Here is a 144,179-nt window from a genome sequence, read left to right on the forward strand (position 1 = left end):
TTCTTTTCTACATCTCCTTTTCGGCCCAGTGAGAATATTTTATACTTCAATGAGATCACCTCTCATTCTTCTAAATTCTATAGAATATAGTACCTGTCTCCTCAATCTCTTCTCAGAGAGCTACCATTTCAGGAATCAGCCTGGTGAATTGCTATTGCACTCTTGGGCAATTAAATCTGTTAACTATATACACGAGGATCCCAAAACTGTACACCATACTTCAACTAGCACCTCTCCAAGATCCTACATCATCGTAGCAAAATGTCTTTACTCCTCTACACACAATATGCCTATTTCAACTCAACAAAATAGGTGATAGCAATTCGCTGGTTGGTTTCTCAGTGAAATGCCGTGACCAATCAAAGTCAACCTTCCAGCTTGAAATGCCTGGCTGTTATTTGTCAACTAGCTATAATGGGTGCACTTTCTCTGACAACATTCTAGCAAGCAGACTCCACTTGCCAACCAATAAGCACACTCCCCTCATGCCATATATAGAGTCATCGAATCATACAACATGGAAACAGACACTTCAATGCAACCAATCCTTGCTGATCGTAATACCAAACTAAGCTATGCTTAGCTGCCTACTCCTGGCCCATATTCCTTCAAACGTTTCCTATTCATGTACTTATCTATGTTAGATTTCCCCTTGAGTTTGTATTCTTGTGAAATGGCCTGATTAGTACAAGTCAAAAGCATCAACAAAGTGTATTTTTCTCAGCAATCTTCATTGTCTGACAATGAAAGCCAATGTGCCATTTGTCCTTCTGGCCAATTTGACTTACTCCGAGAAATGACTCAAGGCAATGGATACTTCAATGACTATGGATTCTGACAACATTCTGGTAATTATATTGAAGATTTGTGCTACAGAGTTATTGGTAGCAAGCTCTTCCAGTGCAACAGCAACACTGGCAATCATCTGACAACATTGCTCGATATATCTTAGCCATGAGAAACAGAGCAAATCAAATCTAGTTCCTGCCCTATCAGTCTCATCTCATGTAATGGGGAGGTGATGGCCTAGTGATATTATTGCTTATACTATTAATCCAGAAACTCAGCAAATGTTTTGGGGATCCAGGCTTGAATCCTGCCACAGCAATGGTGGAGATTGAATTCAACTGAAAAAAAAATCTGGAATTAAGGAACCATTGTCAATTATTGGAAAACCCATTTGGTTCACTAACGTCATTCACTTGACCTGGCCTACCTATGACTCCAGACCCACAGAAATGTAGTTGATTCTCAGTTGCTCTCTGAGTTGGCCTAGCAAGCCATTGGCTGCAAAATCAGTCACTGCAAAGTTTCAAAGAAATGAAACCGGACAGATCACCTGTCATTGACCCAGGCACCAGAACCAACAACAGCAGAAACAGCCCTGTCAATCCTGCAAAGTCCTCTATAGTAACATCTGGGGGATAATGCCAAAAATTGGGAGAGCTATCTCACAGACTAGTCAAATAACAGCCTGATATAGTCATGCTCATGAAATCATGCCTTACAGAAAATGTCCCATACATCACCATCACCATCCCTAGATGTGTCCTGACCCATCAGCAGAACATGCCCAGCACAGGTGGTAGCACAGTGGTGTATAGTAAGGAGGGAATTGCCCTTGGAATCCTCAACTTTGAATCTGGACCCCCTAAAATCTTATGGTTTCAGGTTAAACATGGGGAAGGAAACCTCCTGCTAATTTTCACATACCGTCCTCCTTCAGCTGATGAATCGGTAGTCTTCCATATTGAACAGCGCTTGATGTGGTGGTGCCGGTGTTGGTCTGGGTTGGACAAGATCAAAAATCAAGCATCACCAGGTTATAGTCTAACAGGTTTATTTGGAAGTATAGCTTTCGGAGCACCGCTCCTTTAGCAGGTAGTTGTGGAGCAGGATCATAAGACACAGAATTTATAGCAAAAGATTACAGTGTCGTGCAACTGAAATGAGATATTGAACAATCCTGATGAAAGGCTTTTGCCCAAAACGTCGATTTCGAAGCTCCTTGGATGCTGCCTGAACTGCTGTGCTCTTCCAGCACCACTAATCCTGAATTCCAAATAAACTTGTTGGACTATAACCTGGTGTTGTGTGATTTTTAACTTTGTTCACCCCAGTCCAACACCAGCACATCCACATTTGTTAGGTTTGGTTGATTATTCCTTCAGAGAGAAGGTGTAAATTGGAATTCGAGATTGAAAAATAGTTCCAGATAGAAATCCCCATTATGTTGACTCTGTTGTGTGTTTACTGCAGCTTCATTCCAGGATTTTGTCCAGAATTTTAGATTTTGGGGAGTTTTGCTAATCTTACATGAATACATCCAAGAACAGTGTGTGGCAACATAGGACTGGAATTGGATGCAAGGGACAAATGTCAACAGCATTGTATCACTTCTAGAATCAGACTAAAGCAGTTAGGGAGGGCAGATTTCCTTTTCTGAAGGACATGAGTGAAGCAAATGGGGTTTATGACAATTGACAATGGTTATATAGTTCAATTAATTGAACTTTCAACTCCAGATTAAATTCAGATTTTACCATCTGCCTTGGTGAGATTCCATCCCATGTTCAAGAACATTGCAACACAATACAATACAATACAGCACAGGGACTGGCCTTCTAGCCCAATAAGACTGCACAGTTTCTGATTCCTTATTTAGATCTGCTAATTATTGCCTGAACGTGACTCCTATCCTCTGTTCATCTTATGTTCACGTGTCTATAAAGGTTTCCTGTTTCCACCACCTCCACTGACAATGATTCGAGGCACCCACCACCCTCTATGTAAAATGCTTTCCCCGCACAACTCCCCTAAACATCTTCCCTCATATTTTGAACCTGTGCCATCTTGTAGTTGACCTTTTCAACTTGGAAAAAAGCATCTGACTATCCACCCTATAGATTAGATTCCCTGAAGTATGGAAGCAGGCCCTTTGACTCAACAAGTCCACACCAACCCTCTGAAGAGCAGCCCACCCAGACCCATTCCGCTACCCTATATTTACCCCCAATTAATGCACCTAACACTATGGGCAATTTAGCATGGCCAATTCACCTGATCTGCACATCTTTGGACTGTGGGAGGGAACTGGAGTACCCAGAGCAAACCTACGCATACACGGGAAGAATGTTCAAATTCCACACCAGAGAGTTGCCCAAGGTGGGAACCTGGGTCCCTGGCACTATATATGCCTCTCATAATTTTGTAAATTTCTATCAGGACAAGTGCAGCATGTTGGCTTAGTGGTTAGCACTACTGCCTCATGGTGCTAAGGACCCGGGTTCAATTCCAGCCTTGAGTGACTCTGTGAGAAGTTTACATTCTCCCATGTCTGCGTGGATTTCCTCCCGGTGATCTGATCTACTTCTACAGTCAAAAGGTATGCCACTTAGGTGGATTAGTCATGGGAAATGCAGGGATAGTGTAGGTGATTGGGTCTGGTGGGATGCTCTCGGAGGGTCAGGGTAGACTTGATGGACTGAGTGGCCTGCCTCCGCGCTGTATGGATTCTGTGATTGGATCTGGGTTCCTCCAGCCCTATGGTGTACACAAACAGAACACAAATTTGTGATGTTGGAGTTGCTTTATTGAGTCTATGACTAAACCACATTAGCTACGCATCAGGCTGTTTCTCTAGCCCAAGTCTGTTTGATGCTGACACAACATAACAAAAGTAGAAAATGAATCAATTTTTCATCACTGACCTCCATTTCCTTGAAAAATGTTTAAATTTACTATAGGGGGGTAAAACTGAGTCCATTTGTAGTTCTGTGATTATGGCCTTCAGAACTGATAGGTAAAGACTCATATTTTTCAAATCTGACAGGGTAGATTTATAAAGATATTTTTCATGTCCTTGTTCGGCTATATTACATGACAAAATATGTTGGAATCTACTTCATTTGCCCAAGTTCAACATGGGAAATTGATGGGTAACTAATTACTAAGGAAAACCCATCAAAGCAGCTGTGATTCCTAAATTTAAACAACTATTGTCAAGACCCAACAGATAATGGAAGAGAATTACTTAATTGATACAATGTCATTGCTGAGTTGTGTTATCTAAAGCCACATGAGATTTGTTTCCATAACTAGGTTACTGTTCAAAGTGGGAATGTGTTGCTGGAAAAGCGCAGCAGGTCAGGCAGCATCCAGGGAACAGGAGAATCGACGTTTCAGGCATAAGCCCTTGTTCAGGAGAGTTCAAAGTGAGAAATTAGGGATGAGTTACATTAAATTAAATCACTGATCTTTGCAGATTCTGTAATAACAAGCAAAAGAAAATTTGGTTAAATACAAATAAAGTAATAAAATAATGACATGGCCAAAGGGCAAGAGGAGTGTTGAATTAATTGGCTGGCTCTACCAATGGACTCCTTTCATGCTGTATATTTTTAAGACTCTATGATTAATGACATATAACTTACAGCACAGAACCATTTGATTCAACTGTTCAATGCTGGTATCTATGCTTCACATGAGCCTCATCCCAATCTTTTGTCATCTAACCCACGTATCCCTTTCTATACTGCGTCTTTAACTTGCTTCCCCTTAAATGCATCAGTGCTGCTTGTCTCAGTCATTCCCCGTAGTAGTGAGTTTTGTATTCTCTTAATTTACTGAGCTTAGTAGTTTTTGAGGATTTTATGCCTGCTGCAGTCTTGTGCAATAGACTATAGGAATAGATGTAGGTATTCAATTTCCTGTGTGATGCTTTTGGTAAACCGACAATCAGGGTGACTGTTGATTGGACAGTTGGGTGCACAGTCTCCAAGTCACTGCAGGCAGGCAGCAGAGGTTTATCCTTGGAGAGCAGTGATGTGATCTTAACCAAGACTGCATTTGTCCTACCGAAATAAAAGACAACCCAAGTGGAAAAAGTCCATAATTTAAGAATGCAATCCAGCAGGAAAGATCAAATTGCATTTATGTAGCACCTTTCACAGTCTAGTGTTTTGTAGCTAATTAAAGAAAGACTTGAACTTATATAGCACATGTAACACCCACTGAACATCTCAAAACAAGTAATCAAAGTACTTTTCTCAATGTAGATATTGAGATAAATAAGAAATAACACAATCAATCTTCACACATCACGCTGGCGTAAACAACAAAGCAAGACAATTTAGCAAGTAGAACAAATTGTAGTGCATAAGAGTTGAATATCGTTTCTGATTCTGACAAACTGTTCATACACAGAAAGATTCACTTCACCAAACTATTTGCTAATCCATGAGAAAGTAAATGGTTGCTTTCAGAAAAAGAAAACTAGAAACTGCACCTTAGAAAACCAGCAATTTCCAATTGTGGCTTTAATATGGAATTGACTGTTATAATTTGAAAGCTTGTATTGATATAGCAGCAAGCCCAGCAAGATATTTCAATAGAACTCTAATTGAAACATAAAATTACTTCAGTTTTAGCATTTGAAATGTTTCTAAATATATATTTTTAAATGCCCTGCAGGAACTTAGTTTTATATGTGAAGTAACTGATTCAAGTATAATGAAATCTTTGAATCCACTGACTTTGTTTTCTCCATTTTTGATATTCACCAAAATGTTCATTTTCAATTTCTGGATTTTTCTTCAGACTGATGATCCTGACTTGTAGCCAGGTTTCAGCCTTCATGTCAAGCAAAAGTCATTTAGTTTTTTTAGAATTGCCTTCATGTTCTGCGTGCAGACAGTGCTCGGCTTACACAGCTCAATGTGGATCAATGGAGCATTTACACAGAAGTTTATACAGAGGCTCCAATGGTTACCTAAGACAAATGCAGAGACGGGGGATTGTCGGAAATATAGAAATTACTCCATCATCGGTCAATGCCATAAACTTTAAGCTGACATTCTTTTGTACTTGCTATTTTAGTGCTGAGTTAATCCATTTAGTTTTATCCTTCAATCTATATCACTAAAACAGACTATTTAATGATTATAGCATTTCTCTTTGTGAGTGTTTGCTGTGTGAACATTGGCAGTAATGTTTCTAATATTATGCATTTCTGTAAAGCTCTTTGGGACATCTGTATTCATGGAAGTTCCAAAATATCATTATAATTCTTTATACAAGTAACAGATTAACATGATGTTCAGAAAGATGATACAGCACAAATATTAGCACCAGCTCTAACGAATATACATTCCAGGCCATGGAAGGAACATGGATAAAAGGGATAATCAGAAATAGAGTTAAAATAAACTGAACATATTGAAATACGAGGGGATAAAAAGAAGTGGATTAAAAACCCAGGGAAACACTAAGAAAGTTTCAAGTAAAAGATAGAAATAAAATGCTATACTTTTTGGGTTGAATCTTTCACATGATTCACACTTCACAAGTCGTTTTATGTATCTTGATGTCACTGAAACAGATCTTTCAGTGTCTAGAGCTATTAGAATGCTACCGATGCAGTTTACCTTGTTTTTCTTTCTTGATTGTTACCTTCTCTTCATCCGCCCACTTCTTTTTCTCATGATTGCCTTGCTAAGAGTGCCACTGGGCACCTTGTAGTGGCCTGACCATTTTTCATTTGTGAACCAAAGCTGAGAATAGGAGGCAAACAATTTCACTGCTGGAGCAATCCCAGCCAGGCACAGCCCCATTTATCATCAGATGGACGTACATTCATACTTTTCACTGACTGAAGACCTCCCTCTTGATCATGCCTTGTACGTTAGGAAAGACCATAGTAATGGCTGTCGGATCTGAGATCATTTAGTTACTGTGCAAATGGATGTTCTTTATGCCATTGCCCCAACCCCTTTTGCTGTTTTTCTTTGATCCATAAATGAGAAATTATCCCACACTATCCACAGGAAATGAAATTTCCATTGGGCCCTTTAAAGAGATACAGTTAGTAAAAGAAATGACACTCTGTTGTTGTGGTTCTGTTCGCCGAGCTGGGAATTTGTGTTGGAGACGTTTCGTCCCCTGTCTAGGTGACATCCAGGGAACAGCCAGGGAATTCCTAGAGGCATGCACTCATCCACAGATTCAATCAATAAGCACATCGACCTGGACCCAATATACCGGCCACTGCAACGGACAGCTGGAACTGACAACTGGAAGCGGCTGATTCAAACCACTACAAATGCTGGAGGAAAGATCACAGAAGCGCTTCACAGGAGGCTCCCAAGCACTGAGGATGTCACCTAGACAGGGGACGAAACGTCTGCAACACAAATTCCCAGTTCGGCGAACAGAACCACAACCACAGAGCACCCGAGCTACAAATCTTTTCACAAACTTTGAAACGATACTCTAATTTGAATGGAGACAAAATGACACTGGCAAGGCTAGGATTTTAATCACAGCAATGTCCAACAACCATGGAAGACCTCAAAAGCAAAGTGCATGTTTCCTTTCCCAAAGAGATAATTTCATCTATCATATCATTTCATCCCAGGCATCCCTCCTCGACTGTAAACTGTGAGGCTGAATGAATTGAACACTATTGCTTTCCCTTCACATCATGGTTATTACAATTTCTCTCCTGTCCCATCCTAGTTTTGTTTGTTCTGATCTGCACATTTTGCAGTGTGGGCTTGTCTTCTGGTCGACTGAAATACTGCAATGATTGCAACACTGAAACTGATTAGATATCTTAACTTATTGCTGACCCGAGGCTTTTCTTTGTTGGAAATAGAAGCATTCCCGCTTGCTTGGTAAATTATATTACCATCATATAACAGCTGCTTTACAGTTTGAAACATCACCCGTTCGAAACAGAATCAAGGAGAAGCTTGCTACTGGAAACACAGAAAGTGTAGAATATCAGCCTGGATAAAAGATAAAATATAGCTGCAAACATGAGGCAAGTCCAAATCAATAGTAAAGTGTCATTCATTATCTATGAGTATTGGTGATGTCTGTGTGCTTTAGCATTGAAGCAGACAGAATCCAGGAAACATCAGCAGCTTTGTGAGTCAAGCTACAAAGTGTTGTGCGAGCTTTCAACCTCCTGGCAGTGGACATTCTGTCTGTAGTCATGGAATCTGAGCTGTTCAGTATACCAAAGGAAACTCTGAAGTAACAAATTTAATTGAAAAGTTTATTGATTGCACGCGATAGAACTAATTCTAGTAAACATCCCGCCTCCTTAAAGTATTGATATTTTTAAAAAAACCTCATTGTACAAAAATTACCAATCAAGCTGAAGGAACTGGAACCATCGTTAGTGACATAAAAATGTATTGTGAATGGTGCTGAGAAATGGAAAGGTGATAATAGCATAGTTACAATCATGGGATACAAAGCCATTCATAGAATGATAACCCACATCTCCTTAAGATGGAACTCACTTTGATGCAATCTAGAATAATTTGATTACTGTTAGATTACTAGCTCCCTTATGATTTGGTACATGTTGATGCATAGTTACTTACAATCAGCTAAGTTCATTTTAAATCTGTTTATAGCAATAACAAAAGGAGAAATCCTCTGCTGTACTTTAAAGGCCCCAGACTAATAAATAGACAGTGTCTTCAGTGGGAACAATGATATGTGGAGCTTTAGTCAGAGCACTAATACGTTTTTGTCAGTCTCGCGTTCAATTTAATTCCCCACTAGTTTTAGACATGTACAGGTCAGTAATAAGGAAAGTGATAAAGATTAATTAAAAGCCCTTGAACTTCCATACCAGCGAGTTCAGTGGCACAAAGCAAAGCAATATTGTTGACAGCTATTGCTGTATCTAGCAAGCTGTTTCTGCAGGATTTCATACCAGATCTCATGCTTTTCATGATATCTGTCAATGATTTAGATTCAAAGGCATGAAACATCATTGAAAAATCTATTGATAATCTGAAATGTTATTGCACGGTTGATAGCAAGGGAGAAAGCTGTAGATTGCAGGAAGATATCTTATGAGTGGATTAGAAGAGTAACAAATTGAATTCAATCTTGCAAAGTTTGAGGAAATAGTATTTCAGGAGGAAAAACAAGATGTTTTGAGAGTACAACATAGCAGTGTATTTAACAGGTGAACTTTACTGAAGTGAAACGTAAGATTTCTGTTTCATATGGCAACAACTCCTGGTTTCATATGGCAACAACTCCTGGTTTCATATGGCAACAACTCCTGGTTTCAGAGTCTCCTGGTTGAGAGGAAGGTAGAGACAGTAGCAATGGAGCTGGAGAGTCCTGGTTGTGGGGCGATTGTGGGTTCAGCACGGGACATGGAATTGGTGATGATATCGGTGAGTTGGGCCCAGCAGCAAAGAACTGGTTGTTGTAGTTCTGTTCGCCGAGCTGGGAATTTGTGTTGCAGACGTTTCTGTCTAGGTGACATCCTCAGTGCTTGGGAGCCTCCTGTGAAGCGCTTCTGTGATCTTTCCTCCGCCATTTGTAATGGTTTGAATCTGCAGCTTCCGGTTGTCAGTTCCAGCTGTCCGTTGCAGTGGTCGGTATATTGGGTCCAGGTTGATGTGCTTATTGATTGAATCTGTGGATGAGTGCCATGCCTCTAGGAAGTCCCTGGCTGATCTCTGTTTGGCTTGTCCTATAATTGTAGTGTTGTCCCAGTCGAATTCATGTTGCTTGTCATCTACGTGTGTGGCTACTAAGAATAGCTGGTTGTGTCGTTTCGTGGCTAGTTGGTGTTCATGGATGTGGATCGTTAGGTGTCTTCCTGTTTGTCCTATGTAGTATTTTGTGCAGTCCTTGCATGGGATTTTGTACACTACATTGGTTTTGCTCATGCTGGGTATCGGGTCCTTCGTTCTGGTGAGTTGTTGTCTGAGAGTGGCTGTTGGTTTGTGTGCTGTTATGAGTCCTAGTGGTCGCAGTGGTCTGGCTGTCAGTTCGGAAATGCACTTGATGTATGGTAATGTGGCTAGTCCTTTGGGTTGTGGCATGTCCTCGTTCCGTTGTCTTTCCCTTAGGCATCTGTTGATGAAATTGCGCGGGTATACGTTTTTGGCGAATACTTTGTATAGGTGTTCTTCTTCCTCTTTTTGCAATTCTGGTGTACTGCAGTGTGTTGTGGCCCTTTTGAACAGTGTCTTGATGCAACTTCTTTGTGTGTGTTGGGGTGGTTGCTTTCATAGTTTAGGACTTGGTCTGTGTGTGTGGCTTTCCTGTATACCTTTGTGGTGAATTCTCCCTTCGGTGTTCTCTGTACCATCACGTCTAGGAATGGGAGTTGGTTGTCCTTTTCTTCCTCTCTAGTGAATCGGATTCCTGTGAGTGTGGCGTTGATGATCTGGTGTGTGCTCTCTATTTCTGTGTTTTTAATGATTACAAAGGTGTCATCTACTTATCTGACCCAGAGTTTGGGTTGAATTTGCGGTAAGATTGTTTGTTCTAATCTTTGCATTCCCGCTTCTGCTCTGAGTCCAGAGATGGGTGAGCACATGGGTGTGCCGTTGATTTGTTCATATATTTGGTTGTTGAATGTGAAGTGTGTTGTGAGACACAGGTCCAGTAGTTTGAGTATGCCGTATTTGTTGATAGGTTCTGTTCTGTATGTCTAGCAGGTTGGCTATTGTTTCTCTGGCTAGGGTTTTGTCGATAGAGGTGAGCAGTGCCGTTACATCGAATGAGACCATGGTTTCTTCCTTGTCTATGTGTATATTTCTGATGATGTCCAAGAATTCCTGTGTTGATATATAGAGTGTCTGGATCCGCTGATCAGGTGTTTCAGTTTCTGCTGTAGTTGTTTAGCCAATTTGTGTGATGGTGTCCCTGGTAGTTCCACTGATGGGTGAGTGCCGAACCAGAGGACACAGCTTAAAAATACGGGGTAGACCATTTAGGACAGAGCTCAGGAGAAACTTCTTCACCCAGAGAGTGGTGGCTGTGTGGAATGCTCTGCCACAGGGGGCAGTGGAGGCCCACTTTCTGGATTCATTTAAGAAGGAGTTGGATAGAGGTCTCAAAGATAGTGGAATCAAGGGTTATGGAGATAAGGCAGGAACAGGATACTGATTAGGAATGATCAGCCATGATTATATTGAATGGCGGTGCAGGCTCGAAGGGCTGAATGGCCTACTCCTGCACCTATTGTCTCTTGTCTATTGTCTATTGTCTATTGTAGTGATACTATTGGTCTGACGGGGATGTCTGGTTTGTGCACTTTAGGTAGTCCATAGAATCTGGGGGTGTTGTTGCTTTCAGGTTTCATTCTTTGTAGTCAAACCTGGTTATCTGTCCGTTTTTTTTGTAGGTTCCTCAGTGTGTTGTTTATCCTATTGGTGAGCTGTGGGGTGGGGTCAAACTCCCTCTTTTGGTAGGTGTTGGTATCTGCAAGTAGTTGTTGCGCTTTTTGGATGTAGTCTGCTTTGTCCAGGATGACCATCGTTCTGCCTTTGTCTGCTGGTAGTATGATTATGTTCTTATCGTTTCTTAGTAATTTTAGTGCTTCCCTCTCCTTGGTGTTGAGGTTATGTGTTTGTCTTTTCCTTGTTATCAGAGGTACGATACTTTGTCTCACTGTTTGTTGTGTCTCTTCTGTCAGTCCATTGTTCCTGAGTGTGCATTCTAGTGCTGATAGGAAGTCTGCTGTCTTGGCGTCCCTGTGGTTGTACTTGAGTCCCTTGGCCAGTATTGTTCTTTCCGTGTCTGTGAGCTGTCTGTGGGAGAGGTTTCTAACCCAGGTGTGTGTTGTGTCCTCTCTGTTGTATGTGAGTTTGGCCATTTTTTCTTTTAGTGCCGTTTTTTTGCGGTGTGTGGTCCTGTTCTGTCCTATGGTGACGGCCTGTTCTATGATTCGAGTCCATTCCTGATTGGTGGTTACCTAGACGTGATGGTACAGAGAACACCTAACAGAGAATTCAAGCCACACACACAGACAAAGTCCGAAACTACGAAAGCAACCATCCCAACACACACAAAAGAAGTTGCATCAAGACACTGTTCAAAAGGGCCACAACACACTGCAGTACACCAGAATTGCAAAAAGAGGAAGAAGAACACCTATACAAAGTATTCGCCAAAAACGTATACCCGCGCAATTTCATCAACAGATGCCTAAGGGAAAGACAACAGAACGAGGACATGCCACAACCCAAAGGACTAGCCACACTACCATACATCAAGAGCATTTCCGAACTGACAGCCAGACTACTGCGACCTCTAGGACTCATAACAGCACACAAACCAACAGCCACTCTCGGACAACAACTCACCAGAACGAAGGACCCGATACCCAGCATGAGCAAAACCAATGTAGTGTACAAAATCCCATGCAAGGACTGCACAAAACACTACATAGGACAAACAGGAAGACACCTAACGATCTGCATCCATGAACACCAACTAGCCACGAAACGACACGACCAGCTATTCTTAGTAGCCACACACGTAGATGACAAGCAACATGAATTTGACTGGGACAACACTACTATTATTTGTCAAGCCAAACAGAGAACAGTCAGGGAATTCCTAGAGGCATGGCACTCATCCACAGATTCAATCAATAAGCACATCGACCTGGACCCAATATACCGACCACTGCAACGGACAGCTGGAACTGACAACCAGAAGCGGCAGATTCAAACCACTACAAATGGCGGAGGAAAGATCACAGAAGCGCTTCACAGGAGGCTCCCAAGCACTGAGGATGTCACCTAGATAGGGGACGAAACGTCTGCAACACAAATTCCCAGCTCGGCGAACAGAACCACAACAACGAGCACCCGAGCTACAAATCTTCTCACAAACTTTGAAGAACTGGTACTAAAAAGTGACGACTCCTACATTAGTGGGTCTGGCACAGGGCGGTAGTGAGGCAGTGGAAGAGGGGTGACAGCAGAGGTGTCATTGGTGAGCCGACTCAGGGTTCAGGACGGAATGCTGGAATGCAGATAGTTAAAAATCACACAGCACCAGGTTACAGTCCTGGTGTTGAGTGATTTTTAACTTTGAACACCCCAGTCCAACACCGGCATCTCCAAATCAGGAATACAGATAGACTCTCTTTTGGTTATATCTTTTTATTCTCTTTATTTTTAAACTATTCAAAATGGCGCCGGTTTGTGGTGACTGTTGAAGCTTTTCACTTTATTTTGTTGTATTATTCACTATAAAATGCAAGTGACAATATATCATCAATTCATGTGCCTATGGAAGTCTAGAACAGACATTTGCACATGACTATATTTCAAACCATGCATCTCCCTTTTTACATAAAAAGAAGACAACATAGCATGCATTATCATGTTCATTTCTAGTTATTCAGGTTCTATGCTTTAGCTGTTAATCATTTCAGTTTCTCTGCATGCATTGCAGACATAGTCCTTTAATCATTCTGGTCTCTTAATGATACATGCATTTTGCTGTCATTAGCTGCTCATCTGGGTTCTTATTTCTGCCTGGGAGTGTCAGTCTTGTGTCATTTGTTGTTGCTATGGTAGCCCTTGTTATGCCATTTCTGTTGTGGGTTACTGGGTCTGATGGTTGATGTGTGTTCTGTGTAAATGGTGCATTCAGCTCTTCCTAATCAGTCACCTGCAGTTAAGGAACAGCTTCTGCAGCTGGATATATGTGGCTGCAGCACCCACACCCCATGAGCAAATAAAGGAAAATACACCAAATTGGTCTTGCATTCTCATTTACTTAGAGATTATATTCTCCTCCATCTAGGATGTATTCTATTGTCAATTGTGCTGCAATATGTTTCAAATCTCTTTTGGTATGTTGAGGGTTACCAGTCCAACTTTTAGACTTGTTCCAGTCTGTGAAGGTCATGTTGCTGCATGATACCCATGTGTCTACCTAACATTTTATGTTGGTCTGATTTTCTCCTTCTGCAGTCCCATTCTAACAGCCACAAACCTATTGACCTGACTGAACCAACCTGTTGGGTAGTGTGCAGTGATTTGTCAGAATCTCCAGCTGAAAGCTCTCTAGCGGTCATCTGCACCTGCTTGTTGTGTACCTTTTCAGCCCAGACACTTGTGTGAAATTATTCAGCTTCTAGCAGCGAGAACATTGCTTTCCCCGAGCTGGCATGTCTTGTTCTGTTTTGAATGTTGCCTTTTGCAGCATTTGAGTCCTTCACATTGTTTGTGAGTGCTTGACCTTCTGTCTGTGAGCATAATGCAAAACTTTGTGTGCCTTGAAAATACTCTATCAGTTCATTCACAACTGTGATACCTCTGGCCAGAACAATTGCTCTCTTGTTTGTCTTGTCTCAATAGGCATGGTTTCAGTTTGGATCTTGTATTTGTAATAAAATCCTGTTTCTAATGTCATCTTTTAATTGCACAAATTCACAATTTGTGCAAACTGAATAAGGATGCCATGTATAGTTCAATTAACTACTTTTTGCTTTGTTCACACAATAATTTCACACAAGTGTCTGGCTGAAAAGGTACACAACAAGCAGGTGCAGATGACCGCTAGAGAGCTTTCAGCTGGAGATTCTGACAAATCACTGCACACTACCCAACAGGTTGGTTCAGTCAGGTCAATAGGTTTGTGGCTGTTAGAATGGGACTGCAGAAGGAGAAAATCAGACCAACATAAAATGTTAGGTAGACACATGGGTATCATGCAGCAACATGACCTTCACAGACTGGAACAAGTCTAAAAGTTGGACTGGTAACCCTCAACATACCAAAAGAGATTTGAAACATATTGCAGCACAATTGACAATAGAATACATCCTAGATGGAGGAGAATATCATCTCTAAGTAAATGAGAATGCAAGACCAATTTGGTGTATTTTCCTTTGCATTGAAAGCATACCGTTCTATGTAACATTCACTGGGGACTCAAAGATTGCCTTCAAAACTGATAAAACTTCTTGTGTGTACGTTTTTCCTTCAGAGGGATTCTGGGTGGAATATATTTTAAAAGAATCTCTTCCCAAATGTAATAAAAGTGTGCTGACTTATTAGTCTTTTCGTTTGTTCAATAAATTCCATAGCCATTGCATTATTCCACCACTGTGTGGAAGATTTTCCATTTTTGTCTCATATCCTTTGAACAGGAGCTGAAAAGGTGAAAAGCTGTAGCCTTTATCCCTGAAGGAGCATGTTCACTTTGATTCTCATTTATCTTTCTCTTTTCAGTAGCAGCTCTCAGCTCTACATTTGTGTTTGATTTCAGCTCTGGATGCTCACCTCAGAGACATCGCGTTTTGACTGTAGAACACAACAGTAGGTTCAAAATGAGGACTTCATTGAATTGTAGCTTAAGATGTCTGCCTACAGTGTGTGTGTGCCTCATGTTAAAGATCATATAAGTACATTAGACTAGATTACACATTTGCACATGACAGTGTTTCAATCCAAATACAGGGCAAAGAAATGCTTAATAAATCGTAGGTACTGGGAAGGATAGAGGATTGCCTTACCTCGGAACACATCTCCAAGGGTCCCTGAAGGTAGAAGGACAGGTAAAATAGGTAGAGTAAGAAAGTATCCCTTACTTTAATGGCTGTTGCATAGGATACAAAAGCAGGAAAATTATGATAGAACCATAGAAAATTGGACCACAGCTAAAGTATGTTGGTACTGTTCAGTGACCAAATTGATCTCCTTCTCTCAGGAAGGACATCCTTGCTATTGAGACAGTCCAGCGAAGGTTCACCAGACAGATTCTTGGGATGGTAGGATTGACATATGAAGAAAGACTTGATTAACTGGACTTGTCCTCAGAGGAATTTAGAAGAATGAAAGGTGATCTCATAGAAACATATAAAATCCTGATGGGACTGGACGGGCTGGATGCTGGGGAAAAGTTCCCTTTGTTGGGGAAGTCCAGAGCTCGGGGTCACAGTCTAAGAATAAGGTATAAGTCATTCAGGACTGAGATAAGGAAGAATTTATTCACTCAGAGAGCTGTGAATCTGTGCAATTCACTCCCACAGGAAGCTATTGGGACCAGTTTGTTAGATATATTCAAGAGAGAGCTGGATGTGGCCCTTGCTAAAGGGAACAAGGTGTATTAAGAGAAAATGGGAATGGGACACTGGGACTACAGGATTGGCCATGATCAGAGAGAATGGTAATGCAGGCTGGAAGGACTGAATGGCCTACTCTTGCACCTATTTCTATGTTTCTATGTTGCAAAGGGGTTCTATCAGTATTGGCAAAATTTTAACTGAGGGTAGTTTGGACAGGCTGGAGTTGTGTTCTTTGGATCAGAGATGGCAAAAGTAGAAAGGAAATTTATAAAACAATGAGGAGCCAAAATAAAGTGAATAAGAAGGATCTGCTTCCTTTAACAAAATATCACAAGCAATGAACAAACAATTGAAGTACCATATATACTCAAGTAACAGTCGATCTCATTTAAAAGCTGACCCCCTATTTTTGTCCAAATTACCTGCAATCTTCCATATATCTCATATAAAGGTCGACTCTAGTTCTTCACAGATAACAGATCAACAGAGTGCCAGCCGTCATGTCCTGCTCCAGCATTCCAGTCTTCCGTTTGCTCTGCTTCGCTCCCGGTCTTCCAGTCTGCTGGCTGTTGTGTTCCGCTCTGGGTTTTCAGAATTACCATAATTCATTTTTTTTTCATTTGTTCAGAGATTTGGGCTTCTGCTAATGATACGATATGAATTTTGACAGATATGAATTTCATCCCCTCAAAAATAGTATTCATGTAATAGTCGACCCCATAAACTTAACTTTAAAAAGTAGTTTAAAAAAATTGACTATTGCTCGATTACATACAGTAATTAGTAGAAGGGTTTGAGGAGGAAAATTGTTCTCATGCAAGTGATGATGAGGGTTTAGAATTAACTGCTTGAAAGGGTGGTCAAGGCAGAAGACTTCATAACGTTAAAAAAAAACTTATTCATCTTGGTTGCTCAGTGGTTAGCTCTCATAGCGCCAGGACCTGAGTTCAATTCCACCCTCAGGTAATGTTTGCGTGGAGTTTGCATGTTCTCCCCGTATCTGTGTGGGATTCTGCCGGGTGTTCCAGTTTCCTCCCTCAGTCCAAAGATACGCAGGTTACGTGGATTGGCCATGCTAAATCACCCATAGTGTCCAAGGATGTACAGACTAGGTGGATTAGCCTAGCCATGGGAAATGTTGGGTTACAGGAATAAGGTAGGAGGATGGATCTGGGTGGGATGCTTTTTGAAGGGTTTTTGTAGACTCCATGGACCGAATGGCTTCCACACTGTAGGGATTGTAGGATTTGGATTGCTGTAATCTTCAGGGCAGTGGACCAAGAACTGGAAAGCTGGCTTAAATTAAAATGCTCTTTCCTTGCCAATATACATAAGAAAAGCCACAATTTAAGCTGTAAAATTTCTCTGATTCAGTGATAACAAGCCAACATAATGCTGCTATACTTTGCCTCATTCATGGAAAAAGTCCAGCCAACTGCATTTATCAAAAAACAAGTCAGGTGAACACCTCTCCCTGCCCCTAAACAGATGAGTACCATACACACACCCTCAACCCAAAGAGGTGAGTCTGACTCCCCCAACCTCCAACCCTCTTTCCCAACAAATGAACAATCATGAGCTCCTGAAACAGAGAAGTATTCAGTCCTCCCAAAACAGATGAGTATTGCTTCCTTTCATCCAATAAACTGCTGAATGACATTCCCCTGAAATAAGTAAACAGCCACACTTTAATACCTAACCAGGGATTCTGTGCTGTGGTGTATGGTCATGTCACATCACTATAATGCATGAGCTGCTGCTCAGGACAAAAGATGCAGCCACTCAAATTCTTTAAGTTTAGGAAACTACACAGCCTGCTTGGTTCAATGTGTTAGAGGAAAACCATTTGCTTGTCTAAATTGTCATTAATAAGATATAGTTTATTATATGTTAGTAATTAAGCATCATATTGAAATGATAGACATTATTAAAGAGACTTTGAGCAAAATCCGGTATTAGGTCATATGATTCTAATGTCTTCTGTCCATGAGGCAATATACTCCCATCAATTTCTGTAGTGGTCTGGCGTACATAAGTCAGTTTTGACTGGAGAATCTTGTATTTCTTCCATAGAGGATGCCTTCCCTGCGGAAACAGGCATATTTGCAGAATCCTGCATCTCCCAAAGAGGCAATTTCTTCCTTGTAATATCTTAAATCATTGAATGTTAGTTGTCACTTCCAGATGGTGGTTTCCATGTAGTTGTACGTACAACATCTTCAATATTTGTGAGCAGACTTTTAACTTTATTCCAGCATAAAGTATACTGAGGTATGTATTTTTCCCTTCAAATTAAAGATTGGCTTGAATTGTCTCCTTCACCTTCAGCAACTACATCATTGGTAAAATCAATATGTTTGGTCACATAGGGAATATTGCATAGAGTTCTGGTTGCCATACTACCAGAAGGATGTGGAGGCTTTGAAGATGGTGCAGACACGGTTTACCAGCATGTTGCCTGGTTTGGCAAGTATTAGCTATGTGTAGAGATTAGACAAACTTAGTTTGTTTCCACTTGGGTTTGGAGGCTGAATGGCAACCTGTAAAAGTGTACCAAGTAATGAGGGACATTGAGAGAAAGGATGGTCATAGTCTATTTCCCCAGGCTAGAAATGTCAGTTACTAGGGGACATTGGTTTAAGATAAAATGGGGCAAGTTTAAAGGAGATATGAGAGGGAAGATTTTTATACAGAGTGCCTAGAAAGCACTGCCAGAGAAGGTGGTAGAAGCAGATACAGTACGAATGTTAAAGGGGCCTCTTGATGGATACAGGAATAGGCAAGAAATAGACGGATGTGAAACGTGAAGAGTTAAAAAGTTTTTAGTTGAGAAAGGTGTCATCTGATGACACAGGCTTGATGGGCCAAAGGGCCTGTTCCTATGCTATACTGTTGTTTGTTTAATGCTGCAAATTCAAATTTAACAAAAGTGTCATGAACGCATCAGAATTATGTAGAGAGGTTAGATCTAATTCTGCAACTTGCCAACATCACTAGAGGAATGGGTGAAGTGAGGACCATGTGACAGCAGTAAGCATCATTGAAAGGGCAGGGGGAAGTCCAAGAGCTTGAGTATAGTGTAAGAGGGGAATGGTTCGTGAGACTGAAAATAACATGAGCAGAGTCTGACTAAGAGCTGCCTTCTTTCATTAGCTTGTACTTTGGCACAAGGAAGATGCTGATTAGTGAGTATTGGTAAGATTTCCTATTATTCTGATTGTAATAAATATTTTTCAAAGTGACTGAATGACAGGTCAGCGTACAGAGAAATAGAACATAGGAGTAGGAGAAGGCCATTCAGTCCATTGAGCTTGCTTGGCCATTTGAAATGATCATGTCTGATCATTCAACTTCGTACCTTGTTCCTGCTTTTACTCCATTTGATTTGATCAATTTAGGCCTAAGAGCCATATCTAACCATTTCTTGAAAATATTCAATATTTTGGCCTCAGCCACTTTTTACAGCAGTGAATTCCACAGAGTCACCACTCTCTGGGTGAAGAATTTTCTTCTCATCTAAGTCCTAAATGGCCTACCTCATATCCTTACTTTGTGATCTCTGTTTCTGGACCCACTGGTAACTGGAACATTTATCCTATTGAATCCTATTAGAATTTTGTAAGTTTCAGTGAGAACACACTCATCCGTCTCAACTCCAGTGATTATAATCCTAATTGATTCAGTTTATCTTTGTATATCAGTTCTTCTATTTTAGAAAACAGTGTGGTAAACTTTTGTTGTGCTCCCTTCCTAGCCACCACATCCTTCCTTAGAAAAACAGACCAAAACTGCATGCGATTGTCCAAGTGTGGTCTCACCAAGACCCTGCACAACTGCAGCAGGACATCCCTGCTCCTGTGTTCAAATCCCCTCAAATCCTCTAACAATCCATTTGCTGTCTCCACCATCTGCTGCACCTACCTGCTTACTTTCAGCGACTGGTGTACAAGGTTGTCCAGGTCTCGTCGCATCTCCTCCTGTCTTAATCTATCGCCATTTAGATAATAATCTACTTTTCTGATTTCGCTCCCAAAGTGGATAACCTCACATTTATCCACATTACACTTCTTTGGTCTTGCATTTACCCAGTCACTCAATTTATACAGATCACACTGAAGCATCTCTGCACAGTTTAGCCAGCCACCCAGCTTCCCTCATCTAAATCATTAATACATCTTGTGAATTGTTGGCATCCAAGCACTGACTGCTGTGGTACCCTTGGAAAATTAGGTTTATACTCATACTCCTTGTTCTCTATGTGCCACCAGTTCTCTCTCTGTGTCAGTGCACTACACCCAATCCCATGTGCTTTAATTTTACATGATAACCTCTTATGTGGAACCTTACAGAAAGTTTCTGAAAATTTCAATAAACTACATCCAGTTGTTACCCCCTTATCAACTTTACAAATTACATTCTTGAACAATTCCAGTAGATTTGTCAAGCATGATTTCCCTTCCATAAATCCATTCTGACTTTGTTTGATTCTGTCACTATTTTCCTTTTTGTGCTCTGCTATTAAATCTGACGATTTTCCAGTAGAGAATGCAAAACAACACTTTTCACTGTGTCTTAGTACATGTGACCATAATAAATCAAATTGAATCAAATCGAATATTTTATAATGGACTAGAGCATTTTCCCTTCTTTCATAATCAGACCTTTTCTATAATTCCCTGTTCTCTCTCCACTTTCTTTTTTAAATAACGGAGTCACATTAGATGCCCTTCAATCCATAGGAACTGTTCCATAGTCTAAGAATCTTGAAAGATGACCACCACTCTATCCATTACTTCTAGGGCCATTTCTTTAAGTACTCTGGGAGGTGGACTAATGGGCCCTGGAGAGTAATCGGCCTTCACTCTCACCATTTTCCCACAAATACTAAGTTTACATCAGTTGTTTAATCTCTCACTAGAACCTGTATTCCACAACATTATTCACATTCTTCTTTGTGAAGACAGATCAAAATATGCATTTAATTGGTCTGCCATCACTTTTTTTCCTGATTATAACTTTCCCTGTTACTGATTGTGAAGGAGCTATATTTATCTTCATTAATCTTTCTTTCTTCAGCTCAGTTCAGCTGAGTACAGTGCACATCCTGTGGGACATGTGAAATCATGGGCACGTTGTGTAGCTCAGATGAACACACTTGCAGAAAGTGTCACCGGCTGCAGAAGATTGAGCTCTAAGTCTCAGACCTTCTCCAGTGGCTTGAGTCAATAATGTACTTCCATGGGGCTATATGAATAGCAAGTTTATGGAGGTAGTTACACCACTGGTTGTAAATGTACAGGCACAAGGGAATGGGCAACCACCAGACAATCTATTCCATTCTCAATACTAATGAGAGTGATGATTCCTCAGAATGGTGCAGCAAGAGGCAGTTCAGCTATGCATGCAGGGAGGAAGATGTGTGCTATAGCAACAGTGATAGGGCAACCCACAGTCAGGGGATCAGACAGCTGTTTCTATGTCTATCAACAAGACTTCAGGATCATATGTTGCCTCTGTGGTGCCTGAGTAAATAATGTTCCAGAGCAGCTAGATTTTCTTTTTGGGTAGCGTGACCAGGCAGAGGTTGTGGTGTATGTTGGTATCAATTACTTATGTAGGACCAGGGATTAGGTTCTGAAAGCACATTTTGCATGGCAAGATAGAAGATTGAAAGGCAAGACCTTCCTGGGGCGGCATGGTGGCACAGTGGTTAGCACTGCTGCCTCACAGCACTAGAGACCCGGGTTCAATTCCCGCCTCAGGCGATTGACTGTGTGGAGTTTGCACATTCTCCCCGTGTCTGCGTGGGTTTCCTCCGGGTGCTCCGGTTTCCTCCCACAGTCCAAAAATGTGCACGTTAGGTGAATTGGCCATGCTAAATTGTCCGTAGTGTTAGGTAAGGGGTAAATGTAGGGGTATGGGTGGGTTGCGCTTCGGCGGGTCGGTGTGGACTTGTTGGGCCGAAGGGCCTGTTTCCACACTGTAAGTAATCTAATCTAACCTTTAAGGTTGTAAGAGTTGAAAAATGTGATACTGGAAAAGCACAGCAGGTCAGGCAGCATCCAAGGAGCAAGAGAATCAACATTTCAGGCATAAGCCCTTCATCAGGAATGGTGGGGGCGAGGGGAAGGAGTCTGAGCGATTAATGGGAAGGGGCTGGGGCTGGAGGAAAGGTAGCTGGGAAGGCGATAGGTAGATGCAGATGGGGGGGTTGATGGTGATAGGTCAGAGTAGAGGGTGAGCGGAAATGTGGGAAGGAAGCTGGGCAGGTGGGAAAGTTCAAGAAGGCAGTGCCGAGTTGGAGGGTTGGATCTGGATGAGGTGGGTGGAAGGGAGATGAGGAAACTGGTGAAATTGACATTGATGCTGTTTGGTTGGAGGGTCCCAAGGTGGAAAATGAAATGTTCTTCCTCTGGGCGTTATGTGTCTAGGATTTGGCATTGGAGGAGGCCCAGGACTTGCATGTCCTTGGTGGAGTGGGAGGGACGTACCCTTCCCACTCAGCTCCATCTAAGGCCCCAAAGAATCCTTCCACATTTGGCAGAGATTTTCCTGCAAATCCAAAAACTTCATCTACTGTGTCTGTTGTTCTCGATGTGGTCTCCTCCACATTGGGGAGACAGATGCCAACTCGCGGAATGTTTCAGAGAACATCACTGGGACACACGCACCAAACAGCCCCTCCGCCTTGTGGCTGACCACTTCAACTCCCCCTCCCACTCCCCCAAGAACATGCAAGTCCTGGGCCTCCTCCACCACCAAATCCCGGCCACCCGATGCTTGGAGGAAAATGCCTCATCTTCCGCCTTGGGATCCTCCAACCACACAGCATCAACGTTGATTTCACCAGTTTCCTCATCGACCCTTGCCCCCACCTCATCCCATATCCAATCTCCAACTTGGCACCACCCTCTTGAAATGTCCCACCTGTCCATTTCCATCCGACCTATCCCCTCCATCCTCTAGTTCGAACTGTCACGCTCACTCCCCCACCTGCATCTACCTATCACCTTCCCAACTACCTTCCCCCCAGCCCCACCCCCCCTCCTATTCATGTCAGCCATCTTCTTCCCACCCCACATTCCTGTTGAAGGGCTTATGCATAAACTGTCGATTCTCCTACTCCTTGAATGCTGCCTGACCTGCTGTGCTTTTCCAGTGCCACACTTTTCTGATCTTCAGCATCTGCAGTCCTCACTTTTTCCTTTAAAGTAGTAACCTCAGCATTAGTCCCAGTCCCATGTATCACTAGGAGAATTGAATAGTGGAACATGTGCCTCAGAATCCAGTGTAGGAGATCGGGCATCAGATTTCTGCGTTGTTGAAAATTGGCAGTTTTGAAAGCTATGTATATTACCACAAGGGTTTGGATTTTTCAATGATCAGACAACCATCTCTGCAGCATAGGGAGTTGTACACGGACATCACAGTAGAATCCTCAGTATAGTAGATTCCAAAGGAATTGTCTGGAAGTTAGACTAAGGAGAACCAGTGGATGGTAATGAGCAAGTTTGACACATGATACCCAGTGGAATTGGACTCCTGAAGGCCTTTGGAAGATACTGCACAGGAGGCTGCTTTGTAAGAAAAGAGCCCATGGTGTTAGAGGTCAGGTATTGGCATGGATAGAGGATTTGCTGACTGAAGGTAGAGAGCAGGGATAAAGGAGTCTTTTTCATGATGGCAGCTAGTGATCAGTGGAGTTCCACGCGTGTCAGTACTGGAACCAAAACTATTCACAATACACATTAACAATCTGGGCGAAGGAACTGAGGGCATTGTTGCTAAGTTTGCAAATGACTCAAAGATAGTTGGAGGTACAGGTAGTGTTGTGGAAACTGGAAGGCTGCAGAGGGATTTTGGCATGCTAGATGATTGGGTAAAGAAATTGCAGATGGATTACAATGTGGCAAAGTGTGAAGTTATACATTTTAGTCAGAAGAATAGAGATGCAGAATATTTTCTAACAGGGAAAGGTTTTGGAAATCTGAAGTGCAAATGGTTTCGGGAGTCCTAGTTCAGGATTCTCTGAAGGTTAACAGTTGGCAGTTATGAAGGCAAAAACAATGTTGGCAAGCATTTCAACGTGGCTATAAAACAATAACAGACATTGTGTTGCAGAGGCTAGATAAGGGTCTGGTCAAACCGCATTTGGAATATTGTGAGCAGTTTTCAACCTCTTCTAAGGATGGATATGTTAACTTTGGAGGGGATCCAGAGGAGGTTTATAAAATTGATCCCTGGAATGAAAGGCTTGTCACTTGGGGAGCAGCTGAAGAGGCTGGGTCTGTAAATTGAGTTTAGAAGGATGAGGGGGGGATTTGATTGAAACTTACAGAATACTGAGAGGCCTGGTTAGAATGGACATGGAGAATATGTTTCCAATACTAGGAGGCACTAAAATGTGTAGGTGTAACTTCAGAGTGAAGTGACCATGCTTTCGAACTGTGATGAGGATGAATTTCTTCAGCCAGAGTGTGATTAATCTGTCAAACTCAATGCTGCAGAGGGCTGTGGAGGCCATGTCATTGAGTGCATTTAAGACAGAGATCGATTGGTTCTTGATTAGTAAGGGAGTAAAGAATTGCGAGAAGACGGCAGGAGAATAGCGTTAAGAAACGTATCAGCCATGAACAAATGGAGCAGACTCAGTGTGATAATTGGCTTAGTTCTTCTCTCATCTCTTATATGTTTTATCAGTATATTAAGAGCAAGGGAGTGGTGAAGGAAAGGGTTTTGCCTATAAGACATTTGCATGGTAATTTACAAATGAGACAGATGATGAAGACGTTCAAGTCTTAGGGGAGGGATGTGACATTTTAGATTAAATAGGAATGAATAGAAGGGTAGTACCAAAGGGACTGACCTCTTTGAAGATGGATAAGTTGCAAGGGCTGAACAAATAGTCACTTAAAGGTTGAAAGGAAAACCAAAAGAAAATAATGGATGCCCTGAGGATCATTTTCTAATTCTCATTAGATAGCCATAAGGTTGGAGGTCAGCATTCATTGTAACATTATTCAAAAAGGGTCTGAGGGATTGTCCAGATAATTATAGGTTGATCAGACTGAGCTCGGTAGTGGTCAAAATATTGGAATCAATATTGAAAGATGGGATTAGCTGTTCGTAGGGGAACAATGGATTAATCAAAGTTAGTCAACATGGTTTTGTTCAAGAAAGGTCATGTCTAAATAATTTTTTGAGGTAGTAATAATGAGGATTGATGCAGATAGTGTAGTGGATATTGTCTACATGGATATTAGGAAAGGATTTGACAAGTCCAACATGGCAGAAAATTAAGAATGATTAAAACCTCTCAGACATGGCAACGTGATGAGTTAGATCCAAAATTGTTTCAGTGATAGAAAACAAAATGGTTTCCAACGATGTTCCACAGAGTTCAGAGTTGAGTCCCTTGTTGATTACGGTTTATATTTATGGTTTAAAGTTAAATATGGGAGGCATAATTGGGAAATTTGCAGCCGACACGAAGAAAATTGTCTGGGAAGTTGATAGTGAAGAGATCAGTTGTCAACTGCAGCAAGATGTTTGTGGTATGGTGGAGTGAGCGGAAAAGTGGCAAATGGAATTTCGTCTGAAAAGAGGTTTTACGTTTGGGGGAGGGAAGGATTACACAGTGTTAGATCTCAGAGCTTTTAATGAGAGTCTGAGCCCAGTGATAGGTTCAGCTTCAGATCTTCACAGCAGACAGGTCCAAAAAACAATTTTGAATTAGCTTATTTTATACAGCCCAAGCTCAAAGCTTTGTAATTGGAGATCTTTGGTACAGTTTTTTATAACCTGAAGGAAGTACTGCTGCGCTGATCAATTTCAATGTATAGTCCGTTTTTGTAGAACGTAGAGCATAGAAGAGTACAGGCTTTTTGGCCCACAATGTTGTGCTAAGCATTTATCCCCATCTCAGAACAGCCTAACCCACATATCTCTCAGTTTACTGCCATCCATGTGCTTGTCCAGCAGTCGCTTAAATGTCTTTAATGTCCCTGACTCTACTTCAACACCTGGCAGTGTATTCCATGCACTCACCACTTTCTGCATAAAGAACCTACTTCTGACATTTTCCCTATACATTCCTCCAATCACCGTAAAATGATGACCCCTCATGACGCCACTTCTGCCCTGGGGAAAAGTTTCTGGCTATCTACTCTATCTCTGCCTCTCATTACCTTGTATACCTGTATCAAGTCACCTCCTTCCTTCTTCTCTCCAGCGTGAAAAGCCCTAGTTCACTCATCCTCTCTCCATAAGACATGCCCTCCAATCCAGGCAGCGTCCTAGTAAATCTCTTCTGCGTCCTCTCTAAAGCTTCTACATCCTTCCTATAATGAGGTGATCAAAACTGGACACTCCAAGTCTGGCCTAATCATGGTTTTATAGAGCTGCAGCAAAACATTGCGGCTCTTAAACTCCATCCCCCTGTTAATGAAAGCCAAAACACTATCCGGCTTCTGAACAACCCTATCAACTTGGGTGGCAACTTTGAGGGATCTATATACCTGGAACCCAAGCTCCCACTGTTCTTCCACACTGCCAAGAATCCTGTCTTTAACCCTATTTTCAGCATTAAATTCAACCTTCCAAAATGAATCACTTCGCATTTATCCAGGTTGAACTCCATTTGTCACTTCACAGCCCAGCTCTGCATTCTGTCAATGTCTTGCTATAGCCTGCAACAGTCCTCGACACTATCTACAACACCACCAATCTTTGTGTCATCGGCAAACTTACTAACCTACCCTTCCACTTCTTCATCCAAGTCATTTATAAAATCTACAAAAAGCTGAGACCCAAGAACAGATCCCTGAGGGACACCACTGGTCACTGACCTCAAGGCAGAATACTTTCTATCCACTACCACTTGCTGTCTTCTTTCAGCCAGCCAATTCTGTATCCAGACAGCCAAATTTCCCAGTATCGCATACTTTCTGAATGAGCCTACCATGTGGAACCTTATCAAATGCCTTACTGAAATCCAGATACACCCACATCCACTGCTTGACCTTTGTCAACCTGTCTCATCACATCCTCAAAGAACTCAAGAAGGCTTCTAAGGCATGGCCTGCCCCTCACAAAGCTATGCTGACTATCTTTAATCAAACAATGTTTTTCTCTATGGTCATAAATCCTATCTCTCAGAATCCTTTCCAGTACCTTGCTTACCACAGTTTTTAAGTAAATTGATTCGGAGATGCCGGTGTTGGACTGTGTACAAAGTTAAAAATCACACAACACCAGGTTATAGTCCAACAGGTTTAATTGGAAGCTAATGCTTCCAGTTAAACTTGTTGGACCATAACCTGGTGTTGTGTGATTTTTAACTTCATGTAAATTCTTTTCCAAGCATTTGCCAGCTGCACCATGTTTAGTGCCAATTAATTGAATATTTGCCTATCACTTAAGGATCTTTTAAATTCCTTATTAAGCTCATTGCAGAGAATACAAAAGGATGTTGATTTTTATGAATCACTTTAATATCAGTTTAACCAAAGTTATGTTGGTTGCACTTAATGTTAGAATTCTTTAGCTGATAAGTTATGAACAAATTGATTAAATATTTCAAGAGAGATCAGTGTGAAATGTTCTTATCTCTGTCTTAAGTGTCAACAACTGCAGCTGACTTTGATTCTACACAGCTACTGTTGTTCTACTTGTGAAGTCTTAAGCAAATATCTTCCCAAGCTCTTTAACTACTGTCAGTCATGTCCCGCTGCATTAGCCATGGGCAGCCATTGGCCATTTTGTACTGCTCAGTCAAAGGCAGCCCGAACACACAGTAAATGATAGGTTATGAAGAGATAGAGGAAGTGAATTATTTTGGACAGCATGTCCACATGCTCCTGAAGATGGCAGCACCAATAGAGAAGATGGTAAAGAAGGCATGTGGGATGTTTTCCTTCATTGGATGAGGTGCCGAGTACAAAAACACCTCAATGGGTTGTAATGCTGGAACAATAAAATACACTGGTAAGATCACAGCTGGAGTTTTGTTTACAGTTCTGATCACCAGAGAACACCACTGTGAATGTGTGTTTGGGATCAATATATTTCAATTCTGCATAATTTAGTTAATTTACCCAATTTTACCACTTGTTGCAAGATTAAGCTTGCTTCTATTAAATGGGCTATTTATTAGTTAATTACTGAAGCCCAGTGGACATTCCTTTTATTCTGGATAGTAATGCAAATAAAGAAACAACCACACAGTAGGTATAGCTCATTGAGTAGTGAGGCTTCATTTCCAGGGCAATCTGCCTGTTAGAGCTATAACTGCTATCATATAGATTTGGCTGCACTATAATTGATGTCTGGATGTACCATGGCTGTAAATGATTTAAGAGATTAGATCTGTGGCCTTTAATATACAGATGAATTTAGGAAAAGCATAGTAACTTGTACAAAGCATGTGAACAATGGTGTTGTACACTTGCACATCCTTTGATTTACTGGGAGTAGTTCAATAGGATTTCCCAGCGTAATCTTCTAAAGAAAGAATTATCATGTGTTCATGATAATAGATAGAATACAATGAACATGTTCGCATTCCAGGATCTTGATGCCCTCACAGTGTTTTGAAGGAGAAGCAGAAAGTGATAATTCTCGACATGTCGTGATGCCTATTCTAACTGCACGTGTCATCGGGGCAAGCTGCTGCTCAGTGACTAGAATTTTTAGGCACTTTCTTACAAACAGTTAGAAAATAGAAACTTGGAGAACAAGTTATAGTGTTCTGGATTTCACAGCAGGTGCCAGCCATTGGAAAGAAGATACCTGTGTGTGAGATTTCTTGTGATTACTGTCAGCAGAAATATTGATCAAAATGAATCTTTCTGCATGATTTACTGGTGCACTGATCTGAATTAGGTCATTGTCATGGATTGAAGAATGATAAATGGTGAAAAAAAGAATCGACTGGTGGAATATTCTTCACTTCTAATCTTAGATGTTCTCCATTTACAGTCATAGAGCTATACAGCATGGAAACAGATCCTTCGTTCCAACTTGTCCATGCTGACCAGATATCCCAAATTAATCTAGTCCCATTTGCCAGCATTTGGCCCATATCTCTCTAACTCCCCGCCCCATTCATATACCCATCCAGATGTCTTTTAAATGCCGCAATTGTACCAGCCTCCACCACTTCCTCTGGCAGTTCATTCCATTCACACACCAATCTCTGCATAAAAATGTTGCCTGTTAGATCCCTTTTAAATCTTTATTATCTCACCTTAAAACTATGCTCTCTAGTTTTGGATTCCCCTACTCTGGGGAATAAACTTTGACTATTCACCCTATCCCTGCCCCTCATGATATTAAAAATCTCTATGAGGTCACACCTCAGCCTCCAATACTCCAGGGAATACAGCCCCAGCCTATTCAGACTCTCCCTATAGCTCAAACCCTCCAATCCTGGCAACATCCTTATAAATCTTTTCTGAACACTTTAAAGTTTAACAACATCTTTCGTATAAATTGAAACATCTGAAGAATCAATTGTGCAGAGTTTGAGTGAGATGGGAGGGTGATCAGAATTGAGAGTAGAGCTGTAAAAGGATATCACACAAAGTTCGGCGCTAAGCAAGCAAGCCTCTATGCCAGAGCTGTTTAGCCATAATATCCTGATGAAGGGCTTTTGCCCAAAATGTTGATTTTCCTATTCTTCGGATGCTGCCTGACCTGCTGTGCTTTTCCAGCACCACTCTAATCCAGCCACAATTTCCTGTGAGTCTTGTGCTTTTGGAATGCCTCATCTATCGCATTTCATTCAATTTACTCCATGAGCTATAGAGTACATGATAATTTCCAGAGACTGCTGTGTTAATGTTACACCAAAACTATGCAAAACTGCTTATAATACGTTCGCTCCTCAAGTCTAGTCAATAACTATATCAAATTCTTTGAATTTATGCCATATTTCTGGCCACAACCACTTAGACTGAAAAACAATGGTGTAGGTGAATGTATTTGAATTCAAAATGATCGATTAAAGTAAAATAAAAGCTCTACTCTTTCTTGAAATGTAGCCTAATTCTCCTTTGGTTTATTTAAACTGAGACATTTCAAATTGCTCAAATTACTCATGTCATTTTCTGAATCACTGGATAAAAAGAAAATCCATAACTTTGAATGTTCTTGAAAACTGAATATAGCTTCTGACTGTGTCCATCACTCAAACCATTTTCTGCAAGTAGTCAAGTTTGGCCTAAAATGTTCAAAATTTGGATCTACTAAGGAGTCCTTCGGTTCAGATCGAGTAAGGCTATTGACTGAACCACTTTTAAAATCCCTGAATGACCATTTTGGTCACATTGCCATGTTCAAATTCTGAGGTAAACTTTAAAGAGACATAGCAAGGCACAGAAATATATAAGTTTTGGCTTATAACACACATTGTGCCACTCCATCATGTTCTGAGGCTTTTATACTAACAAAGCAAGTACTCCATCATCTGTTCATTATTGTAAGAGATCGGTAATTGAGAAAAATTGGTCAATGAATTATTAAAGATACGTTCTGATCATTGGGAGACGATCAATACTTAGAATAATAAGGTGCTTGTTTGTGATCAACACAGACTTGATGGGCTGAAGGGCATTTTTCTGTGTTGTATAGTCCTCTATGACATTTAGCATCATACTGAATATCAGCAGCAAAAATCACTGATGAAAAAGCAGAGGTGGTGATTCAAAATCTCTGTCAAGCTGTTTCTTAATTACAATACTCATCATTGTACAAAATCAATTAACCACTATTTACTGTAAAATTTAAATCAGGAATACAAACTTAAAATGCCCATATTAACTAAACGGCATAATGAAAGTAGCAATTTGAAGAATTGAAAGAGTGTAGACTAGACCATCAGATTGCCAAATGAGATCAAAAATGATGTCCCATCTCTTTATTACCATACCAATATTGCAATAAAATTCAACTCTTTGGGAGCTCTGTGCTTCTCTCCTGACTTGATAAAAAGTAATGGCAGATGGGGGAGGGGATTTTTGCAATTTGTGTGCAATAAGGCTCCCAGTTGTCAGAAATTGGCTGCAGCTATTTTCTAGTTCTGCCAGTATGAGAACAATCTGAACATTTTAGTTTTGTGTCAGCAATGATCAAGGACACGGGAGAAAGTTCATTAATGTTATGTTTGCTTTTAAGAATGAACAAGATTCTGGGCAGCTCATTGTTCTGAGTTCAATCCGGAATTATTTTTCAATGAAGACAAGCTTCCAACCACATCCAGTGGCATGCCCCAAAAATGGAAACAAAAATGAAAATTTTTGACACAGAGCACTGTGTTTGATTCCCTTCCCAAAGCAAATTGGAAATTGAAAGCCATTATTGAGTGCTGCCAAACATCCCAATTTTAAAATCATACAAGAGACCTGTATTTATCATTAAATGGCTTGGTTTTGAGGGTAACGCCTGTGTGAGCCACCAAATAGATGAGACGACAAGTTTGAACATGCTTCAGATTTTCAGATGTATAGGGACCACAACATTCACCATTCGAAACGCATTGCTGCTTTGAAATCAAAACAATAATAAATTAAATTTACTAGCCTATAACATTAATGCTTAGAGGAAGTAAACTATTTTAATTTTTAACATCTTGAAAGAATAAGTAAAATATATGTTTGTCTTTTATTGCCCAATGTTAGCTGTGTTAAATAGTTGCACTTTAAATTTTGGTCAGCCTTCAGTAATTTTTAATAAGTAGGGCAGTGCTCCATGTATCATAGAATCCCTGCAATGTGGAAGCAGGCCATTCGAACTATCAAGTCCACCCTGCTCTCCAAAAACGCATCTCACCCAAACCCACCTCACTCCTACAATCCAGAATATCCCATGGCTAATCTATCTAGCCTGCATATCCCAAGCTACTACAGGAAATTCAGCACGGCCAATCCACTTAACCTTAACATCTATGGACTGTTGGATGAAACCTGAGCACCCAGAGAAAACCTGAACAGGAAGGATGTACAAACTCCACACAGTCACCTGTGGGTGAAATTGAACTCAGGTTCCTGGTACTGGGAGGCAGTATGGCTAACCACTGAGCCACATTACCACCATCATGCAGCACAGCCTTAGGCTTTCAACGTGAGTTCACACTCTCAGCTATCTGCAACCTCTGTATGTAAATCCTTGGTGCTGACTGAGAACAAAGTAAAGTTAAAGGGTGGGTTCCCCAGAATATCATTGGTAGTTGCTTTTACAATAATGGAGTTATGAGAGAAAGCCACATTGTCAGAATGATCGCCTTTTGGATGAGATATTGTATCAACTCTTTTCTTTGCCCGCTCAAATCAACATTAAAAAATCACATGAAATTAATGAACGAGAAAGAATAGGTATTTTCTTTGTGTCCTGGAGGGTAGTTTAACCTTCATCAGCATCAATAAAAACAGAGCATCCAGTCATTATCACATTACAGTGTGGTCATTCTTGCTGTTTACTAATTGGCTGCAATAATATTACAAGAGTAAATACACTTCCAAAGCACTTAATTGGCTGTAAAGCACTTTAGCCCTGAGGTCATGGAAGATGTAGTTATAATCAGCCTCATGTAAGTCATGATGATGAATTTGAGCATATGGTTTGACATCAATAAGAGAGAAGAAACCAAACCAGAATGAGCATGTGAAGAAAGGGGTCTGAGACATTGTACTAATGAACTGTATTTGACAAATGTTATGTACAGATGTAAATAAAGGAGTGTTTCAGTACATAAAGAGTTGAACAATCTTCTGAGCAAAAATGAGCTAACAATCTAAGATAAGATGTATATGAAGACAACCAAAGCCAGATACTCCAGGCCAATATTTCAATACGTAAAAATCACACAACAGCAGTCCAACAGGTTTAATTGGAAGCACACTAGCTTTTGGAGCGTTGCTCCTTCATCAGCTGATAGTGGAGGACTCAATCATACCACACAGAATTCATAGCAAAAATTTACAGTGTGATGTAACTGAAATTATACATTGAACAATTGATTGCCTGTTAAATCTTTCAACTGTTTGAATATGATGATAGTTTCACTTCTTTCATGTGTAAATCACAAAACCTTTTTTTAATAAGTTGCATTCTCGGGTTAGCTGTTAACAATGGTGATAGCTAGACAATATGTTGAAGGTGTTGGCCCCCTGTGTTCTCTGTCTAGGCCATGGTGTTTAGATTGATTCTAATCTAAAAAGTGAGATAACGGAGTTTTACATGAATTCATGCATTTTTTGAGTAAAGTACAATGTACCCCTGCAAGTACAAATTCACCCCACAAAATATATGTGTGCATGTGGGTCTTTGTCTGTCTGGGTTGGGGGTTGTGAGTGTGAGAAAGTATATGTGTGTGTGCAGTGAGTGTAGAGTGTCTTAAGTCTGTGAGGGGGTGCATGTGTGAGTGTGGGAGTGTGTATGTTTGGAAGGGTGTGTGTGGTGTCTGTGTGCGCGTGTGTGTACATGTGTGTCCGTGTGTATGTGCGTATAGGAGTGCCTGTGTGTGTGTGTGTAGGAGTGTCTGTGTGTGTATATAGTGCAATGGTGGTCACCTGTAATGTGACATGAACCCAAGGTCCCGGTTGAGGCCCTCCCTATGGGTACCAAACTTAGCTAACAGCCTCTGCTCGGTCATGTTTCGCTGCTGTCTGTCCCGAAGTCCACCTTGGAGGATGGTCACCCGAAGGTCCGAGGCTGAATGTCCTGGACCACTGAAGTGTTCCCCAACTGGGAGGGAACCCTCCTGTCTGTTGATTGTTGTGCGGTGCCCATTCATCCGTTGTCGTAGCCTTTGCTCGGTTTCCCCAATGTACCATGCCTCTGGGCATCCTTGTCTGCAACGTATAAGATAGACAATGTTGGCTGAGTTACATGAGTACTTGCCATGTACAAGGTGGGAGGTGTCCCCACGCGTAATGGTGGTATCTATGTCCACACCCTGACACGTCTTGCAGTGCCTACCATGACAGGGTTGTATGGAGTTGTCCTGAGAGCCGGGCAGCTTGCTAAGAATAATGATCTGTTTGAGGTTTGGCGGTTGTTTAAAGGCAAGTGGTGGAGGTGTGGGAAAGGTCTTGGTGAGGTGCTCATCCTCATTGATAATGTGTTGCAGGTCATGAAGAACATCTTGTAGTTTTTCAGCTCCTGGGAACTACTGAACAACGAAGGATACCCTGTCGGTTGCAGTACGTGTCTGTCTCCTGAGGAAGTCATTACAGTTCCTTGTTGTGGCACGTCGGAACTGGCAGTCGATGAGTTGGGCATCGTACCCTGTTCTTGTGAGGGCATCCCTGAGTACTTCCAGGTGCCCGTCACGTCCCTCCTCATCTGAGCAGATCTGGTGTATGCATAGGGCTTGTCCATAGGGAATGGCTGTTTTAATATGTTTTGGATGGAAGCTGGAGAACTGTAGCATTGTGAGGTTGTCTGTGGGTTTGCGGTAGAGTGTGGTGCTGAGGTGTCTGTCCTTGATGGAGACACATGTGTCCAAGAATGAGACAGACAGTCGAGAGTAGTCCATGGTGAGTTTGATGGTGGGATGAAACTTGTTGATGTCACTGTGTAGTTTTATCAGTGACTCCTTGCCATGGGTCCAGAGGAAGAAAATGTCGTCAATGTACCTGGTGTATAATGTTGGTTGGAGATCCTGCGTAGAGAAGAAGTCTTGTTCGAACCTGTGCATAAAAATGTTGGCATATTGGGGTGCAAATTTGGTCCCCGTGGCTGTTCTGTGTGTCTGGATGAAGAACTGGTTGTCAAAGATGAAGACGTTGTGATCAAGGATAAAGCGGATGAGTTGTAGGATGGTGTTTGGAGATTGGCAGTTGTTGAGTACTGAGGCTGTTGCCGCGATGCCATAATTGTGGGGGATGCTGGTGTTGAGTGCGGAAAAGTCCATTGTGACAAGGAATGTCCCGGTTTGACTGGTCCGTGGGTGCTGAGTTTCTGTAAGAAATCTGTAGTGTCGCGAAAGAAGCTGGAGATCCCCTATACAATAGGTTTCAAGGTGCCTTCAACATAGCCGGAGAGATTCGCACATAGGGTCCCATTGCCCGACACGATGGGACTTCCTGGTGTGTTGGTTTTGTGTACCTTTTGAAGGCAGTAAAAGTCACCTACACGAGAAGTACGTGGGATGAGGGCACTTAGGGAACTCTGAAGGACTGGATCCAAAGTTCTGATCAATGTGTTTAATTCACAGGCGTGTTCTTTGGTCGGATCAGCTGGTAGTTGCCTGTAGTGTTCCTGGTTGTTCAGTTGTCGGTACACTTCCTTGCAGTAATCTGTTCTATTCAGAATGACAATGGCTCCTCCTTTATCTGCTGGTTTGATGACAATGTTGTGATTGGTTTTGAGAGCCTGGATGGCATTGTGTTGTGAACAGGTGCTCTACCTTGTGGGGAGAAAGTGAGGTCTGCAGATGCTGGAGATCAGAGCTGGAAATGTGTTGCTGGAAAAGCGCAGCAGGTCAGGCAGCATCCAGGGAACAGGAGAATCGACGTTTCGGGCATAAGCCCTTCTTCAGGAATGAGGCCTGATTCCTGAAGAAGGGCTTATGCCCGAAACGTCGATTCTCCTCTACCTTATGGGTACAGCTGATGAATCTGGCATTTATATACTTCCTGACAGTTTGAGCATACATGTCAAGCCCAGGGCAGTGGCCCTCCGGTGGGGTCCAAGTTGACACCTTCTTTGGTTGGTCCTCTACAGATCCCTGTGGTGACTGTTCCAGTTCATCAATGGACTCATTGGGATCACTGCTGGCACCTTGAAAGAATTCCCGGAGTCTCATTCGTCTGATGAACTCCTCCGTGTCTGCTGCAAGAACCAACAGGTCCATTTTGATGGTGGGGCAAAAGTTGAGACCCCTGCTCTGGGCTTCCATCTCTTCCTTTCGAAGGGTGTGGTCTGATAAGGTGATAATAGACTTCCCCACAGTGATAATGTTGTCTACTGTGGTGCCAGAGTGGGCTTTGCTATTACTGGTGAGAATGTCCAGTTTCTCCAGTTTTTTGTTCTTGGTTTGCATGTACGTGGTGTAGTTTTGTCACTTTGTCTGTTTGACAATGTTGCGTAATTGTACTGCTGTATCCTGAGTGCAGGCTGAGAATGTGGACTCCATCTGAATTTCAAGGTTGTGGTGCCTGCTGTAGAGTTGCTGCACGAGATGATTGAGGAGTTTATGAGAGGTGCGGTGGCAGTCTCTCTGCGTAGCCTGTGTTGTAGGTTGACCTAAGTGGGTTCGTGATCCGTAATCCTTTTGGGATCTTTCCTGCTTGCCTGCATTCCTGTAGAAACTTGATGTCTGTGTCGATATGTGTGATCTTCTTGGAGATCCACTCCACTTTAAGCCAGCAGTTAGTGGTGTCGATAGTGGTCATGATTTGGAGTTGCCAGTGTTGGACTGGGATGTACAAAGTTAAAAATCACACAACACCAGGTTATAGTCTAACAGGTTTAATTGGAAGCCCAGTAGCTTTTGGAGCATCTCTCCTTCATCAGGTGACAGTGGAGGGCTCGATCCTAACACACAGAATTTATAGCAAAAATTTACAGTGTGATGTAAATGAAATTATACATTGAAAAAATTGATTGTCTGTTAAGTCTTTCATTTGTTTGAATACCATGATTCAAACAGATGAAAGACTTAACAGACAATCATGGTATTTTTCAATGTATAATTTCAGTTACATCACACTGTATATTTTTGCTATAAATTCTGTGTGTTAGGATCGAGCCCTCCACTATCAGCTGATGAAGGAGCAACGCTCCAAAAGCTAGTGTGCTTCCAATTAAACCTGTTGGACTATAACCTGGTGTTGTGTGATTTTTAACTTGGTACACCCCAGTCCAACACCGGAATCTCCAAATTAATATTTCAATATTTTTAGATCAAAGTGGTGCTGGAAAAGCACCATTCCTGATGAAGGGCTTTTGCTCGAAACGTCGATTTTCCTGCTCCTCAGATGCTGCCTGACCTGCTGTGCTTTTCTTGCACCACTCTGATCTAAACTTTGGTTTCCAGCATCTGCAGTCCTCACTTTTGCCCAATATTTCAATATGCAGGGAGCAGGATTAGCTTAAATAAATGATTGTAAATGAAGTTGTGCTTTAATGAATTAATTAAAGAAAAAACAGTTCCCACAGTCCTACCAGACCCAAGGGCTGCTCTCTCATTAGAAAGAGAGAGAGATGACTTGTGGTGGTTTAACCTTGAAGTCTTCACACCTCAGGCAAAGGTAAACATTGAGAATGCGAGTCCATCATTGAACCCAGTGAATTCCTGAAGAAGGGCTTATGCCCGAAACGTCGATTCTCCTGTTCCCTGGATGCTGCCTGACCTGCTGCGCTTTTCCAGCAACACATTTTCAGCGCTATTCATTGTTATAGCCCAGATGCCTACATTTTTGAAATGCAATATTTATAGGAATGTGTTTTTTATTAGTGGCTCATTAAAGAATTGTTTCCATCCCCTAGGACTGAAATCAACAAAATCATTGTAACCTTTACCTTTATCTCTGAAAACTTTATTCTCTTTTCTTGTCCCTCATTCATATTTGTACATAAATTAAAAAAGTTTGTTAAATTGTTTCACCATTTGTGACAAGAATGAAAGAACTTAAAACATTTTTCATGACATTAAGATATCTCAAAACACATTGAAACTGGAGTGATTGAAATGAGGACTAGGTGGGCCTCATTGACTATGCGATCTTTGATTTGGGGTTGTTTGTACGCACCAATCAAGGATCCCTGGCTGACAGGTATAACTAAGAGATTCAGAGTTTCCTCATCCTCAGGACTGGCCCCTAGCTGGCTGATCAGTGCTCATGTACTGTGCACATGGACATTTAAAGGAGGACTTGTTGCCAAGATAGAGCCTCTGTTCAGTTAATTCAAAAACTAGTGAGGTGGTTTTCCAGTTCTGAAAAAGGGCACTGTACCTGAAATTTTAACTTTAATTTCTCTCCACTGATGCTGCCAAGACTTTGCTGAATGTTTCCAGCAATGTCTGTTTTATTTCTGAGTTTGATCAGCTGCAGTTGTTCTGATTTTTTTTATCAAGATACTAATGTTGATTACATGAAAGATATTCTGAACTGAACCACTTTTAAAAATAATGAAGCTAGGAAACAATGCCATTCCACTTCACCCTTCCTAATATACGGGAGATGTGTGAAAGTGTTGATCACCAATTTGATTTACACCATTATGAGAATTTACACATTGTGTAGATGAAAACATCACCTATGATTTTTTAGTCGAGAAAGAACTCAGCAGGTGAAATAGGCAAAAGAACACCCTGCTATTGCAAGAAGGGGAGGTGATGGCCTAATGATATCATTGCTGGACTATTCATCCAGAAACTAAGTGAATATTCTGGGACATGGCAAATGGTGGAGTTCAAATTCAATAAAATATATCTGGAATTTATAATTTACTGATGACCATGAAACCATTGTCGATTGTCAGAAAAACCTATCTGGTTCACAAATGTTCGTCAGAGAAGGAAATCTGCCATCTTCACCTAGTCTGGCCTACCATCAAGTCGAGACCCACATCAATGTGGTTGACTCACAACTGCCCTCTGACATGGCCTAGCAAGCCATTCAGTTGTATGGATTGCTATAATGTCGCAAAGAAATGAAACCAGACAGATAACCTGGAATCTTGGGGGCAGTGCGAAAATTGGGAGAGCTGTCTCACAGACTAGTCAAGCAACAGCCTGACATGTCATACTCACAGACTCATACCTTTAGAGACAATGTCCCAGACACCACTATCACCATCCCTACATTGTCCTGTCCAACTAGCAGGACAGGCCCAGTAGAGGTGACAGTACAGTGGTATACAGTCAGGACAGAGTTGCTGAGCATTAACTCTGAACCCATGAAGTTTTGTGGTTTCAGATTAAACTTTGGCAAGGAAACCTCCTGCTGGTTACTCTGTACCACCGTCCCTCCGTAGAAGAATCAGTACTCTTACATTCTGAAAAACACTTGGAGGAAGATTTGAGAATGGCAAGGTTGCAAAATGTAATTTGGGTATGGGATTTCAATGTCCACCTACAAGTGTGGCTCAGCAGCCGCACATTACTGATTGAGCTGGTTGGGTCCTAATGGACAAAGCTGCTAGATTGGGTCAGCAGTAAGTGCTGAGGGAACCAATAAGATAAAAATAAACCTTACTTTACTTCATCCTTACCAATCTGCCAGCTGTAGATGCATCCATGAAAGTATTGGTAAGAGTGACCACTGCAAAATCTTTGTGGTGACAAACTCACACCTACACATTGAGAATAACCTTCATTGTGATGTGTGGCACTATCACAGTGTTAAATGGACAGACTTCAAACAGATCTCATAACTCAAGATTGGGCATCCATGTAGCACTGTGGACCATCAACAGCAGCAGAATTGTACTCCAACACAATCTGTGACCTCACAGTCTGGCGTATATCCCTCTCAACAGTTAGCATCAAGCCAGGGGATCAATCCTGGCTCAATGGAGAGTGCAGGAGGGCATGCCAGGAACAGCACCAGGCATACATAAAACTGGGGTGTCAACCTGGTGAAGTTACCAAACAGGACTATTTACAAGTCAAACAACATAAGCACCAAGTGATAGATTGAGCAAAGTGATCCCACAGCCATCAGATCAGATCTAAGATCTGCAGTCTTGCCACATCATTGGACAATTAAATAACTTACCAGAGGAGGAGTGACACAAATATTCCCATTCTCTGTGATGGAAAAGGCCAGCACATCAGTGCCAAGAATAAGCTTGAAACATTCATATTCAGCCAGAAGTGCTGAGTGGATGATTCATCTCTGTCTCCTCCAATGATCCCCAGCATTGCAAATACCAGTCATAAGCCAATTTGATTCACTTCACGTGATATCAAAAAAAAGTTGGAAACATTGGATTATGCAAAGGCTATGAGCCCTGGCAGCTTTTCAACATTAGTACTGAAGACTCCAGAATCTGTGGCTTTCAGCACCTGACCTCATTACAGCCTTGGTTCAACCATGGACAAAAAAGTTGAATTCCAGAGGTGAGGTAAGAGTGATAGCCTTGGCATCAAGGCTGCAGTCAACCAAGTGTAGCATCAAGGAGCCCTAGCAAAACTGGAATCAATCGGTATCGGGGCAAACTCTCCATTGGTTCAAATCATACCTGGCACATAGGAAGATAGTCAAGCTTGTTGGAGGTCAGTCATCTCAACTCCAAGACATTACTGTAAGAGATCCTCAGGGTAGGGTCCTAGGCGCAACCATCTTTAGCTGCTTCATTAATAGCCTTTACTCCATCATAACGTCAGAAGTAGGGATGTTTGCCGATGATTATACACTGTTCAGCACCATTTGCAACTCCTCAGGCACTGAAGCAGTTCATGCTCAATGCAACAAGCTTGAGACAATATCCAAGCTTGGACTGACAGGTGACATTTACACCACAGAAGATTAGATTAGATTACTTACAGTGTGGAAACAGGCCCTTCGGCCCAACAAATCCACACCGACCCGCCGAAGCGCAACCCACCCATACCCCTACATTTACCCCTTACCTAACACTGTGGGCAATTTAGCATGGCCAATCCACCTAACCTGCACGTCTTTGGGTTGTGGGAGGAAACCGGAGCACCCGGAGGAAACCCACGCAGACACGGGGAGAATGTGCAAACTCCACACAGTCAGTCGCCTGAGGCAGGAATTGAACCCGGGTCTCTGGCGCTGTGAGGCAGCAGTGCTAACCACTGTGCCACCGTGCCGCCCACCAACTGCCAGGTTATCACCATCACCAGTAAGAAACAATCAAAACACTACCCTTTGATATTCAAAAGTGTTACCATCATTAAATGCTCTGCTATCAACGCCTTTGAGATTACCATTGACGAGTAGCTCAATTGGACTCCCCACATAAACATTGTGGCCACAACAGTAGATCAGAGGTCAGGAATGCTGTGGTGAGCAACTCACCTTTTGACTCTCCAAAACCTGGCAACTATCTATAAGGCACAAGTCAGGACTGTGATGGAATACTCCCCACGTGCCTGAATGGGTGAGCTCTGACAATAATCAAGAAGCTTGACACCATTCAGGACAAAGCAACCAGCTTGATTGTCACTACATCCACAAGAATCCACTCCCTCCACCACTGACGCTCGGTAACAGCAGCGTGTATCATCTATAAGATGCACTGCAGAAATTCACCAAACCCATGATCAATGGCATCTAAAAGGACAAGGGCAGTAGATAAGGACAAGGGCCAGGCAATGGCTTAGTGTATTAACACTAGATGACTAATCCAGAGACTCAGCTAATGTTCTGGACACAGGTTTGAATCCCATCATGGCAAATGGTAGAATTTTAATTCAATAAAAATCTGGAACTAAACATCTAATGTTGACCATAAATCCATTGTCAATTGTCAGGAAAAAAACACCGACTGGTTCACTAATATTGTTTAGGGAAGGGAACTGCTGTCCTTACCTGGTCTGGCCTAATGTGACTCCAGATCCACAGTAATGTGATTGATGAAATGTGTTTGCCAACACTCTGCAAAAGGTACTTGGGAACACCACCAACTTCAAGTTCCTTCCAAACCACTTGTCATCCTGACTTGGAAATGTATCTCTGTTCCTTCACTGTCATTGGGTCAAAATCCTGGAGTTTTCTCCCTACTGCTATTGTGGGTCAATCCACAGCAGGTAGACTGCAGCAGTTCAAGAAGGCAGCTCACCACTACCTTCTCAAACCACAACCTGGGACGAGCAATAAATGCTGGCCATCAAACAATGTCCGTATCTCACGAATGAATAAAAAATAGTCTAGCTCTGTTACATGGAGTTGTTAAGGGTTGTTAAAGGTTAAAAATGCCAAAAAAACCACCGTGATTTGGTGATTGGGAAAAAAAAACATTCAGTTGTGTGTGGGAACACTTCTGGGTATAATAAAATAAATAAATGAAAAGAAAGAAGAAAGAACCCCTTTGTAGAAGAAAAGCAAGATTGACTTTGACTGAAAAAAAGGTAGCAGAAGTCTTTCACTGCCTGTCTCTCAAGCAGCAAATCCAGGTGACATTACTGATTTTAAAGAGAAATTGGGAAACCAAGCACTGAAAAGATTGCTGCAATTTTTGCTTCTGTTGACAGTCCAAGAAGCCAAATAACAAACCGTAGCCTCATATTAAAGCTGTATGCTTCAAGGACAGTCAAAGGTCACTTAACTAAATTCTTTTATTTTCATTTCATTTTCAACACTATCCCATTTCAAATTTATATTTGTGTGCGTGTCTCTGTTTGCATTTTTTAAGGTCCTCAGTGACTGCACAAGGGATTTGACATTGAATGTTTATTATTTTTCCAGGGTCAGCAACTAATAAAATTGTTCTTTCTTTTGCTCAGAAAAACCTTGTAATTGGCTTTTTATTGCTTACATTGAAAACAAGTAACTACATTTTGAACAAGCTTAGACCTTTTTCTGTAGAGCATAGGAGCATAGGATTGAGCGGGATCTTAAAGAAGTGTATAAGATCATGAGAGGCATGGATAGGGTGAATGCACTCAGTTTTTCTCCCAGGGCTGGGGAATGGAGGACTCAAGGGCATCAGTTTAAGGTTAGAGCAGAAAGAACGAAAGGGAACCTGAGGAGCAACTACTGTACACAGAAGCTGGTCTGCATACGGAATTAGCTGCCAGTGGAAGTTGTTGAGGTGGGTACATTAACAACATTTAAACGCAATTGGACAAGTACATAGATAGAAGGATATGGCCAAGTGCAAGAAAATGGGGTTAGCGTGGACGAACATTTTGGTTGGCATGGACCAGTTTGGGTCAAAGGGTCTCTTTCTGTGCTGTAGGACTCTATGACTCCATGCTCCGAGATACAGTGAAAAGTATTGTTCTGTGTGTTACCCAGACAAAGTATACCAAATTATCATTACACCAGGGTAACAGAATAAAATGCAGAATATCGTGTTACTGCTACAGAGAAGGTGCAGACAGCGATCAACTCTACTGTAAGAGAGGGCTGCTCGTAAGTCTGATAACAGCAGGGTAGAAACTGTTCTTAAATCTGTTGTTACATGATTTCAGTCATTTGTACTTTTTGTCCAATGGAAGAGGATAGAAGAGAGTATAACTGGGGTGGGAGGGGTCTTTGATTATTTTGGTTGCTTTGCCGAGGCAATGGAAAATAGAGATCTTGTCACATGTGAACATGGACTGCTTCAGCATTGGAGGAGACGCAAACAGTGCTGAACATTTGTCCAATCATTGGCGAACCTCCACACCTTTGACCTAATGGCAGAGGGAATGTCATCAATGAATCTGCTGTCGATGGTTGGACATGTCCTGGAGCTGAGATGACTGACTTCAAACAGCCCCAACCATCTTCCTATGTGCCAGGTATGACTCCAGCGAGTGGAGAGTTACCCATTGATTTCAGTTTTGCGTGGGGTGCTTGATGCAACACTTGATTGAATATTAAATTGTCAGTTTAAAGCAGAGGAACATGCCTCCAACAGTTCCATGCTTCAAGTGACCTGTTATAAAGAGGAGTACTGGGAGTGCTTCCACACTGTATGGACTTTATGATTCTATGATAGATCTTTATCTGCTCAGGCCACATGCGATGATACAGTGATGAAATCATTGCCATCCCTCTGAAAGGCACAAATACTGATCATGAGACATAGCATAACATTCTCCTCTTTTTGCCAAGGCCAAAAGCTTATCCCAAACAAACATTGCATTGTCCAGTGTGTGGAATGAGCTGCCATAGGAAGTGGTGGAGGCTAATACAATTACAAATTTAAAAGGCATGGATGGGTGTATGAATAGGAAGGATTTGGAGGGATATGGGCCGGGTGCTGGCAGGTGGGACTAGATTGGGTTGGGATATCTGGTCAGCATGGACGAGTTGGACCGAATGGTCTGTTTCTGTGCTGTACATCTCTATGACTCTAATAATTATGCTAACAAACAACATAGGCAATGAACGTGGTCCAGAAAGCAATACCCACATCCCAATGACTAAATTAAAAAGAGAGTTTACATTTTAAAATTCAATTCAACGCTTTGGATGTTCAAAAATTTATCTTGATCTGGTGATCATAAATCCACATGGAATGATGCATGTTGTTCTCTTTTGTACTTATCTGACAAGTGGTAGTCTTGCTGCTGTTTCAGCATTATCACATTATTATCCCCATTGAAGTGCTCTTCTTCACTCTCTTTATACATGCTTGATATTCTATGCATTGATCTGAGCTGACTTCTGTTGCTTTGCAATGTAATTCCACGATCAGTAATGAATTTGTATGAATGGTTGCACATTTTAAAAACCTTTGCTACATATTTATGTTTGTAGTTCTAACTCACACTCTGACCAGCATGCAGTTTTCACAACTTGTTATTTTCTCCGTCATAGTGGCTTTCTTTTATTCTCCTCTGTCTTTGAAGAAGAAATTCCTGTAACCTGGAATGGATAGACAATTGGCTACTGGGCAAAGTGCTCCACACTTGCATTCTGAGCATTAGTTATGACGGGAATGGTAATTTCTTCTCCATGATGATGTGAAAATGAGAGAATCAGGTGTGAACATCTTGCTTTGTTGATTGACACTTGATAAATATTGATTTCATAGTGTCGAGATTGCGGTGCGAGAAAAGCACATTAGGGCAGGCAACATCCGAGGAGCAGGAAAATCGATATTTCGGGCAAAAGCCCTTCATCAGGAGTGAGGCTGGGAGCCTCGGGGGTTGAGAGATAAATGGGAAGGGGGTGGGGCTGGGGGGAAGGTAGCTGAGAGTGCAATAGGTGGATCGAGGTGGAGGTAATGGCGATAAGTCGGAAAGGAGGGTGGAGCAGATAGGTGAGAAGGAAGATGGACAGATGGGACAGGTCATGAGGACGGTGCTGAGCTGGAAGGTTGGAACTGGGATTAGGTAGGGGGAGAGGAAATGAGGAAACTGGTGAAGTCCACATTGATGCCATGGGGTTGGAGGGTCCTGAGGCAGAAGATGAGGCATTCTTCCTCCAGGCATCGGCTGGTAAGGGAGTGGCGATGGAGGAGGCCCAGGACCCGCATTTCCTCAGCCGAGTGGGTGGGGAGTTGAAGTGTTTGGCCACGGGGCGGTGGGGTTGGTTGCTGTGGGTGTCCCGGAGGTGTTCTCTGAAGTGCTCTTCGTGTAGGCATCCTATCTCCCCAGTGTAGAGGAGACCGCATTGGGAGCAACGGATACAGCAAATGACTTGTGTGGAAGTGCAGGTGAAACTTTGATGGATATGAAAGGCTCCTTTGGGAACTTGGAGGGAGGTGAGGGGGGGAGGTGTGGATACAGGTTTCGCAATTCCTACGGTGGCAGGGGAAGGTGACAGTAGGGGAGGGTGGGTTGTTGGGGGCGTGGATCTAGTGAGGTAGTCACGAGGGAACGGTCTTTATGGAAAACAGATAGGGGTGGTGAGGGAAAAATATCTTTGGTGGTGGGATCCATTTGGCTTAAATGTCGGCAGATGATACCATGTATACGGAGGTTGGTGGGGTGGAAGGTGCGGACCAAGGGGGTTCTGTCCTTGTTACAGATGGAAGGGTGGGGTTCGAGGGCAGAGGTGCAAGAAGTGGATGAGATGTGCTGAGGGCATCATCAACCACATGGGAGGGGAAAACGTGGTCTTTAAAAAAGGAGGTCATCTGGTGTGTTCTGTGGTGAAACTGGTCCTCCTTATCTCTCCACCCTTCAGGCTCTCTGCCTGTATTCCTGATGAAGGGCTTTTGCCTGAAACATCAATTTTACTGCTCCTCGGATGCTGCATGAACTGCTGTGCTTTCCCAGCACCACTCTAATCTAGACTCTGGTTTCCAGCATCTGCAGTCATTGTTTTTACCTGGTCCTCCTTGGAGCAGATGCGGTGGAGGCAGAACAATTGGGAATAAGGGATAGTATTTTTATAGGACACAAGGTGGGAGAAGGTGTAATCCAGGTAGCCTTGGGAGTCAGTGTGCTTTTAGAAGATGTCAGTTTTGAGTCAGTTCTCGTTGATGGAGATGGAGAGGGTCAGGAAGGGGAGGGAGGTGTCTGAGATGATCCAGGTGAATTTAAGGTTGCTGAAATTGATGAACTGTTCAACCACCTCGTGGGAGCATGAGGTGGCGCCGATGCAGTCATCAATGTAGCGGAGAAAAGGGTGGGGAGTGGTGCTGGTGTAGCTGCGGAAGATGGACTGTTCCACATAGCTGACAATGAGACAGGCATAGCTGGGGCCCATGCAGGTGACCATGGCTATCCCTTTTGTTTGGACGAAGTAGGAGAAGTCGAAGGAGAAACTATTGAGGGTGAGGACCAGTTCAGCCAAACAAATAAGAGTGTCAGTGGAAGGGTAGTATTGGGGACGTCAGGAGAGGATGGAAGCCCTGGTCATGGCAGATGGAGGTGTAGAGAGACTGGATGTCTATGGTGAAGATGAAGCGTTGTGGGCCAGGGAAACAAAAGTCTTGGAGGAGGTGGAGGTTTGGGTAGTGTCTCGAATGTTTGTGGGGAGTTCCTGGGCTAAGGGGGGAATAGGACAGTATCGAGATAGGTGGAGATGAATTCGGTGGGGCAGGAGCAGGCTGACACAATGGGTCAGCTAGGGTAGTTTGGCTTGTGAATATTGGGTCGGAGGTAGAACTGGGTGGTGTGGGGTTCTCAAACTATGAGGTTGGAAACTGTGGGTGGGAGATCTCTCGAGTTGATAAGGTTGTTTACGGTCTGGGATATGATGGTTTTGTGAGGGGGGGTGAGGTCATGGTCAAGGGGGCAGTAGGAGGAGGTGTCTTTGCGTTGGCGCCTGGCTTCAGCAGTGTAGAGGTCAGTATATCAAACTACCACTGCACCCCCCTTGTCCGCTGGTTTGCTGATGAGGTTTGGGTTGGAGCAGAGTGAGTGGAGGGCTGCATGTTGTCAGGGTGAGAGGTTGGAGTGGGTAAGGGGGTGGACAGGTTGAGGTGGTCAATGTCCCAGAGGCAGTTGGAAATAAAGAGGTCGATGGAGGGTAACAGACCAGCACGGGGTGTCCAGGTGTTTGGGGTGTGTTGGAGGCAGGAGAAGAGGTCCTCGCAGGATTGGAGGGAGTCTTGGTGTCAGAAGTCAGCCTGGAGGTGGAGGCAGCGGAAGGAGGCTACAACGTTACAATGCGGTCTGAATTCATTGATCCGGGAGCGGAGGGGGAGGAAGGTAAGGCCTTTGCTGAAGACTGATCGTTTGTCCTCAGTGAGGGGGAGGTCTGGGGTGATGGTGAAAACTCGGCAGGGCTGGGAGCTAGGACCTGGTATAGGTGTGGAGCTGGGAGTGGGGGCGGAGCCTGTAACTGGAGCGAGAGTGGTAGTGGAGGGACCAGGGCTGAAGTTTACGGAAGTGACGCTCAACTTGGGGTTGTGGGAGGACGGAAGTAGTGATAGTGAAATCTGTGTGGGGGGTGTCATAGGCAATTCTGTCACCAGTGTTTAAATGGGTGGTGTCAGTGGGGGTGGAAGTGGTTGCTACGGCAGCAATTGGCAGAACGCGTGGCATAGGTGATGTCGGAGGTGGTGGAAATGGCTGCGGCGGCGGCAACAGAGGGGCAGAAGTGATGTTCCAGTTAGGCCTCGCGTTGGTCTCGGCTGCAGCAGATCTCGTAGCAGTCGCGGTGGCGATTGTCTGGCCGGTGTTTGCGGCGGTTGTAGTGTGGCCAACGGTTGCCGCAACTGTTGTCTGGCCAGTGTTTGCGGTCACGGTTGCCTGGCCAGTGGTCACGGCGGCTGGAGTGTGGCCAACAGTTGCCGCAGCTGTTGTCTGGCCAGTGGTCACAGAGGCGCCATAATCAGCTGTGGCTGCAGGCTGTCAGGCGGCGGGGATGGAAGTGACATCATTGTTTGCCGCGGTGATGATGGCTGGCACGGTCTCGTGGCTGATGGTGGCTGAGCAGTTCTGACTATTGAGGTAGGTACGTGAAAGTTTGTTGTACTTATAGTTTTTGATGTCCGATATAATGTAAAAAAAATTTATTAAGTGTGTGAATTCTTCTGAGGATGGAATACAGTAGGGGGCCTTTGCAGTTCTGAGAGAGTGCAGCCCTCAGCTGAGGCAGGACTGACTGCCGAGAGATTAGATGGCAGCGAGTGTGGAGCGGAGGATCCGAAAAGAGAAATGTTTTGAATCTGCAGCAGGTGCAGGTTGTCCCGGTCAGATCCAGATTGTGTTGGTCTGAATGTAGTCCGGAGTCCATGCGGGATCAGTCGGTTCTGTAGGTAGTCACTGAGGAAGGAGATGTGGCTGTGGTAGCGAGTCTGCTTCAGGATGTGGCTGAAGAGCTTCAGGGCAGAGGAGACGACCTGGGGGGTGTAGGGGGTGGTGGGGGGGTGGGTTGCAGTGAGAGAGAGAGAGAGAGAGAGAGACTCACTGAGATCCTTGTAGAGGGAGGAGGAGAACTTCTTCAAAGTAGGCATCTTTGGAAGAGAGCTGAAAATGTGTTGCTGGAAAAGCGCAGCAGGTCAGGCAGCACCCAAGGAACAGGAGAATCGACGTTTCGGGCATAAGCCCTTCTCCTGTTCCTTGGATGCTGCCTGACCTGCTGCGCTTTTCCAGCAACACATTTTCAGCTCTGATCTCCAGCATCTGCAGTCCTCACTTTTTCCATCTTTGGAAGAGACTTTACAGTAAGGTTAAAATCACCTAATCCATTGACTTGATAGTACACACCATGCAGGCCAGCAGAGCTTTGATCGTACAAACCATGCAGTCCAACAGAGGTTTAGTAGTACAACCATATAGTCCAGCAGATATTTGATAGTACACACCATATGGTCCAGCAGAGCTTTGATAGTACATGCCATATAGTCCAGCAGACCTTTGATAGTTCACACCATACAGTCCAGCAGAGCTTTGAAACTTAAATAGTGAGATGATGATGTCATATGAATCACACCTCATAATAGTCTCCATATCTTGAAACAGATTGGCATATATTGTGATTTGTTGTCAGACCTTTTGGAATATTGTGTGCAATTCTGGTCTCCCTGCTATAGGAAGTGTATTGTGAAACTTCAAAAGGTTCAAAAATGATTTGCAAGGATGTTGCCAGAGTTGGAGGGTTTGAGCAATAGGGGGAGGCTGAATAGGCTGGGGCTGTTTTCTCGGGAGTGTCGGAGGCTGAGATGTGACTGTATAGAGATTGATAAAATCAAAAGGGACATGGATAGGGTAAATAGACAAAGTCTTTTCCTTGGGGTGAGGGAGTCCAGAACTGGAGGGCATAGGTTTAAGGTGAGAGGGGAAAGATTTAAAAGGTACCTAAGGGTCAATTTTTTTCATGCAGAGGATGGTACGTGTATGGAATGAGCTGCCAGAGGTAGTGGTGGAGGCTGGTACAATTACAGCACTTAAAAGGCATCTGGATGGCTATATGAATAGGAAGGGTTTAGAGGGATGTGGGCCACGTGCTGGAAAATTAGACTAGATTAATTTATGATATCTGGACGAGTTGGACCGAAGGGTCTGCTTCTGTGCTGTTCATCTCTATGACTCTATTATCTCATCACAACACCAAATAATCTGAAAATAGCATGCATTGTCATGGTTGCATATGTGCAATTTCAGAGGATGTACTTCTGACCATCGTGAGCACATTTACAGAAAGCATGGGTCTCATCATGAACATCCTCAAAATAAAGGTCCTCCACCAACCAAGCCTGGTACTGTGAAGTAACGCCCCCCCCCCCCCCCCGCCCTGATCATCAAGGTCCACAGGAAGCCCTTAGAGAATGTTGACAACTTCCAATACGTAGGGGGTGTCCTGCTGGCCAAAGCATCCATTGACAAAGTGATCCAGCATTGCTTCCGTGCTAGTGAAGTTTTCAGTCACCTGAGGAAAAGCATGTTCAAGAACAACAACATCAGATCCGACACCACGATCATGGTTTACTGGGTGTTTCCTACTCTCGTATATGGCTCTGAGATATGAACAGTCTGCAGCAGACACTTCAAGGCGCTGGAGCAGAACCAGCAATGCTACCTGTGCAGGATCCTGTGAACCTGCTGGTAAGAAAGATGCACCAACTCCTGCTTCTTTGACTAGGCCAACAACCCCAGCATCAAGGCACAGACCACCCTTGATCAGCTACGATGGGCTGGGCACCTCATCTGCATGACCAGCGTGAGACTCCCCAAGCAGGTGCTCCATTCACAGCTTAGAAATGGCAGGCGAGCCCCAGGTGGACAGAAAAAGCCTCACCAGTGGAGTGCAGCATTCCCACAGACACCTGGGAATCACTGGCCAAAGACCATCCAAAGTGGAGGAGGAGCATCTGGGAAGGTGTTGAGCACCTCGAGACTTGCCGTCAGGAAGAAGCAGAAGTGAGGTGAAAACAGTAAAAGGAGCGTGCTGCCTCTCCAAAGCCCCACTTGCCCTTTCCCGCAGCTGCCTTCTGCCCCAAGTATAACAGAGCCAGTGAATGCTGCATTGACCGTCATTTGGGTTCATGTAACCCCACCATACTATTCTGTACCTGTAAAATCATCCTTACTGTCCTGTTTTAATACCATCCCTTCATAACCTGTAATGATCTCTCTACCTTAATTAGTTTGCACAGTTTTGGATTACTTGTTACTTTGGTTCGATACTCAGCATGTAACACGTATACCTAACATGTTATTCCAGCCATTTGGTTTGCCTCCAGCACAATTTTTTCACAATTATCTCTCTGCCTCAATTAATCAGATCATAGTCATCCCTTCGCTTGCTATTCAGCTGTTGACACTTAACTCACACCATCTGACACTTCTGATCATCCACACAGACTTCTTATTCAGCCTGTCAACACTCCATTCACATGATTTGTATGATCCTATGATCTGTCTGCCTATAAATTCTGTACCTATGTGCTTCCCTTCACTTCACCTGATGAAGGAGTAATGCTCCAAAAGCTTGTGATTTCTAATAAATCTGTTGGACTATAACCTAGTATCGTGTGAATTCCGATCACATATTTTAACGAGATAAAATGCAAGATTGAGGTGTCCATTCTGCCCCTCAAGCTTACTCTGCTATTAGATAGGATCATGGCTAAAATGATGGTTGACATCAACTCCACTTTCCTGTCTGTTCCCAGAACCTTGATCCCCTTGCCAATCAAAAATCTGTCTAACGCATTCATGAATATATTCATTAACCTCCACTTCTCTCTGAAGAGCAGAATTCTACCGATTAATGACCTTCAGAAACTGAGAAAGAAATCTTTCTCTCAGTCATAAATAGGAGAGCCCTAATTGTTAAGCTATATTCCCTTGTTACAGGTGCCTCAAAAAGAGGAAACTGTAACATAGCATTAGTCCTGTCAAGTCTCTGATATTCCAAAATATGTCATAGGTTGATAATTCTGGTGATTCTAGACATATAACCTAATTTGCTTTTATAATGAATATGCCACTCTTTAGTTTACTAATATTTATCCAGTTTAAATGACCTGACAACGTAGATAGAATATATTTTCTATTACAATTCTCAATCAGATCACCCTGAAGTCTGTTGTTCAAAGATAAAAAGTAAAGATTTTTGAACTTTTGCTACGAGCTCTCAGACCGTCATTCAGCAGAGCCACATTGCTCTCCACCATTGGAAGAGGCTAAAATTGTAACTAGTACTCTCAAAGCAACCATTCTAAGGTTTTGTATAAAGTAATATTGCATTCCTTGTTTTATACGATACTGTCCTAGTAATAGATTCAACGTCTTATTTGATTTATGGTCTTGCAACAATGTGCAAAGTTCTATTCATTTTAACCCAGAATCTCTCACAAAGCATATTCATTTCCTCTTCCATCTTGATCAGATCAGATTATAAACAGACCTGGAATCATCCAAACTACATATCCACTGCAATGGAAATCTGTCTCCCATTAATTAATTCCCTCAAATACATGCATCAGCTCGCATTTCATTTTCATTTGCATTTCAAAGTCCCTTGCACATTTCTGTGCAATTGACAACCTTGAGCATTATCCACTGATGGCTACTCAGGCTACTTCAAATTATTGAAATATAGGAACAGGAATAGCTATTCACCCTTTTGAGCCTATTCCATCATATATGGCTGAGATGTGGTCTAACTCCATATGAGCTCCTTTACTTAAAAAAGTATCTTTCTCAGATGTAAAATTAACAACTGATCTAACGTCAACTGCTGCTTGTTGAAGAGAATTCCAAACATTCAGCACCCATGCAGAAATATTTCCTAACTCCCCTGAATTATCTGACCTTAATTTGGTAAGTGGCTCAGTGGTTAGCACTGCTGCCTCACAGCACAAGGGACCCAGGTTCAATTCCTGCCTTGGGCAACTGTCTCTGTGGAGTTTACACATTCTCCGTGTCTGTGTGGGTTTTCTCCCACAGTCTAAAGATGTGCAGGTTGGGTGAATTGGCCATTCTAACTTGCCTGTTGTGTTAGGAGGATTAGTCAGGGATAAATATAGAGGGGTGGGTTGCTCTTCAGAGGGTCGGTGTGGACTTGTTGGGCAGAAGGGCCTGTTTCCACACTGAAGGGAATCTAATCTAATTTTAGACATTGGGTTAAAAATGGTGAACATTAGATCAGCTTTGGCAACCGCCAAATAAAATGACCCTCAAGGATGGTTGATTAGAAAAAACTTAGGACTACATTACCAAGTGAGAACATATAACATGGGATTATTTGAAATAATATCAGGAACTATGTATTCTAAACTATATTGAAATACAGGGTAAAATGACTACTCCATTTCCTCGTTAATTATAAATCATATGGAAGGTATATCTACAAGTAATTATAAATCTTAACTAACCTGACAGCTAGCAAAAAAAAAGTTATTAATGAATATAATTAGCCTAGGAATGAATTTATCATGAAGCAGGTGGAGAATATTTATTACAATGAATTAAGAACATGATTAACACAAAGATTCCACACTCTTAATGAGAACACATTTGTTTTGTTTATTCTGAAGATGTTTTGACCTTGGTGTGGTCAGATATTCAGGGGATTGGAGATTGATGCCCTTCCTTTAAAGGCCTAAATTATGATTTCTACAGAATTCACTCCAACTCAGTTGATGAAGCTCATTTGGTCTCAGTGAGGATGTAATAGATATAACTGTCAATGTAACTCAGGAGATCTATCGGACACATCTCTAAAACTTAGTTGAGCAAGCAGAAGACTCACTGATTATTCCCAACCAGACTGTGTGCTGGGAAACAAGCAGGACTTCCTTAAAGTCTATTCACCCAACAGATAACCGATCTGCTCTTTGCCTTCCACTGTAATTTCAGCCTGTGCATATCTTACATATAAGCATGGATGCCCCTCCTTATTTACTTTCTTGCAAAGTGGACAGCCCTTGATGAGAAATTCCAAATATTGTTAGAAGCAAAGAATCGACAGGATGGATCAATTAGCTTTCCTTCATCTGCACCTTTCCAGTGACATTAACTGACATGGGGGGGAGGGGGCATTGTATAAGCATTTAATGCTTATCTTTAATTGCTCTTAAGAATGGGTGGTGGGATGTTGCCTTCTTGATGTTCAGCAGTCTTTATGATGAGGGTACACCAACAGTGCTGTTAGGAAGGGAATTCCTAACCATCTGAAAAGAGCCTTTTCCTCATTGTTCTGACACAAGGGACCAACCTCGTCGATCCTCCCTTCTAAAATTCCACCTTTGAATGTTCCCTTTGTGCTTGAGTGTCCAGAAAAGAAGACAGAACTCAAAGCATGGCCTAAGTAAATTAATGTAAAAGCCTCTTATCAAAATAGCCCTAACTGTCTATTAGAGCAATAGAGGCATACAGAACAAAAACTGATCCTTCGGTGCAACCAGTCAATACTGACCATAATCCCTTACTAAAGTAGTCTGACTTGTATTTGGCCCACATCTATTCAAACCTTTTCTATTCATGTACTTATTCAAATCTCTTTTAAATGTTTTAACTGTATCCCCATCCATCACTTCCTCTGGAAGTTCATTCCACACATAAACTAATCTCTGTGTAAGAAAGTTGCCCCTCATATCTTTTTAAAATCTTTCTCCTCATACCATATAACCATGCCCCCCATTTTGAAATCTCTCATCCTAGGGAAAAGACACCTGTCATTCTCTTTATCTATACTACTTCTGATTTTATAAACTTGCATAAGGTCACCGCTCAACCTCCTATGCTCCAATGAAAAAAATCTAAGCCAATCCAACCTCTCACTCCATCCCAAATATCCCATTCCCAACAACATCCTGCTAAATCATCTCTGAACCTTCTCCAGCTTGATCATATCCCTCCTACAACAGGGTGACCAGAACTGGACACAGTACTCCAGAGGGTACATCCTGTACAACATCAACATGACTCCCCAATGCCTATACTCAAAGGTCTGAGGAATGAATGCAAGCATTCTAAATATTTTCTTAATCACCTTGTTTAATTGTGATGCAAAATTCAGAGAATTTATACACTTAAACCTCTATTTTGATTCAAGGCCTTACTTTTAATTGTATAAGTCCTGCCCTCATTTGTTTTATCACAATGCAATACCTCACATTTATCCAAATTAAACTCCATCTGCCACTCCTCAGTCCCTAGACTCAATCTTAGATAACCTTCTTCACTGTCTACTATACCACCAATTTTGGTGTCATCCACAAACTTACTAACCATGCCTTCTATATTGACATCTAAACAATTTATACAAATGATAAACAAAACTACTCCCAGCACCAATTCCTGTGGAACACTGTTGTCTTCAGTCTGAAAAACAACCTTCCATCACAACTCTCTGACTCCTGCCATTTAGCCAATTTTGTATTCTATAGGCATGCTCACTTTAAATCCCATATCATCTAATTTTACTAGTTAGACTACCATATGGAACCTTGTCAAAGGCTTTATTAAAGTCCAAATAAACAATGTCTACTACTCTGCCCTCATCAATCTTCTTGCTCATTTCCTCAAAATCTTAATCAATTTCTTGAGACACAATTTTCCTTGTCCAAAAGCATGCTGAATATCTTGAATCATTCCTTGCCTCTCCAAACATACTTAGTCCTATCTTTCAGAATCACCTCAAACAAATTACCCCCCACCAAAGTCAGACTCACAAGTCTATGGTTCGCAGGTTTCTCCTTACAGCCCTTTTTAAACATAGGCACAACATTCGCCATTCTCCAGTCATCTGGCCCTCACCTATAGCTATAGATGATACAAATATTTCTATTCTACTGATATAATACAATAATTCTGCATTTAGTCAGAGTTAGACAGATTGCACATACAATCTCATTAAGAAGGAGAGATTTCAGAACTAATATATTTTTCACATCATTAAATGCTCTCATCCCAATCCTTGATAAATATGTTCCAAATCTAATTATATTTATTAATGACCTATTTTGTACCTGTCAACATTGCTCATGTCTCTGATTACTGACTGCTATTATGTGATGACTGGGCATCAGCAATATTGATCTGTTAGAGCACAGCTATGTGGTTTGTACCAGATACATTTTGACATTATACTTTGGATAATCATGGCCAAATTATACTTCATATGTCAGCTCCACCTCTAGTCAACTCAGAATAAAATCTCAGATGTAAGACTAAGACCATGGTGCCCCAGGCTACAGTGATCATCTTGGTTCTAAATGTTTCCTAGTTTTGCAATCTACAGAAGGCATTTTATAGTGACCTTCACTCACCAGGCTTCATAACATCTTCCAAATCTAATGGCAAGCGATGCATGCAACAACAGCAACTTCTCCCAAGCCAACCTGCCCATCATAAGGGTGCAAATTACTCAAATCTGCTTTCCCTGGGCAGGGCATTTAATTCACACGCCTGATACCAAACACTTGAAGCAGATGATCTATTAAGAACACAGTCATGGCAACAGACATCCAAGAGAACATTGAAAATGCTTTTGGGATATCCTCAAAGCATCTGTAAAGAGAGCTAACATCCCTGCTTGTGACCAACAAACATGGAACAGGCTCATTTGGGTTAGCATCAAACTCATCAAGAGACTTTATTGGGAATTTTAGAAATAAAGTCAAAGTATTGGAAAGACTGCACAAACCTTATCAACTATTCGACACCTTCAAAAGTCACTTTCCCAACATGCAGCAGAATCTGCAGAACACATATGGGAATTATCAACCATGAGACTAGATTGGAGGTGAATCATTTTTGATGTGGAGTGACTGCCTAAGGAGAATAAGGTCTTTAAGTGTTATACAAAAGCTTTAGGAGAGAAAAAAGGTACCTGTTGAATTTGATTTCACAAATGGGCCCAAATTTAAATGGCAATGCTATCGGGTGGCACAATGGTTAGTACTGCTGCCTCACAGCACCAGAGACCTGGGTTCAATTCCCGCCTCAGGCAACTGTCTGTGTACAGTTTGCACATTCTCCCTGTGTCTGCGTGGGTTTCCTCCCACAATCCAAAAATGTGCAGGTTAGGTGAATTGGCCATGCTAAATTGCCCGTAGTGTTGGGGGAATGGGTCTGGTTGGGTTGCTCTTCGGACGTTTGGTGTGGAACTGTTGGGCTGAAGGGCCTGTTTCCACACCATAAGTAATCTAATCAGTTTCTACAGAATGTATTCAAATCCCTTTGAAGGGAATGTTTTATTTTGGTCCTGGATGTAGTTGAATTAACTTTTTTTTCTATACTATTCAGAAATAGTTCTTTATTGTTTGCATAACCTGGCAGTAAATGGTAAAGTTGCCATGATCCTACTGGACCATATAGCTGCTTTCTCATTAGAGAAAACTAACTGCTGGTGGTTTAATTGAAGTGGCCCCACACTTCAGACCAGGGGAACAGTAGAGTCTGTCATAGTAACCTTAGGTGATGCTCAAATCAAACCCATGCTGTTATCAAGTCGGCATCACAAACTAGACATCCAGCTAACTGAGCTAACCAAGCCAATACATGACAGGAGATATAAAGGTCTTTAAAACTGTAAAATTGTATTACTGGTTCCCAGCCTTATGTTAAGTAGTGCCATAATAACCAGACCTTTTAGTGTATGAAAGACTTAGATCGTACAGTGTCATAAAGCATGGAAACAGACCCTTCCGTCTTACCAGTCCATGCTGACCAAATGTGTTGACTGTTGTGTTTTATATTTAATGAAAATGTTTCAAATCCAAGAATATTCCTTGGTCACTCTCCTTTGAGCTTTGTCCTATGTATCAATGATCTTTTGTAATCAAAATGGCTAGAATTAACCAACCGAATCAATATATTGTTATACTAATGGTTAAAAAGGGTTTAAGTTACTTCTTTCATTTGGTAATCAATTGTTAACTTAAATTTATTGTTCAAAAGGATATTTATAATTTCAATAAGAATAAAAATATACATTGTTAATGAAGAGAATGGGATTTTAGCGACAATGGGTTGGAACAGACAGGTTATAGGCTGAACAGTTTGTTCGTGTATAGATATTGTAAAACTTGATAGAACGTCAGTGCTAATTATTATGAAATGGTCTACAGAGCTACTGTTAATAAACTAATAATAATTATGAAACAAAAAATTGCACCTGACAACTTAACAAATTAACTTATAAGTTGAGTAGGAGGATGTTTAATTCTTGACAATTCTTCTGATCGATACAGGTCAGCCACTGAATAAAAATAGACACAATTTGACATTCTAACCAATCAACAATTTACAATGCTTGCTATTTATCTTTAACTGTCTAAGTTTCTGCAAGTGTGCACGTGCAAACTATTTATTACTTAACCATTTAATATGAAGATGGAATCTCAGGTTTCTATGCACTAAAATCTTTTTCAGATATTCTGACCTTGACAAGAGCTAATGGCCCATGTAAATGTATTCCTAATACTGCCATTTGGCTTATGTTATTCTTTCTGGTGTTGCTTCATGCATTATATCACCTTTGGCAATTCAGTTCTTGGTTCCAGTGTTTGAAAATGTATGAGAGCTAGATAGAATGCTCTACAACTTAAATAATGCACCTTTTATCTTTCCACTAAAATGTTTTATCATACAAATCCTCCAACCTGGCATCAAGGCTATCAACAATTCCCTCTCTCTTTTAACTTTGCCATCATCAGCCCTCTCCTAAACTAAAATCAATAATTCATTTCACCATCCTCACAGTCTATTGCCATGTCTCCAAACTTTTCTCCCCTTCCAAGGTCCTTTAATTTGTCCTATTTTCCCTAATCCATTCCCTAGGGCTCCATTTTTGAGTCACTGTCTCAATGTTGAAACAGCCATTATCAAAGTCCCAAGTTCCATCTTTTGTGACAGTGACAAGGCAAACTTTCCCCTTCCATCCTTCTCAACTTGCCTGTGCTATCCTCCTCCAACACCTCTCCACATGGATCAGCTCAGTGCAACTGCTCTAACCCAATTTCATTGTCAGTGTATTAACTTGCAATAGCTTTTCTGCCTCTTCCTGCACTCTGGTATCCCTTAGATATCTATCGTTGGCCCACTTCCTAATTTTAATCTAAATTCTGCCCTTCAATGATATAAATAAATGTACGGCGTAAGTTTTCACATGCATAATCTCAACACCCATCTTTCTAAACCCCTCCACTGTTGCTAAATTATTAGAAAATTTATCAAAAATCCAGTACTAGAAAGGCTGAAAATTCCTCAGCTTACATATTGGAGAAATTGAAGACATTATTTTCACTCCTTCCATCAAACTTAATTTCCTAGTCATCAACTCTCATTGTTTCCCTTGCAACAATCTGAGAAAACCAGCCTGTTCACAAATTTGGTGTTATATTTGTTACACATGACTTTTTGACCCTATATTTGTACAGCTGCTAAGACCTCCTATGTGACATCACTCTACTTCACTCCTGTCTAAGTTTCTCTGTTGCTGAAGTAATTCATCATTGCTTTGTTACTTCTCGACTCAAATATTCCAATATATTTCTGGCTAGTCTACCATATTCCATTCTTTATAAATTTGAGGTCCCTGAAAATCCCACTGTCTAAGTCACATCAAATTCCATTTACATTTCATCCCTATGCTTGCTGACCTGTATTATAGAGTCACAGAGATGTACAGCACGGAAACAGACCCTTCGGTCCAACTCATCCATGCCGACCAGATATCCCAACCCAATCTAGCCCACGTGCCAGCACCCGACCCATAGCCTTCCAAACCCTTCCTATTCATATATCCATCCAGATACCTTTTAAATGTTGCAAATGTACCAACGTCCACCACTTCCTCTGACAGCGTATCCCATACACGTACCACCCTCTGCGTGAAAAAGTTGCCCCTCAGGTCTCTTTTATATCTTTCCCCGCTCACCCTAAACCCATGCCCTCTAGTTCTGGACTTCCCCACCCCAGGAAAAAGACTTTGTCTATTTATCCTATCCATGTCCCTCATGATTTTATAAACCTCTGTAAGGTCAACCCTCAGCCTCCGACATTACAGGGCAAACAGCTGAGCCTATTCAACCTCTCCCTATAGCTTAAATCCTCCAACACTTGTTTTTAAAATTGTCATTCTTGTTTCTTAATCCCTCTTGGGCCCCTCCAGCCTCCTACGCCACTGAAATATACACAGTCCTCTAATTTTCATCTCTTGAACTTTCCATTTTTTTAATTCCTCGGCCACTAATGGCTGCTTAGGATTGAAGTTCTGAAATGTATTTTTTGGCCTCTCCACTCCGCTTCCTTTCAGAGTAAAGTTAACAATGCAGCTTCTTCCAAATCTGTGACTCTTACCACCCCAGAAGGATAAGGGCAGCAGAAATATGAGAACACCATCACAGCAAATTGCCTTTCAAGTTGCTCACCATCCTGAGCAGCAATTATGTTGCCATTCTTTCACTGTGTCTGTCAATATTCTGGTTCTTACTCCATAATAGGACTGTGGGTGTTCCTACACCCAATGGACAGCAGCAGTTTGAGAGTGTAGCTCACTGCCTCCTTCTTAATGGCAATTTGGCATGGGGGATAAATAAGAGCTGAAAATGTGTTGCTGGAAAGGCGCAGCAGGTCAGACAGCATCCAAGGAACAGGAGAATCGATGTTTTGGGCATAAGCCCTTCTTCAGGAATGAGGAAAGTGTGTCCAACAGGCTAAGATAAAAGGTAGGGAGGAGGGACTTGGGGGAGGGGCGTTGGAAATGCGATAGGTGGAAGGAGGTCAAGGTGAGGGTGATAGGCCGGAGTGGGGTGGGGGCAGAGAGTTCAGGAAGAAGATTGCAGGTTAGGAAGGCGGTGCTGAGTTCGAGGGATTTGACTGAGACAAGGTGGGGGGAGGGGAAATGAGGAAACTGGAGAAATCAAGGAAATTGTGGTCCTTGAAGAAGGAGGCCATCTGGGTTGTAAGGTATTGGAACTGGTCCTCTTCGGAGCAGATGCGGCGGAGACGAAGGAATTGTGAATATGGGATGGCGTTTTTACAGGGGGCAGGGTGGGAGGAGGTGTAGTCTAGGTAGCTGTGGGAGTTGGTCGGTTTATAGTAAATGTCCGTGTTGATTCGATCGCCCGAGATAGAAATGGAAAGGTCTAGGAAGGGGAGGGAGGAGTCTGAGATGGTCCAGGTGAATTTGAGCTCGGGGTGGAAGGTGTTGGTAAAGTGGATGAACTGTGCAACCTGCTCGTGGGAGCATGAGGCAGCGCCGATACGGTCATCGATGTAGCGGAGGAAAAGGTGGTGCCAGTGTAGCTGCGGAAGATGAACTGTTCCACATATCCTACGAAGAGGCAGGCATAGCTGGGGCCCATGCGAGTGCCCATGGCTACTCCTTTGGTTTGGAGGAAGTGGGAGGATTGGAAAGAGAAGTTGTTCAGGGTGAGGACCAGTTCAGTCAGTCGAAGGAGGGTGTCAGTGGAAGGGTACTGGTTGGTACAGCGGGAAAGGAAGAAGTGGAGGGCTTTGAGTCCTTTGTGATGGGGGATGGAGGTGTACAGAGACTGGATGTCCATGGTGAAGATAAGGCGTTGAGGACCGGGGAAGCGAAAATCATGGAGGAGGTGGAGGGCGTGGGTGGTGTCCCGAACGTAGGTGGGGAGCTCTTGGACTAAGGGGGACAGGACCATGTCGAGGTATGCAGAGATGAGTTCAGTGGGGCAGGAGCAGGCTGAGACAATGGGTCGGCCAGGGCAGTCAGGTTTGTGGATTTTGGGCAGGAGGTAGAAACGGGCGGTGCGGGGTTGTGGGACTATGAGGTTGGAGGCGGTGGATGGGAGATCCCCTGAGATGATGAGGTTATGGATGGTCTGGGAGATGGTGGTTTGGTGGTGGGAGGTGGGGTCATGGTCAAGGGGGCAGTAGGAGGAGGTGTCCGCGAGTTGGTGTTTAGCCTCAGCGGTATAAAGGTTAGCGCGCCAAACTACTACCGCGCCACCCTTGTCTGCTGGTTTGATAGTGAGGTTGGGGTTGGAACGGAGGGAGTGGAGGGCTGCATGTTCTGAGGGTGAGAGATTGGAGTGGGTGAGAGGGGTGGAGAAGTTGAGGCGGTTAATGTCGCGGCGGTAGTTGGCTATGAAGAGATCGAGGGCGGGTAAGAGGCCAGCACGGGGTGTCCAGGTGGATGGGGTGTGCTGGAGGTGGGAGAAGGGGTTGTCAGAGGGTGGGCGAGAGTCCTGGTTGAAGAAGTAGGCAAGGAGGCGAAGGCGGCGGAAGAATTGTTCGATGTCACGCCGCGTGTTGAACTCGTTGATCAGAGAGCGTAGGGGAATGAAGGTGAGGCCTCTGCTGAGGACTGATCTTTCATCCTCAGAGAGGGTTGGTTCTGGAGGGATGGTGAAAACACGGCAGGGCTGGGAGCTAGGACCTGGTGTGGGGCTGGAGCGGGGTTAGGCGTGGAGGCGGGGACGGAGATCGGCGTGGGGGTGGAGTTGGGCGTGGTGGCGGAGATCGGCGTGGGGATGGAGTTGGGCGTGGTGATGGAGATCGGCGTGGGGGTGGAGTTAAGCGTGGTGACGGAGATCGGCGTGGGGGCGGAGACACATGCGGCGTTGTGGTCGTGCAGGTTAGTGATGTCACTGGGGGTGGAAGTGGCTGCGGTGACGGCAACCCAGGGGGCGGAAGTGGCTGTAGCGACAGTGTTATTCCCGATAGCCGCGGAGGCCGCGAATCTGTCAGCGATGGTCTTCCTCGCGATCATGAAGGCGGTTGTCTGGGCGGCGATTGCGGAGGCTGCGAGGTCGGTGGGGGCGGAAGTGACGTCATGGTCCGCGGCGGCGGTTGTTGTCACGGGCGCTGTAGCAGACGCGTGGTTAATAGCGCCGGACTGATTTTGGAGGCCGATGGAAGATTCTGGAACAGTTGAGGAACCCAGAGTGTGGGGGTAAGTACATGAAAGTTTTTGGTACTTACTGTCTTTAATTTCCGATATGGCTAGGAAGAACTGTTTGTTTAGTGTATGGATTCTTCTGTGGATGAAGAACAGTAGAGGACCTTTGCAGGTCTGTGAGAGTGAGTCAACAAAACTTATGTTCTGGGAATAAAAAAAAACTCCAAGGTAAATTCAGCTTATCATGGGGCCAGGCTGGCGAGTCACTATGCAGGGTATAAGTGGGGGGTTGGATGGAGTTTTAGAGGCCGGGATAGGGTAATGGATCCTTGTTAGATAAAAACAAAGACTGCAGATGCTGGAAACCAGATTCTAGCTTAGAGTGGTGCTGGAAAAGCACAGCAGTTCAGGCAGCATCCGAGGAGCAGGAAAATCGATGTTTAGGGCAAAAGCCCTTCATTAGGAATAGTGCTCTATTCCTGATGAAGGGCTTTTGCCCGAAACGTCGATTTTCCTGCTCCTCGGATGCTGCCTGAACTGCTGTGCTTTTCCAGCACCACTCTAATCTCGAGAATGGGTTCATGTTGGGGAGTGAGGAATTCGCTCCCAAGCAATATTGTAGGTGTAACAACACCATATGGACTGCGACGGCTCAAGGAGGCAACTTCTGACCACATTCTCATTATGAATTAGAGAGGGGTAATGATGCCAGTCTAGTCAATGCTGACATCATGTGACTCAATTAAAAACCTTAAAAAAAGGAGGTAACCAAATCATTGGCTAAGCCTGGCATCTAGAAAGGAACAATTTGATTATGGATAGCCAACACAGTTTTGTGAAGGGCAGGTCATGCCTCACAAACCTATTGAGTTCTTTGTAAAGGTGACCAACCAGGTAGATGAGGGTAAAGCAGTTGATGTATGCATATGGATTTCAGTCAGGCATTTGATAAGGGTCCCCACGGTAGGCTATTGCAGAAAATACAAAGGCATGGGATTGAGGGTGATTTAGCAGTTTTGATCAGAAATTGGCTAGTTAGAAGAAGGCAGAGGGTGGTGGCTGATAGGAAATGTTCATCTTGGAGTTCATTTACTAGTGGTGTACTACAAGAATCTGTTTTGAGGCCACTGTTGTTTATCATTTCTATAAATGACCTGGATGAGAGCACAGAACGATGAGTTAGTAAATTTGCGGATGACACTAAGGTTGGTGGAGTTGTTGACAATGCAGAAGTATGTTGCAAGTTACAGAAGGACATAGATAAGCTGCAGAGCTGGGCTGAGACATGGCAAATGGAGTTTAATGTGGAAAAGTGTGTGATTCACTTTGGAAGGAATAACAGGAAGACAGAAAACCGGGCTAATGATAAGATTCTTGGTAGTGTAGATGAGCAGAGAGATCTCGGTGCCCATGTGCATAGATCCCTGAAAGTTGCTACCCAGATTGATAGGGTTGTTCAGAAGACATTTGGTGTATTAGCTTCTATTGGTAGAGGGATTGATTGAGTTTCAGAGCCATAAGGTTATGTTGGAGCTGTCCGAAGCTCTGGTGCGGCTGCACTTGGAGTATTGCGTACAGTTCTGATCACCGCATTATAAGAAGGATGTGGAAGCATTGGAAAGGGTGCAGAGGAGATTTACTAGGATGTTGCCTGGTATGGAGTGAAGGTCTTATGAGGAAAGGCTGAGGGACTTGACGCTGTTTTCATTATAGAGGATAAGGTTGAGAGGTGACTTAATAAAGACATACAAGATGCTCAGAAGATTGGAAAAGAGTGGACAGTGAGAGCCTTTTTCCTCAGATGGTATGGCTATCATGAAGGGATATAGCTTTAAGTTGAAGGGTGATGGATATAAGACAGATGTCAGAGATAGGTTCTTTAATCAGAGAGTGGTAAGGGTGTGGAACTCTTTGCTTGCAACAGTAGTAGACTGGCAAACGTTAAGAGCATGGTCATCGGATAAATATATGGATGATAATGGAATAGTGTAGGTTAAGATGGGCTTCAGATTGGTTTCACAAGTTGGCACAACATTGAGGACCGAAGTGCTTGAACTGCACTGTAAGGTTCGATGTTTGTTTCACAAAGTTGATTGAAATGGCTTGGTGCATTTAATTATGTTAAAGGAGTTTTATTTAAATATAACCTGTTATTGATTATAACCAGACAGTAACACTCTACTAACATTTCGTAAATCACTGTTTTCTGGGTCTGGAAAAAACTACAGCTCGAGCTTGTCCTCCATTTAATAAGATCCTAGCTGCTCTGGTTCTGGTCTCAAATCCACATTCTTGTCTGCTCCCAATAACCTTTTACTCCCTTAGTTGTCAAGTAACTAAAGCATAACTGTTTCAAAGCCATTCATTTCTGGGAAAGAGAGGTCCAAACGCTCACAGTCCTCTGAGCAAAAAAATTCTCCAAACTCAGTGGAAGACACCCTATTGTTCAAACATTGCTGGAAAAACTCAGCAGGTCTGGCAGCATCTGTGAAGAGAACCCTTCTTCTGAACTGGACCCAAAACATTAACTCTGACTTCTCTACACAGCTGCTGCCAGACCTGCTGAGCTTTTCTAGCAACTTCTGCTTTTGTTTCTGATTTACAGCACCTGCAGTTCTTTCAGTTTTTACCCTTTTTTTTTAACTTTGTTTCCCAGTTCTCATCACACCAATAAGGAGAAACATCCATTCATTATCCATCCTGTCAAGTGCCCTTGGGATCTTATGGAATGAGTCTTACCAGGAATCGGATAAGTGTCATTTCTGGAGACTTGCATGAATGGTTTTGCACCACAAGCCCAGAGAGCTTTCTCATCTTAACATCTTCCAAGGCTCATCCTATTCCCTATTCTCCACAGCCCTTTGGCACTCCTATTCATATTCTCTCACTTGTTGTAGTGAAGTGTTGGCCACCATCAGTGTATCGGGGGTTCTTGACACTGGCACCATCCTTAAAGAAGGGCTTATGCCCGAAACGTCGATTCTCCTGTTCCCTGGATGCTGCCTGACCTGCTGCGCTTTTCCAGCAACACATTTTCAGCTCTGATCTCCAGCATCTGCAGTCCTCACTTTCTCCTCCACCATCCTTAAAGCCCAGTCGTGGACCTGGTCTATGCTGGAGCAAGCCCTGAGATGTTGTTGACTAATGGAGGTCTAGATGAGTATGCAGAGAGCTGGTGTTGCCTGGTTACTGCTCTGACTTTTATGTTGGAAATTGATGACATCTGGTTCGGGACAGTTGGAAATTGCAATATGAATGAGGTTACAGGGCATCATAATAATGAAGCCAACACACACTCAAGCATGCAAATAACCTTGCTCTGTTTACTTGCAAGAATTTTGTCTGACTAATCAACGCTTGTTTGAAAAATGGGACCCTGATCTCTTGATGTCAAGAAACTCATTGCTAGTCTTGTCATCTTCCAATTTTTTTGCCATGTTTTTCAGGTGCTGGGAAGGTTCTGTAGATTAGATTAGATTACTTACAGTGTGGAAACAGGCCCTTCGGCCCAACAAGTCCACACCGCTGAAGCGCAAACCACCCATACCTCTACCCCTACATTTACCCCTTACCTAACACTACGGGCAATTTAGCATGGCCAATTCACCTGACCTGCACATCTTTGGACTGTGGGAGGAAACCGGAGCACCCGGAGGAAACCCACGCAGACACGGGGAGAACGTGCAAACTCCACACAGTCAGTCACCTGAGGTGGGAATTGAACCCGGGTCTCTGGCGCTGTGAGGCAGCAGTGCCACCGTGCCGCCCACATGTACTACATATTTCAATGCAATCACATCTTCCAGATAACTTGAAATAGTTCTGAGTCTGGTCAGAAATTACAAGACTCATCTGACCTTCAGCAGTTCTTTCAGTGTTTAAAACAATGCTTTAATGCTGATTTTTTAAGAAAAGATAGCTCAGCTACTCACATACTGAACACAGTCCCCCATGTTTAACGTAGTGAACAGATTTTGTAAAAGGCTTGTCTGGGAAGACATTCACTTAACATAATCACTTAATTCATTTAAGTATTTAAATTGTTAAATTCAACTCTTTATCCATAGGTACTTTGTGCATTGTACTCGTGCACTATTGCATCATCTCTACCTACCTCGACACTGTCCTATCCCCCCTAGTCCAGGAACTCCCCACATACGTTCGAGACACCACCCACGCCCTCCACCTCCTCCAAGACTTCCGTTTCCCCGGCCCCCAACGCCTCATCTTCACCATGGATATCCAATCCCTCTACACCTCCATCCGCCATGACCAGGGCCTCCAAGCCCTCCGTTTTTTCCTCTCCAGACGTTCCCAACAGTACCCCTCCACCGACACTCTCATTCGTTTGGCCGAACTGGTCCTCACCCTTAACAATTTCTCCTTTGAATCCTCCCACTTCCTCCAGACCAAAGGGGTAGCCATGGGCACACGTATGGGCCCCAGCTATGCCTGTCTCTTTGTTGGCTACGTAGAGCAGTTGATCTTCCGTAATTACACTGGCACCACTCCCCACCTCTTCCTCCGCTACATTGATGACTGCATTGGCGCCACCTCGTGCTCCCGCGAGGAGGTTGAGCAATTCATCAACTTCACCAACACATTCCACCCTGACCTTATATTTACCTGGACCATCTCTGACACCTCCCTCCCCTTCCTGGACCTCTCCATCTCCATCAGTGACGACCGACTTGACACTGACATTTTCTACAAACCCACCGACTCCCACAGCTACCTGGATTACACCTCTTCCCACCCTACCTCTTGCAAAAATGCCATCCCGTATTCCCAATTCCTCCGCCTCCGCCGTATCTGCTCCCAGGAGGAGCGGTTCCACCATAGAACACACCAGATGGCCTCCTTCTTTAGAGACCGCAATTTCCCTTCCCACATGGTTAAAGATGCCCTCCAAAGCATCTCATCCACATCCCGCACCTCCGCCCTCAGACCCAACCCCTCCAACCGCAACAAGGACAGAACGCCCCTGGTGCTCACCTTCCACCCTACCAACCTTCGCATAAACCAAATCATCCGCCAACATTTCCGCCACTTCCAAACAGACCCCACCACCAGGGATATATTTCCCTCCCCACCCCTCTCCGCCTTCCGCAAAGACCGTTCCCTCCGTGACTACCTGGTCAGGTCCACGCCCCCCTACGACCCACCCTCCCATCCTGGCACTTTCCCCTGCCACCGCAGGAACTGTAAAACCTGTGCCCACACCTCCTCCCTCACCTCCATCCAAGGCCCTAAAGGAGCCTTCCACATCCATCAAAGTTTTACCTGCACATCCACTAATATCATCTATTGTATCCGTTGCTCCCGATGCGGTCTCCTCTACATTGGGGAGACTGGACGCCTCCTAGCAGAGCGCTTTAGGGAACATCTCAGAGACACCCGCATCAATCAACCAAATCGCCCAGTGGCTCAACATTTCAACTCCCCCTCCCACTCTGCCGAGGATATGGAGGTGCTGGGCCTCCTCCACCGCCGCTCCCTCACCACCAGACGCCTGGAGGAAGAACGCCTCATCTTCCGCCTCGGAACACTTCAACCCCAGGGCATCAATGTGGATTTCAACAGTTTCCTCATTTCCCCTTCCCCCACCTCATCCTAGTTTCTAACCTCCAGCAACTCGACTTGTCCGGACTTGTCCAACCTGCCCAGCTCCTTTTCCACCTATCCACTCCACCCTCTCTTCCCTGACCTATTACCTTCATCTCCTCCCCCACTGACCTATTGTACTCTATGCTACTCTCTCCCCACCCCCACCCTCCTCTAGCTTATCTCTCCATGCTTCAGGCTCTCTGCCTTTATTCCTGATGAAGGGCTTTTGCCCGAAACGTCGATTTTGCCTGTCCTCGGATGCTGCCTGAATTGCTGTGCTCTTCCAGCACCACTAATCCAGAATCTGGTTTCCAGCATCTGCAGTCATTGTTTTTACCTCAAACATGAGCTATCATAGTTATGCATTTAAACAATTTAAAGCTGAAGAATAGAATATCCTTTATTGTCATGTGTACTCCGTTGTCGAAATACAGTGAAAAGCTTTTACAATGGCTGCCTCTCCTAGATCATTTTAGGTTGCAAGTACATAGGTACAAGCTGCATGGACATTGCAGTCGGAATATATTTACAATTGGGAGAAATGAAATGGCAGAAGATTGAACACATATTTTGGTTCTGTGTTCACAAAACAGGACATGTACAGTAATTTCCCAGAAACATTCAGGAACTAAAGCTCTAGTGAAAAGGAGGGATTGAAGATAATCATTTCTGTTTTAAAAAGTGATTTAAGACAGAGGTCAAGACTGACAAATCACCAAGTCTGATAATGTACATCTCAGTGTGCTAAAGGATGTGGCTCTGGAAATATTGGATGCATTCATGATCATCTTCTCAACTTCTATAGACTGGAGTAGTTCCTACAGATTGAAGGGTGTTAAATGTGACCACACTATTTACAAAAGAAGTGAGAGGTTAAAAACAGAATTACAAATCAATTAGCCTAATATTAGTAAATGGGGAAAACATTAAAGTTTGTGACAAAATATGCAATGCATTTGGAAAGTGTTAATGGGATTAGTCAAAGCAGTATGGGTTTATAAAAGGAAAGACATGCTTAACAAATCTGCTGGAATTACCTGAGTAGCTAATTAGCTAATAGAAGAGAGAGATAAAGGACAACTAGTGGCTATTTGAATTTCAAGAAGGCTTTTGATGTGGTTCCACATAAGAGTCAAGTGGATAAAATTAAAGCATATGAGGTTGGGGGCTAATGTACTGACAAAGACAGAGAAACGGTTGTCATATGGGAAACAAAGAGTTGGAATAAATTGATTATTTTTCTGGTGACAGGCAGAATACATACAAATGATTTGGAAGAGGGAATCAAATACAGAGGAACCTCGATTATCCAGCATTTGATTAACCAAATTTCAGATTATCCAAAGGTGACCGCAAGGTCCCAATCAGTGGCTAACTATGGTATCCGGCATCGATTATCTAGCATTCCATTAACTGAATGAGAAACTCCCCGTCCATGTCCTTCGGATAATTCAGGTTCTCTATACAATATGTCCAAATTTGCCTAGGACACAAAACTAGGTGGGATTATGAGCTGTGTGCAAAATGCGAGGAGATTTCAGGGTGATATAAGCAAGGTGAACAAGCGGGCAAACACACGGCACATGTAGTTACGTACTTTAGTATGAGAAACAGGCAGAGTTTCATTTAAATAATGATGTATTGAGAAATGTGAATGTACAAAGGGATCTGGATGTCATTGTAAACCAGTCAATGAAAGCAGGCAGACAGGTGCAGCAAGCAATAAGGCAGGCAAATGATACATTGGCCTCCATTGCAAAAAAAAGATCTAGTTCAGAATCAAGGATATCTTATTGCAGTTATACTGGGCCTTGGTAAAACTTCACCTGGACCACTGTGTGAATTTTTCATCTCCTTACCTAAAAGAGAATGTGCTTGCCATAGAGGAAGTGCAGAAAATGTTCAAAATGCTGATATGAGGGATGGTAGGGCTATCTAATAAGGAGTGATTGGTTGGAGTGGGCCTGGATTCATGAGAGTTTAGAAGGGTGAGAGAGGATCTTATTGAAATATGTAAAATTCTAACAGGGCAAAACAGATTAGATGCAGGGAGCATATTTCGCATGGTTGGGGAATCTCGAACCAGAGGTCCCAATCTCAGAATATGACTGATTAGGCTAATTAGGACTGAGATGGGGAAATAATTTTACACTTAGAGGGTGGTCAAACTGAGATTTTCTACCACAGAAGGCTGTAGAGGTCAGGTTACTGAGTATATCAAAGAAGAGACTGATAATTTTTTTTTCAAATATTCGAGGCATCAGGGAGAATGAAAGCAGGAATATGGCGCCAGTGAAAGAAGATAAAAGATTGAATGACAGAGCAAGGCCCGAAGGACCTATTGGCCTAATCCTGCCCCTAGTTTCTATGTTTCCTCTCAGACTTAGTAATTATCTTGCAGAATAATTAGATTCCCAATCAGGAATTTAGTTTTGATATCAAATATGTCAGTACTGTACTCCAGAGGTATAACCATGTATTATACGGACTGGATTTTGTGATCCTTGTACATGCCCTCTTTTCTTTTTTGACATTTCTCACATTAAGCGGCAGTTTTATTTGGCACTCACAGTGGTTAATTTCTTTTAAGCAACAGCTGCACTGGCAGCAGGCCCATGCCATTCTGTGAACTCATGCTGAAGATGTAATTAAACTGTTCCTAGAAGACCTGACACTCACTGTTTCATGTTTCTGCAAAGTTCATTGTGCTCTAGTCCTATAGTCTGAGTACTTGAAAACTAATGTAGGTGGACGGGACAATCCATGATCCGGATATGTCAGAGAGCAGGCTTGAACGCTAAACATTAGACTGTTGTTTCTGAGAATCATGTGGTCATCTTAGAATCCCTACAGTGTAGAAACAGGCCATTTGGTCCAACAGGTTCACACTGATTCTCTGAAGAGCATCCCACCCAGGCTAACCCCCTACTACTCTATCCCTGTAACCCTGTGACTCCTATGGCTAATTCACTGGCATGCACATCCCTGGATGCTATGGGCAATTTATCATGGCCAATCATAGCGTCATGCAGCATGGAAACAGACCCTTCGGTCTACTTAGTCCAAGCCAGTCATGTTCCCAAAGTAAAGTCATCTCACTTGCCTGCATTTGGCCCGTATCTGTCCAAACCTTTTGTATTCATACAAATATCCAAATACATTTTCAACATTGTAAATATACTTGCATCCATCACTTCCTCTGTCAGTTCATTCCACACACTAACCATTCTGTTTAAAAAAAGGTGTCCCTCATGTCCTTTTTAAATCTTTCTTCTTTCACCTTAAAAATATATGACCCTAGTTTTGAACTCCCACACCTTAAGGAAAAGATGTTTGCTATTCACCTATCTATGCCCCTCATGATGTTATGAACCTCCGTATGGTCATCTCTCAGCCTCCTGTGATCCAATGGAAAAAGTCTCAACCTACTCAGTGGTCCTCAAAATGAAAAATGGCTTATGGTATAAAGATGCCTTTTAGATTAGATTCTCTACAGTGCGAAAACAGGCCCCTCGGCCCAACAAGTCCACACTGCCTCTCCAAAGAGAAACCCACTCCCCTACCCTATATTTACCCCTGACTAACACTATGGGTAATTTAGCATGGTCAATTCACCTGACCTGCACATCTTTGGACTGTGGGAGGAAACTGGAGCAAACCCACGCAGAATGTCTAAACTCCACACAGATAGGCAGGAATCAAACCCGGGCCCCTGGTGGTGTGAGGCAGCAGTGCTTACCACTGAGCCACCGTGCTGCCCATATCCTGGTGTGAACCCGTGTCCTGGTTGTAAACACCTTAGCAATTCTAACTTAGACACACCAAAAATTTATGGCATATCAAGGTGGCTATTTGTCTTTCATGTCTGTGCTCAGTGAGACAGCACTATTCAACATGATTGTACTTTCCAGTTTTGGTTCATAATGATGCAGACAACTGCATTTCATTGCCACATATTTACTCACAATACAACAAAAACTCCAAGACCCAATTTTCAGCTATGAAGGAAAACTTTTCTCTCTTGCCTCCATTTGACCCTGAAGCACTATGCGATACTATAGAGGACAAGATCAGATTGTGTTCACCTTTTCTTTAACTTTGGTGAATTTTATCTGTTGACATATAATTAAGAAATTCCTATACAATGCAGACCACTGTACTCCAAGATAAGTGTCAGACTCTCAAAGGATATTGTCAGAGAGTCTGCTTTCCAAACATTATTTTGGATTGGTGATAATTTAAAAATATGCACATTTATATTGCCTTCAATATCATAGAATATTTAAAGATACTTCACAGTTCATTTAAATATTCAATGATATTAAAGGCACTATCTCACAGGATCTTGGTAAATAAAATATAATACCACATTGGATAAGGAAGTAATTGGACAGTGACCAGAGTTTTGCCAAAGAGGTAGATTTTCAGGAGTGTTTCAAAAAAGACAAGTGAAGCAGAGTTTTAGAACATAGAACATAGAACAGTACGCACAGAACAGGCCCTTCAGCCCACGATGTTGTACCGACCATTGATCCTCATGTAAGGTAAACCTAATGTATGAACCCTCAAATTTCTGAGACCATATGCATGTCCAGCAGTCTCTTAAATATCCCCAATGACCTCGCTTCTAGAACTGCTGCTGGCAACGCTTTCCATGCTCTCACAACTCTCTGCGTAAAGAAGCCGCCTCTGACGACCCCTCTATATTTTCCGCCAAACAGCTTAAAACTATGACCCCTCGTGTCAACAATTTCTGCCCTGGGAAAAAGTCTCTGGCTATCAACTCTATCTATGCCTCTCATTATCTTGTACACCTCAATTAGGTCCCCTCTCTTCCTTCTTTTTTCCAATGAAAAAAGTCAGAGCTCAGTCAACCTCTCCTCATAAGATAAGCCCTCCATTCCAGGCAGCATCCTGGTAAAACACCTCTGAACCCTCTCCAAAGCATCCACATCTTTCCTATAATAGGGCGACCAGAACTGGACACAGTATTCCAAGTGCGGTCTAACCAAAGTTTTATAGAGCTGCAACAAGATCTCACGGCTCTTAAACTCAATCCCCCTGTTAATGAAAGCCAAAACACCATATGCTTTCTTAACAACCCTGTCCTTTTGGGTGGCAATTTTATAAGATCTATGTACCTGCACACTAAGATCCCGCTGTTCCTCCACACTGCCAAGAATCCTGTACTCAACTTTCAAGTTCGACCTTCCAAAATGCATCACATCACATTTATTCAGGTTGAACTCCATCTGCCACCTCTCAGCCCATCTCTGCATCCTGTCAATGTCACGCAACAGTCCTCTATACTGTCAACGGCACCTCCAACCTCCCACCTGCAAACTTGCTTACCCATCCTTCAATCTCCTCATCCAAGTCATTAATAAATATTACAAAGAGTAAAAGCCCAAGAACAGAGCCCTGTGGAATACCACTCACCACTGACTTCCAGGCAGAATACTTTCCTTCCACTACCACTCGCTGTCTTCTGTCAACCAGCCAATTCTGTATCCAGACAGCTAACTTGCCCTGTATCCCATTCCTCCTGATCTTCTGAACAAGCCTACCATGGGGAACCTTATCAAATGCCTTGCTGAAGACGGGTTATTGGAGACGGGTCAAGCAGATATCCCAGAATGTAAGGCCAAAGCAATTAAAAGCATGGCCACCAGTGGTAGACTTGTTTAAACATTGGAGTTCATAAGAGGTCAGAGTTAGATGGGTGCAGCTATCTTGGAGTGCTTGAGCTAAAGGAGGCGACAGAGTTAGTGAAGGGTGATGAGTTGTAGGAATTTGAAAACAAAGAAAAAAATTTTAAAAGCAATATTGTGCTTGAACTGTAGGTGAATAGGATTTGCAAGCCAATCTCAAGCTTACAACATCTGTTCAGAATGGTGTTGGTTATGTAGAAAACAAGAATGTGTTTTGGCCACACACGTCCAGGGTTAATTACACCAGTCTACATTACCAGTGGTATATGGGACTACAGGACTTCAGAAAAAGTATCAATATACTGTTTCTTTGATGAATGTGATGAAAGTTTAAATTGTATTATTATCGTTTGGAAATTTGAATTTCAAGATAAAGATAAAATGGATGTATAATTTCTGTTCTGTGAGGCTATTTTTAAGAGAGGTTAGAAAGTCTTTTGGACCAGTGAACTAAAGATATCATTTCCAAGAAAGGATATCATTTATGTTAGAGGTTTGAATTATTGAAGTATTTCCAAAGTTAATATTTTATGACATACAGAGAAAACAGACCCAGGGCTATTATTAGGTTTCAGTTCAGAAGAACTGTTTAAATCGAGCCGAAACTTTTTAAGAGTATAAAAGCTCCGAACTGTGAGAATTTTATAGAACTTTTCAAGTTGTCAGAACTGTGAAGAAGGAGTTTGGTATGCTTTCCTTTATTGGAAAGAGTATTGAGTACAGGAGTTGGGAGGTCATGTTACGGCTGTACAGGACATTGGTTAGGCCACTGTTGGAATATTGTGTACAATTCTGGTCTCCTTCCTATCGGAAAGATGCTGTAACACTCAAAAGGGTTCAAAAAAGATTTGATGTTGCCAGGGTTGGAGGATTTGAGCTATTGGGAGAGGTTGAATAGGTGAGGGCTGTTTTCCATGGAGTGTTGGAGGCTGAGAGGTGACCTTATAGAGCTTTATAAAATCATGAGGGGCATGGATCGGATAAATAGTCAAAGTCTTTTCCTTTGGGTGGGGGAGTCCAGAACTAGAGGGCATAGGTTTAGGGTGAGAGGGGAAAGATATAGAAGAGACCTATGGGACAACCTTTTTGTGCAGAGGGTGGTACATGTATGGAACGAGCTGCCAGAGGAAGTGATGGAGGTTAGTACAATTGCAACATTTAAGAGGCATTTGGATGGGTATATGAAGAGGAAGGGTTTGGAGGGATATGGGCCAGGTGCAGGCAGGTGGGACTAGATTGGGTTGGGATATCTGGTCGCCATGGATGAGTTGGACCAAAGGGTCTGTTTCTGTGCTGTACATCTCTATGACTCTATGGTTATTGCAAGATTTTTCTAAACTGTCAGATATATGACTTTTTTTCTTTTTTTCTTTTGCTAAAGAACATAAGCAGTATAGTGTGAGTATTTTCAGTGAATAACCAATGGTTCGCAATATGTATCAGTGATTTGGAAGATAGGGACTAAAGTAAAAATTCCTAATGTACCGATGGTACAAGTCTTAGTGGAAATGTATGCTGTGAGTAAGATGTAAAGCAGCCTCAGAAGGATTTGGACAGCCTTAGTGAATAGTAAAAAATATGGAAGATGGAATATGATGTGGAAAATTGTGAGGTAATCCAATTTGATTGAAGGAATAGATTTGCAGAGAATTCCCTAAAAATTAAAAGGCTATGATGTGTAGATATACAAAGTGACCTAGGCGACAATGTTGATAAGTCGGGGAAGGCTAGAATGCAAGTGCAGCAATGTATAAGGAAAGCTAATGAAATGCAAAGACGTATTTTAATTGCACCAGAGCTTTGTCAGACAGCACCTGGAATACAATGTGTTATTTAATCTCCTTATCTGAGGAAAAATATCATTACCAAAGAGAAAGAGCGAAACAAGTTCAGCAGACTTGTTCACAGGATTGTAGGACTGCCACATAGAGATTGGACAAACTGCTTTCCCAGGAGTTTTGAAGAACGAGAGATGATCTAATTGAAACCAATAAATACGTCAAGGTATTGACAGGTTAAATGCAGTCTTGTTGCTTATTTGGGGGAAAAATATAAAAAATAAAATTATGCCACTAAGGTCTGAGATGACGAGATTTTTTTATAATCAGAGGATTAAAAACATAGTGAGGTTCATAATGAGTACTTTACATCGGTATTCACCAAACAGAGGAGCGTGAGGGATGTTGAGGTTAGGGAAAGGTGTTTGAATACTCTTGGGCAGGTCAACATAATGAAGGGGAAAATGTTGAGTGTCTTGGAATACATTAAAGTTGACAAGTCCCCAGATGGGATCTATCCCAGGATTCTGCGGGATGCAAGGGACGAAATAGTTGGGGCCTTAAATTACATCTTTGCATCCTTTTTGTTCTCAGGAGAGGTTCCAGAGGTTGTAGAATAGCCAATGTTGTTCCTTTGTATAAGAAGGGAAACAGAGATGATCCAGGTTTTTACAGGCTGGTGAGTTTGACGTCAATGGTGGGGAGGCTATTGGAGAAGATTCTGAGAGACAAGATTTATTCACATTTGGAAGCAAATTGACTTATTAGTGATGGACAGCATGGGCTTGTGTGGGGAAGGCCATGACTTATGACTTACCAACTTGATTGAGTTTTTTGAGGAGGTGACAAGAATGATTAGTCAGGGAAGGACAGTGGATGTTAGCCACATAATCTTTAATAAGACGTTTGATACGGCACCCCATGGCAAGATGGTATAAAAGGTAGAGTCTCATGGGATCCAGGAGGAGCTGGCTGTTTGGATACAAAACTAAATTGGTCATGAAAGACAGAGAGTAGTAGTGGAAGGGTGTTTTTTGGAATGGAGACCAGTAACTAGTGATGTTCCACAGGTATCAGTGCTGGGACCTGTGTTATTTGTAACATTTATATGATCTGGAGAAACATGTAGATGGCCTGATTAGTAAGTTTACTGATGACACCAAAATTGGCAGAGTTGCAGGTAGTGAAGACGATTGTCAAAGGATATAGAAAGATTGCAGATTTGGGCACAGAAATGGCAAATATAGTTTAACTTGGACAATTCTGAGGTGATGCATTTTGGAAGATCAAATTCAAGTGTGATTTAGGCAATAAATGGCCGAACCCTTAGTAGCATTGACAAACTGAGGGATCTTGATGTACAGGTCCACAAGTCCCTAAAAGTAGTAACACAGGTGGATAGGCGGTCAAGAAGGCATACAGCACACTTACCTTCATTGGCACTGGATATAAAACTTGATAAGTTATGTTACAGCTTTATAAAACTTTATTTAGGTTAGATTTGGAATTTTGCATGCAGTTCTCGTTACCACATTACAAGAAGGGCATGGATGCTTTGGAGAGGGTGTAGAGAATGTTTACCAGGTTTCCTGGTTTGCAGGGTTTTAGTTATGAAGAGAGTTTGGATAAGCTCAGATTGTTTTCACTAAAAAGATGGAGGGTGAGGGGTGAGTTGATAGATATCTACAAAATTGCGAGAGGCATAGAAAGGGTGGGTAGTCAGAGTGAGGAAAGGTTAACTGCAAGAAGGCACAGGTTCAAGAGAGAGGGGTAAAGTGTAGGGGAGAGATGTGGGGAAATTATTTTGCCAAGAGGGTGATGAGTGCACTGGCACAGAGGTGGTGAAAGCAGAGACGTTTGCAACGTTCAAAATGCGAGGCAAACAGAGGGATAGATACTGCACATAGGCAGTAAGAAACAGGTTTAAATAAGGATTAGAAATCAACGCAGGCTTGGTGGGCCAAATAGTCTGTTGCTGTGCTGTATTGTGTTGTACAGATAGTGAACCTTTGGAATTCTTTATCACAAAATGGATTGAAAGTTTAGCCTTTGTGTATGTTTAAGGTAGAAGTTGATAGATTTCCGATTACCAATGGGGATGGAATGGAAAAAAGGCACTGAAGCTTTCGATGTGTCATGATCATATTGAATGGTACGGCAGTCAGTGTGACTTACTCCTGTTCTTATGTTCGTAACCAACTGCAAATGTGAAATTGTAATCTATGAAGCCGGATTTCACTCTGAGATCTGACTTGACCAGCTTTACCATCAGCTGGGACCACAGCAACTGCATTTACCATTCGTAGATTTCTGCACAAGAATGGACCTTGTGAAATTTTGACAGGGTAAAGAAGGATGTTCTGCTTCCACTAGGTGGTATGTCAGTAACTAGTAGTCACAATATAAGATTGTCAGCAAGCGAGCTAGGAGTGAAATGAGGAGAAATATCTTTAGTTGTTAGGATTTGGAATGTTGTGCCCGGGAGAGTAGAGCAGGTGGATTCCAGAGAGCTGGACATATAATTGAAAGTGACAAAGTCAGAGGGCAATGGAGATAGAGCTGGAGCGTGGGGCTGGCTGGATAGCTCTTTTGCAAGCCAGTACAGACACGATGAGTCGAATGGCCTCCTTCTGCACTGTAAAATTCTCTGATTCTATGATTCTCACAGTTACTGCAACATTTAAAATAAAAGTCTTCCTTGCTCTGGCCAAAAACAGTGAGATAAAGATATCATCTGTCTGATATTTGGAGGTGCTGCATGACATAGATAATCCATCTATGTAGTGAAAAATAGATATCTTAATTAAAATTACAGATATTATTGTGATTAGATACTGTGGCATGCGCTTAAGAAAAATAAGCTTAAAATCTGAAAATAATCAATTTGATCAACATTAAAGAATGAACACATCATATTGTAAAATTCTGAACAGCACTGATCCTTGGCGGACCTGTCATTTTTGATTTTTCGATTACTGGTTTGACAAGTGAAGACATAAGCATTCAAAATCATGTCAAAGCAGATTAATGAAACTGCTTTAGCGCTGAAACAGATTTGAAACATATTTAAACTTTTTGCACAAGTTTGCACAGTGCTTTTGAGTGAAGAATATTAATGTATTGGAGTGATTTCAGAAAGGCATTTTTGGGGTGGCCTGGTGGCACAGTGGTTTGCACTGCTGCCTCACAGTGCCAGAGACCTGGGTTCAATTCCTGCCTCAGGTGACTCTCTGTGTGGAGTTTGCACATTCTCCCCATATCTGTGTTGGTTTGCTCTGGTTTCCTTCCACAATCCAAAAAATGTGCAGGTTAGGTGAATTGCCCATAGTTTTAGGGGAATGGTTGGTGTGGACTTGCTGGGCTGAAGGGCCTGTTTCCACACTGTAAGTAATCTAATCTAATTTTCTTTGCGGTTATGGGGATCGCTTGCTGGGCCAGCTTTTACTGCCCATTTCTAATTGGTCTGGAGAAGGTGTGGTGCGCTGTCTTCTTGAACCACTGCTATACTTGTGGTGTAAGGACACACATTGTGCTTTTGGGAAGGGAAGTTCAGTATTTTGACCCTGTAACAGTGAAGGAATGGCAATACAGCCCCAAATCAGGTGGGCGTGTGGCATGAAGGCAAATATACAGGTGATGGTGTTCCCATGTATTGGTTGCTCTTATCCTCCTGGGCGATAGTTGCTGCAGGATTGGAAGTTACTGTTGAAGTTTCCTTGGTGAGTTGCTGCATTGCAAATGGTACACAGTGTGTAAATGGTACACACTGCGACCACTGTGCATTGGAAGTGAAGGGAATGGACATTGAAGGTGGCAGATGGGGGGCAAATGCTGCTATGATCTGGATGGTGTTGAGGTATTTGAATGTTCTAAGCAAGTGGAAAGTATCCCATCACACTCCTGACTTGTGCCTTGTAAAAGCTTGATAGGCTTTGGGGAGACAGGAATAGTGTTATACACCATAAACTCAAGGCCTCTGACTTGCACTTGGAGCCATTAGATTCCTATACCTGGTCCTGTTCATTTTCTAGTCAATAGTATGTTGATAGTGAAGCATTCAGTGATGTAATATAATTGAACTCAAGGATAGCTGGTTAGATGCTGTCTTGTTGGAGATGTTATTGCCTGCCATTTGTGCATGAATTAGCAAAGATAATTCTGGGGAGGAACACTCAGGGTATGAGGATCTGTCAACACCCCAACCACTCTATCTCTGCACTCCTCCAAGTCAGGATACCCTGAATTTCATTGTGCAACCATTACAGGCTGTACAGGTAGATAAAGTGTCAGATTGTTGATGTTGATAAGTATCATTTTGCAGCTAAGTTGATGTCAATGAAGGAGTGAATGGGTTAATGCTGTCTGGGAGTGGGGCACTGAAGGGGGTGAACACTGTTGAGGGTAAAAAGTGTTAACGTTGTTGGTGAAGGGGGTGAATGCACAGGATGAACACTATCTGAAGCTGAGAGGGGTCAATGTTGTTAGGGAAGCGGGAGACTGAAGGGTGTGAACACTGTTCAGGAGTGAGAGGGGTTAATGCTGTCGGGTGACCAGGACGATGGAGATGAAAACTATCCGGGTGGGTAAACAAACAAATATCAGCTGCTGGATAATGAATAATTGCAGATTTTATCTTTGAAAACATTTTCACTGTGAAACAGAGCTGGGAATAGCACAATTAACATAGAATTCAGGCGACTTAAACCATTAACATAACAAGACAGCTAGTGGCATAAAAAAAGAGACACGTTGTTTCTGCTGCATTATCCTGGTTCACAGCGGAACAGTTTGATCTCAGAGTACCCTCCATATTTCTGAAGCCCCTGGGATATGAAGTCCAGCCAGAAATGAACATTTGCATGAAGAAGCAGGAGTAAAACCAGCAATTCAATGACAATTGTCACTCCTCAGAAGAGTTACATTGAATTCCCTTGGCCAAGAGGAAGAGTGCAAGGAGACAATATCAGTTTGTGAGAATCATGACTGTTGTAATCTTATGAACAGATGGTTCAATTCTACCTTGTCTAGCTCATTGTAGTTTGTTTTGGCTGTTCAAATGTACGTCACGATACTTTCAAAACTATTTGAAATCAAAGTTTACTATAAACTCATGAAGTGTTAATTTTGTTTTTGTTGCATTCCACAGAAATATTTCCTTTGTTGAATGTTGTAATTGCATAAGTATATGAACTCATCAATCAACTGTTAATCAGCTGATTATAATAGTGTGACTCCAATATCCTTCTTATGTTGTACAAGAATTTGTGCTGATATATACTTTTGTCTCTCTGGAGATTTTCAATGGATTGTGTTTGTTCATAGATTTAAGCTGAGGTCATAATTTGTTAATTAGATAAGTTAAAGGTGAAGGTCCAGAAATTCTGTAGTGGTCACTCTGACGACGGCAATGATGAATTAGAATCTCAGTCTATCCACAATGATAGTAATAAGGTCCCCAATGTGATCAGCACAGGATGGCAGCAAGAGTGTCTCAGCATTGCCTGCACTGATTCACTCTTGTGAGAAGCAAAGTTAGGATCCATCTGAGGACAAGGCAGATAGAGTCATAGAGTCATAGAGATGTACAGCATGGAAACAGACCCTTTAGTCCAACCTGTCCACACCGACCGGATAGTCCCACCTGCCAGCACCAGCCCATATCCCTCCAAACCCTTTCTATTCATATACCCATCCAAATGCCTCTTAAATGTTGCAATTATACCAGCCTCCACCACATCCTCTGGCAGCTCATTCCATACACGTACCACCCTCTACGTGAAAAAGTTGCCCCTTAGGTCTCTTTTATATCTTTCCCCTCTCACCCTAAACCTATGCCCTCTACTTCTGGATTCCCCGATCCCAGGGAAAAGACTTTGTCTATTTACCCTATCCGTGCCCCTCATAATTTTGTAAACCTCTATAAGATCACCCCTCAGACATCTTTTGAATCTTCACAGGAAAATTGAGCATTTTTTTCTCGATGTCAAGGAGCAGAGCTCCTTAACTGTTCATTTTCACAGTGTTTTCCCAAATTTCTCACCATTTCAGTTTATCACTTTTGTGGTTGTTTGACTGAGTTTGACCAAGGCCTGGGGCATTTCAACACATCCCCAAGGAATGCAGATGAGTTTTCAGGTAGTACAGGGCCTGTTAGCAAATTTGATGGGCACGATCATTTTCCTAGCGATGTGGGAAATGATGAGAAATTTGGGAAAACACTGCGAAAATGAAAAAGCTCTGCTCCTTGACATCGAGAAAAAAATGCTCAATTTTCCAGTGAAGATTCAAACGATGAGTTCTGAGTCTCAGTAGTAAGCAGTAAGCACCTTATTTCCAGCCATTTGTATTTCCCAGAGAATAGAGATGGGTATTGTAAGCTATCAACATCCCGACCCACCACCGCCATTGCTGTTTGGGCCCTTCTCTGAAGCCGAGCGGACCCACTTCCAACAGGGCTTTCACCTCCCTGGATTGAATCTATAGTAGCTGAGGCCCTTATCAAGGAAATGGATCAGCTGCTTCCCAATTTGAGATTTCCAGCTCAGCATTCCTGTCTCCTCAAAGAAAATTCCACCCTCAAAACTATAGTAACTATTTTAATAACTCTAACCTATTGATTAACACCTACCTAACGGATTCCTGATGTTTAGCTTTTTGATTATACCAACAAATTTTTCACAGATAAGTAAATAGAATGTGATTTATTAAATGTGATTAGTCCCCTGTGACTTTCATACCTATTTGTCTGAATCACATACAGTGTGCTTGCAGTGTAAAGCTGCTGGCACATGCCAAGGGTGTGGCATGACATAGCACAGTGCCATACAGCAATATGTTCATCTGCTTAACTGTTCAGTGCTGGCAACCATGCCACATTGCCTGATTTTCTCTGAATGCTTAAAGGCAAGACAGGTCAGAGGCTGTGAGTATCCACATGGGCTCAAGGTGAGTCAATGCTAAGAAAGCAAGCGAAAATCTGTAAAATACATTCTGTTCCGATTAGTGTTCCTGCGTCCAAGTAAGCTGGCAGGAGCATTGCAATGTAAGGTGTAGGTGAACTCTAATGTGCAGTTGCAAAATGTGAAAGTGTGTTTTGAATTAGTTTGAGATGGGTCAAGATCATCTGGTATTCTGCTAATGCCAACATTATTGGATGAAGGGTGGAGGTGGCCACTGCCCACAGAGTATGCCATGAAATGTTGATGAACAGACTTCAATATAGGATATCTATGGAAGAAGTCAGCTAGCTGCATCAGCCAGTTAACTTTGAGGTCAGGAATTGGGATCATCTTGTTTCTCTCCAGTGCATGGCAGAATCGCAAACTGTTGACGAGGTAATACTGAGATACAAATGTTGGTAGCTTACAATACCCATCTCTATTCTCCGGGAGCTCACCTTTAAAGATGAATGCCAGGCCATTGCGTCCTTACCCCTCACACCCCTCCTGAGCCCATGAGTCATCATTATGCTCCCTTGTGCACTGCATTACTGGCAGCACAGTGGCACAGTGAGTGGGTGGCACAGTGGTTAGCACTGCTGCCTCACAGCGCCTGAGACCTGGGTTCAATTCCCGCCTCAGGTGACTCTCTGTATGGAGTTTGCACATTCTCCCCCTGTCTGCATGGGTTTCCTCTGGGTGCTCTGGTTTCCTCCCACAATCCAAAAATGTGCAGGTTAGGTCAATTGGCCATGTTAAATTGCCCGTAGTGTTAGGTGAAGGGGTAAATGTAGGCGAATGGGTCTGAGTGGGTTACACATCGGCGGGTCGGTGTGGACTTGTTGGGCCGAAGGGCCTGTTTCCACACTGTAATTAATCTAATCTAATTACTGTTCCAAGCCTCAGCATATCATCTCCATGAGCCCCAAATCCAATCCTGTAAGGACTTACAACTTGTAATTAATTAGTATTTTCTAGCATTATCTAGAAGTCTGTATAGTATAGAAACTGCTGCCACAAAGCTGAAAAGTTTCTCTGCAAAAACATGGCCATTTTGAAACAACCAGAGATAAAGTTCACAAATATTACACTCCTAGTAATGAACATGCTAAGTTGAAGTCAAGGAGTTGTCTAGTGCCCTGTAAATTTATTATTCATACAATACTTTGAACGAACTAATGAATGACCTCAAGCTGATCTAAAGAGATACAAATTATGAGCAGAAGTAGGCCATTCAGCCCATCAAGTCTGTTCCACCACTCAATAAGGTCATGGCTGAATTGACAATGCTCAACTATACTTTTCTACTTTTTCCCCAAAATCCTTGATTCCCTTACTGATTAATAATCTGTCTATCTCAATCTTGAATATGCTTAAATGATCCAGCCTCAACAGCCCTCTGTGGTAAGGAATTCCAAAGATACACTATCTTTGAGAGATGAAATTTCTCCTTATCTCTGACTTGAATGTGTGATCACTTATTCTGAGATTATGTTTTCTGGTCTTTTGCATCTAATTTTCAAGTCTCTGAAGAATCTTGCATATTTCAATAAGGTTACCTCTCATTATTGTATATTCCAAGACATATATGCCCAGTCGACTGAATCTATCCTTATAAGACTGGTTTTTTCATACCTGGTATCAACCTAGTGGATCTTCTTGGACTGCTCCAATATCAGCATATCTTTCCTTAGATATGGGACCCAAAGGTGTTCACAATATTTCAGCTGTTGTCTTACCAGCGCCTTGTGCAGTTGGGAGGTAACAATCCTGACATTCTGGTTATGTGCACAACATTCATTGGATTGAAGGATATGAACATTCAATTGACTCAAGGTAAACTTCCAGTTCCTAGAAACTAAGTGTATTAACAAGGAATCTGTTTAGGTGGTAGTGGTCATCCAAAAACTGTCACCTACAAGTGAAAATAGACCAGGAAAGATAGAGGAAGTCCCAGTGGAGAGTCATCTAACACTCCAGCTAGATAATAGCTTGTTGCCATTACCAGCTACTCTGTAGCATCTGTCCATTCATCCTCTGGTACCAGTGAACTTCCCCAATTGTCAAGTGTTGTGTCCTTTCCTTCTTGATTTAGCTATTGAATCATTTTGTTATGATCCCAAACTGAAACTAGGTTTGAGAGATCATATTTGGATTTGTTTTGGTTTTATTGTGAAAGTAAAATATGCACCGTTGCTCAAACATAAGCTGCAAAGGTGCATATTTTACTTTCACAATAGAATGGAAGTTTATAAATGAAAGAAATGAAGATAAAACAAAATCAATCAAATTGCTTACTTTTTGCACAAATTCAATTTTTAAAACACACAGCAAAAGCATAATTCCATTAATGTCAAAACATTCCTGTATAAAATGAAAAGAGAAACAACAGGTTTTGGAGCGAGCCCAAGCTCATGTCTGAGGCAATATTCAAAGACGTACTGTGCATAGCATTCAAAGCCCACATTTGTGTAAATCTCATAAGTGAATCCCTGTTTGTAACATCACAATATGTTTAAATCAGTTGTGATTTTAAAATATAGACTATAAGTGCAGATAATTTCAATCTGGAGTTATTATACATCTGAGCTTAAATATACGCAACTTGATGTTGTCTCTTCAGGGTTTTATTGCAACAATTTGAGACTGGGATTAACTCTAAGGCAATCTGGTTGATTACATCCTTCCCTTCTCAGGAGCAATGCTTGATTATTGCTTGTCATTTATATAAAGGATTTGGATGACAATTTTGGAAGCATGGTTAGTAAATTTGTGGATGACATCACAATTGTGTGGTATAGTGAACAGGGAAGATTATTTTAGTTTACAAAAGGATATTGATCAACTGGGACAATGCGCTGAGAAGTGGCAGATTAATTTTAATTTGAATACGTGCGAGTTGTTGCATTTTGGTAAGACATATGGGGCAGAACTTTTGCAATTCATGGTAGGACTGTGGGGAATATTGCTGAGTAGAAAGATCGAGCAGTTCAGGTACATAGTAATTTTAAAGTTCCATGGCAGGAAGACAGGGTGGTAAAGAAGATGTTTAACATGCTTGCCATCATTGGTCAGAGGACTTGGGACTTCATGTTGATGGTGAGGTCACTTTTGGAGTACTCTTTACAGTTCTGATCGCCCTGATGTGGGAAGGATATTATTAAGTTGGAAAGCATACAGAAAGGATTTACCAGGACATTGCCAGGAATAGAGAGTTTGAGTAACAAGGGGAGGCTGAATAGACTGGGTCCTTTTTCACTGGAGCGTAGGATGTTGAAGGGTGATCTTATAGAAGCTTATAAAATCATTAGGGGCATGGGTAAGTTGATTAGCAAAGGTTATTTCATGAAGGTGGAGCATTCAAAACTAGGTGGCATACTTTTAAGGTGAGAGGAATAAGATTTAAAAGAGCATGAGGGGCAACTTTTTTACACAAAAAGTGGTTAGTATGTTGAATGAACTGTCATTAGTACTGGTAGATGCAGGTACAGTTACCTCATTTAAAAGGCACTTGGATATGAATAGAAAGGTTTTCGAGGAATATGGGCCAAATGCAGAGACGTGAGATTAGTTCTATTTGGGAAATCTGGTCGGCATGGATGAGTTGGATTGAAGGGTCTGTTTCTGTGTTGTATGTGTTACGACATGGGGTAAACCCCTCTGCTAATTTAAGCCATCCACACAGAAAAGATTCATCTTGTGCCATAATCTGTTAAAATTTGAGAGACAAAGAACTATCCCCAGAGGCCATTATTTTAAATAAATATTAACAACTTTATTCTTTAAGTCCAACAGAGAATATCAAAATGAACAATTATTTACAAGTCCTTTCTCTTAAGCCTATCTTTTACCTCCCATTCTTCAGTACTAGTCTGATAAAAGAAAACCCAATTAAGATTTATAAAAAATTCAACTTTCAAAACCAGTCAGCTATTAAATCTTCTCTTTGTATCTTCCTCTGCAGATTTTCCTCTGTCATTTTTTCGATGTTCTGCTGTACAAACTTCTTATAGACAGGTACCTTTCAGAGAGCTATTCTGTTGGCAGTCTGTACTTGTTAGTGGCTTGGCAGTTCTCCCTCTAGCTATTGGAAATGTCCAGTTTTATACCCCAAAACACCAGATCATTTCATTCGTTTTAAAATTATCAAAATATGAAATTAAAATTTGATAGAATTCTAGTATCTTGGGGCATAATTTAAACTGATTGGCTGAATTCAAATTTGTTTTTGTATCATGGCAACTCATCTGCACTATTTGTTTTGACCAAGTGTTGTGTTGTTACCTTGTTCCGGACTCTGTGTGCTTTGTCCTTGCCGTCTTTTAAACTCTGCTAAAGGCACAGTACCTCTACACCTTCATATCATATTACCTTATGACCCTATGACAGCCATCTTCATCCAAGGACTTCACATGACAGCTCAAAATATAATGCAAAACAAAGAAAAAACTCACTCTGTAAACTAAAGTTATTTCCCTTAACAATCTTCAGAAACAGTTTCCAGAAATCTCTAACAAACCTTTACATTCTACTAGCTTTACTGTCAGTTCACAAAATAATATAAAGGAAACAACAATCCATTAGTGCCACTCAAGTCCCCATCAATTCTCAAACTTGGCCTCAAAAACATTTTTGAAGGAAATCACCATGTTTACAAACATCCTTTTGAGTTAATTAATATTTTCTGAAGCACAGAAAGCCCAAACTTAACAATACATATTTAGAAAATATATAAATTACAATATCCAAACTGTTGCATTTTAATGAACTTAAAATTTTCTTGAAATAATGGAATGTCTATCTCGGATATCTGTGACCTCCAAATCCAAAACCTTACATTCCATCATTCCTGATTTTCCCTTGCACCTCTATGGCTCTCAAGTAACTTTCACGGCCACTTACCCTGTATCCACTGTGGGCAAAACAGGACTCATGAATAAGAAAAAAAAATGGAAATACACTTCATATTTAAAATAACTTCCATTCATAAAACCTAAATCACCTCAAAGGATCAATCTGTTATAAGCTATATTTCACTTATAACATCAAGGACAGATAATCCTTTGATAACCTCATAAAATTTAATCAAAATAAGAACAGTTCTCATGCTGTGATAAACGGTTCTGGACCTTTTTTCTGAACATTATGGTGGGCTCAGCTGTAATAACAACCCTTCACCAAAACAATGCAATCTGTTGAAATTGCAAAAACAGATGACAATTTTCTTTACCCTAGCTACATCCTGTTGACGTATTATTAACCAATGCATTTTAGCTGTCATGGCCTTGATTTTAAACTAACTGTAAGGTGCAAAGACTGGTGTAGTGTCAGTGTCACTGAGCTAGCCATCTGGAACCCCAAGCTAATGTTCAGAGACTTGAGTTTGAATCCAAAAATTGCAGATGATGAAATTTTGATTCAGATTAAATATATGCATTGTCGTTTATTCTTTAAAAAATCAATCTGGTTCACTAACCTTCTGGCGGGAAAGAAATCTTTCATTTTTACTTGGTCTGGCCTACATGTGACTTAAGACTAACATCAATGTGGTTGACTCTTCACAAATCCAGGATGGGCAAGAAACACTGTCTTAGCCAGTGATGGCCATTATCACAAGAAAAAAATAAAGAAAAAGATGAAATTTTTGAAAGAACAGGGAACAGTAACTGAGGAAAGGAAACAGTTTTTAAATTCGAACTCATTTTAAAGCCATCAACAAATATATGGCCTTAAAAAAGCCCTGGGAAATCATAGCCGCCAGCAGTAATCATGAATTTATATGAATTTCAGGTGCTTAATGAGGCTTTCACACATATTCTCTGAGACCATTTGTAGCCCATTTAACATCCACATTGCAAAACTACAATGGCATTGCATAATAAAGTCAAAATCCGCTTGTTTGCCATCTTTATCCCCATACACCTGTCAACAACACCATAATCAGGACAGGACATTTACTTTTATATTTCTGTGCACCAATACACTATCATATATTTTATATGGTGTGTTCAGAGTTAGAGATAAAGCTGATAAGTGGCTGAAGTTCTGCTTTCACAGTTTATCTTCTACTCAACATTGTTGTGCTTGAGAACTCATTTCATCTGTTTGATAATCATCTGTAGGTCGCATCCTTTATGTTAAGTAATTTAGAATCCTTAGATTGACCAAAAACAAGAAATAAAGATTGTGAGATGGAACCATAAATTAAGGTTTCCTCAGGTAATCAAAGTGAGTCCGTAGTTTGGATTTGTACTTTGAATGCGTGTCACTTCCTCAGCAACATTCTGGGGATTTTCTAATAAATTATTAGTTGTGTTTTGGCAAGTGGGGTGGAATTAGATGTCATGGCAGCAGAACAATTCCTGTTGTCTACTCTTCCCCAACCATCCTGTGAGTATTTTAACTACAGCAGGAGAAGGGTTGAGTGGCCCATTCAATCAAAGCCATTTGAGGCCATAAATGGCCAACTGAGATGATTCATCTAGGCAAAGGAGACTTCAGCAAGTGCCCATGCCACCTCCGAAAAGCCAGCAACAAAGCACCTGGTCAATGGACTGCCTTTTGCTTTGACATTCTGTGCACATTGCAGTCTCCTCCATGTTCCACACTCCACATTTCCATTGCCACCTCCCACAATGAGTGGCCATTGCATCGAGTCACACTACTAGGACTCGGGAGCTGTTGGCCATTTGATCAGGTGGTATGTCTCATTGAAAGGTCTCCCTCTTAGATAGGAACAGAAGTCCCATTTCATGCTAAATAAAGCCCATATGGCCATGCAATGACTGTGGGGCAACACAGCCAAATTCAGCTGATTTGCCCCTCTCATATAACCAATATCTTCTCATACATTCCACAAAGCCAGGAATGCTCCCTTATATCTTCCATGTTAATCTATGCTCCTGTTCCCACCTCCATGTCATGCCAATCTGTACCATTGTATCCATCTCCAAGTCTTATATAACTACTTGCTACCTCCACCCTCTCCCAAAGCCTAATGGGGCCTCTAGCTTCGAAACATAGGATCAGAAGGCATTTAGGCCCTAGAGCCTGCTCCACCATTCATCACGACCATGACTGATTATCCAACTCAATAGCCTGACTCTACTTTCTCCCCATAACCTTTGATCCCATTCACCCCAAGTGCTATATCTAGCTATATCAAGTGCTAGATATAGCCTCTTAAATATAGAACATAGAACATAGAACAATACAGCACAGAACAGGCCCTTCGGCCCACGATGTTGTGCCGAACATTTGTCCTAGCTTAAGCACCCATCCATGTACCTATCCAATTGCCGCTTAAAGGTCACCAAAGATTCTGACTCTACCACTCCCACAGGCAGCGCATTCCATGCCCCCACCACTCTCTGGGTAAAGAACCCACCCCTGACATCTCCCCTATACCTTCCACCCTTCACCTTAAATTTATGTCCCCTTGTAACACTCTGTTGCACCCGGGGAAAAAAGTTTCTGACTGTCTACTCTATCTATTCCTCTGATCATCTTATAAACCTCTATCAAGTCACCCCTCATCCTTCGCCGTTCCAACGAGAAAAGGCTTAGCACTCTCAACCTATCCTCATACGACCTATTCTCCATTCCAGGCAACATCCTGGTAAATCTTCTCTGCACCCTCTCCAAAGCTTCCACATCTTTCCTAAAGTGAGGCGACCAGAACTGCACACAGTACTCCAAATGTGGCCTAACCAAAATCCTGTACAGTTGCAACATCATTTCACGACTCTTGAATTCAATCCCTCTGCTAATGAACGCTAATACACCATAGGCCTTCTTACAAGCTCTATCCACCTGAGTGGCAACTTTCAAAGATCTATGAACATAGACCCCAAGATCCCTCTGTTCCTCCACCTCACTAAGAACCCTACCATTAACCCTGTATTCCGCATTCTTATTTGTCTTTCCAAAATGGACAACCTCACACTTGGCAGGGTTGAACTCCATCCGCCACTCCTCAGCCCAGCTCCGCATCATATCTAAGTCTCTTTGCAGCCGACAACAGCCCTCCTCACTATCCACAACTCCACCAATCTTTGTATCATCTGCAAATTTACTGACCCACCCTTCGACTCCCTCATCCAAGTCATTAATAAAAATTACAAACAGCAGAGGACCCAGAACTGATCCCTGTGGAACTCCACTTGTAACTGGGCTCCAGGCTGAATATTTGCCATCTACCACCACTCTCTGACTTCGACTGGTTAGCCAGTTTTCTATCCAAGTGGCCAAATTTCCCTCTATCCCATGCCTCCTGACTTTCCGCATAAACCTACCATGGGGAACCTTATCAAATGCCTTACTAAAATCCATGTATACTACATCCACCGTTCTACCCTCATCCACATGCTTGGTCACCTCCTCAAAGAATTCAATAAGACTTGTAAGGCAAAACCTACCCTTCACAAATCCGTGCTGGCTGTCCCTAATCAAGCAGTGTCTTTCCAGATACTCATAAATCCTATCCCTCAGTGCCCTTTCCATTACTTTGCCTACCACCGAAGTAAGACTAACTGGCCTGTAATTCCCGGGGTTATCCCTATTCCCTTTTTTGAACAGGGGCACAACATTCGCCACTCTCCAGTCCCCTGGTACCACCCCTGTTGACAGTGAAGGCGAAAAGATCATTGCCAACGGTACTGCAATTTCCTCTCTTGCTTCCCACATAATCCTAGGATATATCCCGTCAGGCCTGGGGGACTTGTCTATCCTCAAGTTGTTCAAAATGTCCAACACATCTTCCTTCCTAACAAGTATCTCCTCTAGCTTATCAATGTATATATTCAATGTTTTGGCTAATTTAGTACCAGCTTGACCCCATGACCCCAATCCACTACCTTATTCCCTTTGTCTGTCATACTAATGCATCAAGCATCCAACATAGGTAGATTGATGGACTCATATTGAGATGCAATGAGATAAATTTCTTGTGTCTACACAACAGAACAGTGTTATGAAATAAAAGCCCATTTGCTACATTTTAATCCCTTTTAAAAGTACGTATTAAAATCAAATCCCCATTTCAACAAGTCTATAACCACTTGGAGATGTTTATCAAACTTTGAACTGAAGGTACCTTACTGTGATAACTGAAGGTTGTAAAATCAGTCTTTCACTACTAACCTTGTACCGATAGCCCTCAGGTGTATGCCAAAAAAGCAGACTGAATTAGCAAGCATTTCTTTTTAAACACTGAAGATAGTTTATTTCAAATGCTGAAAGGGGAGGAGGTTTAAATGCCATGATAGTTTGACAGTTCTTTGCACAACATTGTTGATAGTCCAATTAATTGCTCCCATTAAGGATCTATTGACAATTTAGCTTAACAACTCCCTTTGCTGTCTTCATTTGACAGTTCTAATATGCTTACAGTTCCAATGAGCTTATGCATTTTTATAAACACAAATGCCTTCTTTTAAGAATTTCAAAGGGCACATTACCTTTCCCAAAGGGCAACTGACTTCCCTGAAATGCATCCTGGACCCTATCCAAAAGAAGATATCTTACTTCCTCAACATGTAGCCCAACCAACCATATCAACTCAGCCAAATTTAGATTAGATTCCCTACAGTATGGAAATAGGCCATTTGGCCCAACAAGTCCAAACCAACCCTCTGAAGAGTACCGTACCCAGACCCATTTGCCTTCCCTATACTTACCCCTGACTAATGCACTTTACACTATGAGCAATTTAGTATGGCCAGTTCACCCGACCTGCACATCTTTGCATTGTGGGAGGAAACTGGAGCACACTAACACAGACACGGGGAGAATGTGCAAACTCCACACAGACAGCCACCCAAGGTCGGAATTAAACACGGGTCCCAGATGCTGTGAGGCAGCAATGCTAACCACTGAGCCACTGTGCTACCCTACCAGATTTCCTACTTAATCTAATCTGCACAAAGTAGATCAAACATGACTGTAAGCAGCTGATGATTTATATGTGCATCAATCATCCTTCTTGAAACTAGAGATGTGCTATTCCTATTACCCTCATTGCCCACAGGATAACAGAATTGTCACAACACAGATGGAGTTCATTTGGTCCATTGTGCCTGCACCAACATTATTATCAATTTTCTGCCTTTTCCCCCAGAACCCTGCTCACCATTTCCATCCAAATAATTATCCAATGTACTCTTGAATGCCTCAATTGAACCTGCTTTCACTGCATTTCCTGACAATGTGTTTCACAACCTAACTACTTGTAGCTAGGAACTCTTTTTTTCAGATGGGACCAGTCCTATTGCCCATTCTTCTGACAGTATTTGAACTGAACTCCATTTTCTCATGAGTCTACTGTTTCAAATAGTAACAGCTGGGTATTAATTCTGATGCACTTTATGAGAAGGCGTATGAGTGAAGATATCTCAATTCAGGATCTGTCCGTTTCATTTCTGCCAAAGAAAAATGGCTAAACATGTAATACATTTAATTGCCTTGTGCAAAATACTTTATAACTGTGTCTTCTGGTCCTTGATCTATTTGCAAGCTGGAACAGTTTCTCCTTATCTGTTCTGTCCAGACTCCTCACAATTTTTAAAACTCCTACCGATGACTTTATCTCTCTGAGGAAAATAGTCCCAAATTCTCCAAACTTTCTTCATAACTTAAGTGTATCATCCCGACAACCATTCTCATATACCTTTTCTGGACTTGTTCCAATGCATTCCAATCCTTCCTAAAGTGTGTCAGCCAGAACTGAACACAATGTTTTATAGGTTTATCACCTCCCTTCTCTTGTGCTTTATTTACTTTTTAAAAGAATCTTTTAGTGGGATGCAGACATCGCTGACTGGGCCAGTATTTATTGCCCGTCCCTAGTTGCCCTTGAGAAGGTGGTGGTGAGCTGCCTTTTTGAACCACTGCAATCCAGCTGCTGTCTGTAGACCTACAATGCCACTAAAGAGCAAATTCCAGGATTTTGATCCAGCGACAATGAAGGAACGGTGATCTATTTCCAAGTCAGGATGGTGACTGGTTTGGAGGGGAATGTGAAGGTGGTGGCATTCCCATATATCTGCTGCCCTTGTCCTTCTAGATGGAAGTGGTCATGGGTTTGGAAGGTGCTGTCTGAAGATCTTTGATGAATTTCTGCAATTTTTCTTGTAGATAGTACACTTAATATTGAAGCCTAGAATGCTGTACACTGTATTAACAGCAACAAAAACAGATATTGCTGGAGAAAATCAGAAAGTCTGGTAATATCTGTGGAGAGAAATCAGAATCAACGTTTTGGGTCCAGTGACCCTATTATAGTGCTTTGATGACTGTTTTCTCTACCTGTCCTGCCACCTTTAATGACTCATGTATTGACAAAACCAGCTCTATCAGCTCTTTCTCTTTAGAAGAGTTTCCTTTGGTTTATACTGTTCTTTATGCCAATATGTGTCATTTCAAACTTCTCCACAGCAAAGGTCATCTGCCACCTAGCTAAAAGCTCCATCAACTTGTCAATTTCCTCCAGATCCCGCTGCATATCAATACTCCTAAGGGTTCCACCATTGACTGTATAATTTCCACCTGCACTTGACCTTCCAAAATGCATCACCTCACATTTGTCCAGATTAAACTCCATCTGCCATTTTTCTTCCCATGCTACCAACTGATCTATATCCTGCTATATCCTTTGATAATCCTTCTCCCATCCACAACTCCACCAATCTTTGCATTGTCCACTAAAGTTCTACATAGATCAGCTATGTTTTCCTCCAAATCATTTATGTAGGGCATGAACAGCAGAGGTCTCAGCACCAATTCCTGTGGAACATCACTAGTCACAGCCCTCCATTTCGAAATGCATCCTTCCACCGCTACCCTCTGCCTCCTATAACTAAGCCAGTCCTGTACGCATCTTGCCAGCTTACCCCTGATACAATGTGACCTTTTGCCCCAGTCTGCCAGGAGGGACCTTGTCAAAGGCTTTATCGAAGTCCATGTAGACAGCATCAACTGCTTTTCCATCATCAATCATCTTCGTCACCTCTTCAAACACTTGATCAAGTTAGTGAGGCATGACGTCCCCCACACAAAACCATGCTGTCTATTGCTAATAAACCCATTTGCTTCCAAATTCATAAAGATTTTGTCCCTGAGAATCTTTTCCAATAATTTCCCTACCGCCGACATGAGGCTCACAGGCCTGTAATTTCCTGGATTATCCCTGTTCCCTTCTTAAACAATGGGACAACATTGGCTATTCTCCAGACTCACCTGTGGCCAAAGAGGATACAATAATGTCTGTCAATGCTCCAAGAAATTGTTTCCTTGCTTCTCTCAATATTCTGGGATAGATCCCACCGGGTCCCAGGGATTTACCTATCTTTATACTTTTTAAGTTGCTCTACACCACTTCCTTTTTAATGACAACTTGGTTTAGAAATTCAGCACGCCCTTTCCTAAGATCATCCTCCACCAATTCCTTCTCATTGGTGATTACTGACACAAAATATTCATTTACGACCTCACCTAACTGTTTTGACTTCACACATAGATTACCTCTATTGTCCTTGAAAATGCCATCCCTTTCCCCGGCTACCCTCTTATTTTTTATATGTGCGTAAAAAGCCCTGGGATTCCCTTTAATCCTGTTTACTGATGACCCCTTTCAGGCCTTCTAATTCTTTGTTTAGATCTTTCCTACTTTTCTTATGTACTTTAAGAGTGTTTTCAGTTCCCAACCCCCTACACATTGCATATATTTCCTTTGTCTTTTTGATTAAGGTCATAACATCCCTGGTCATTCAAGATTCTTGTAACTCGTCATACCTATCCTTCATGAGTCAAATGACTGTTATCCCCTTGTCAAACTCGAATTGGAGGTCAATTTTTATTCCTTCTACAGCAAATATTCAGCAACGGTTCAAGAAGGCGGCTCACCACTCAAGGGCAACAAGGGACAGGTGATAAATGCTGGCCAGCCAGTGATGACCGCATCACATGACTGAACAAGAAAAGACCAAAGACAATGCATCGATAATGTCTTGGATGATGTGGGAATCAAAACCTTAATGAATCTTATGACTTTTCCTTTGTTTTCATTCACACTAAGGGGAGGCAGAGACCCAGTGGTATTATTGATGTGTTATTAATCCAGAGACCCCAATAATATCCTGGGGACCTGGGTCTGAATCCTGCCATGGCACCAGGGGGTGTTTGAAATCAATGGAAAAAAAAAATCTGGCATTAAGAATCTAATGATGATCATGAATCCATTGCTGGTTGTTGGAAAAACCCATCTGGTTCACCAACTTCCTTTAGGAAACCTACATCCTTACCTCGTCTGACCCAAATGTAACTCCAAATCTACAGCAATATGGTTGATTCTTAAATCTGCTGTCTCCACAATGAGGGATGAGCAATAAAGCTGGCCTAGCCAGCAATGTCCATATCTTGCGAACAAATAAAAAAAATTAGTGATTTGCTAACATTTACAGAAGACTAGTTACTAATGTGACATAGTTAGATGAGGTCTTATGCTGCAGTATGGAATGCTGAGTTAACACATGCATTCGGGCACCCCCAGTTCTCAACATCTTTCTCTCTTCCTCACTTCCTCAGTTGAGGTTTTTGGATAAACCTCAAAGTTTCCAAATTTCAGAATTTTTGACTTCTTTATAAATCCTAAAATGCTGAATAGTGACCACTTTTCATAGACTTGGAGCCAACTTGATTTCAATTTAAGCTGAGAATCTTTTAATCATCTTTGGGTATTGGGAATTCAATTGCATTGATCATGACAAATCTTATCTTTTATTTTCAAACCCTTAGTTATCAGGGTTGTTTTCTTTAAATATTACCCTTTATTAAAACCATGATCTCTAAGACATCTGCTACTTCTTGTGTTGTATGAATATAATTGTTTGGAGTGGTGATTTCCAGTTCTAATTCTCGATTATACCTTGATGGGTAACCAATTTTTACCATTTGTCTTTAAGAGTGAATTTTGTTTTATAATAAACTGCTTAGTTTTAGTTCAATTATCAAGCCTGATGAAAATCTCTTTTATTGCACATAATAGTAAAAAAGGGAAGCAATTGGCCATTTTAGTAGTTGAATCAAAATAGTTATAGAATGGTATAAAAAGTTATCTGCTTTCTCTTTCCCGGATGCAATTGTGTTTTGATGGTGTTCTTTGATAGTCAAGTGATGGGGTTGGAGTACCAGCCCACCCCACCATTCACGATTGCATGAAGAATTAAAACAGCACCAAATTAATATGTAGGATGTGTGTACGATCAGCATTAAAGAAACTTTAAAACTGACCTTCAGGGTCAGCTTTAAGAGGTGAACCAATGTTATCCCCACGATCAGAACCAGAGAGATTTTTAAGCATTACTCTAGAAAGTCAAGGCTCAGATTGCAGTAATTAGAACAGATGATTTTTCTTAAAACCCTTTTTTTTCTTAATGGGGATCAACATCTTTGTGGGTCTACTCTTGGACCTGGCCAGACTGGCTATTAATAGGTTCATGCAGCGAGCTGTGGGGAGGATCATATCTGCCAACTGCCCCTCTTTGGCAGTAATCTTCATGCTCATGTGTCATTGGAGAGGGAGAACACGGTGATTTTAACAAGAGGTGAGATACAATGCTTTATTACTCCCTAAAACTTCATGTTTGTTTAGTCCCTCTCCTTACCCCCCTCCATTCCTACCCTCATTGTTGATGGTTCACATTGCCCATAATGGGCTTTGCATGTAATTGGCTACATGGCTAATGGGTAACGGTTAGTGGTTAAAAACAAAAGAAAAGTCATGGTAGTTTTATTTGGGAAGTCGTTTGGTTGTGCATTCGGTTAACATTTCTGGTATAATAAAAAGAAAATGAATGGAAACTTTATGATGACTTTATATTTTAAGAACACAAATATTTGTTTTCAAATAAAAAGAAAATAAACAAACTAAGGTGAATAAGTAAACCTTAAAGTATTTTCTATTTTACTATTGTTAAACAAATGCAAAGGAACTGCTGAAGACTCATTACAAATTGATTTTGGTACAATAATGTTCTGTACTCCTTTCTTTTTATATCCCTGATGAACTGAAGTAAAATGTATCTTTTTTGCATTATGCTTATGAAGACACAACATTGCACATGCAAGGCATCCTACAGAGATTTGTAAGGGGCAGCATGATCTTCTATCTGTAACTTTAAACATAGCTACAAGAGGGACCAAAATCCCTTTTGATTGCTACCAAAATCATCCTAATATGAAAAAACTAGGGCAGGAATATGTACAAGTTTCAGGAAAGGTGCAACGTCACCTTTCACCAGTTAGTTCCTGTTACAGCTCATGTTTGGAACTTTAATGTTTGATTAATTTCTTCAGTATTAGTTCAGACTTTGCGCTGAGCAGAAATTATGAGTGGGTTGCAATTCCACCACAACTTCCAACACAATGGTGCAGCCCTCTATTTCTTGCCATGTTTCTCCATCTTCAAAACACTGCAGAATCAAGGTGAAGACATAAAATACCACTTTTTGCAGCTGATATGGGTCCAGTTTAATTGTTAATAAATAGATGAAGGGGTGAATGGTAGGGTGGATAAATGAGTGAGGTAAGAATGGATAGAATAGCACGTGGGTGAGCTTATTGGTGCAAGAGAATGAAGGTGTGTTTAGGATATGTTAACATATCATATCATTTGCAGGGCAGAAAGCAATGATTACATTGAGGTGTAAGATTGCAATTATACAGGCAAGAAGTAAGGTGATAAGTATGGAATATTGAATATATAGATTGGAAATGAATTATAGATGACAATGCAAAGGCTACATTTCTGTTTTTTTAATATTTTGGAGATTGACTAAGAGGCAGAGAGAAGGAATTCCCCTTCTTTGCTATTTACCTTATCCAAATCATACCTTATCTATGCCCTTCATGATTTTCTAAACCTCTCTAAGGTTACCTCTCAACCTCCTATGCATGGTGAAAAAAGTTACAGCTTATTCAGCCTATTTTAAAATTGAAACACTCCATTCCTGGCACCATCCTGGTAAATCTTTTCTGAACCCACTCCAGTTTAATAATATTCTTCCTATAACAGAACAACCAGGATTGCAGACAGTACTACAGAACAGGCCTCACCAACGTCCTGTACAACCTCAACAAGATGCCCCAATTCCTACACTCAGAGGTCTGAGCAATGAAGGTAAGCATGCTAAACCCCTTCTTAACTACCCTGTCTATCTGTGGTGCAAATTTCAAAGAATTATGTACCTGAACCCCTAGTTATCTCTGTTTTACAACATCACCTAGGGCTCTACCATTAATTATATATATCCTGCCCTTGTTTATTTTACCAAAATGCAATACCTTGCAGTTATCCAAAATAAACTCCATCTGCCAATCCTCAGTCCATTGATCTAATTGATCAAAATTTCTTTATTATCTTATGGTCTAAATGTAACCTTTCAGCAGACAAGAAATGAAAGGAAACAGGAGGAATGCATATCCATCTGTTTTCTACACAAGACTGTACAAAAGAATGTGAAAATAGACATTTAAAGATTACCGAAAAAATAATCAGGCAATCACAATTATAAATACACAATACAAATGCATTTTGGTTTGTTAAGAAATGGTACTGCTAAATAAAATTCATGACAGCCAGGGGTCCACAAGTGACTACCGGATAATTTAAACTTTATGTAAATGAGGACCACTGAAACCATTAGCATCACCTGTATGTAAAGTATTTACATGAGGCACATTCTGCAACATTCCTCCACCTCTCACTGACATCTCTGTGCTCCGTTATTTCTGGTCTCTTGTGCACACTTCATTGTCAGCTGTGCTTTCAGCTCCTTGAGCCCCAATGTCTGAACTTGCCTCCCTTAACACTTTCCATCGACCTACCGCTCTTTCGCCGTGTAAGATGCAAACTTAAAAAAGCCTATTAGCAAGACAAAACTTTTGACCAGCTATCTGGTTATCTCATGATGTAGTTCATTGCCAAATTATTTTCTGTGAATTATTTGTAGCATTTTACAGGATGAATGAAAGAAAGAAGTTGAGTGGGATTTATGACTCATGGAATGGAAGATCCCTGATTCCATCAATTTAAACCTGAAAGGTTGATGCATGCTCCATATTGGACATTTGTGATAAATTATTGCTGAAGAAAAGGTAAGCTATTGGAAGTCATATAAATAAGTTCATAAGACCATATGATGTAGGAACCAATTGGCCCATTGAGTCTTACTAATCAAGATGCTATCTATCTCTGTCTTAAAGACACTCGATGACTTGGCTTCCAGAGACCACTACAGCAATGAGTTCTACAGGTTTATCATCTTCTGGCTGAAGAAATTTTTCCTCATCTCAGTTCTAAAGGGTCACCCTTTAACTCTGAGGAAGTGCCCTCACGTCCAATTCTCCCTTACTAGTGGAAGCATCTTCTCAACATTCTCTCTTATCCAGACCTCTGAGTATTCTGGATTGTAGTGATTGTAATGAGGTCAGCCAGGTGAGCCTCATAAGATATGAGTTCCCTGATTGGGGGAGTTAACCTGGTCCAATCAGACAGCCTGGGCTGACAGACATAAACTGGAGTATTTCCCTACCCTCCCCTTCACTGTTTTGATCACACAGCACTGCCCTTTGATGTGAAGGGCAGTGTTTGTCACTGGCCACCCGGGTGTTTTCCTATCTTCCTGGTGGTGGAATTTGAATAAAGATTGGTGCACTTTGTGTCTTTCACTGTGTCTCACACCTGCACACACACACCATGGGTGCTGGGGGAAAAAATAAGCACTACTGCACTTAGGTGGTAGTGTGGGGGTTAAAATAAAAGAAAAAAAAAAGAAAAAAAAATATATATAAATGATGGTTCCCCTTACTGTTTTGATCACACACCACTGCCCTTTAAAAAAGAAAAAAAAATAAACACAGTCGCCCTTTGATGGGAAGGGCACTGCTTGTCACAGGCCACTTGGGTGTTTGTGCAAGGACTCTCCTTGAAGGTGACTATCCCTAGACCAGCTGCCCTACAAGAAAGAAAAAAAAAAGAAAAATAAACTGGAGTATTTCCCTACCCTCCCCTTCACTGTTTTGATCACACAGCACTGTCCCTTGCTGTGAAGGGCAGTGTTTGTCACTGGCCACCCGGGTGTTTTCCTATCTTCCTGGTGGTGGAAATTGAATAAAGAGTGGTGCACTTTGTGTCTTTCACTGTGTCTCACACCTGCACACACACACCATGGGTGCTGGGGATAAAATAAGCACTAAAGAAAAAAAAATAAAAAAAAAAATAAACTGGAGTATTTCCCTACCCTCCCCTTCACTGTTTTGATCACACAGCACTGCCCTTTGATGTGAAGGGCAGTGTTTGTCACTGGCCACCCGGGTGTTTTCCTATCTTCCTGGTGGTGGAATTTGAATAAAGATTGGTGCACTTTGTGTCTTTCACTGTGTCTCACACCTGCACACACACACCATGGGTGCTGGGGGAAAAAATAAGCACTACTGCACTTAGGTGGTAGTGTGGGGGTTAAAATAAAAGAAAAAAAAAAGAAAAAAAAAATATATATAAATGATGGTTCCCCTTACTGTTTTGATCACACACCACTGCCCTTTAAAAAAGAAAAAAAAAATAAACACAGTCGCCCTTTGATGGGAAGGGCACTGCTTGTCACAGGCCACTTGGGTGTTTGTGCAAGGACTCTCCTTGAAGGTGACTATCCCTAGACCAGCTGCCCTACAAGAAAGAAAAAAAAAAAAGAAAAATAAACTGGAGTATTTCCCTACCCTCCCCTTCACTGTTTTGATCACACAGCACTGCCCTTTGATGTGAAGGGCAGTGTTTGTCACTGGCCACCCGGGTGTTTTCCTATCTTCCTGGTGGTGGAAATTGAATAAAGATTCGTGCACTAAAAAAAAAATAAACTGGAGTATTTCCCTACCCTCCCCTTCACTGTTTTGATCACACAGCACTGCCCTTTGATGTGAAGGGCAGTGTTTGTCACTGGCCACCCGGGTGTTTTCCTATCTTCCTGGTGGTGGAAATTGAATAAAGATTGGTGCACTTTGTGTCTTTCACTGTGTCTCACACCTGCACACACACACACCATGGATGCTGGGGATAAAATAAGCACTACCGCACTTAGGTGGTAGTGGTGGGGTTAAATAAATAAAAAAGAGAAAAAAATAAATAAATAAATAAACTGGAGTATTTCCCTCCCCTCCCCTTCACTGTTTTGATCACACAGCACTGCCCTTTGATGTGAAGGGCAGTGTTTGTCACTGGCCACCCGGGTGTTTTCCTATCTTCCTGGTGGTGGAATTTGAATAAAGATTGGTGCACTTTGTGTCTTTCACTGTGTCTCACACCTGCACACACACACCATGGGTGGTGGGGATAAAATAAGCACTACCGCACTTAGGTGGTAGTGTGGGGGTTAAATTTTTATTTAAAAAAAAAGGAAAAAAAATATAATAAAATGGTAAAAGAAAAAAAAAGAAAAAAAAGAGGACATGCTGCACGCAGCAGTCCCCTGCAACCGCAGGAAGAGAGAAAAAGAAAAAAAAAAAAATAAACTGGAGTATTTCCCTACCCTCCCCTTCACTGTTTTGATCACATAGCACTGCCCTTTGATGTGAAGGGCAGTGTTTGTCACTGGCCACCCGGGTGTTTTCCTATCTTCCTGGTGGTGGAAATTGAATAAAGATTCGTGCACTTTGTGTCTTTCACTGTGTCTCACACCTGCGCACACACACCATGGGTTCTGGGGATAAACTAAGCACTACCGCACTTAAAAAAAAAGAAAAAAAGAAAAAAAATAAATACAAAAACTGGAGTATTTCCCTACCCTCCCCTTCACTGTTTTGATCACACAGCACTGCCCTTTGATGTGAAGGGCAGTGTTTGTCACTGGCCACCCGGGTGTTTTCCTATCTTCCTGGTGGTGGAATTTGAATAACGATTCGTGCACTTTGTGTCTTTCACTGTGTCTCACACCTGCACACACACACCATGAGTGGTGGGGAAAAAAATAATAAGCACTACCGCACTTAGGTGGTAGTGTGGGGGTTAAAAAAAATAAAAATAAATTAAAAATAAAAAACAGGAGAAAAAAAAATAAACTGGAGTATTTCCCTACCCTCCCCTTCACTGTTTTGATCACACAGCACTGCCCTTTAATGTGAAGGGCAGTGTTTGTCACTGGCCACCCGGGTGTTTTCCTATCTTCCTGGTGGTGGAAATTGAATAAAGATTGGTGCACTTTGTGTCTTTCACTGTGTCTCACACCTGCACACACACACCATGGGTGGTGGGGATAAAATAAGCACTACCGCACTTAGGTGGTAGTGTGGGGGTTAATTTGAAGAAAAAAAAACCAAAAAAAACAGGAGATTCACATACACACCATGGGAAAAAAAAGAAAAAAAAAGAGAAAAAAAAATTGGAGTATTTCCCTACCCTCCCCTTCACTGTTTTGATCACACAGCACTGCCCTTTGATGTGAAGGGCAGTGTTTGTCACTGGCCACCCGGGTGTTTTCCTATCTTCCTGGTGGTGGAAATTGAATAAAGATTTGTGCACTTTGTGTCTTTCACTGTGTCTCACACCTGCACACACACACCATGGGTGCTGGGGATAAAATAAGCACTACCGCACTGCGGTGGTAGTGTGGGGGTAAAAAAAAACAGGAGTGTACCAACACCCTAAAAAAAAATAAATAAACTGGAGTATTTCCCTACCCTCCCCTTCACTGTTTTGATCACACAGCACTGCCCTTTGATGTGAAGGGCAGTGTTTGTCACTGGCCACCCGGGTGTTTTCCTATCTTCCTGGTGGTGGAATTTGAATAAAGATTGGTGCACTTTGTGTCTTTCACTGTGTCTCACACCTGCACACACACACACCATGGGTGGTGGGGATAAAATAAGCACTACCGCACTTAGGTGGTAGTGTGGGTGTTAAATTTAAGAAAAAAGAAAAAAAAATACCTTATTTTGAGTGTTTGTCACTGAAAAAAAAACTGGAGTATTTCCCTCCCCTCCCCTTCACTGTTTTGATCACACAGCACTGCCCTTTGATGTGAAGGGCAGTGTTTGTCACTGGCCACCTGGGTGTTTTCCTATCTTCCTGGTGGTGGAAATTGAATAAAAAATTTGTGCACTTTGTGTCCTTCACTGTGTTTCACACCTGCACACACACACCATGGGTGCTGGGGATAAAATAAGCACTACCGCATTTAGGTGGTAGTGTGGGGGTTAAATTAAAAAAAAGCAAAAAAGACAAAACAGGAGAACCCTCCCCTTCACTGTAGAAAAAAATAAATAAGCTGGAGTATTTCCCTACCCTCCCCTTCACTGTTTTGATCACATAGTACTGCCCTTTGATGTGAAGGGCAGTGTTTGTCACTGGCCACCCGGGTGTTTTCCTATCTTCCTGGTGGTGGAATTTGAATAACGATTCATGCACTTTGTGTCTTTCACTGTGTCTCACACCTGCACACACACACCATGGGTGCTGGGGAACAAATAAGCACTACCACACTTAGGCGGTAGTGTGTGAAAAAAAATAAAAGAAAAAAGAAAAAAAAAGAAAATACAGGAGTGTTTAAAGATTCGTACACCTTGTGTCTCTCACTGTGTCTCACACCTGCACACACACAACATGGGTGCTGGGGAAAAAATAAGCATTACCGCTCTTAGGTGGTAGTGTGGGGAAACAAAAACGCGCTCACCCCAGCCCGGACGGAATTTCACATTGGCTCCAAGGTCCTGTACTTCCCCGGGAGTCTGTGCCCCACAACATGAGCCGCCTCCAGAATTTTAATTTTGTTTCTTTCATAGGTGTAAAAAGGAGGGCTCTGTATAGACTGCTGCTGCACACATTCCACCTCTTCTCCCTCATCCACCGTCCGGACACGCCTTGGCGTGCCCATTTGCCACCGGGCTGTGGGGATCCCCAGTGGTGGGCTCTCTACATGGGAGTCCCCCCCCCTTTCTCTCAGGGATCTGGGGTGGAGGGTGCTGCATGCAGCAGTCCCCTGCAACCGCAGGTTGCGGTGGTTCACAGACTCCCAGCCCAACGGCTTGTTCTGTGGCGCTGTGGAGTGCGTGGACCATGTATATATTGGGTGTGGGCGTTTGTACTCCCTTTTTGATTTTCTGAAATACCTCCTCCTCTGCTTTTGGTTGCACTTCAGTCCCACGCTCCTGATCTTTGGGCACCCGGTACAGAGGAGGGAGGGCAGGTCTGAAGACCTCCTCGTGGGTCTGCTCCTGGGCCTGGCCAAACTGGCCATTAACAGGTCCAGGCAGCGGGCCATGGAGGGGGTCGTTAGGGCCTACTGCCTGCCCACTTCCGTGGTTACGTTAGAGCCCGGGTGTCCTTGGAGAAGGAGCACGCGGTGTCCACCAACACCCTGGAGTTGTTCAGGGACGGAATTTCACATTGGCCCCAAGGTCCCGTACTCCCCGCGGGAGCCTGTGCCCCACAACCTGAGCCGCCTCCGGAATTTTAATTTTGTTCCCTTCCAGGGGGTAAAAAGGAGGGCCTTATATAGACTGCTGCTGCACACCGTCCACCTCTTCTCCCTCATCCACCGTCTGGACACGCCTTGGCGTGCCCATTTGCCACCGGGCGGTGGGGATTCCCAGTGGAGGGCTCTCTACGTGGGAGTCCTCCCCCTTTCTCTTGGGGATCTGGGGTGGAGGGTGCTGCACCCAGCAGTCCCCTGCAACCGCAGATTGCGGTGGTTTACGGACTCCCAGCATTGATCACACAGCATTGCCCTTCGATGTGAAGGGCACTGCTTGTCACTGGCCACTCGGGTGTTTTCCTATGTTCCTGGTGGTGGAAATTGAATAAAGATTCGTGCACCTTGTGTCTCTCACTGTGTCTCACACCTGCACACACACACCATGGGTGCTGGGGAAAAATATGCACCACCGCAGTTAAGCGGTAGTGTGGGGGTTAATATAAAAGAAAAAAATAAACAAGGGATATTCCCTACCCTCCCCTTCACCTTTTTATTCACTGAGGCATTGCCCTTGAGGAGAAGGGCACTGCTTGTCACTGTCCACTTGGGTGTTTCATTTCTTCCTGGTGGTAGAATATGAATAAAGTTTTCTACACTCGTTCCTTACTGTGTCCTACACCTGCACACAACAAAAAAAAAATTAAAAAAGAGAAAAGAAAAAAAAAATAAACTGGCATTTTCTCAGCTGTGTTGCCAGCCCCCACTCAGTTTCAACCTTGGTATGAGACTGACAAGTACTATGTTCAAATCACTCAATGCCAGTTTATTGCTTGTCACTATCCACTCGGGTGTTTTCCCTATTGAGAGTTGGATCAGTGTGTGAGTGTGTGTGTACGTGCAAGGACTCTCCTCCTTGAAGGGGACTGTCCCTGGACCAGCTGCCCCACATCGAGAGAGAGAGGAAAGAAGGAAGAAGAGGAGGAGGCAGAAGCAGAAGCAGAAGCAGAAGGAGGTGAGAGCTTTTGAGTCTGGGGCCTACGTTTGGAGCTGCAACCTGGGCCTCACCCAGGTCAAGGGAGTGTTGCTGCTGACCTGGGACCCACTCCCACTGCTGGTCTCTGGGACCCCGCCTGGGCCTGCCTCACTGCTGCTGCCTGGGACTTGCCTTGGGGCCCCTCCCATGACCTCCACCACTGCCACTGTTATTAGAGGCCCACCTCCGCAGCTGCTGCCTGGGACTTTCCTTGGGGACCCTCCCCAACAGGTCTGCCCCCCACCGCTGCGACCAAGGGCCTGCCTAGGACTTGCCTGAGGCCTGCCTCCACCACCGCTGCCTGGGACTCGTCTTGGGCCCCTCCCCACAACCTCCACCACTGCTGCTGCCTGGGACTCAATTTTGGGGCTGCCTGGGACTTGCCTTGGGGACCCTCCCCAACAGGTCTGCCCCTACCGCTGCGACCGATGGCCTACCTGGGACTCGCCTGAGGCCTGCTTCCGCCGCTGCTGCTGCCAGAGGCTCACCTCCACCGCTGCCGCCTGGGGCCAACTAACATTTAGCAGCTGAGTATGGCGAGCCCAAAGGTCGCGGGGCCCAGCCGCACATAGGCCAGGGTAGCCGCTGCCTTAGGCTCGGCTGTCCCAACCCCGGCTGCAACCGCAACCCCCTTCAGGCACCTAACCAAACGCCTGGGGGTCAAGGCCTATCCCCACCCCAATATGTCCATCGAGGCCTGCAGCAAGGCCATGGCTAGTGTGATCGGCCCACTGGCCATCGTCGCTGCGGCCCGGATGTATGGGAAGGCCGTTTTTTTCCTGAAGACCGAGCAGGTGGTCTACCTGGCCGTGGAGAGGGGGCTCGCTGTGGGCAGGACACATTTGCCCATCGACCCTCTGGAGGTTACAGCCCAGAGGGTCGTGAACTCCAACGTCCCGCCCTTCATTGCCAGCGAGCTCCTTCTCCCCCACCTCACCACCTTGGGGGAGTTCCGGTCGGGGGTCCAACCGCTCCTGCTCGGTCTTAAGGACCCCGCCCTCCGACACATATACTCCTTCCGATGCCAGGTTCATTTGCCTGGCCTGGGAGGAGGTCACCGAGGGCTCTTTGCATCCTCTCATAGACTTAGACAACTCTACACTCATGCACACATTTATACACTCTCTCACAGACACTCACAACCCCCCCACCCCAGACACGCACACACACTCCCACACTCACACATACACCCCCTCACAAACTTAAGACATTCTACACTCACTACACACTCACATACACTCTCTCTCACACTCACAACCCCCAACCCAGACAGACAGACACACACACAGACAGACAAAGACCCACATGCACACATATCTTTGTGGGGTGAATTTGTACTTGCAGAGTTACATTGTACTTTGCTCAAAAACTGTATGAATTCATGTAAAACTCTGTTATCTCACTTTTTAGCTTAGAATAAATCTAAACATCATGGCATAGACAGAGAACACAGGGGGCCAACACCTTCAACATATTGTCTAGCTATCACCCATTGTTACAGCTAACCTGAGAATGCAACTTTTAAAATAAAGGTTTTGTGATTTGTGATGAAAGAAGTGAAACTATCATGGTATTCAAACAGATGAAAGACTCAACAGCCAATCAAGGTATTTTTCAATAAATAATTTCAGTTACATCACACTGTATATTTTTGCTATAAATTCTGTGTGTTAGGATTGAGCCCTCCACTACCACCTGATGAAGGAGCGACGCTCCGAAAGCTAGTGTACTTCCAATTAAACCTGTTGGACTATAATCTGCTGTTGTGTGATTTTTAACTTTGTACACCCCAGTCCAACACAGGCATCTCCAAATCATCAGAAAACATTGGCAGTGAAAGCAGAATTCACAGATGGAATGGGAATCTGTGAGCAAGCAATAATATGATGCAGGTCCATATATGTATGGTGTAATTGTTATCTTTGGTTTATAATAATAAAAAAAAGAGTGATATTGGATTTGATTTGATTTCATTTGATTTATTTATTGTCACCTGTAATTTGTTATAAAATACAATGAAAAGTATTGAATAATGTCACCACTCTCTGGTGCCATCTTAAAACAGAAAAGTGTTAAAACACAGCCATACTAGTCTAAAAACACCCAATCTTGTCTGATCTTGGAAGCTAAGCAGACTCAGGCCTGGTTAGTATTTGGATGGGAGACTACCTGGGAATATCAGGTACAGTAGGCTAAGGATGGCATGGTGGCTCAGTTGCTAACACTGCAGCCTCACAGCACAAGGGACATAGGTTCGAATCGCACCTTGGGCGACCGTGTGGAGTTTGCACATTCTCCCCGTGTCTGTGTGAGTTTCCTCCAGTTGCTCTGGTTTCCTCCCACAATTTAACGATGTGCTAGGTCAGGTGAATTGGCCATGCTAAATTGCCCATAGTGCTAGATGTATTAGTCAGAGAGAAATGGGTTTGGGCGGGTTACTCTTCGAAGGGTCAGTGTGCACTTGTTGGGCTAAATAGGCTATTTCAACGCTGTAGGGAATCTAAGCTAAAAAAAAGTGTTCAATTTTACAGTCCATCTTATCAAGTTCTCCACCATGGGCCATGGTGCTTATGGTGAGGCACAGGCCCCCTTCGCCACGCTTCCGCTATTGGACAAAAAGTCACCAATGTTCACCACCATCTCTCCTCCAATGATGCCCTCACTACTATGAGTCTACACTGAACCTCACCAGTGTGGATGCCACCAATGCGACCAGGTATTGCACTGGTCCAAACTCAATCTATTGCCTATATGAGTCAGTTTTGGGCCCACACGTCCCATCCAGTTGCTACCAGTGCCACTGCATCTCGTACTGGATCCAAACACACCTTCTCTACTGCCTCCATGATTCTGCGCTGGATGCAGATTTCTCCAGAACTGAAAACTCGCCTTCCAGCAGCAGCAGCCAAGATTCAGCACAGGGACTGCCTTGCCGCAGCAGTCGTGAGTCAGCAATAGGAGGGTCTTCCTGCAGCCATAGACATAAATCAGCACTAAGACCGCCTCGGCATAGCAACCAGGAATTAGCACTAGGACCGCCTCGCTGTACAAAAACAGCCATGAGTCAGCAGTAGGACCGCCTCGCTGCAGCAACAGCCATGAGTCAGTACTAGGACCGCTTCGCTGCAGCAACAGCCATGAGTCAGCACTAGGACCGCTTCGCTGCAGCAGGAACCATGAGTCAGCACTAGGACCGACTCGCTGTAGCAACAGCCATGAGTCAGCACTAGGACCCCCTCGTTGCAGCTACAGCCATGAGTCAGCACTAGGACCGCTTCGCTGCAGCAACAGCCATGAGTCAGCACTAGGACCGCTTCGCTGCAGCAGGAACCATGAGTCAGCACTAGGACCGACTCGCTGTAGCAACAGCCATGAGTCAGCACTAGGACCCCCTCGCTGCAGCAACAGCCATGAGTCAGCACTAGGACCGCCTCGCTGAAGCAGCCATGAGTCAGCACTAGGACCGCCTCACTGCAGCAGCCATGACTCAGCACTCGGACTGCTGCGCTGTAGCAACAGCCATGAGTCAGCACTAGAACCACCTCGCTGTAGCAACAGCCATGAGTCAGCACGAGGACTGCCTCGCTGTTGCAACAGCCATGAGTCAGCACGAGGACTGCCTCGCTGTAGCAACAGCCGTGAGTCAGCACTAGGACCGCCTCGCTGTAGCAACAGCCATGAGTCAGCACGAGGAGTGCCTCGCTGTTGCAACAGCCATGAGTCAGCACTAGGACCGCCTCGCTGCAGCAGGAACCATGAGTCAGCACTAGGACCGACTCGCTGTAGCAACAGCCATGAGTCAGCACTAGGACCCCCTCGCTGCAGCAACAGCCATGAGTCAGCACTAGGACCGCCTCACTGCAGCAGCCATGAGTCAGCACTAGGACCGCCTCACTGCAGCAGCCATGAGTCAGCACTCGGACTGCTGCGCTGTAGCAACAGCCGTGAGTCAGCACTAGGACCGCCTCGCTGTAGCAACAGCCATGAGTCAGCACTCGGACCGCCTCGCTGTAGCAACAGCCATGAGTCAGCACTAGGACCGCCTCGCTGTAGCAACAGCCATGAGTCAGCACTCGGACCGCCTCGCTGTAGCAACAGCCATGAGTCAGCACTAGGACCGCCTCGCTGAAGCAGCAGCCATGAGTCAGCACTCGGACGCCCTCGCTGCAGCAATAGCCATGAGTCAGCACTAGGACCGCCTCGCTGTAGCAGCAGCCATGACTCTGCACTAGGACCGTCATGCCTTAGTAACCATGAGTCAGCACTAGGACCCCCTCACTGCAGCAACAACCATGAGTCAGCACTAGGACCGCCTCGATGCAGCAACAGCCATGAGTCAGCACTAGGACCGCCTCGATGCAGCAACCGCAATGAGTCAGCATTAGGACCCACGCGCTGTAGCAACAGCCATGAGTCAGCACTAGGACCGCCTCGCTGAAGCAGCCATGAGTCAGCACTAGGAGCGCCTCGCTGAAGCAGCCATGAGTCAGCACGAGGACCGCCTCGCTGTAGCAACAGCCATGAGTCAGCACTAGGGCCCCCTCGCTGTAGCAGCAGACATGAGTCAGCACTAGGACCACCTCATTGCAGCAGCAGCCATGAGTCAGCACTAGGACCCCCTCGCTGTAGCAGCAGACATGAGTCAGCACTAGGACCGCCTTGCTGTGGCAGCAGCCATGAGTCAGCACTAGGACAGCTTCGCTGCAGTCACAGCCATGAGTCAGCACTAGGACCCGCGCGCTGTAGCAACAGCCATGAGTCAGCACTAGGACCGCCTCGCTGAAGCAGCCATGAGTCAGCACTAGGACCACCTCACTGCAGCAGCCATGAGTCAGCACTCGGACTGCTGCGCTGTAACAACAGCCGTGAGTCAGCACTAGGACCGCCTCGCTGTAGCAACAGCCATGAGTCAGCACTCGGACCGCCTCGCTGTAGCAACAGCCATGAGTCAGCACTAGAACCACCTCGCTGTAGCAACAGACATGAGTCAGCACCAGCACCTCCTCGCTGAAGCAGCAGCCATGAGTCAGCACTCGGACGCCCTCGCTGCAGCAATAGCCATGAGTCAACACTAGGACCGCCTTGCTGTACAAAAACAGCCATGAGTCACCACTAGGACCGCCTCGCTGAAGCAACAGCCATGAGTCAGCACTAGGACCCCCTCGCTGCAGCAACAGCCATGAGTCAGCACTAGGACCCGCGCGCTGTAGCAGCAGCCATGAGTGAGTACTAGGACCGCCTCGCTGTAGCAGCAGCCATGAGTCAGCACTAGGACCGCCTCGCTGAAGCAGCCATGAGTCAGCACTAGGACCACCTCACTGCAGCAGCCATGAGTCAGCACTCGGACTGCTGCGCTGTAACAACAGCCATGAGTCAGCACTAGGACCGCTTCGCTGCAGCAGGAACCATGAGTCAGCACTAGGACCGACTCGCTGTAGCAACAGCCATGAGTCAGCACGAGGACCGCCTCGCTGCAGCAGCCATGACTCAGCACTAGGACCGCCTCGCTGCAGCAACAGCCATGAGTCAGCACTAGGACCGCTTCGCTGCAGCAACAGCCATGAGTCAGCACCAGGACCGCTTCGCTGTAGCAACAGCCATGAGTCAGCACGAGGAATGCCTCGCTGTTGCAACAGCCATGAGTCAGCACTAGGACCCCCTCGCTGCAGCAACAGCCAGAGTCAGCACTAGGACCGCCTCGGTGTAGCAACAGCCATGAGTCAGCACTAGGACCGCCTCGCTGAAGCAGCCATGAGTCAGCACTAGGACCACCTCACTGCAGCAGCCATGAGTCAGCACTCGGACTGCTGCGCTGTAACAACAGCCATGAGTCAGCACTAGGACCGCTTCGCTGCAGCAGGAACCATGAGTCAGCACTAGGACCGACTCGCTGTAGCAACAGCCATGAGTCAGCACTAGGACCCCCTCGCTGCAGCAACAGCCATGAGTCAGCACTAGGACCGCCTCGGTGTAGCAACAGCCATGAGTCAGCACTAGGACCGCCTCGCTGAAGCAGCCATGAGTCAGCACTAGGACCGCCTCACTGCAGCAGCCATGACTCAGCACTCGGACTGCTGCGCTGTAGCAACAGCCGTGAGTCAGCACTAGGACCGCCTCGCTGTAGCAACAGCCATGAGTCAGCACTAGGACCGCCTCGCTGAAGCAGCCATGAGTCAGCACTAGGACCGCCTCACTGCAGCAGCCATGACTCAGCACTCGGACTGCTGCGCTGTAGCAACAGCCATGAGTCAGCACTAGGACCGCCTCGCTGTAGCAACAGCCATGAGTCAGCACTAGGACCGCCTCACTGCAGCAGCCATGACTCAGCACTCGGACTGCTGCGCTGTAGCAACAGCCGTGAGTCAGCACTAGGACCGCCTCGCTGTAGCAACAGCCATGAGTCAGCACTAGGACCGACTCGCTGTAGCAACAGCCATGAGTCAGCACTAGGACCCCCTCGCTGCAGCAACAGCCATGAGTCAGCACTAGGACCGCCTCACTGCAGCAGCCATGACTCAGCACTCGGACTGCTGCGCTGTAGCAACAGCCGTGAGTCAGCACTCGGACCGCCTCGCTGTAGCAACAGCCATGAGTCAGCACTCGGACCGCCTCGCTGTAGCAACAGCCATGAGTCAGCACTAGAACCACCTCGCTGTAGCAACAGCCATGAGTCAGCACTAGGACCTCCTCGCTGAAGCAGCAGCCATGAGTCAGCACTCGGACGCCCTCGCTGCAGCAATAGCCATGAGTCAGCACTAGGACCGCCTTGCTGTACAAAAACAGCCATGAGTCAGCACTAGGACCCCCTCGCTGTAGCAGCAGCCATGACTCTGCACTAGGACCGTCATGCCTTAGTAACCATGAGTCAGCACTAGGACCCCCTACTGCAGCAACAACTATGAGTCAGCACTAGGACCGCCTCGATGCAGCAACAGCCATGAGTCAGCACTAGGACCGCCTCGATGCAGCAACCGCCATGAGTCAGCATTAGGACCCACCGCTGTAGCAACAGCCATGAGTCAGCACTAGGACCGCCTCGCTGCAGCATCCATGAGTCAGCACTAGGACCGCCTCGCTGAAGCAGCCATGAGTCAGCACGAGGACCGCCTCGCTGAAGCAGCCATGAGTCAGCACTAGGACCACCTCACTGCAGCAGCCATGAGTCAGCACTCGGACTGCTGCGCTGTAACAACAGCCATAAGTCAGCACTAGGACCGCTTCGCTGCAGCAGGAACCATGAGTCAGCACTAGGACCGACTCGCTGTAGCAACAGCCATGAGTCAGCACTAGGACCCCCTCGCTGCAGCAACAGCCATGAGTCAGCACTAGGACCGCCTCGCTGTAGCAGCCATGAGTCAGCACTAGGACCGCCTCACTGCAGCAGCCATGAGTCAGCACTAGGACCGCCTCGGTGTAGCAACAGCCATGAGTCAGCACTAGGACCGCCTCGCTGTAGCAGCCATGAGTCAGCACTAGGACCGCCACGCTGCAGCAACAGCCATGAGTCAGCACTAGGACCGCCACGCTGCAGCAACAGCCATGAGTCAGCACTAGGACCGCCTCGGTGTAGCAACAGCCATGAGTCAGCACTAGGACCGCCTCGCTGAAGCAGCCATGAGTCAGCACTAGGACCGCCTCACTGCAGCAGCCATGAGTCAGCACTCGGACTGCTGCGCTGTAACAACAGCCGTGAGTCAGCACTAGGACCGCCTCGCTGTAGCAACAGCCATGAGTCAGCACTCGGACAGCCTCGCTGTAGCAACAGACATGAGTCAGCACCAGGACCTCCTCGCTGAAGCAGCAGCCATGAGTCAGCACTCGGACACCCTCGCTGCAGCAATAGCCATGAGTCAACACTAGGACCGCCTTGCTGTACAAAAACAGCCATGAGTCACCACTAGGACCGCCTCGCTGAAGCAACAGCCATGAGTCAGCACTAGGACCCCCTCGCTGCAGCAACAGCCATGAGTCAGCACTAGGACCCCCTCGTCGTAGCAACAGCCATGAGTCAGCACTAGGACCGCCTCGCTGAAGCAGCAGCCATGAGTCAGCACTAGGACCCCCTCACTGCAGTAACAACTATGAGTCAGCACTAGGACCGCCTCGCTGAAGCAGCAGCCATGAGTCAGCACTAGGACCGGCTGCGCTGTTGCAACAGCCATGAGTCAGCATTAGGACCGCCTCGTTGCAGTAGCAGCCATGAGTCAGCACTCGGACCCCCTCGATGTAGCAGCAGCCATGAGTCAGCACTCGGACCCCCTCAATTTAGCAACAGCCATGAATTAGCACTAGGACCGCCTCGCTGCAGCAGCAGCCATGAGTCAGCACTAGGACCGCCTTGATGCAGCAACACCCATGAGTCAGCATTAGGACCGCCTCGCTGGAGCAACAGCCATGAGTCAGCACTAGGACCGCCTCGCTGGAGCAACAGCCATGAGTCAGCACTAGGACTGCCTCGCTGTAGCAACAGCCATGAGTCAGCACTAGGACCGCCTCAAATTGCAGAAGCCGCTGAGAACCCATTCTCCAACACAACAAGTCCACGTTGCTCGCAGTCTCGCTCATGACAGCCGATGCTATCGCTGCAAGCAAACTCTTCAACAACAAGTAACAAAAATAAAAGAGAAATAAAAAGAAAGAAAAGGAAAAAAAGAAGAAAAAGGGGAAAAAAAGAGATAAAAACAGAGACACGAAAAGTAGAAAGTGGACGGTACGGACGAGCCCCGGGCTCAGAAGTCCTACTCTACCACCATGAGTCAGCTTTTCTTTATTTATGAGAGTAAATGAGAGATGGCTATGCTGATAACGTATTTTAGTCTGAAGTCAAAATTATACTTTCACAACTCTACTGGAAGGTATTGCTCCTGAAGAAGATAATTTAGTTTTGGTGTCTCTTTGATACTTTTGAATGCCACTGTCAAGTTAATTGTGCTGCATTGCTTAATTAGGTACCTAGAGCACAAAGAGATAGAGACCATAGAGGTATTGAGTCACAGAGATGTACAGCATAGAACAGACCTTTCGATCCAACTCATCCATGCCAACCAGATATCCCAACCCAATCTAGTCCCACCTGCCAGCACCCGGCCCATATCTCTCCAAACCCTTCCTATTCATATACACATCCAAATGCCTTTTAAATGTTGCAATTGTACCAGCCTCCACCACTTTCTCTTGCAGCTTATTCCACACATGCACCACCCTCTGCATGAAAAAGTTGTTCCTTAGGTCTCTTTTATATCTTTCCCCTCTCACCCTAAACCAATGCTCTCTAGCTCTGGACTCCCCCATCCCAGGGAAATAAACCTTGTCTATTTATCCTATCCATGCCCCTCATGATTTTATAAACCTCTATAAGGTCACCCCTCAGCCTCCGACACTCCAGGGAAAACAGCCCCAACTTATTCAACCTCTCCCTACAGCTCAAATCCTCCAACCCTGGGAACATCCTTGTAGGTCTTTTCTGAACTCTTTCAAGTTTCACAACATCCCTCCAATAGGAAGGAGTTCAGAATTGCACACAATATTTCAACAGTGGCCTAACCAATGTCCTGTACAGCTGCAACATGACCTCCCAACTCCTGTACTCAATACTCTGACCTATAAAGGAAAGCATATCAAACGTCTTCTCCACTCTCCCATCTACTTGTGACTCTACATTTAATGAGCTATGAACCTGCACTCCAAGGACTTTTTGTTAAACAACACTCTCTTGGACCTTACCATTACGTATATAAGTCCTGCTAAGATTTGCTTTCCCAAAATGCAGCATTTATCTAAACTCTATCTGCCACTCCTCAGACCATTGGCCCATCTGATTAAGATCCCGTTGTAAACCAAGGTAACCCTCTCTCGCTGTCCACTACACCTCCAAGTTTGGTGTCATCTGCAAACTTACTAACTATACATCTTATGCTCAGATCCAAATCATTTATAGAAATGACGAAAGGTAGTGGACCCAGTACCGATCCTGCACTGTAACATTGGGCGTTTTAGGTAGCAACATATAGTGCAGCATTCTAGAAATAAATGAAAGGGATTGGTGATTATCCCTTTGAACTATTTGGCTTGAAGTACAACTAACATTGGACATCCTTTTCAGAGGTCACTCGGGTGAGATTCCTGGCTGGAAGTGACAGTCAGTCTCAATATTCTGTGCACTCTCCTCGAGAAGATTGCCTTAATTTTAATACAGTCGGGCAAGAGCTTTGGGGACAAAATACAGAAAAGTTCAGAAGTCCATAATAAAGAGAAAGACCAAAATGTTAAAGGTGACAACATAATTGGACAATGAAAATTAAAAAACACCATTCTAACAATGACTAAATAATTAGCAATTTGTGCCTTAATGTAGGCACTTTTCCCTTCTTCAACACAAATTTCTCCTTGTTCGTTTTGTTGAAAAGAACATAAATCTAAAATATATGCATTCCATCTGCAGCTTCTGTTCAATTTAGCAAATAAGAAAGTCTTGCTTGGAGCACAGTAGGGTGCTGTTATTTTTCAGCGCAGATTCTATTTTTGAATGATATTTTCCTGTATAATCCCTACATCAATATCATTTCTTTTGGAATGATGTATTTTCTAAGCTGCTTCATAGCATTCCAACAAATTGAATGAATGCTGCCTTGTGGTATGATTTATGGATTTGCTAAAGGGAAACGTGAGGGCGATCTTGTTCTACCATACTAAGTCTTTCTTTCTTTTCTAGCATATTTGGCATTAGCTGTAATGTAGCCTGACTTTTCTCCATTTTATTTGTCCAAGGTGATGATAATGGCATCATGGATATCCTGTGAAATCCTTCCTGCTCCCTGAAGTTCATGAAAAACGTTGTGAGGCTTGGTGTGAATGGGATGGCCAGAATGCTTCATGGCTTTTTGTGAACTCCATCAATTCTGGGGCATTAGTCACTCTTCATTTGTTTGATCACAATTTCCTCCAGAATTGGGCTTTCATCCAGGTTTTCATTGACAGATGTTTGCTGTAGTTAACAGCAATATCAAACACCATGTATTTTGTGAGTGCTTCCGATAGCTTGGATCAGAAATCCAGGACTGACTTTGTTGGTCTTTCCATCGGACTTCCTCAGGGTTTTCAGTTATACAGGGCACTGGGGAGACCACATCTGCAATACGATGTACTGTACTGGTCACCATATAGATGGATGTTAATGTATTGGAAGCAGATCAGAGATGCCTAGATTGAATGGCTTGCCTTATGAGGTAAGGCTAGTCAGTCTAGCCCTGTATCCTTTGGAATTTAGAAGAGTCAGACATGACTAAATTGAAACATGTAAGAGCTTGAGGGGACTTGACTAGGTAGATGTTGAAAGGATCTTGTGAGAGAATCTAGAACTAGGAATTATAGTTTAAAAATAAGAGGATGCCCATTTAAGAATGAGATGAGGAAACACTCTCAGTGTTGTGAATCTTTGGAATTCCCTTCCTCAAAAGGCAGTGTCTGTATCATCTTTTAATATTTTTGAGGCAGAGGTAGATATGTTTTTGATTCCAAACAGATGAAAGATTATTGTCCAACCCATCTCCTGTACTTCAGACCTTAACCCCCCCCCCCCCCCCCCCCCCGCCCACACACACACCTCTCTATTTGCCTACAATGGCAATAGGGTCTATTGTCCTCACTTACCATTCTACCAGCATCCACATACAGAGGATCATTAGCTGCCACTTGCATCACCTCCAGCATGATGCCACGAGCAGACACATATTCCCTTCTCCTCCCTCTGCAAGGTCTGTTCCTCTGGGACACCTTGGTCCACTCCTCCTTCATTCCCAACACCTCCTGACAGTCTCACTGCCATCTTCTGCTGCAACTGCAGAAGTGTAACACTTGCTTGTTTACTTCCTCCCTCTGCAATATTCAAGGGCTCAAATGCACCTTCCAGGTGAAGCAGCACTTTACCTGCACTTCACTCAATCTGGTCTACTGCATTCACTGCTCTCAATGTGGTCTCCTCTACATTAGGGAACTGAAGCATAGACTGGATGACTGCTTTGCAGGACAATTACATTCTGTCTGCAAAAAAGACCCTGAGCTTCCAGTTGTCTGCTGCTTTAACCCACCACTCTGTTCCCTGGCCAACATCTCCGTCTCAGGCTTGCTGCAATGTTAGAAGAACAGCACCTCATTTTCCACTTCGGGACCCTGCAGCCTTCTGGACTCAATATCAAGTGCAACAATTTTAGGACTTGGGACCTTCTTCCACCAGGTCTTGTTATCACATGGTCTGCTATTATACACTACCCATCATTAGCCACTAATTGTTACCATTAGTAGCTATTCATTCTCCCAGGCTAACTGTTATCCACTCCTTTGTCTGTCCAACTGTTCTTCTCTCTCTCTTTAGGCTATCTTTTACTCATTACCCCCTCCCTCATTACTCCCACAACCTTATCCTCTGCATAAAAAGAACAACTTTTTTATAGCTATCATCAGTTCTGAGGAAAGGTCACAGGATCCAAAATGTTAAATCTGATTTCTCTCCACAGATGCAGCCAGACCTGCTGAGCTTTTCCAGCAATTACTGTTTTGTTTGTGTGGAAAGATTATTGGGGTTTTGCATGAATGTAACGTTGAGGCTAGAATCAGATCAGCCATGATCCTATTGAATGGCAGAAAGCTTGAGAGCAAGCTTCTTTCGGACTGCAATGGGGAGGAATTTCTTTAGCCAGAAGGTGGTGAATGTGTGGAAATCTGTGGAGGCCACATCATTGAATGTATTTACAACAGAAATAGATAGTTGAAATACACCAGTGATCAAGAACATGATGATCATTTTATCACCTGTTGTTTGATATCCTTCTGTGCCTGCCATTATCTTTGTAAAGGAAGGCATCCACCCAGATGGTGTCATGTTCATCATTTCTCTCTCACTATGTTTTGCCCATCAGCTGAGATGGTGCACAGAGCACAGCACTTGGAGCTAGCAGTAAAAGTTGGATGCAGGTGATAGCCAGTGATTCAAGGTCAGGTGACCAAAGTTCAAAGTTACTTCCACGTGAATACGTTATACACAACCGCTCAGCAGGAGTGGTCAGAGATTCTGCACAGGACCTTTAATCAGCACGCTGAGACTCGTGCCTTCCATAGAGTTCAGTATTAAGCATCACCTTTGTTAGAAATGACTTGTGTGGCAAGATAGAGAGCCCCATTTTCCGCTTGTTAATGACATAATGTTTACAACATTGTAAGCAGTGTAGTTGGAATCATTAAGTTACAAAAAAAAATTGATAGCTTAAGTGAGTGGCACAACTGTGACAAATGGGTTTCATAATAAGCAAGTATGAGTGCATTCGCTTTGGATTAAAGGGATAGACTCGAGTAATTGATAAATAGCGATAAGCTAGAGTAGTGGAGATTCAAAGAGATTTAGGAGTCTATTAAGTTATATTGTCAAAATATCATGCACAGGTTCAAAAAAAAAATCAAAATGTCTAACATAATACTATGTCAAGGACTAAAATCCAAGTGGTTTGAAATTATAATGAAAAAGGCATTCAAAATATTGCGCTCAATTCTGGACTCCACCACTTTGGAAGGATGTATTGGCTTTTAGGAATGCAGTGTAAAATGATTAGATTAGATTACTTACAGTGTGGAAACAGGCTCTTTGGCCCAACGAGTCCACACCGACCCGCCAAAGAGCAACCCACCCTGACCCATTCCCCTACACATAACACTACAGGCAATTTAGCATGGCCAATTCACCTAACCTGCACGTTTTTGGACTGTGGGAGGAAACCAGAGCACCTGAAGGAAACCCATGCAGACACGGTGGAGAATGTACAAAATCCACACAGAGAGTTGCCCGAGGCTGGAATCAAACCTGGGACCCTGGTGCTGTGAGGCAGCAATGCTAACCACTGAACCACCGTGTTACAGGATCATTAGGTTTAAAGCTGGATACCATCGTATCAATTACAAGGTGAGATTAGACAAACTTAAGGTAATATTCCATAGAATTTATAAGATTAAGGTATGGCTTGATCAAAGTTTTTGAAATATTAAGAGCAATTATCAAGATAGATACAGGGAAACTAATTTCATTGCTTAGTGAATGTGGAACTGAAGCATGTCACCTTAACATTTATTGCCAGACCATTCAGGAATGAAATCAGCCTAGAAATTGCTGCAGCATTTTGGAACTTGCTTTGGCAAATAGCAGCTGATGGCTTGTTCATTTTCAATCTGGGATTGGCAGATTACTCTTTATTAGCATTGCAGGTCCACCTACAGCACAGGGACTGCAGCGGTTCAAGAAGACAGCTCAACTCCACCTTCCCAAGGGCAATTAGGGGTGGACAATAAATGCTAGCCAACCAGCGATACCCACATCCCACAAGTGAATAAAAAAAATCTTCCTGCTATTTATTATGTGTGACACCCTTTTGGGGAATGTTGAGAAGATAAATCTGAAAGCAATTGTGTGCCATTCACCTGCCCATCGCAGCGGGTGAACATGCAGCTAGCTCATGAAGGTTGGTTTGTAGCTTATAAAATATAATCGCCACAAAGGTAATGTCAGGGCAGCAATGCTTAGTGCTCCTATGTTTTCTCGAATATATCATGTGTTACATATCAAGAGGATTGCAAAAACATTTAAGAACTTACCTTACAAAATCAACTTTAGTGCACTGCAAGCATTAATAACACCCTAAAGTACACTAAGAGTATTAACCTCACAAAATAAGATGTAAGCAATTTTGTTTCAAAGCTTATGACTCACTGATACTTCAATCCACTTTCCTGCCAGTCTTCCATAATTCTTAACTCCTTTATGATCTACAATCTACATAAATCAATCTTGAATACATTCATGATCCGCCTTCTGATGCAAGCTATAAAAGAAGTTAACAATCACACAATCCAGGTTACAATCCAACTGGTTTATTTGGAAGTATAAGCTTTTGGAGTGTTGTTCCTTCATCACATTGCTAACTGGTAGGTTCATAGGACACAGAATTTACAGTAGAAGATCAAAGTGTCATACAACCAGCAATAGAAGAGAATTCTCAACGCTGATGACCTCTGAAGGAAAATAATTCTCCTCATTATCATATCAAATAGGTGATATCTTCATTTTAAACTATACCTCAGTTCTACATTCTCTCATGGGGGAATAGAAACAAACTTGTTAAACTCTTTCAGAAACTTATACTTTTTGATCAACCTGTTCAGGCACAACTCTTGTGGAAATTGAACTTGAACTTGGGCTCTGGCTCAAAGATAGGACACTGCCATTACACCGTAAGGATTCCTCCAGCTCAGAATCATATATGTTTCAATAATTTCAACTCTCTAAACTCTAATGCATATAAATCCAACCTCCTCAACTGAATTCATAAGACATTCCTGATGAAGGGCTTTTGCAAGAAATATCGATTTTCCTGCTCCTCGGATGCTACTTGACCTGCTGTGCTTTTCCAACACCACTCTAATCTCGACTCTGATCTCCAGCATCTGCAGTCCTCACTTTCACCCTGTACTCATAAGACATCCAGGAGACAGCCAAGTAAAGTGAATGCACACCAAACTTTCTCTCTATGCATGATACCAATTAACTTAATTCTTATCTCCTCATGCTCTTTGGGAGAACTGAAACTAGCTAAAATTATTTTTCACATGACATGTTGAACAGTCATGAACAAAAAAAATTCCTTAATAATGCAGCACCTCAATGCATTCTCTTGAATAAAATACCTATTAAAGATTATTTCTGCAAACATAATCTTCAGTCGCAAATCTTCTCAATATCATATCACTTAGCAGTGAAATAATTTTCATATTTTGGCAGGTTTTGTAATTATAATGGGCACTCTTTAGCTCAATGTGGAAAGTGATTTGCTTCAGAAATATTCACAATAGATGTTAGGTTACTAAAGTTATGTCATGCTCTTAATCAAACAATTAACACAGATTAATGGGTAACTGTTAAAGTCCTTTGTTGCTAATAGCTCAAGATCAGACTAATTGTTTAAATTTTGATGTTACACTACATGCAGAATTAAAACGACGTTGTGACCTTTAGATGTGCAGAGTTGTAAAAATGGAAAATTATGATCAGCAAATAACATTAAAGTCTCAAGTTGTATGCAAGATCCTGCACAAAAATAACTCAAGATGTATTTTGCAGGAGGGAGAAAAAAACCAATGTCAGCTCATATGACTAAGAAAGAAATAAATCTTTTATTCACATTTTCAATTACGAGACTGCAAGCTCTGAAAAAAATGTAACTGTACTAAGTTAGGCAGCTTTATGTGAAATATTTTAAAAGAAAAGTAATATTCATACTATAGTTGAGAAATTCAGATTATGCAAAATGAACAATATTAATAATGGTTTGTCACACAGAACTGAAATATTGCTTAAAAAAACATGAAGTGGAGGCTTTTGTCCTGCAGGCATGAGGACTGGGACTCAAGAAGTCAAACTTCAAAAGGATGTATCAAATTATGCACCAATTTACTGAATAATCTAGATTTATGTGAGGAATTCTGCCAGAAACCATTTCAAGATTGGTCAAAAACAAAAACAGAAGTTGCTGATAAATCTCAGCTGGTATGGCAGCATTTATGAGGAGAAATCAAAGTTAACAATGCGATTCCAGTGACCTTTCCTCAGAGACTGCCAATCCCTGTTAGAATACCCAAACTAATGAGAATCTACTTGCCTGATCTCAGCCTAATTAGTTAGCTAGAATTGATAGTTAACACCTGCATCTGCACGCCAACAAGATCAACTTCTAGTTCTGCGTAAATCAATATTCCCTTTCAAAGTTTCATTCCAGTGCTGATGGATGCAAATCAAAAGTCATGTCTCTTTTGAGCAATAGATAATATTAATGAATGTTGTTATGTGAACATAATACTGCATATTTGAAGTACTTTGGTTTATTAGTTTAGTGATTGAAATCAGGTGGATCTTATTGACTACCCGATTCATATTGGTGTTGTTAACTTGGGCCAATCAAGGAATCCTAGCTGACATGTAAACAGCAGATATTGGGTGTGGGTGCTTACACCCCCTTTTTGATTTTCTTAAAAACCTTCTTTTCTATTTTTGGTTGCATTTCAGCCCCACGTTCCTGAAAATATAAGCACTACCACAAGAAGAAAAACAGGAGTGCCAGAGGTTCTATTGATTCCGAAAGTTGCCTCTGAGTGAGCTGGATCAGTGTGAGTGAAGGGCTCTGCTCTATTTTTCCTGTATTAAAGAGGAGAGGAGAGAAGACTGATTCTGTTGGTGTCTTCCCAGGAGAAAAATAACAAGAAGGTTACAAAAAAGAAAAAAAATGTAAACAGGGGATATTGGGTGTGAGTGTTTACGCCCCCTTTTTGATTTTCTTAACCACCTTCTCCTTTATTTTTGGTTGCATTTCAGCCCCACGTTCCTAATCTTGGGGTACCCGGTGTGGAAGGGCGTGGGTAGATCAGAGGACTGTAGCCTCACAGTGCCAGGGACCCGCGCTCGATTCCCACCTCGGGTGACTGTCTGTGTGGAGTTAGTACATTCTCCCTGTGTCTGCATGGGTTTCCTCTGGGTGCTCCAGTTTCTTCCCACAATCCAAAGATGTGCAGGTTAGATGAATTGGCCATGCTAAATTGCCCATTGTGTTAGGTGCATTAGTAAATATAGGGGAGTGGAATGGGTCTGAGTGGGTTACTCTTCGGAGGGTTGATGTGGACTTGTTGGGCCGAATGGCCTGTTTCCACATTGTAGAGAATCTAAGTCTTTGGGAACTCTGCTGCAAGCTTCTACAATCTGGAAGAACATCTGTTTTCTGTCACTCAGGCAAATCTGTTTCCATGTTGTTATTGCTTTTTTCATTGCAAAAGATATGACTTTGCTCAAAATTTTTGTTGTCTGGCATTGTATTCAATGCCTTTGAAACTCTACGTATACCACATCAACATGACTGCCCACATCAACAATTGTGTTTTCTTTTCAAAGAACCGATGCATGTTATTTAAATATTGTTTTCCCATAACATAGACATGCTGGTATTCCTTAATTAACCTGCATTTCTGAGGATTTTCTGTTCTTTCATGGAACTGGCCATAAGCAAGTCCAAACAGCGTGCCTTCCCCTCCTCTATGGTTATGTTTGAGCCCGGGTGTCCCTGGAGAAAGAGCATATAGTGTCCACCAACACCCTTGAGTTGTTCATGGGGAAGTGAGCACCGCAGGAAGTGGAGTGTTTTATTTCCCCCTCCAACTCTATTTGGATTTAATCCCTGCCCTCCCCTTCACATTTTTGATCATACAGCATTGCCCTTTGTTGAGAAGGACTCTGCTTGTCACTGGTCACTCTGTTGTTTCCTTTCTTCCTGTTGGTGGAATATAAATAAAGATTTACACACTTCTTGTTCTTCACTGTGTCCTACACAAAATGGGTGCTGGGGAAAATAAAAAAGAGAAAAAAATAAACAAAGGATATTGGGTGTGGGCATTTATATTCCCTTTTTGATTTTATTAAAAACTTTCTTCTCCGCTTTTGGTTGCACTTTAGCCCCACGCTCCTGATCTTTGGGTGTCCGGTGCGGAGGGGGAGTGTAGGTCAGAGGATCTACTCATGTGTCTGCTCCTGGGCCTGGCCAAACTGGCCATAAACAGGTCCAGGCAGCGGGCTGTGGAGAGGGTCGTTATGGCTAATTGTCTGCCCCTCTTCCATGGTTATGTTTGAGCCCAGGTGTCCTTGAAGAAGGAGCATATGTGTCCACCAGCACCCTCGAGCTGTTCAGGGATGCCGCAGGGAGTGAAGTGTTTTATTTCCCCCTCAAACTCTATTTTGATTTAATCCCTGCCCCCCCTTCACTTTTTGATCATGCAGCATTGCCCTTTGTTGAGAAGGACACTGGTTGTCACTGGTCACTCTGGTATTTCCTTTCTTCCTGATGGTGGAATATAAATAAAGATTTACACTCTTGTTTCCTTCACTGTGTCCTACACTTGCACACAAACGACATGGGTGCTGGGGAAAAATAAACACTACCGCTGTTGGGGTGGGGAGAGGGGAAAAAAAAGAAATAAACAGGGGATTCAGTGTCTCCTCACTTCAGGGAATGCCTCCGAGCTGGTTGGCCACAGCCGGTGTACTGTGCACGTGTGACGGGCTCCTGGTCTCTGTATAGTCATTTCAATTAGGAGAAAGGGAGGTTTGCAGACACTGGATATCAGAGTCGAGAGTGTGTTGCTGGAAAAACACAGCAGGTCAGGCAGCATCCGAGGAGCAGGAGAATTGACGTTTCGGGTGGGAGCCCTTCATCAGGAAAATCAGCCCACATGTTGGGTAACATGGATTTAATATAGTGCTGACCATTAATTTGATACAATTGTGACTTAGGCAATCTATATGCTTTGCTTGAATATATAATTAGTAGAATTGTTACTTAGAATTCAGTTCTTTTTAATCATTCTTAGAATATGGGTGTCATTGGCAATCACATTGGTGTCCTCTTGTTCTCAAGCTTTCTGCCATTAGAAAGAGCTTCTCTCTATCTGCTCTGATTAGATCCTTTATGATTTTGATCAATCATAGGAAAACATTTAAATACAGATTTCCATGACTTTTAACATTTGAAACATTTTTAACTCATGTAGCAAAAAATTATGGAAAGTTCCGTGAAACATCTTAAGTGGCACCAACACCATGTATTTGCCAATGTAATTTTTTCAGTATATGATAATTATGAACTTATGCATTCTTTGCTATAAAAGGACTTCAAAGTCAATTCGGGAGATAATTCAATAGAATTTACAGAAAATTATGAAACCAATGCTTCATATCCTTATTAAAAATTGATGCCATAATATGCGATTTCCACAAAAGTAACTTGAGTTGCAATAAAACTAAATTCAAAGCATTGTTTTCTATTTGCTTTCTCCTGGTTTGATCCAGTTTTGGCTACCTGACAACTCAAATGTTCAGTGGTGCAGACAAAGTGAATTGATGGGTGGGTCAAAATAGCAGACTGGAGCCAAGAATAATTACAGAATGGATTGCAATTTCACTTCCACCTTTGATTTATGCAGACAAGCAAAACGATTTCCCTTCAGTACTTCATGCATTATATGAATGCAACTCAGGCTGAGGGCTGCTTTATGTCCTTCGGTGACTGTTTTACGTGTAACTGGCTGTTGGGGCTGAATGTACTGTTGTTTCTTGTCATGGAATGCAGAGAGTGAGCTAATGCCAGCAGATGCAGTATGGGTAATACTCAGCGCTGCCTCGAATTTTGGTCGCAATGTTGCATGTCTGTATGGAGTATAAAAGTAGGAGCACTTGGCTTAAACTATACAAAGCACCAGTCAGAACACAGCTAGAATACTGTAAAAGGTTTTGGGCCTGTTCTCTAAAGAAAGAAATATTGGTATTGGAGGCAATCCAGAGAAAGTTCATTGGATTGATACCAAGTATGGAGGGACTGGTTTTGGAGGAAGGTTGTGTAGGTTAGGTCATAACTCATTGGAAGACAGAAACATGAGAGGTGACCTCTTTGAAACATATACGATTTTTAGGGGTCTTGAAAGAGTAGATGCTGAAAGTTGCTTTCCGTTGTGGGAGAGTCCAGGGCAAGAGGACATAATCTCAGAATAAGGCATTCACACATTTAGGACAGAGATAAGGAAGAATTTCTTCTCTCAGAGAGTAATGAATACGTAGACTTCTTTACTACATAGGGCTGTTGAAGTTAGGTCATTACTCTTATTCAAGGCTGAGATAGATTTTTGTTCAGTAAGGGATTCAAGGGTTATAGGGCAAGGCAAAAAAAGTGGAGCTGAAGATTATCAGATCAGTCATGATCTCATTGAATGGCCAAGCAGACTTGATGGACTGAAATGCCTGCCTCTGCTCTAAGTCTTATTTTTGCTGCAGCTTTTTTTTTAGGGGAAGGATCCATAGGACCTGCTTCGTCTGATGTGGTAAAGGTAAATCACATTCTAGTCTAAAAGAAGCAGTTCCTGTCTTAAATATGTCATTTATTACATGTTAACAACTGAGCACAAGTTACACAAATATGATAGACATGTTACAGAGATTTTGAAGGCATTTTAAGGGTGGCACGGTGGCTCTGTGGTTAGCACTGCAGCCTCACAATAAAGGGGGGGGGGGCGGTTCAATTCCTGCCTTGGGCAGCTGTCTGTGTGGACTTTGCACATTCTCTGTGTGGGTTTCGTTCCCCCAGTCCAAAAACATACAGGTTAGGTGAATTGGCCATGCTAAGTTGCCTGTAGTGTTAGGTGCATTAGTCAGAAGGGAATGGGTCTGGGTAGGTTGCTCTTCGGAGGGTTAGCGTGGACTTGTTGGGCCGAAGGCCCTGTTTCCGCACTGTAGGAACTCTAATCTTTTTTAAAAAACCTATATGTTAGGACTTACACCATTGAAATTCTAAGAAATTCTTCCCCAAGTCCATAACCCATCATTTTAGTGGGTAGTGTTAAAGCACACATCAGCAATGACCCTTTCAGATCCTTACATCCCTATACAACAGCAGAACCCAGCAATATCTTCAAAGGAAGCTGACTGAATATCTGCCCCAGGCTGGAAACAGTATTATAGACCTTTTGATTCTAGGCTGGGGACTGCGATGTGAGCTAATCTGAATGCCAAAGATTGACACGCTTGTTGGAGAAAATCTGAGGAATAAGGTCAGCGAAAGCTGTGCTGAAGTTTAGAGTTTGCAAACATATGAGGATAGAAATTCATCTTCAGTATTCAGTTCAAAGCATGTGGAATTTCTCTGGCCGGCCACATTTTATGCTGCGAATCTGTGTTCAGTTCCATTGAAGATGCAGAATCTAAAGCAGCAGAAAGACGTGGAAATTCAAACCTTTTACCCTCTGAGTATTTTGGCACCAAGTTTGTTTCCCTTTCTGGTCAATGAAGTATTGTTTGCTTAGACCTGCTAAGTACACAATTAACATGTAATGATCAACTCCTATGCCAGGGCTTTTTGATTTTGGACCAAGTGCGTTTCCATTGAAAATGTAGGATTGCTGCATTTCAGTATTCCTAGCCTTTGACCTGCTATTAGAGGCACAGTATGCCTAACCCAGTTCCTTTTCTGCTCAATGATAACCCCCAGGATATTGATAGTGGGGAATTCAGCAAAGGTAACATTATCTTATGTCAGGAGGCAATGGTTATATTGTCCCTTGTTGAGAGGGTCATTGCCTGGTATTTGTGTTACGTGGATGTTACTTAAAATCCATAACTTTGAAATTGCACCCTATATAGCAAGGTCTGGAACAATACAATTATCAGAAAAAACTCCACAGAGCAGGCAGCACGGTGACTCAGTGGTTAGCACTGTAGCCTCACAGTGCCAGGGACCCACGCTCGATTCCCACCTCGGGTGACTGTCTGTGTGGAGTTAGTACATTCTCCCTGTGTCTGCATGGGTTTCCTCCAGGTGCTCCAGTTTCTTCCCACAATCCAAAGATGTGCAGGTTAGATGAATTGGCCGTGCTAAATTGCCCATTGTGTTAGGTGCATTAGTAAATATAGGGGAGTGGAATGGGTCTGGGTGGGTTACTCTTCGGAGGGTTAATGTGGACTTGTTGGGCCGAATGGCCTGTTTCCACATTGTAGAGAATCTAAGTCTTTGGGAACTCTGCTGCAAGCTTCTACAATCTGGAAGAACATCTGTTTTCTGTCACTCAGGCAAATCTGTTTCCATGTTGTTATTGCTTCTTTCATTGCAAAAGATATGACTTTGCTCACAATTTTGTTGTCTGGCATTGTATTCAATGCCTTTGAAACTCTATGTATACCACATCAACATGACTGCCCACATCAACAATTGTGTTTTCTTTTCAAAGAACTGATGCATGTTATTTAAATACTGTTTTCCCATAACATAGACATGCTGGTATTCCTTAATTAACCTGCATTTCTGAGGATTTTCTGTTCTTTCATGGAACAGCCAGAAATATCAGTTCTGCAAAACTAGTGAACGTAAATAAGATTTTCAGTTTTCTTCTGTGGATCATTTAACGTTCGATCCAGAAATTAGTTAGGTATGTTGTTTGAATAGCTGCAATCAATAAACATATTGTTGGCTACCCAGTCCATAACTAAATGTTAAAAACAAAAACAGAAGTTTCTGGAAAAGTTCAGCAGATCTGGCAGCACCTGTGAAGAGAAATCAGAGTTAACGTTTTGAGTCCAGTGACCCTTCCTCAGATTTACAGTATCCACAGTTCCTTTAGTTTTTATTCACAATTGTATGTTTCCATTTCTGGTCCTAGATTTTCCCATGGGGAAATAACCTTTCTACATCTACCCTGTCAAAACGTTATACATTTCAATAAAGTCTTTAAATAGCTAATGAGTTCAATGGTGGCCTTGTCAACCTCCCTCATATGACTGTCCCGCCATGTCTGGGATCAACCCAGAGAACCTTCTCTGGACTGTCTCCAATATCAGTATATCTTTCCTTAGATCAGGGACTAAAATTGGACTGTAGTCTGATTAGTGCCTTGCATAGTTTTAGCAAAATCCCTTGTTTACATATTTCACTTAGTTTGAAATAAAGGCTATAAGTTCATTTGTTTCCCTACTACCCGCTGAATGCAGATCATAGATTTTTGTGATTCATGCTCAAATCACTCTGTGTTGCAGTTTTCTGCAGTCTTTCCCGATGCAAATAATATTCAGCTCTGCTGTTCTTCCTGCCAAATTTCATAACCTCACACCATTTCCTTTGACAGATTTTGGCTGTGGTTGTAAAAAATCCAAGTCAGAAAGCAGTTTTTTTAAAAAAAAGATAGGTCTTTTGGCTTGACTGAACTTATATTTTAAGCACAAATTAAGTCATTCTAATCTATGCTGTTGACTGTTACTCACAAAAATTTGTGCTGTTAGTTTTCTAAATGCGTTGATAGTGGATGCTACTGATTTTCAATTGATTTTCAATGAGATTTCTAAGTTCTACCAGCAAGAACTGGTCTTCTTTAATAAATGGCACTATAACCATCCTTCCACCGTCATCTGCCACTAAACTTCCACCATAGTTTGGGCTTTGACTCCAGCTCTATTGGCATCTGATGTGACAAAGTTTATGTTGGGTACCAAAGAACTAGACATGGATAGTGTGGACTTAAAGGTCCAACAGGGTTTTATTCTAGCTCTTAATGTATATATTTGATACAGTCACAAGCATAATTTGGGTTAATTTGGTTAGCTATTTGGTTACAAACAGTGGCATGTTTCCAGCAGCATGTCATGCTTCAAGTAGCCCCAATGAGAATGAAGTCTGAGACCTTTAAACCATCAGGTCATATTCTATGATACAATGATAATATCATGAGAATGTCTCTTAAAGATGTACTGCATACTATCTGTGAGACATGACATAGCACACAGATATTTGGGTGAATGTTACTAACCAATGGCCAAAAGACTGGTAAGAGCATTGGGTACAGGAGTTAGGACGTCATGTTGCAGCTGGACAAGACATTGGTGAGGGCAGTTTTGGAGTACTGTGTACAGCTCTAGTCGCCTTGCTTCGGGAAACATATTATTAAATTGGAAACGGTGCAGAAAAGATTTAGAAGGATGTTACTAGGACTGGAGGGTTTGAATTATAAGGGCTATATCAGCTGCGACTTTATTTCCTGGAGGGTAAGAGGTTGAGACATGACCTTATAACTTCATGAGGAGCATGGGTAAAGTGAGTAGAATCCCAACAGTATGGGAACAGGCCTTTGGCCTAGCAATCCACACTGACCCTCTGAAGAATAACCCACACAGACCCATTCCCCTGTCCTACTACTCTACATTTTACTCCTGACTAATGTACCTAACCTACACATCCCTGAACACTATGGGAAATTTAGCCAGTTTGCCTGACCTGCACACCTTTGGACTGTGGGAGGAAACCCATGCAGGCACAGGGAGAAGGTGCAAACTCCACACAGACAGTCGCCCGAGGCCTGAATTGAATCCAGGACCCTGGCACTGTGAGGCAGCAGTGCTAACCACTGAGCCACCATTTCCTTAGGGTAGGGGAGTTCAAAACAAGCGGGTGTATTTTTAAGGTGAGAGGAGAAAGATTTAAAAGAGACCTGAGGGGCAACATTTTCATAAAGTGGGTATTGTGTGTATGGAAGGAACTGACAGAGGAAGTGGTAAATGCAGGTACAGTTGAATTATAAGGTAAGCATTTGAATTATAAGCATTTACAATGTATTTGGACAGGTACATGAATAGGAATAGTTTGGAAGGATCTGAGACAAATGCAGGCAATGGGACTAGTTTAGTTTGGGAAACCTGTTCAGCATGGATGAGTTGGACTGAAGAGTCTGTTTCTGTGCTGTATGACTCTCTGATTAGAAATCTTGTGAGAAATGTTGCGGGAAAATGATTGACAGGAAAGATGGCAAGCGCTGCCTATTTATGTTACTTCAATTGACAGGATCCCTCCCCCTTCAGGTCAATCTTGGTCACTTTCTGGTACATTGGGGATTATCCTTGAGGGAACTCCTTGCCCTTGAGAGACATTCCCCAGCATCAATCACTGTCACCAGGGCAATGACATTATTGCCTCTTGTCAGAGGTGAAAATACTTGCTACTACTGGAACTTCTTGGAATTCCCAGTGCCGGTGCCATTTTCAAAGTCTAGCTTTAGACTTCCGAGGATGTTGCCAGGATAGATCGGCCTGAGTTATAAGGAGAGGTTGGCCAGGATAGGACATTATTCCTTGGACCATAGGAGAATGAGGGGTGCTCCTATGGAGGTGTATAAAATCATGAGGGGCATAGATAGGATGAATGCATATAGTCTTTTTCTCAGGAAGAGGGAATCGAAAACTAGAGGACATAGGTTTAAGGTGAGCAGGGAAAGCTTTAAGTACGACCTGAGGGGAAATGTCTTCATGCAGAGAGTGGTGCGTATATGGAATGGGCTGCCAGAGAAAGTTATTGAGGCCGATACAATAGACAATAGACAAAAGGTGCAGGAGTAGGCCATTCTGCCCTTCGAGCCTGCACCACCATTCAATATAATCATGGCTGATCATCCTTAATCAGTATCCTGTTCCTGCCTTATCTCCATAACCCCTGATTCCACTATCCTTGAGAGCTCTATCCAACTCTTTCTTAAATGAATCCAGAGACTGGGTCTCCACTGCCCTCTGGGGCAGAGCATTCCACACAGCCACCACTCTCTGGGTGAAGATGTTTCTCCTCATCTCTGTCCTAAATGGTCTACCTCATATTTTTAAGCTGTGTCCTCTGGTTCGGCACTCACCCATCAGCAGAAACATGTTTCCTGCCTCCAGAGTGTCTAATCCTTTGATAATCTGATATGTCTCAACCAGATCCCCTCTCAGTCTTCTAAACTCAAGGGTATCCAAGCCCAGTCGCTCCAATCTTTCAGCGTAAGGTAGTCCCACCATTCCAGGAATTGACCTTGTGAACCTAAGCTGCACTCCCTCAATAGCCAGAATGTCTTTCCTCAAATTTGGAGACCAGAACTGCACACAATACAATGGCAACATTTAAAATGCATTTGGATAGGTACATGGATGGGAAGGGTTTAGTGGGAAGTAGACTAAATGCAGGCAAATAGAACTAGCTGAAGTGCCTGTTTCCACGCTGTATTACCGTATGACTATGTCCAGCCAAATTCTGCCATCCATGTGTTATCCTTTAGTCTGCACATAGTGGGAGGGGAATCAAAAAAGATCACAGAGCACAGAGGTGTCACAGCTGACAGTTCATTGCAAATACAAGTGCATATTTATTAATGCATTGCTATGAAGTGGCCAAATGATCATAGGTTAACTTGCTTGGCAGTACTACTCTTTCCAGAATGCCCAGTGTCATTGTCCAGTGTGGGAATATCACATATCACATGCTTTCAAGCATTCACTTTTAAAAACACTCACTTTTATTCAGCAACAAAAAACAAAAGGGACATTTGGTTTTGGGCACAGGGACTGCTCACTTTTGAGTAACAACAAATTTATCATAATCATTGCATCCAAAATTATATCTTCTGGATTAGAAACTGGCTTTCTGAAAGAAGGCAGCGAGTGTTGGTTGATGGAAAGTATTCAACCTGGAGTCCGGTTACTAGTGGCGTGCCGCAACCACTGCTGTTTGTCATTTTTATAAATGACTTAGATGCAGGCATAGGTGGATGGATTAGTAAATTTGTAGATGACACTAAACTCGGTGGAGTAGTGGACAGTGTGGAAGAATGTTACAGGTTGCAGGAGGACTTGGATAAACTGCAGAATTGGGCTGAGAGGTGTCAAATGGAGTTCAATGCAGCGAAATGTGAGGTGATTCACTTTGGGAAGAATAACAGGAAGGCAGAGTATTGAGGCAATGGAAAGATTCTTGGTAGTGCAGATGTGCAGAGAGATCTTGGAGTCCATGTACATAGAACCTTGAAAGTTGCCACCCATGTTGATAGTGCTGTTAAGAAGGCATATGGTGTGTTAGGTTTCATTGGTAGAGGAATTGAGTTCCGCAGCCACAACATTATGCTGCAACTATACAAACTCTAGTGCGGCTGCACTTGGAATATTGTGTACAGTTCCGGTCGCCATATTTCGGGAAGGATGTGAAAGCATTGGAAAAGGTGCAGAGGAGATTTGCCAGGATGTTGCCTGGTCTAGAGGGAAGCTCTTATGAGGAAAAGCTGAGAGACTTAGGTCTGTTCTCATTGGAAAGAAGAAGCTAAGAGGGGATTTGATAGAGACATACAAGATTATCAGAGGATTAGATAGGGTAGACAGTGAAAGTCTTTTTCTAGGATGATGACGTCAGCTGGTACGAGGGGGCATAACTACAAATTGAGGGGTGATAGATTTAAAACAGATGTCAGAGACAGGTACATTACTCAGAGAGTGGTAAGGGCATGGAATGCCCTACCTGCCAATGTAGTTAACTCAGCCACATTAGGGAGATTTAAACAATCCTTGGATAAGCACATGGATTATGATGGGATAGTGTAGGGGGATAAGCTTAGAATAGTTCACAGGTCAGCGCAACATTGAGGGCCGAAGGGCCTGTTCTGAGCTGTATTATTCTATGTTCTTTGTTTTATGTTCTGCTTAACAGTGATCAACTAAGTCGCATTTGGCTTGTTGTGCTTGGAGCTGCACCACCCTGTTCTGCTGATGGTAATGAGGCTTTTGCTCAATGTCCTCAACTCTTCGCAAAAGACGGTTGCTACTCTCCCAACTCTTCAGAATCCATCACATTCCCCTCTTTGCCTACTCCAGTTGTGTAGGGCATAGTTTGTGAGGATTATGTGACATTTTCTGTCTGGGGTAAAATTTTCCTCCAGAACAAGCCAAGCATCAGGCTCTCATGTTCAACAGTCTATTGTTTGTTCGACCAGATCAGCCTTGTTTGAAGACTGGATTGCATTCAATCTCTGCTTGGCCTGAGTCATGAGGCTGTGTAATGGACTCATCAGCCATGGTTGCACAAGGTAGCCCTTCTCTCCCATTGGGAGAAAGCGCAGATTCTGGAGATCAGAGTCGAAGAGTGTGGTGCTGGAAAAGCACAGCCAGTCAGGCAGCATCTGAGGAGCAGAACAGTCAACATTTCAGGCATAAGCCCTTCATCAGGATCAGCCCTTCTCTTCCAATGGCCATCTTTATAAGATATCCAGCTCTTGAAACAAAACATGACGAAGAGCGTTCTCAAAGATACAATCACCATATCAGCTTCTAGGAGACCTGGCTCAGACATCCAAGATGTGGTACCAAAGATCACAGATGACTTGTGCATTGATGGAATGGAATCCTCCTCTGTTCATGATGTCAGCCAGGTTATGATAGGAAATAGATTCTAGATTAGAGTGGTGCTGGATAAATACGATGCTTGTATAACACTTGAACCTGGGGGAAGCCACTTTTCTTTGCCCAGGCTGTAGCACTGACTTTCCCGCAGGGAAATGAAACAAAGTGATGTGATCTGGCACAAACGACAACGATAATTGATACATTTGTGGGTCAAGAGTGGTGAGGGTCAAAAAGATTAAAGAGGTAAACATGTGGCTCAAAGATTGGTATGGGAGAGACAAATTCATGGGATATAGGCACCAGTACTGAAGGAGGGAGCTGTTTTGATGGAATGGATTTCATCTGAATCATTCCAGGGCCTGAGTCCTGGTGAGTTGCATAACTTTGAGATGTGGATAGAACTTTGAAATGAATAGTGTGTGAGGGAGTTCAGTTTAATGTAAAATTATGGAAAAAGTTGAAGGTGGTGAGTGCTTAACTGAGGTTATTACTATTTCCAGAACAAATAATAGGACTGAGAGTATGGAAAGGGTCAGGAATCTAACTTCAGGCACAACAAATAAGTAGACAACTATGAGAAGGAGGGGCAGTCAATACAGGACTGAGGGTGTTGTACTTAAATGCACACAAGGTAAGAAAAAAGGTAAATGAGTTTGTCGCACAGATTGTAATGGGTGAGTATGATATCATGGGTATCACAAAGATTTGACTGCAAGGACATTAGGGTTGGGAAGTAAATCTTCAAGGACATACATTCTATCAAAAAATCAGGCTCATGGGCACGGTGGGTGAGTTTGCCTTGTTAGTAAGAAGTGGAATTAAATTGGTAGAAAGAAACAATATCGTGTTAGAAGGCATAGAATCTGTTTGGATGGAGTTGAGGAACTGTAAAGGGAAAAAGGCCCTGATGGGAGTTGTGGACACTCCTCCACGCAATAATCAGGATAGTATAGTTGTGGTCCCAACATGGACCCCTGAGGAATTACACCTGCCACCGGTTGTGATTCTGAAAAAGAATCCTTTATCCCCACTTCCTGCTTTCTGCCAGTCAGCTGATCTTCTCTCAATGCCAGTACCTTGCCCATAACATAATGTACTCTTATCTTATTTAGCAGTCTCCTGTGCAGCACCTTGTCATAGGCCTCCTTAAAATCCAACTAGATCATGTTCATTGACTCTCCTTTGTCTAACCTACTCATTACCTCCTCAAAGAGTTCCAAGAGATCTTTCAAGCATGATCTCCACTTGATGAAATCGTGCTGACTCTACCCTATTTTATCGTGTTCTTCCAAGTACTCTGAAATCTCACTCTTAATAATGAACTTGAAAATCTTACCAGTGACCAAGGTCAGGCCAATGGTCTATAGTTTTCTGTCTTCTACCCCGCTCCCTTCTTAAAAAGGGGCAATACATTAGCCATTTTCCAGTCCTCTGGGAGTCTCCTTGAGTCAAGTGATCAAATAGGGGTGCAAACACAATGGCCAAATGGCCTAATTCTGCCCCTTTATATTTTGATCTTATGGTTCCATGGATATTTTTTCAATGCCAAGATCTTCATTTCTGCCAAGCACACTCTATCTTCACAACTGATTTACCAATTCAGGGACTGGGAATATTCAATATAATGTGTTTGAGAGTTATGAGTTAACTTTGGAACGATATAGCTTTAGAAGCAACAGTTTTTAAAAATGTGTTGCTGGAAAAGCGCAGCAGGTCAGGCAGCATCAAAGGAGAAGGAGAATCGACGTTATGCCCTTCTCCTTTGATGCTGCCTGACCTGCTGCGCTTTTCCAGCAACACATTTTTAAGCTCTGATCCCCAGCATCTGCAGTCCTCACTTTCTCCTCGAAGCAACAGTTTTGTCCAGTTCGTTTTATAATTTGGACAATTGGATATTTTCTGCTTTTTAGCTTCAGAAAGGGTGAGAAATGCCAAATGAAAGGTAAGGGAAATACGTAATTGCAAGTTTTTAATCTGATAGCTTCACAGTAATTTTTGATTTATGAAATAAAGTAACAGTTCTTTCTGTAGAACTCAGCATTTCTGAGGAACCAAAATTATTATTCAGTTGGTGCAGTAAACTGAGTAAGATAATTAAGCAAAGTCAAAATAGCATATTGACCACAGTTCAATTGGTGTAACTCCTGCCTCAGAGTCAGAGTTTGCATTAGTTTCACAATTTCACTCTGGGACCTGAGCACAAAAATGCAGACTGTCTCTCATGGTGCAGTGTTGAGAGTGTGCCGCACTTATAGAGGTATGCCTTCTGTATGACAATACAAGGTGAAGTCTTGTCTGCTCTCTCAGGTGTATGTACAAGATCCCATGGTGCTATGCAGGAGAGTTATCTTATGTGCCCTTGTCTCTATTTGACCATCAATCATCACAGTGTGCACTTATTTTGAGTTTCATGGTTTAGTGTTACAAATGAACAATTGGCTGGAACACTAGAACTTCTTGAATTTTCTTCCCCCACCAATACTACTTCACACCCCTTAAGTAATTGGTGTCACTGTAATTCCAAAGGAACATAGGGTTACTCTCTCATGAGAGAAGGAGGACTGGCGGTGATTTTAACCTGAGAGTCACCCCACATCTCAGATGGAGAGTGAAATTGAGAAGGTGGGACTTTCATGGTAACCTTGGTACCTCTAAATCCTAATGTCCACCTAAGCAACAAATTTGGTTTAATTCAAGACAATGCAGTACTTTTCCAGTAGTCCCTAACCTGAAAAGAAAACATGCTCAAATCTTATGATCGGGATTAAACCCATTATCCATGCCATTAAAGCAAGATTTGTTTCTTCAAAGTAGTTTTTATTATCTTGGAGAAACCCAAAATTCCACAAATATAAAATTTGTTCTTCTGGGCCATTGAGGTTATTGAATAGTAATTATGAGGTTAGTTTTCTGCTGCAACCAAGTTAAATGTTGTTCACTGAGATTTGAGATTTTTTCAAAGGATTTTACAGTGAGACTAACAACATTACATAGTTAAATCCCAGTAATTCATTTATTTTTAATTGATTGCATTTTTTAGAGGTATGGGGGACCTCATCAAAGCACCCTCTGTTTGAAGTGTTGAGTCACTTCCATCGACTTTAAAATTTTAATGTGATTCTGTGTGTGTGCGGACTCCCAAAGTAGCTATCAGTCTCAGTGGAGTAATGATAGTTAACACTAACAATTTTCTCATGAATAGCATTGTACAATCTGGGCCTTGGTAAGACAAAACTGAAAGACAAAAGAATAAAAGCCTCATTGTTTGTTCTGAGAAATGATATGATATGAGTATTCATAAAGAATTCCACCCTTCATTATTTCTAGAGGAATTCTAAATGTCGTCCTTTTGAAATCCACAGACATTCACCAAGTTGTTACACATAGCAGAGAATTTTTTTACCTAGATCATTGTCTGCATCAAGATTTCATTCACAAAAACCTGATGTCACAAGTCTTGATAATTATTTTCTTCTGTTCCCAAAGTTTTTGATTAAATTATTTTCACATTATTGTAGGCAGTATTTGAATACTGGCAAATGTTATCTTCTATACGAGTACGATTTTAATGGGTTTTCATTATGTGAATGGTATCTTGTCATACTAAATTTAGTGTGGAGTGCATTAGACTATATAAATAAATGAGATGTTGATTCATCCCATTGGGCAAGCCATCTCTTGGGAATGGTTCCGTAACCTTTAGTAAATTTCTTTTGTGTATTTTGTAACTGTCATTGCTTTCCTGTCTATTTGAGCATAGAAGCACAGCATGTGGTGTATGTCTATGTTTTTTTTTTCATTGCTTCCTGCAGCAGACATTATTTACAATCAGCCCAGGAGCTTTTTAGAGCCCGTGCATTAGGTTCTTGTGTTCCAGCCCATTAGTTTTGTTGGAGCTTACCAAGAGGGAGTATTGTATTTTTCTTTCTATGCAGTGTAACACAGCATTCTTTGAACTTGTGTTCCCTACTTCTATATGCTGTATAAGGTAATGATTTTTAAGTAGTTAATATTGGAGATTTCATTAGGTTCTCCCCAATCTAGTGACAACATATCAATATGGGTAATTTGAACGAAGCATGTAAGATGCTGAGGGGACTTGATATGGTGGATTCTCCTCTTAGGGGAGAATCTAGAACAGGAACACTGTTCCTGAAGAAGGGCTCATGTCCAAAACGTTGATTCTCCTGCTCCTTGGATGCTGCCTGACCTGCTGCACTTTTCCAGCAACACATTTTCAGCACTGCTTTAAAAAAAAGTATTGAATTGAATTAAATATAATTTATTGTCATGTGTACCAACACACAGAGAAAAGCTTTGTCTTGCGAGCAATACAGGCAGATGACATAGTTAAAGAGCACCAATAAGTAAATAATAAGTAAACAGTGGCAAAACAAAAAACACAGGTACAGGCAAATGCTCAGAGTTTGTGAGTCCATTGAGTATTCTAACAACAGTCACGTCGAAACTGTTTAGGCTTCTGTACCTTCTCACCGATGGTAGAGATTGTAGAAAAGCATTGTCAGAGTGGGATGGATCTTTGAGAATGCTAATGACTTTTCTGTGACAGCAGGCCTGATAGATGGATTCTATAGATGGGAGTTTGGTCTTTGTGATTGTCCGGGCTAAGTTCATCACTCTTTGTAACTGTCTCCGATCTTGAATGGTACAGTTGCCATACCAGGTAGTGATACATCCAGACAGATGCTCTCGATGGCACACCGATAAAAGTTGGCAAAGGTATTTGCCATCATGCCAAATTTCCTCAGTTGCCTGAAGAAGAAGAGACATTGTTGGGCCTTCATAGCCAGTGTGTCCACATACAGAGTCCAAGAAAGCTTGTTGTAGATGAGCACTCCCAGGAGCTTGACACTGTCCACTTGTTCCGCCTCTGTGCTGTTAATGAGCTGGGGGGCATGAGTAACATCCCGCCAAAAGTCAATAGTTGACTTTCTTAGTTTTGCCGGCATTGAGAGCTAGGTTGCTCTCAGTGCACTATTTTTTCAAGTCTTCCATCTCCTGTGTGTCGTCTGTTTTGTCACCATCTGAGATTCGACCAACTATGGTGGTGTCATCAGCGAACATGTAAATGACATCAGTCTGGTATTTGGCAATGCAGTCATGGGTATATAGTGAGTACAGTAGGGGGCTGATTATGCACCCCTGGGGGGCTCCAGTGTTGAGTGTTAGTGAGGATGAAACATTGTTCCCAATCTTCACTGTGGCCTGTGGGTCAGGAAACTGAGGATCCAGTTGCAGAGAGTGAGACTTAGTCTGAGATCACTAAGTTTTAGTGATAATAGTGTTGAAGGCTGAACTGTAGTCAATGACTACGATTCTTACGTAGCTGTTCTTGGTGTCAAGATGTTCTCGGGAGGAGTGAAGGGCAAGTGATATGGCATCTAACGTGGATCTGTTGGTCAGATAGGCAAACTGGAGTGGATCAAGAGTACTGGGGAGGCTGGAGTTGATTAATGCCATTACAAGCCTTTCAAAGCACTTAATGACCACTGAAGTTAGGGCCACTGGGCAGTAGTCATTGAGACATGCTGCATGAGCCTTCTTTGGCACAAGGATGATATTGACCCTCTTGAAACAGGCAGAGACATTGGTTTGCTGCAGGGAGAGGTTAAAAATGTCCGAGAACACCTCTGTCAGATGATCTGAGTGCATGGCCTGGTGCTCCGTCTGGTCCCATTGCTTTCCTTGGATTCACACAGAGGAAAACTGATCCCACCTCTGATGCAGTGACTGTTGGGATAGGCTCATCAGGACTTGTCAGAATAGGTGATACTTCTCTGCCGAAATTCTGCTCAAAGCGAGCACAGAAGGCGTTGAGATGATCTGGGAGGGATGTGTCATCATCTGCTATCTTGCACTGTCTCTTTTTAGAACCTGTGATGTCACTCAGTCCTTGCCATAGTTGCTGGGTATTGCTCACTTAAGACAGTGATTAGTTTTTTTTCCCCAGAGTTGGGAGGTCATGTTGCACCTGTACAGGACGTTGGTTTGGCCACTTTTGGAATATTGTGTACAATTCTGGTCTCCCTCCTATTGGAAGGATGTTGTGAAACTTAAAAGGGTTCAGAAAAGATTTACAAGAATGTTGCCAGGGTTGGAGGATTTCAGCTCGAGGGAGAGGCTGAATAGACTGGGCTGTTTTCCCTGGAAGCACTGGAGGCTGAGGGGTGACCTTATTGAGGTTTATAAAATCATGAGGAAATGGATAGGATAAAAAGACAAAGACTTTTCCATGGGGTGGGGAGTCCAGAACTAGAGGGCATAGGTCATGATAGGGTGAGAGGGGAAAAATTTAAAAGGGACTAAAGGGCAACTTTTTCATACAGAGGGTGGTGCACATATGGAATGAGCTGCCAGAGAAAGTGGTGGAGGCTGGTACAATTGTAACATTTAGAAGGCATCTGGATGGTCATATGAATAGGAAAGGCTTAGAGGGATATGTGCCAATGCTGGCAAATGGAACTAGATATCTGGTCGACATGGGCAAGTTGGACTGAGGGATCCATTTCTGTGATGTACATCTCTATGACTCTATGACTCAAAGACTAATGAGTCTTTGGGACTCACTTCAATGAGAGGTGTTCGAATATTTGTAAGGCAGAGCAGATAGATTCCTGGTAAGTGGTGAGGTGGGTGCATGAATGATTATCGGAGGGTTAGGAAAGATAGGAAATTGAGGTGACAGATCATCCAACAGCCTTATAGGTCTGAATGGACAACTCCTTCTCCTACCTCATGTGTTCATATTTTCAAGGGAGGGAGAGATAGTGTCGAAAATTGTCCTTAGAGGAATATGAGGTACATAATGACATGGACCAACTCTGAAAGGTACTCATGACACTTATATTTCATCTCAGGAGACAAATGTTCAACAGTCATCCAGAGTGCAGGTGAATCAGTCGCACTGACCATTACCTTCTGATGATAAGAGTTAGTCAGTTCTTGGCAATACATAGACCTTGCAAAACTTCTATAGGATTGTACTCACAGAATTTCACTGTGAATGTGACATGGTACACCATAATGGATGAAACAATTCTATAATTAACACTCTTGCTATAGCTGAGACTTTGCAAGAACGGCCTGCAATGACTTACTGAAGATATCCATTAAATATGAGAACATGCTCAATGTCATTACTACAAGACTAAACAGTCATAAAAGCTGCAGTGAGGACATTTAGGGGTTGTGTAACAATCATGAATCCCATACTGATTTGAAGCTGTATCTCTACTTTGGCCAAAATACATCTAGTCTTTGGTAGTCACCCTAGGGTGTTAATGGATCGGTGCTGGGTCCTCTACTTTTTGTCATTTATATAAATGATTTGGATGCGAGCATAAGAGGTACAGTTAGTAAGTTTGCAGATGACACCAAAATTGGAGGTATAGTGGACAGTGAAGAGGGTTACCTCAGATTACAACAGGATCTGGACCAGATGGGCAAATGGGCTGAGACGTGGCAGATGGAGTTTAATTCAGATAAATGCGAGGTGCTGCATTTTGGGAAAGCAAATCTTAGCAGGACTTATACACTTAATGGTAAGGTCCTAGGGAGTGTTGCTGAACAAAGAGACCTTGGAGTGCAGGTTTGTAGCTCCTTGAAAGTGGAGTTGCAGGTAGATAGGATAGTGAAGAAGGTTTTTGGTGTGCTTTCCTTTATTGGTCAGAATATTGAGTACAGGAGTTGGGAGGTCATGTTGCGGCTGTACAGTTCATTGGTTAGGCCACTGTTGGAATATTGCATGCATTTCTGGTCTCCTTCCTATCGGAAAGATGTTGTGAAACTTGAAAGGGTTCAGAAAAGAATTACAAAGATGTTGCCAGGGTTGGAAAATTTGAGCTATAGGGAGAGGCTGAACAGGCTGGGGCTGTTTTCCCTGGAGCGTCGGAGGCTGAGGGGTGACCTTATAGAGGTTTACAAAATTATGAGGGGCATGGATAGGGTAAATAGGCAAAGTCTTTTCCCTTGGGTCAGGGAGTCCAGAACTAGAGGGCACAGGTTTAGGGTGAGAGGGGAAAGATATAAAAGAGACCTAAGGGGCAACTTTTTCACACAGAGGGTGGTACGTGTATGGAATGAGCTGCCAGAGGAAGTGGTGGAGGCTGATACAATTGCGACATTTAAGAAGCATTTGGATGGGTATATGAATAGGAAGGGTTTGGAGGGATATGGGCTGGGTGCTGGCAGGTGGGAATAGATTGTGTTGGGATATCTGGTCGGCATGGACGGATTGGACCAAAGGGTCTATTTCCATGCTGTGCATCTCTATGAGTCTATGACTCTATAACCCTGCTCTCGGGCCAATTCAGTCATTTTATTTTCATTTTTGTGATCCCACCTGATAGTAAGGCACTGCCAACACTTAATGCTTGAGATTGTTGGGACAGATCAGCTTCTTCACCTTTCTTTCATTGTCATGAATCAACTGATAGAAGACTTTGTGCTCTTCACTGACCCTCTTCCACAACCCAAAATAAAACAAAGGCTCACAGTTCCTTGAAAGTTGCATCACAGGGGTGGTTAAGAAGACAGGGGTGGTTAAGAAGACATTTAGCATGCTTGCCTTCATTGCCCATACCACTGAGTATGGGAGTTGGAATGTCATGCTGCGGTTGTACAAGACGTTGGTGAGACCACTTTTGGAGTATTGGGTACAGTTCTGGTTGCCGTGCTATAAGAAGGATCTTATTAAAATGGAGAGGATGCGGAAAAGATTTACAAACATGTTACTAGGACTGGAGGGTTAGAGTTATAAGGAGAGGCTGGATAGGCTGGGACTTTTTTCACTGGAGCGTTGGAGATTGAGGAGTGATTTCATATACCTTTATAAAATTATGAGGGGCATAGATAAGGTGAATAGTAAAGATCTTTTCCCAAGGGTAAGGGAGATTAAAACTTGAGGGCATAATCTTATGGTGAGAGAAGAAAGATTCAAAAGAGACCTGAGGGGCATTTTTCAGACATCGGATGGTTTGTAAGTGGAATGTACTACCCAAGGAAGTGGTCGATGCAGTTACAGTTACAATATTTAGAAGGCTTCTGGGCAGGTACATGATTAGGGAAGGTTTAGAGGGATATGGGCCAAGTGTAGGCATGTGGGACTAGTTTAGTTTAGGAAACGATCAGCATGGACAAGTTGGACCGAAGGATCTGTTTACATAACATATGACTCGACAATATTATGACCCTATGAAGAACTGTGATGCTGGAAAGCTGAAATAAAAACAGAAATTTCTGGAGATACTCAGTATGTCTGGCAGCAGCTGTGGAGAGAAAGCAAAGTTGATGTTTCAGGTTCAGTGTCCCTTCTTCCATAATCACAACTATTTTATATGCCTGTTTGTTGAAACTTTATTGCTGGAACAGCACAGCAGGTCAGGCAGCATCCAGGGAACAGGAGATTCGACGTTTCGGGCACAGGCCCTTCTTCAGGAGTCTGTGCCCGAAACGTCGAATCTCCTGTTCCCTGGATGCTGCCTGACCTGCTGTGCTGTTCCAGCAATAAAGTTTCAACTTTGATCTCCAGCATCTGCAGACCTCACTTTCTCCTCCTATATGCCTGTTTGGACTTCCTCATCAGAAAGTGTTGGGTTCCTAGAAGTGGAGAAGCATTCTGATGTCTGCATCAACCAATTTTCATCCTCTTTTCAGATGGATGGGGAAGGTGAAGCCA

At 42.9% G+C, this 144,179-nt stretch overlaps 2 pseudogenes; one reads left to right on the forward strand and one right to left on the reverse strand.

The window, feature by feature from the left end:
• Positions 1 to 16,325: 16,325 nt before the first annotated feature.
• Positions 16,326 to 94,195, reverse strand: LOC148149673 (uncharacterized; annotated as a pseudogene).
• A 13,570-nt stretch (positions 94,196 to 107,765) lies between these two features.
• LOC122552064 (5S ribosomal RNA) lies at positions 107,766 to 107,884 on the forward strand (annotated as a pseudogene).
• Positions 107,885 to 144,179: the final 36,295 nt, after the last annotated feature.

The sequence above is a fragment of the Chiloscyllium plagiosum genome, unplaced genomic scaffold (genome assembly GCF_037043375.1).
Source record: "Chiloscyllium plagiosum isolate Xiang-an unplaced genomic scaffold, Cpla_swu_hap1 HiC_scaffold_7, whole genome shotgun sequence".
Taxonomy (NCBI): Eukaryota; Metazoa; Chordata; class Chondrichthyes; order Orectolobiformes; family Hemiscylliidae; genus Chiloscyllium; species Chiloscyllium plagiosum.